Source organism: Cupressus sempervirens, chromosome 11 (assembly GCF_028749045.1).
Source record: "Cupressus sempervirens isolate cs-2001-9-10 chromosome 11, ASM2874904v1, whole genome shotgun sequence".
In the NCBI taxonomy this organism is placed as follows: domain Eukaryota; kingdom Viridiplantae; phylum Streptophyta; class Pinopsida; order Cupressales; family Cupressaceae; genus Cupressus; species Cupressus sempervirens.
In genome coordinates, this window is record NC_143128.1 from 180,446,918 (window position 1) to 180,582,762 (window position 135,845).

General features: G+C 35.3%; 1 protein-coding gene across 1 annotated transcript; it reads left to right on the forward strand.

Annotated features, from left to right (window-relative positions):
- The first annotated feature begins 26,008 nt into the window (after positions 1-26,008).
- On the forward strand, positions 26,009-113,832 carry LOC149528788 (uncharacterized). The gene is made up of 3 exons (XM_089809506.1): positions 26,009-26,587; positions 56,811-57,164; positions 113,444-113,832. The coding sequence occupies exons 2-3, from the start codon at positions 56,906-56,908 to the stop codon at positions 113,470-113,472; spliced, it is 288 nt and encodes a 95-aa protein (XP_089665632.1). The 5' UTR covers positions 26,009-26,587; positions 56,811-56,905; the 3' UTR covers positions 113,473-113,832.
- The last annotated feature ends 22,013 nt before the right edge of the window (positions 113,833-135,845 follow it).

Sequence of the window (135,845 nt, forward strand, 5' to 3'; positions counted from 1 at the left end):
ATAGATCAACATGGATCAATAGTTTGGTAGAGTATCCATGGCAGGAACAAAGAAGGAGGAAAAGGGATCATGAAGGAGAAGACAACAGTGCTGTCACCTTGCAGAAGCTCCTTTTTCAACTTTATGGACAATATTTGTTTGCTGAAGCATTGTGGAAAGAAGAAAAGAAGAAGATGAATAAGATTATAGTATCAAAAAATGAGGAAATTGCAAAATTGAAAGAATAGCTAGAAAGCCAAAAACAGTCCATGGACCATGCCCTTAAGCTAGCTGACCAAGCCCTTGCTTGTAGGCCACCACCTAGAGTCTATGCTTTCTGCTTGAAAGAGCAATTTCTTTTGTTTCAATTAATGTTAACTCTCAAGAATGTGAATGTAGATTTTAAGGTGTCACATGAATTTTATGGGCTATATAAAACTTTACCACCATGGTAGCAGAACTTATTGTGTGAATTATATGTTCATAAGTTTGTTATTCCTACAGAGATTGAGTGGAATCCTTTGCTTTACATAGGAGATGTACATTTAAAAGCTCTCGTGTCATGGATGTCCAATGAAGCGAATTATGATAGGCAGTTGAATGACTATAGAGATGAGGAGAGAGCATAACCTTTACCTTTGAGAGCAAAAAGTAGCAAGCCAGAGGAGATGCTCCGGGATTGGTTTACATTGACCTATCGAAACAAGAATCCAATAGTAAGGGAGAAGATATTTGCTGCTAGAACTAAGGTTTATGCTGAGTATGAAAATTTTCCCTACTTTGCATTTTAGAGAGCCATGACCAGTGTAAGGAGCATGTGGGCGAGACTATCTGAATCTCTTAAGAAATCAGAACCACACAGCCCTATTAACTTGGAAGTCGCGCTACACAAAGTTCCAAAATATTTAGAACTAGGAAAGTAACCAAGACCAGAGTTGTGGTGTCCTTTAACAATGCAACCTCCAATGTTCCTATGGCCCTTGTATGATATCAATGTTGATAGACTTGATAAGTTGCAGGAAGATCACCAGAGAGAAGTGTGGGAGAGAACCAAAGGATTTTACTACACTTTTAAGAGCAACAGAAAGGGGAGGACATAAATTGGAGAGTTCAGGTCTTTAACAAGGAAGTGCAATGCTTGAGGACAAGCATTAGTTTGGCAGGGGGCAAATGATGAGACTAAAAATTGCCTTTATTTTGTGGTGTTTAAGATACATTGTTGATACTCTGTTTGTCTTTGTTATAACACTTATGGACCTATGTTTACCGAACCTTTGATGAACCTATGGGGTAGAAACTATGTCATCTTTTGCTCATATTATATCTAGTATGCAGTATTTCATATAGTTATCAAAATGTGTGTTCTTATGTTTGAATTTAATTTGATAAATGTTTATTTGCAAACATGATTTGTGTCATAACTAACTTGTTAATGAAGACTGAAAGATTATTGGAGGGATTCAAAAGTTAGGTGTCAATAGCATTCAAGGAGAAGCAAGCACTAAGGAGCAACCACGATGGAGAAAGTTGTAACGATTCCAGAAAACACGACAACAAGTAAGGAGGAGCTATGAAGATTCATTGCCTTCTCTGCATTTACTCTATGGTGAGCGAATGTTAAGACTTTATTATTCTTGCCTTAAGCTGTTATTTCTTCTTCTCACCTTCAATTGTTCTTCCTATTCTCTCCTGCATATTTAAAGCTAAGACATTTACTTTTCTATTATGGAATAAAGTGTTGATCTCCTATATATGTAGGAATCGACCCTAGTGTGTTAAGTTTTTTTAGCGAGTAAGAAGAAAAGTTATGAGAGCAGACTGTTAACTTTTACAGTTGTGTTTTATAGTTTTGTGTTATGTAATGAATATCTAAATGGAATGAAATAGTTTTCTTTGGCTTCTATCTTGTGTTAATAGTTTAGAAAAGGCAACCAAGGGGGCCCACTTAGGTGGATTAGATTAGGATAGAATAGATTTATTTTCAAGCATTAGTAGTATCTTAAGTAGAAGTAGTAAGTTCCTTCCTGTAGCATCGCACTCTGTGAATGTTCCTGCAGCATATGTGAGAACAATTTTAGTGGATGAGCCAAGTTGGAATATCTGTTATCTTTTCCATTGTATTTCTAGTATTCATAGAGTTAAGTGTTTTACCTTCCTGCAACAGTACTATAAGCTCTTTTCCTTGCATTTTTACTTTCTTGCAGCATAAGCTTAGTGACTCATTAAGAGACCTAGTGCACATACTGTGCCAACCATTTTAAGTATACATCGTTGGGTTGATAAGATTAAATGCACCTCATGGTGGAAAAAAAAGTCATTAGTTTGAATATATTATTCCTAAACAAGGCCTAGTACATGACTATGATACACCTATTGTGAGGTGGTTCACATGCTGCTAGTCTTATCCTTCCATCCACTATGTTTTATTTTTCTTTGATATAACATTACTAATGTTATATCAAAGAGGGGCAAAATGTAGACACTTAAAATTTTCCTAAACATTATATTAATTCATTTAATATTTCCCCTGACATTATAATTAATTATATTTTTCATATTCTTCTACTTAATTAATTAAATTTATTTAATTAAATAGGTTCACTTTCCTTATGTATTTAAATTTAATTTAAATACTTCCATCCCTAATGTGTTAAATTTATTTAATACATGATTCTTCATAAATTCCTTTTTAAATAAATATTATTTATTTAATTCTCTCTATTCCATTAAATTCTCTAAACCAATGATTAGGTTAAATCTTATTTAATTTAGTCTTAAACCTACCCTAAAACCTAGTCTACAACCATCACTCTCATCCTTCTAAGTCTACCCACTACTTAATCCTGCTTAATTTTCCTAATCACCTTGCTAAATCCCTTTTTAATCTTAAGTGTGTGCTCACACATGTGTGAGGAAACTCGCACTTCCCACAACCCTCACACTTCTCACACCTCTTACACATTTGTCCCCCTTCACATGAGAATCAAGGTGTCTCACACATGTGTGAGAAACCTCGATCCTCCACACCTCTTACACTTGTCATTGACCCATCACATCAAAGGTTGCTCACACATGTGTGAGCATCTTTCCCCTTTTGAATCGTCAAAAGCCCTAATCCACACAGAGTCCACTTGCCCTCCACCTCATGGACACCTCATTGATCCTGAGAGATCCTAGCCCTTCATCTTACACTAAATCTCAACCGTCTATTTCATCTCATTTCCTATAAAAGAAGAACCCTCTCCTCATCTCCATTAGCACTATCTAGTCCATTGTTATGCTGGAGGATTTATAAGAAACCACATGCCCTCAACAACAACATCATCAACACTTCTTCATTTTGGGGAGGATTGCACGTGTTGTATTGAGTATATTAAGTTAGCTTCTTATTTTTATTTCAATACATTTGCATGATTTCTCCATGTCTTTCATATTTGAGGTTTGCATGAATATGTAGGAATAGGCTTAGTTGCTTATTGTTTATTCCTTAGTTACATTTTATGCAATACACAACTCTCTCAATCCTTGAAAAGAAGAAAAGATCTTGCAATTCAAATGAATGATCATCTCTACATTGAAGAAAGAATTGAAGACCTTCATCCAACAAGCAACTCAGATGAAGAAAATGAAGCAATTAAATAACTCTTGGAAAAGAATGGTTTACTACAAGAAGAAGTGAGAAAACTAAGAAGAGAGCAAGGAATTTAGTCAGTTAGGTTGTGTGAAGTCATGGAAGAGAAAAACAAGATAAAAATAGAAATAGAAGGAAAAGATAATGAGATTCAACGTTTAACTTCAACAGACTAACTTCATCAATTAGCTCACCATTGCAAATGAAGAAATCATGAACCTAAGATCTGAGAATGAAAGATTGCAAAATGAGTTAAACTCTGAAAGGCAAATCAATGAAAGAATGGTGATATCTCAAGAAGACATGAATAAGTTGAATGAGAAAAATCTCTATAGACATAAAGGGAAAGTAGGAATTGGATATACAGAAGAAGGTAAATCTTCCAAGCAAGGAGCTCAAAAGAATCAAAAACCTACTTGCAATCACTATGGTAAGACGGGTCATACATTAAACAAATGTTGGAGCAATGGGAAAGCAAAGTTTAATAGAAAGTGTTACAATTGTAGTCAGAATGGTCATAAGGCTAATGAATGCAAAGAGAAACCAAGATTTGAAGGCCAATGTTACAAATGTAAGAAATATGGACACAAGTCATTAGAATGCAAAACCAAGACATTGAATCCAACAAAACAAATTGTGAAAGTTATATTTGGTTAGGACTACAACACCTGGTGCATATGTCATTATTGTGGAGAGTTTGGACACATTGGTATGAATTGTGTAAAACATCATGTGAGGACAAGAGATACTACAAAAAGATGTTTCACTTGTACAAAACTTGGTCATCTTGCTAAGAACTACATGAATACTAGAAGGGTTGAAGATGAAGAGAAGGCAAAGGCTGATAACCTTTGAAAACATATGAAACAACAATGGGTTCCAAAGTCAATCGAGAATGCAAGTCCAAACAATGATGAGCAAGTCACTCAAGAATTGAGTGACTCCACTATTTCCACTTGATTTCTCAATAAAGAAATGGAATTGTTTCACTAAGGAAAATATCCAAATCAGTTCCAATTGAAAGAACAAAATGATCCAAATATGTATTCAAGATACAAAGGAATTACCGAGTAAAAAGGTACTAGTGTCTATCGAGTGAGGTCAGGTCACAGACTTTATCGAGCGAGGTCAGGAGTAACTAAACTCTATATGGTTATCGAATGATAGAAAATTCTATCGATAAATCAATGCAAGCAAGTGGATGATAGTCTATAAAATTGATCTACCATTCATACTGGGCATTTATGGCAAAATTGGATAAAAGGAAGGAAATTGAAGTCATTTTTATCATGAATCTTTGAGAGATATTATGCAATGTGATCTTCAAAGCATCTAAAGTGATTCGAGTGAATTATTAGCGAACAATTTTGAGTTCTCTCAAACCCTACTAAGTGAAGATGGCATCCAGTAGCAGCAAGGCAAAGCTAGGATTAGATATGTTGGTTCATGGAGTGGAATGGAAAGCTCCAAACTTCAAGCTCACCCCTGCAATTGCGAAAAACCTAGATCCAAGCGCAGCGTAGTCACAAATCCCTCCAAAGGTACTATTGATCAATGGTATCTGCACTCACTTTAAATGTGTTATAGAAGAGATTGGCACTTTGGAAATGGATGATTCCCTAGATAAGCTATGTGTAAATTTAGTTTTGAAACCTGAGCACGAACACTTGGAAACTAAAGGGTTAACCCACATTCCTCACATGCCCCATGATTTTCAAGTAAAGTGGATTAGGTTTATTCTTAGTTGAGTCCACAAGGGACAATTATGGTTGGAACAACCAGTTTTGATCACAAAGAAGATGATTCATAGAATCACTAGTCTCCCAATATTATTCAAAGCTGAGACGACCAAAACCCTAGGTCAGGATGAACTTGAAAAGAAAACCCTAGTAGAATGGGACGATAGAGGAATGAAGATTAGTAGTGTCACTAACATGGAGCTAAAATTTGGAACTCATATTATAGCTCACAAAATTTATAGCTCGAGCAAGTTAAACAACATGTCATGCGAAGTAGTTGACCTTCCATACAAGGTAGTAAAGAACAGTCTATCTTATGACCTTGTCGAGTTACTGTTGAAGCAGTTTAACAAAAATATGGAGAGCATCAGGACATTAAAGAAGAATTCGTATAAGTTTGGCTCCCTATTAACATGTTTATTCTTTTATGTTCAAAAATTCTTTCCATCAAAAGGCGCTGTTGTATGGAGAAAAGATGTGCCACTGCTATATCAGATCAATGAGTTCATTGCTGAGATGGGTGAGAACTATAATAGTATTATGGACAACTATTTTGATACTTTTAAGGAAAAGATGAATAATAGATATCAAATTCCCAAGAAACTGGTTGAAGATTATAAGGATGATATATTCTTCACGGTGGATAGTGACAAAGTATACATTTAGGCAGTTAGGCCTAGAATAGCATGGGTGAAACCTCTTAGATATTAGGTTAATATAGATGAAACTAAAGATATCATTGAAGAACTTGTTAATGAACTAGTGGATCCTAAGGCTACATATTTTGGTACCTATGATGAAGCAAAAGCTAGAATAGAACTAGAGATAAAACTCCCTTAGGTGGTAAACAAAGGAAAGAGAAGAATTGAAAAGTTAAAAGCCAGCTCTACTCTTTTGTTGATTGAGGGAAAAGGTGAGGATGAGGAAGAAGCAGAGGATGAAGATGAATTAGAGGAAGAGGAACCACTGAAGAAAAAGGGCAGGGTAATCATCACGAAGCTAGCAAAGTCATCCACTGGTGTATTTACCAGGAGGTCAAGAAAGAAGATCGACAAGGAAGGAGGAGACATTATCTTCAAAAAACTGCCACCCACCTTCCAAGACAGGATGAAAGAACTAGAAGCAGGAGCTGGTATAACAAATTTTAAGACATTAAAATATGAGATTAGGATTGATGAAGAGAAGAAGCAAATAGAAGATATAGTAATAGAAAAAATGGGTAAGTGGAAGTACTCCCCTGACCAGCTTACTTCTCAGATCCCTAATGTTTTGATGGAGAAAATTAAGCCAAGATGGGAAGTTACCATGCAAACTGCAAAAGACATATATGAGAAAACCTTGAGGCAAATTTTACCAAGCTTGACTGATAAGGAAGTGAATGAATATCTGAAGAAAAAATAACTTTGAGATTCAATACTTGTCTAATTTTGATGGAAGATATTGAGCATGTTGTAAGGAATGCAACAAACACATGGAAAAATGTCTATCTTCTACATAAACTGAGTGATTTTCCTGTTGATATAAAGGATGATGATAATGTTGATGACTAGGAAAAGGATGAAGAAGGGGATGATGAAAAAACAATACATTTTGATATTGTCAACTATGAAGAGTATATAGAGAAAGAGGCTATGGAGGAAGGAACTCAAGATGATGAGGAAATTGATCTAGTCAAGATTGCTGCAACAGTTATTGCCTCACTTCCTCACTCTCCAAGTAAATTAGTGTCAACATCAAGCATAGAGAGAACCTCAACAGGACTGATTGTGACCACCAATGTCAACCCAAACATCCAATCACTCCTTGCACCAACACAACTCAGCACATCATTGACAGAAGTGACCTCACTTCATCTACCTAGCTGCAAACTCTTCCCTCTTCTACCGAGTTGGGCTCAACAACTTTGGACACATATGTGGTTGCCACATAAGTTTTTAATACTTCAATTTTGGATTCTTCAGGTATTTCTACTAGTATTCCTAAAGTATGTGCAGTATCAATTTTTATAGCTAGTCCTAGTATGTCTACTATTGTTTCTATTCTAGGCACACAAGCAATAAGTGCAAAAATAGTTGAGACCAAGGCTCAACCGATCACAACATTTTTTAGCAAAGGAAAGGAGATGGAGGAAGAAATAAACCTAGATGAGGAAATTGTAATCCCTAATTGGGACATCTCCAAGCTTAATCCATACCAAATGTAGACATTTGGTGAACTTCTCCAGAAGAAAGCTAAGTAGCAGAGGCTTAGAGAAGGGAGAGATAAGGAATTTAAAATCATTGAGGATGCTAAGAATATTTTGGTAGAGGCTGTAGGTGTAGACATTGATTCTTCACAACCAATTTTGTATCAACTAGCAGAGACAGTCCATAAGTTTAATGAAGACTTAGATGGACAGGACAAATTAATACAAAAGGCAAAAAAAAGTGTTGGAGCACACTGCTCAACAAATTGCTATTTATCAAGTAGAAATCTCTACAATTTTGAGTTCTTTGGAAACTTCTTGTACTAATGTATCATCACTTTTTGGAAAATTATGTGATGTTTCTAATTTTACCAAGGGAATAAAGGACAACTTGTCCAAAATAGATGGAGATCTCAAGGTTAGTGCTCAATAGCTACAGCTTGACCCTAGTTCAAGCTCTGCTCATTATAAGAAGATAAGATTTTGGTCAGATATGCAAGTAGAATTGCTTAGAGAAGAAGCAAGGATAAGGTCCACATTAGTAGATATACAAAACATGATTCTTCCCAACATGGATGCACTACAGAAGCATATTACACATTCCAAAATCCTAATCCATGACAAAAACTTCTCAATTGCAGACCATATGATTGAGCTATCAGTGGAAGTGCAAATTGCACTATATAAATATAAGGTCTTGCAAGAGGACTGGGACAAGACCTTGGCATTAATTCTCAAGGTACATTCATATTTCCTATCTCTTTTTGGCATCAACATGTAAATATATAAAATAAATCTTTGGCATTAATATCAAAAAGGGGAAGTATATACTGATGTATAGGAAGAGATAGATGGACAAATAGGTAAAAAGTTATGGGGGAGAAAATGCAATGTAAAATTGATACATAAGTTGTAAAGACAATGGGGGAGATAGATGAAAGATGTGAAAGAAGAGTGTACAACAAAGTCTATATTGTATATAGAAAAGAGATGTATAGTATATTGTATATTACAGTATGGAGGAATCTTACCATGTACATGTATATATCTTACAAAACCGATTTTGAAAAATCAAAAATATATATCTAGTATACTCTACCGATCTAAGAATCACAAGGTGATGGATAATAGTATTTAGGAAACCTTTTGAACTCAATTTTTGGCTGATAAGTGTTTTTGTCACTAATGCCAAAGGGGGAGATTGTTGACATATCAGTCAAGTTTGTTATTAGTGACATACACTTATTTAGATCTTTTAGAATATCTTTTTATTTATTTGTTTTCTTGTTATAGTAACTTCTTAGAATTTTAAACTCACATATTATTATCAAATTGATTGAATATAAATAGATACAGATTAGCTAATAAATATATTACAACAAACTAATAAAATTGTTTCATCTAAATTAAATGATTTATGTATAATTTCACTTTTAAATGCTTCTTTTACCTAAAATAAATTAATTATCTAACATATTTAAAATATTTGTATATTTGACATATTTCTCAATGGAACAAACTTTTTAAATTTAAAATATCCATTGTCCTATAAAATGCTATATTTTCAATTTAATTTAAAATGTAAAGTTTATTATACATAGAATTAATTAAAAATTAAATATTAGGTCTTATATAAAAAGTTGTATGTAAGATTAATTGACAAACAATGGCTGTTAATATTTATTCAATGTTGTAAATAATTATAGATTATTTAAGGCAAAATGACATCAAATTATCAATAAATTTTTGTTTGGGTATCTAAAATGAACCCCAACAAAAGTAGATTGGTAGTTGTACACTAAGTGCATCACATAATTTGTCATATCTTGGATCTAAGGAATATATTTCATTCAATCATCTAACAATGTTAAAGTTACAACTATTAAGCATTGTAATATAAAAATAATAATATTTGTAACTTTACAAATATTACAAATAACACCTCAGATAAAGATACTTTAAATTAATTATTAATCTTGTAAACTATGCAAAAAAAAAAAAAAAACTTTTCTTCAAAATTATCTATTTCTGAAAAATCTTTCCAAAAATATTGTATCTTTTATATAACTTTAATACTTCAAATAATAATATATTTTAAAAAAATCTAATAATTTTGAAAACTCTCCATAAACAATGATATGTTTAATTTTTGATATTAGGTGGAGGAGGAGGAGATGGAGAGGAGAGGAGGAAGACAAAGAAGAGGTGGGGGGAGGGGGGGCAAGGGAGAGGAAGAGGAAGAAGAGGAAGATGAGAAATAAGATGAAGAGGAGAGGGAGAGGAGGATATGGAGAACAAGGGAAAAAATAAGAATAAGGAGGAGGAAAAGAAGGTGAAAAAGAAGGAAAAGTTGGACATGGAGAGGAGGAAGAGGATATGAAGAAGAGGAAGAGGAAAATGATAATAGAAAGAAGATAAAGTCAAAGAGGATGAAGAAATAGTACCATTGACTGTTGATTCTAGTCTAGTGAATTAGTTGAGATTGTATCAAAATAATCTTGGAAGCCTCTCCAACAACATCATCACAAATAATTAAGAGATAATACCGAGTGTAAGATGGACAAACCATTGTATTCAAAGTGTGAAAAATTATGAAATTGAAATAATAGGAGAAGTTGTGTAAAATGGTCGTTGCAAAAAGCTGAGTCCTACTTTTGGGCCAAAAAGTGGAAGTGTTTTTCCTATTTTTTAAATTTCCTGTTACTTAATGTCCAAATTTGAGGTACATCAAATTGAATCTCGAAAAAATTCACTAATAGAAAATATAGTGCTTAGAGTCTAGTTTTCAAATATGTAATTTGTTGGAATACACACATGGTATACATTACATTTTGGTAGTTATGTTCAAAAACCACTTTTTCAAAATACATGTTGAAGGATCGTACCACACGTGTATGACCACCCTTTTTGGAGAAAAAAATAAATTTTGGTAATTTCTTTTGGGAAAAGGTACCTAACACACCAATTATTGATGAGAATATTTTTCCTTATATTTTTTATTAAATATATTTTTTTCGTAATTTTTTATTTGACCGTAAAGTGGATTTTATAAACCTGTAGTGTACAACCACCATAATTTGATGAAAACTTCACTTTTTTACAATTTTAAAAAAATATTGGAGTACATTTTATGTAGATTGATAACATATAATTCATTTTTCAAAAAATGTAAAATAAAAAATTACCATACTATTTGAGGTTTAGGTACCAATTTGTATTGATAAATATTTTAAAAATACTAAAATAAGTCATATTACTATAAAATTTACATTTTTGGAAACTAGACAAAGAGTACTATAATGGGTTTTTGTTTCATCAAAAAATTCATTTGGAAAGTACTCCCAAAAATTTATGGTAAGTCAAAAATTTCATGTTCATGTGCCTTAGCCAAATTTTCTAGAACAAGCACAAGATTGGTCCTACCAAGCCTATCCCAAGCCAAAACAAAATGCAACCCATGGCATGTGAAATTTGAATTTTAAGAAATGGGTACACGTTTCAAAATAGATACTCGTTTCTAAAAGTAGGTAAAAATGAGCTTTCAAGAAGCCGAAAATAATTTTTAGAATTTTTTAGAAATGAGTACTCATTTTGAAAATAGAGGGTAAATGTTTTGAAACGAGTACCCATTCTTTAAAAAATGGGTACCCATTTTTTGAATTTAGGATTAGAGACCTGAGCCTAAAGTGAGTACTCATTTTTTAATAAATGGGTACCCATTTCTAGCAATAATGTTTTTTTCCTCAAGGACTTCCACGGTTTTGATAGTCAACTTCTTGCATTTACCCAAAAAATGCCACACAACATGCGAGTTGTTGGAAATATATCATAATTTAGTATGGATAATAAGCATTGGGGATGACCTCCCAGTACGATGATAAGTCACAAGCCCTATTAATAAAGTGGTTTTTGGTTCCAATCCCACTTCGCCTAGGCATTATCAAATAAATGCAAAAATGATGGAATATCATGCAAGTTGTGTGGTCCTCCATCATCATTGTTGAGAGTGAAACTTTTGCCAGTTGTTCAACCAACTAGTAGATGTTCATGGATGCTACCTTATCTATTCTACAGTCCCTATACACCAATTAGATGCAACCCTTAATAGTCGAGCAATCAACGAGAGTTATAAGGAGTATGGAGGGATAAGAGAGAGGGAGATATAAGGTGAATGGAGGGATAAGGGAGAGGGAGTTAGAAGGAGTGGGAGATATAAGGTGCATGGAGGGATGAGGGAGAGGGGGATATAACATGAATGGAGGGCTAAGGGAGAGGGAGTTAGAAGGAGCGGGAGATATGAGGGAGTTGTAAGGGGTTGTGATTGATGTTCTTGGGCTAGTGTTTGGGTGGTGTGAATCTTGCGCTTAATAGTATCCAAGTGGCATTGATGCCTTAGTTGAAAATGTAATACTCTACCAATGGGATGGGTCCCTAGATGTGACCCCAATGGTTCAATCAATAAAATATATAAACATGAAAAGCATTAGAGAATGAAAACATTCTCAACATTGAAACATGTAGTCCACCTTTTTCAAATGATGGAATATATCTTGCTATCGATGTAATCCTTCAATTAGACAGAGGGGAGATAGAGAGAAAAATGCACATCTCTATTTATTTTTATCTCACTTTTTTTTTGCTAAATAATGTAATAATATATATGTCACTATCCACTAAAATAATGCACCTTCCTAAACAGTGGCTTAATACTTGCCTTTAGTTATTAGTATTAGTCTAGTTTTAACTTAATAAATTTATTATTGTATAGAAAATATTTTAATTAATAAAAATATTAAAATATAGTTTTAATTTTATAAATTTATTATCGTATATAAAGTATTTTAGTTAACAAAACTATTAAATATAGTTATAGTTTTCTATAATGATAATTGTAGTAATAAATGCATTTTCATTATAATAATATAAATAATTATTAATTGTTAATTATAAAGTATAATAAATATAAATCTTAATCTTAATTCTATTTTGTGGATATGATTATTGATATATATTTTCTAGGTATTATTATATTACAAATAAATTATAATATCAAAATGATAATAATATTTTTATAGAAATAAATATAATAATATTTCTTAAAAGATTATATAATATAAGTATATATTATTATTTCTTACCATTTTTAATTGAATAATTTTTTTAATATGTTTAATATTTTTAATTAAATGACAAAAAGTACATTCTAAAAAATATAATATTAAAATTATAAAAATCTAAACTAACTTGTGACATTAAAAATTATATTTTCTAGAAATAATAAAGTTAAAAATCTTGCATCTATAGGCAAGAGCCTACAATGCATCGGTAAATTGCGAGCCTCTCATTGGGGAGGTCTTGGGTTCGAATCTACTCGCAATTAACACATAATAATAATTAATCTTAATAATAATAAATAACCTAGGCTTCGACCGTTTACCTATCAAATTTTTTTTTAAAAAAAAATCTTGCATCTATACTATGCACAATGTATTAAATTTATAATAAAATTTAAAAATGATTAATTTAAACAAGTAGAAAGAGAATGTTTTAATCACTAGTTAATGGATAAAATCTGAAAATTATCATAGTAGTACTTAGCCATTGACAAGTACTAATAATAGACAAAATTAATGTATTGATAAATTAAAAAACTATAATAATATAAATGAAAATAGTCAATACATTTACTAATCATGATAACTATGATGCATTCTATATCCATAGAAATTTATTAATCGAGATACAATTAGACACTATTATTGATTTCGTATATCATATGCAAATGAGATAGTAAAGAGAAACTTCTTAATAAATCCTTTTTTTATTACAGTCTCAACATTAATTCTCACTTCTTGGTTGAACTGTAGCACATACAAATTTTTTGCAGGCATGCCTAGAATGTTTGTGGCTGGTTCATCAAAAGCAAAAACCCATAGTGATCCTGTATGATCTATTATTTTTTGTTGAAGTATATATCTATGAAAATGATGTTGATCAACTTCCCTTAGAACTCCTACTATGTAGAGGCCAACGAATAATGTTGACAAGAAACCTTTGGATTCAAAATGGTCTTATTAATGGATCTCTTCGGGAGGTGCTAGATATTGTGTACACAATTGGCTCTAAACCTCCATATTTACCTTTGTATGTGGTTGTTTGTTTTGATACTTATAATGGCCCACCTTGGAACCAAGATAACCCAAAAAGTTTACCTATAACACATACATCCCTTGATAGTTGTAGGAAAATACCACTATATGTGGCATGGGCAATCACCATCCATAAATATAAAGGAATGACAGTCCACAAAGCAACAATTGATATAGGCAAAATGACAAGACAAGAGTTGACTTTTACAACTATATCAAAAGTCAAATCATTTAAATGATCTTCTTATAGAGTTGCCATTTTCCTTTAATTGATATGCAAGAATGTAAAACATCCATACACGATTATCCAAAAAAAGGGAAGAGACTCGACTACAACAACTTTCATTATAGTGTAAAAAGGTACAACTTCTCGTAATTTTCCAGTTTATACACCTAAGTTAATTTTTCAAGCAATATATTTCCCTCATTCAAATATTTTGATCGATATGCAAGAATGCAAAATAATCCATACATAAGTGTGAGGATAAGGGAAGAGACTAGACTACAATGTACAACTTCTCACAATTTTCCAATTTATACACCTAAGTTTTTTTTTCAAGCACTGCATATTCCTCATTCAAAATGGTTCAAATATGTACATTTTGTATATATATCAAGAGTCAAATTATTCAATGCCCTTCGTATAATTGACAGTTGCCTCATTTCAATGTGTAGGTATGCGATCATGGAATGATTTGGGAAGCATTTTCAAAACTCATACTTTACAAGCACGATGAAAACACAATGTGATAGTAAAACATATTGTGTCTACAATATCATACAATGTTACAATTACATGTAAATGTTTCTAAATATATATTTTTGGTCATTAATGATTTTTTTAATAAATTTATTCATTAAAAACTTACATAGATACATATACAGGCAAGGGAAAATAGCCTTGCCACATCTTTTTACACCTTATGCCACCTTCCACTACCTACCTATGTTGTAATAATATTCAAATATTGCTCCTTTAATAAGGCTTAACATATTACACATTACAATATTGATATTGATAGGATTATATATGAATCCTTGAAAATTTCTTGCTATCTACCCTTTTTCGGCTTTGTCCAAAAACTACACCAGTCCTTACTTTCTCCACTCACTTGACCACTTTTTTGTTTGCTAATTCTTCCTTTGAAAGTCCTTTGTTGCTTCATGTTTTTCAATTTGACATAAAAACCAATCCCCATAGCTTTTTAACTATAATTTGCAGGCTACTCGCCTTTTACTATATCCTTTGAATTCCTTCATCATTCATTACCAGAGGCTAGTCCCTCAAAAATCCACTTTGAAAACCCAAAATTTAAACCCCATAGCTTTGGTTTTCATCGATGAAGAAATAGGCAAAAAGGAAAAGGCAAAGTTTGGTCAGCCTTTTCAATTCATTCTTCCTCCTTTATCGGGAACATAACCCTCACCATCCTTCTTTTCTTCATGTTTCCTATAGTTCTTCGACGTCTTGGATGGGAGACCAAAAACCCAATAACCTTCTACCCATCCCTTTCTTTGAAAATGTGGATCTCCTCCACCAACCTAAGCCATTCCACTCTTATTCTTTCCTTGTAAGCTACCTTGTCCACCCTAGTTGGCCATCAAATGAAGTTGAATTTTCCTTGTGCTTCCCCCTCCTCTTCATCTTCAAAGCACTCACTATAATTGAAGCCCTTCTCTGGCCATGCCCATTTTGACAAAGAGTCAATCCCAACAATCAAATCTTTGGGGAATATCGACTTCATCACCCATTCCACTTCTTCTAAAAATGCTAATTCCAGTCCCCATGCCATCACCATTGCTGCAATATCCACATTAATTTTGCAGTGGTGGGTTGAATTTTGTAACAATTCCCCTGCAGTTCCCTTAACTGCCTCCAAGACACCTTGTGATGGGCATTGAAGCAACAATCATAGTCTTTGATTTTGAACTAGGCCATAAAGCGTCGTCTCCTCCCTCTAAATTTCCTTTCTTGTCACTTTCACCAAATTTGTACTTTACTATTCAAGTTTGTTAAAATTTACCTTTTTGGCTACTTTATTTATAGAATATCGATTAGCTCACTTTTTTGCACTTGCTTCCATTCACCAAGTAAATTAATCATTTTGTCCTTTGCTTTTTAGCCCATCTTTTCATAATGCAAGTAGTTATTGCAAATCACCCAAATCTTTCTTCCTTAATTTATTCTGACAGTCCTTTTAATCATCATCCTCCACTTGATCATTTAACACAACATTTTAAACTTACAATTTTTTTCCCCTTCAATCATCACCCAAAACCCCCTCCCAATGGCTACACCATTCAAAACACTTTGATCTCGCCACCAAATAATATAACGCCCACTTTGAAAGATGATTTGCTTCCTTATTAGCCTCTCGAAAAACATGACACACTTTGAAATCCTCCAACGATTTTAGCTCCTCATTAACATCTATTAAAAAAACTTCTAAGTGCCAAGATGAGATCTTATTACTTCTTATCAATTGCACCACTGCCATGGAATCTACTTCCATAATAAGTTTTACCCTGCCAGCTTCTTAGCACATTGAATTGCCAAGAGAGCTAATTGGAATTCAGCTTCATTATTAGTGTCATTTGGTAATCTATTTGCCCCTATTTCCAAAGTCTCTCCTTTATGATATCTCATTATGCAACCAACCCTTAATTTTCTTAAATTACTCCTTGTAGCCCCATCAAAGTTTACTTTATCCATCCTTCCTTCAGAGCTTTCCACCTTGCCTTTTCTCTCTATTCTAACTTTGAAATTATCCCCCTTGTTGCTCCAACCTATCTAATTTTGATCCCTAGCCATTCCTTTTGAATATCTCTATCTTTCCTCATAAAAACACTCTTTAACAAATCCTTCTTAAAACCACCACACTTACCACTTCTTCAATAGAGTGATCAATCCTTCTCAAGAGTTGTTCCACCCATACAATCACCTCCTAAAAGATTCTCCCATTTTTCTCCTTCCACACCTCCCATATTAAAATTGAAGGGCTTATCCTCCACACACTTTTCAACATATTTCTATTACTCATTCTTGGTCATGAAATGAAGAACTCCATTAGAGAAGGACTCCATGGTCCTATCCATCCCAAATTTCCTAGGATATAACTCCAACATTTTGTTGCTACCTCATAGTTTAACAATAGATGATCCACAATTTCTTCTCCTTACTACATATCACACATTTAGTTGAGCCTTGAAATCATAATTTCTTGCTCCTTTCCCTAGTCAGAATTTTGTCTTGAATGGCTAACCATGAAAATGTTCCTGCCTTAGGCAAAATCTCTTTATGCTAGCATAAATCACCTGCTTCAAAACTAACATCCTCTTTATTTGCAATTAACTCATAGCCTAGTTTTATAGAAAACTTTCACAAAGCTGCAACACACCAACTAATCTTATCCCTTCTAGCAATTATATAGACTTTCCTTCAAGTGAAAATATCTTTAGGGGATTGTTGTTTCCCCTGAGAAAGGCCCTCTACCCTCCAATCCTCCTATTCCCAAAACTTACCTAGGACACCTTCCTTCTCAATTAAGTAATCTCTAACTTCCCCTTCCCCACAAACCACATAATTTGTGTTTCATAGTGCCATCATGTCATTCTTCATCTAGAGCCTTATAACCATTCCAAGAATACTATAAAAAATTTGCTTGGTTACCATCACTAATCACCCATGAAATGTGGTCTATTATGACATGTCGACATGAAATAATAAAGTTCCAAATGGCTGAACCTTTTAAGGGATTTTGGACTGTTAAAACCCTTGTTCCTTCATTTGAATCTAAATATTTTCCCCTTAGAATCTTTGTCCATATTTGATCAGAATTAGTGACCATTTGCCACACTAATTTAGCTCGTCAAGCTATATTCATGAGATTCCAATCTCTTATTCCAACTCCCCCATTCTTTTTTGGTTTGCACATTTTCTCCCATTTTAACAAATGTATTTTCTTACATTCCCCTGCACCACTTCAAACAAACCTATGCATCTATTTTTCCACACTATTAATTACCTTTTTTGGGATTTTAAGATACAACATTGAGAAAATTGGGATTGCAGACACTACTAATTTTAACATTAAAATTCTCCCTACCGATGAAAACCACTTACCCTTCCATCCTTCCATTTTTTCAAAACATTTTTTCTACTAAACACTTCCACGCATCACTTTTATTTCTTCCTTGGAACAATGGGATCCCTAAATATCTACTTGGAAGTAACCCTTGCTTTATATTAAGAAATCTACAGATTGCCACCTTTTTACTTACAGGGATATTAAAGAAAAAAATCTCTAATTTTTTCCAGTTAAATCTTTTGTCCCGAAACTTTCCCATATGTCTCCAAAGTCCTCTTCATCATTTTGGCTTCCTACTCTGAGGCTTCCCCTGTTAAAAAGGTGTCATCCACAAACTGGACGTGAGAAATAACTTCCACACCCTTAGCCATTTTCACACCTTTCCAAAGGCCTCTATTTCTCTTTACACTAATTAATCTCCCCGATACTTCAGCTAAAATGATAAAGAGAAAGGGGGACAAAGGATCCCCTTGTCTTATTCTTTTTTCAAACTCAAAGAAACATTGAGGGTTACCATTGATCAATACCGAGAACCTTACAAAAATCAAACAACCTTTGACCCAACTTATCCAAACTTCATTAAAACTAAACTTATTCAGAACTTTGAACATAAAACCCCTATTCACTTCATCATAGGCTCACCTTGTATCTAATTTCACCATCATTTTACACAGTTTCTTTATTCTAATAGAATGAATAATTTCATGGGCTATTATAACACCTTCAAAGATAGATATCCCTAGTGCAAACCAACTTTGTTCCTTCGAGATCACCTCACTTAAAACCATCTTTAATCTATTTGCAATCACTTTGGAGATGATTTTATACAAAGTATTACATAATGAAATAGGCCTAAAATATTCAAAAGTACTACATGCTTCCTTCTTTGGCACTAAATCTATGAAGGTATTATTTATGTCTTTAAAACAAACCTCCCTTGTCTAGATTCCTCAACCACCATCCACACTTCATCCCCCAAGAAGTCCCAAAAGAAATTCAAAAAAACATCATGTAAACCCATCTGGTCCTAGGATTTTATCCTTGCCTAAACCCCACAAAGCATTTTTTACCTCTTCTTTACTTACTTCTGCACATAACATATTGTTCTGCATCTCTAAAACACAATGAGGAATACAATCCAAGACTTCACCTTCTTCCTCTAACCTTCCCCTATCTTTAAAAAAGGCTATGGCTTCCCTCTTTATCACCTCCAAGTCATTTACCAACATCCATTCAGAATTTACTATTGAGAAAATCCTATTATGTGCTCTTCTCACTTTGACTGAATTATGGAAAAACTTGGTGTTTCTATCTCCTTCCTTTAGCCATGTCTCCCTTGATTTTTGCCTCCAATACACCTCTCTTGATAATACTTCCTCATATTCCTTATTTAACTTATTTTCTGCTAGGAAGTCCTCCTCCTCCAATCCCTACATGAGTATTCTTTTATTTAAATCTTTTAAAGATAGTTCTAGCTCTTCTTTCCTTTAAAAAATATTTTGGAAGGATTCTCTGTTCCAGACCTTCAAATTCCCATTGATATATTGTAACTTTTTAAACATTATGAAAACTTTACTCCCTTCATAATTTGGGGCATTTTTCCACCACTATTCTACCAACTCCTTAAAGCCATCCGCTCTTAGCCACATTGCTTCAAGTTTGAAAGCACATCTATCTAGGGAACAGTCTTCCTAAATTCTTAGGCTAATTGGAAAATGATCTGATCCATGGATAGGTAAAATTTCAATTTCCACCATCCATTCAACTTGTGTCCAGTTCCCCCCTAAGAAAAATCTATCCAACTTTTCTGCAATATTCACAAACCCTAAATTCACCTTGCTTAAAAGGGATATTCACTAACCCATTATTGGTCATAAATGTTAGTGTAAATTATTATTATTTACACTTTACTTAAGTTTTCTTAGATTAATGCATTATTTATTAGTTTGTTACCTAGGAGTTTGCGTACTCTCACGTGTTGTATTATTGACAATATAGGAGTTAGTACTTTATTTTAGCACATGGTGTCTACATCAACCCTACATGAGATACACCTTGTCATACTTATCCTCTCATCCACGTGGAGGATAATCCACTTTTCCTAGACGTGTGCCTAGTTGTCATGCTTATCTTCTAGCTCTTTCTAGCTCATTCTATAAGCATCCTAGAGGCCTTTATAAACAAGCTCTCTTGGTGTATTTTTGTACAACAATCTCATTTTTCATTGTGAAATATATTTTCTCTCACACCATTGAGATTCTCCAAGTCCTACCTTTCCTTTTCTAGTTTCTCTTCAGTAGGTTATTTGCATGCAGGTGGTCTTGGCGAACTGTGAAGTTCATTTTCACAACTTCTACATGGTATCGGAGCGTCCCTATTGCTTCCTAGTTTGAAATTTTTTGAAGTTGTGATTTGGAGACACAAACCCTAGCTTGTTCAAGGCTTTTTTCTTCAATCGAGAGGAAGTGCATTTTTTCGGGTCACTTTTGGCTAAAATAAATGGTACCATTGCACTCATAAGGCCTGGTATAGTCAAAATTTGTATTTTTATTTTTATTTTTGGCCACTGTAGCTTCTAGAAAAAAATTTGGCCTCCTAGAGGGCAGTACAGATTTTTCCATACGGGCCACACTGCTGAGTGGCCACCTTGGCACCACCCTACTATCGCTGTCGGTGGGCCACCCTCTGGCCACCTTCGCCCAATTTGACTGTCTCTGCCACCACCAATGGAGCTACCTAGTCCCACCATTATCATCGTAGAGCTCCACTCAACCATTGCCGATTGTTTCCTGGCTGCTAACATCACCAAATTGGTGGTTGATGTCACAAATGCAACTGTTGATAGCACTATTAGGCATGCTGGCACCATCTTCCCTGGCACCTTGCTGACATCATTTTCCAGTAGGGTGATGTCACTTTCTGGCTACTAATGTCATTTTCTAGTGGCCAATTTTTTTTCCAGCTATGGGTAGTTGATGGCCGTACGACCATCAAATTTTTTCTAGTGACTGTAATTTTCTAGAGAGCTTGATTTTGGAGTAGTAGTTGGTTTTTTGACTATAACTTGAGCATATAGAGGTCTTTTTTTGATTTGAAAGAAGCACTGGAAAGATGGTTCCAAGACGAAGACAATAATGCTAGTTTCATTTCATTCCAAGTCTATTTGAGCTCCAATTTTTTGCATTAAAGTAGAGGCTTTTGTTTCCTCACTCTGCATCCAAAATCCAAGTTCTTTTCTCAGTTTTTATGCTTTCAATAGTTGTTGCTTTGGTATTTGAGGGATATATTTATACATTATGAGGGGGAGCATTTTCTTTTATGTAATTCACTTCAGAATAGACCCTTCTGCTTTCGTCTACTTCTCTCAATGTCGAACCTTTCTGTGACCTGGCCCATGCCACACAACTATCACACCTGGAAAGCACAAGTGACTAGGCTTATGGTCATGTCTAGATGAAAACTAACTTGTCTTGCAACACCCTTTTTAGGTTCTTCAACACAAAAATAAAATGGATGAAGCCATGGGATTGATTGCACTAAAAATCTTAGATAGTCTCCTATTTCACCTGGATGGTTTGACCATTCCTCAGGCTATTTGGACCAAGTTTTGCAACTTGTTTGGCACAATGAATGAATTTCGAGCACTACAGCTTGATGTAGAGTTGACTTCTTTGACACTTGCCAACTTCCCCACCATTGAGGACTTCTTGATGAAGTTCAAATCTTTGCATACAATCTTGTAGGGATGTGGGAAAAACAAAATAGATGATGAGTGTATTTTCTTGATACTCTCAAAGTTGTGAGGATAGTATCAGTTCTTCTCTTCCATTTTCTACTCCACTATGGATGCCTTGCATAACAGACATTAGATGCCTTCTTTTGAGGCATTTTGTGATCAATTGACATGGGAATAGGCAAAGATCCAACAAGTGGATGCCTCTAGCTCTTCCAGCCAAGCATTAGTTGCTTAGTCTTCTAAAGGGAAATCAAAATTGAAAGTCAAACTAAAGAAAGATACATCAAAAGTTGATCCTAAACCTCTAGCTAATCCTCCCAAGGGTAAAGATTCTTTGAACTCTACTGAGTCTACCTCCAAGGCTACGAAGAAATCAGTTGAGACCTACAACTTTTGTGGTAAAGATGGACATCCCCTTTCTAGGTGTTGGAAACGTTTGGAGGCTTTAGAGGAATCCATGCAAGAGCATCACATTTCAGCTCCCAAGTCATCATCCCCCCTGCAGGGAAAGGTCACACTCTTACTGCTCGAGCTATGACTTCTAGGCCTACCTGGATTCTTGATTCTATCACCTCCCACTATATGAAAAACACTCCAAAGTTGGTCAACTCACTCGCTCCTTGCACTACTTTATGGATTGCTGGTGGGAACTCATCACATCTTTCCATACTAGGTTCTGATTCTGTTGCATTAGTTGGGGGTTCTCTTCAGGATGTTCTTTTTGTCCCTAACATTTTGATGAACATGTTGTCCATTTATCAGATTTACCACTCTGGCTTCGGTGAGACAGTTGAGTTCTCACCACATGATGTGGTTATCCAAGACTTACATGATTCTAAGATGATTGTGGCTACTAGGAGTGTTGACTCTACATCTTGCCTCTATAGATTTGATGGATTTGAATCTTCTGATGACACAAGTTCCTATCTTGTTGCACATGCAAATTCAGTAAGCAGACTTTGGCATGAGTGTTTGGGCCATGTCAATTACATATATCTACAACTGATGAGCATAGAGGCAATTGTTCTTGGGCTTTCCCAGATTTCCTGTAGATTTCCAAACTACCCACTTTTCCCTCCAAATCTTTATTTTGAACTACAACTTTGACTCCCTTCTCTTCCTGACTTTCATGCAACACCTTCCTAAACATTTTCTCTCCAAAACTCACAACCTTCTCATTCACCATTTTTTCTCCCCCTTCCTTCTCACAATCTCTAACATTGTTTTCTCTGGTTTTCCAGATCATAATACTTTTCGTTTCAGCAACAACCCCTCTTGAGCTTTCCTCTCTCCTTTCCTATACCCCTACTTTTGCTTCAGCTATCACTACCACACTATTTAGTAACCTTTCATCCTCCTTTCCCTTTTGTCATCCCTCTTGCTTACACTTTTCTAATTCATGGTCCTCACATAGGCAATTCTCACACACCATTAGACCTTCCTCTATTGATAGAGGTTGCCTCCAAACTTCCCCTTTAGAAAAAACCTCAATCATTTATGGTATAGGATGACAATCCTTCCACATTATACATATTCTTGGGAACATTTCTAAAGTTTCCTTGTCAACCATTTCCAAAACCTTCACAAATGTCCCCAATTTATTGCCTATTTTCCTATAACAATGTTCATTCTAGTATTCCCGAGGAAGGTTCCTCAAGCCCACCCATATAGGGAATTGCTTTATTATTTCCTTTGTGGGATCAAATTTTGGTAACCATTCTTTCATATAAAAGCCAAACCCTTATAGGAAATACGTTCCCCCATTCAAAATCCAGTCCCTATATTGTGTCAGCTCCACTGTTACCATACATAATCCATTCTCCAAAGTTTTGAAGTCTTTCACTCTTCCCCACTTTTCATCACACTAGTTTTTTAGCTTCCCTATTGTAGGCCATGGTCCTCCCCATTTTAAAAAGAAAGCATTACTTTCCAATAAATTCCTCTTCTCCTTCATAGGGCCTTGTTCTAAAACTACCCTCTCCACTGTGCATCTTACCATTTTCTGGACCTTAATCAACTATTTCTTTTGGTTTTCCACTGCATGTACCTTCCTCATTCGTTTTGCAATCTCTCCAAAATTCACTTTTCCCCTAGATTAAAGGATGCAAATCTCTGCATTGGATGGCTTTTGTGTCCATAGAAACGATTCCTTTCTCCTCCATTTTTCCAACTCCCCTCCTTTTGTTGTTCAATTTTTTTTCCATTGAGCCCTCTTCTGAAAATTTCTTCCTTCCCCCTGCCATCTCCCATTTATGATATCCCAGTTGTTTAGACCTTCATGCCTTCTGAATGGTTCAAACCTTACAGGATGCTAAAAACTTCTACCTTGCTTCTTGTAACCACCCTCATTCCTGCTCAAAAACCCTGCATTCCACTATTCAACCATTTCTCAAAGTTTACTTTTCTCACTTAAGATTTATGTTTCTAAATTTTTTAATATTAAAATATATTGTGTCTATATTATACAATCCTACAAGGTAATACATAAAATTGTATCATGCATTACTCAAGATAATATTCTAATGCCAAAAGAATGAATTGGAAAGCATTTCCCAATCTCATACTTTATAACCCCAAGGAAACACTATGCAATATTGAAACATATTGTGTCTACAATGTCATGCAATATTATAGTTATTAGTCCCTGCCTTATATATAAGGCAAGGTACTAATGTTCTCATTTGACCCCCAAAGGATGATATTAATTTTTTGATGGCAGTAATTCAATGCTCCAAGCTAAGGTTTGTAAGGTTTGAAATTTAATATTTTTTAGTTCATTTACAATGTTTAATTTATGAAGTTTGATTGGCCCTCCACCAATTTCGTGGGCAAAAATTTGAACTTTTGAGAATAGAAAAAGCTATAAAAAAGGAATGGTGATAACGATGTAGTAGATGTCTACCAACTAATATATCCACTCCTAGCAGGCAACGTGTTTGTCCTTAAAATTTAACATTCATCTCAAGGTCTAACAGAAAAAAGGATGAACTTCATTATTATTGTAATGTGAAGGGCATATGAAATGTCATTTTAAAAACACGCTAACAAATTCTTCAAAAAAATTATTTTACTAGTCAATAGTATTAGAGGAATTATTTAATTGAGCTATATAATAATAAATAGTATTTTTAAAAAAATTATTGGAAGGAAAAAATAATGCAAAGTAAAAGAGAAAAAGCTTAAATGTAAGAAAAAAAAAAAAAACTCTATTTTACAAATCAAATTTTTTTTTTCCCTCCATTTGTTACATACATTATTTTTTTCACTAGATCACAATAACAAAATATTTTGATAAAGCATTTTAATATATTTGAATAAATTTTTTAATTTTCTTTAATTATAAATATTATATTGTATTATAGATTACAAATACATGATTTATATCTTTATTAAGTTAGAAATTCAAATTACTTTGAAAATATTTTTAAAATATTTTATAGTTAAAATTTTAATAATAATCTTCTTTCTAACAATCACAAGGCAGGGAGCTCAACTAGAGCTCTTGTATGTAAAAGTTTCCAAAGTTTTTAATATTGAAGAATATTATATCTACAATATTGAACACCTATATGATAAAAAGTTACCATATAATGAATATTTATTTTAATTCTAAATAAGATTCATATGGACTAAAAGAACAAGTGCCACGTAGTGGCTTGTATTTACAATAGATTATAATAGTTTTAATTAATTAGAATAATGAAGTAAACAATTGATAATATTAAATATAATTTTATTATTAATTGATTAATATTTGATATATATTTTAGATTAATGATACTATTATAACTACTTAATTGTATTTTATTTTAGTATATTGATATATTAATACATTAATTTTTTTTTTTACATAACTAAACATTTATAAAATAAATAGTATTGAGATGTAGAGATTTTGGTCCTAGATAATATTTTGTTAGCATTTAAAGTATTAATATTCAATTTATAAATTAATCATTCTATTTTTATAAATTGCTAGCATTTAAAGTATTAATATTTTGAAAATGTATTAAAATATGTTTGATTTATTTCATATTTTCATATATTCTTACAAAATATTTTCATATATTCTTACCAAAAATATCGCCTCATAATATGGGTATGCTTCCTGGAAATCCACCTAAAACACTCCAAAAACATGAGTCAATAAAAAAATAATTTTACAAATTTTAAAAATTAAAAATTTCTTACATATACATTAAAAAAAAAACTTCAAAATAAAAATACTGAAATGTAATTGGTTGAAATAAATAAAATTAATCACAACTTAAGTACTTATATTGCCTATGGCAAATACAATAACAAATCAACTTTTTTTCACATACAAATTCTAATAGTTAATCAATTATTTACAAATTAAAAAAATAATGAACTACGGATAGAAATTTTATTTTACTTTCTTTGAAAATCAAACCGGCTCAACAAAGTGTGTGGATCAAGTAGATGTAATGAATGAAAGATTTTTAATGACCTCCACTAGGCCACAAGCCTAGGGGACCCACATAGGCCTAGAACTCCTAGTCAGTCTTTGCAATTTCTCCAAGCCCGTCTGATGGAAGGTTCTACAGAACGGTAGATAAAAAAGATGTACATTTTGTAACAAAGGAGAATTCGGAAGAATTCAGAGCCAATAAGGAGATATTACAGAACATAAAAAACTATTTAGTAAGGATTGAATGCACAAGCTTCCACCGTTTCATCTGGTGCACGTCATTAAAACTTCTCATTCATTCAGTACTGAAAGTTAAAAACGGCCAATACAGCCATCAAATCCAGGCGTATAAGATTTTCTTCAATTGAAGCCCATCCTTGCCGATTTCGCGTTTAATAGCTGATCCTTGCACTGCCTCTTCCAAAATCGGCTTGTTTGTTTTCCATTCAGCTGAATATTATGTACAGCGTTTCATTTAATTGGTGCCAATTGCAAGCTACATTTCATCTGGGTTATCATTCTCGCATATATAGGCATTTTACTGTGGACGCATTTTGGATGAAAGGTTCTAATCTAACGACCTGCAGTTGATTCCCTCCAAACGGGACTTTTCTCGTCGTGGACAGAGCTTGAATTCAGGAAACTAAGGTATTTGTTAGGGTATCTCTTGGTTGATGCGGGGTTGTTATATTAATTGTGTTGGCATATCACAATCGTCTTGTCATAGTTTACAATCTGGAAGAAGTTCTGTTGATTCGAGTTGATGCAACCCCCAAGATTTGCATGTCTTCGTTGAGGTTATGTGGCACCTGTAATACTGTTGTAGGTTAACCTTGGACTTTATAATTAGGGTTTCAAACGCGATGAGATGTCTGTCAAATAAATTATCTTCATTTTTGCACTCTGGAATTAGTTGCAAAATTTTTGAAACATGGATAATTGGCAATGGAACCATTGTTGGCTTTTCCTTGAAGGAGCACCGACTTGAAACCTTGACCAAATTAAATACCTTGCAGTTGATTCCAGAAGACATACGGGGAGCAACTCAGTAAAGTCATTGAAAAACTAGATTGTTTCTGTTTAATTATTTAGATTTTTTTTTTAACGAGTGTCTAATTCCAACATGATCACACCTGTAATTTTTGCACCACAGCCTGAGCATATTTCAAGTAGAGTTACGGGCTTTCTTAGTGGCAGGTTTGGAATTTACTACGGAGGTGGGTCATAAGGTCAAAACCTAACAGTATAGAAAGTTAAAGATATAAAACATAAGCGGAAAACAATCCCATTTGTGGTCTTCTAAACGGAAGTTTCATCCACCCAAACGTGTGTCATAGTTGGTGGTAACCTTAAATTTATAAGCTTTCATTGCAATGAGGAGCCTCGAATGTCTGTCATACTATTTAGACTTTAGATTGTCGATCATTCTTAGGCATGGGATCTCTTTGACTTCTAGGTACGTGGATGGCAAACTTATGCAAATTTACAATGGCATAGTGCCCACTAAACTAGCTATAATCTTACTTTACGGCAGATCAATCTCAATACTGAAGCGGGGAAGGCAATTTTTATGCAAAAAGTAATCTTATTTATAATTCGATGCCTTTTCTTTTTAACATAGAGCTTTTTGAATATTGATTTTCTTTTCTAAGAAACTGAATTTACAAAAGCACTGGCTAGAATAATAGCAATTTATAATTGTAAGCTATGTCACAAGGTTCGCGTAAGTCAATCCATGAACATTGAAGATTAAAATTCTATGAACATTAAAGAAATCTAACAAGTAGTTTTGATTTGCCCTAAAATTTATAAAATAAAGGGCATTGTTTTGATTTTATACAATATAGGTTCAAATAGGGACCCGGGACAACTCTAGGTTATTTGAAATTCCAGACTGGGATTCACTGATTGTATTTCACATTTGAACATGAATCAACATGTGCATGTTATTTTTCTGCTGTACTGCAAGCAATAGTGACGACAATAAATTCCATTTGAGTTTGCAGCAGGCAGCGAAGGAAAACCATGTATATTTCAAAACAATTTGAGATCCAAGGTCTGACTGCAAGGTTGTGCAGATTTGTTTTTTGCTGTACAAGAAAGGGATACTACCATGATCTTCACGGTCTCCTATGTACAACTTAAGGCACAAGTATTTTAAGTGAAATCTCATTTTTTCGTTGTTTTGCCATTGTTCGTTTTGTTTCTGTTCCCTTCGTAGTCAATGGTTATGTGTGGTAAAAGTTTCTTTTATATTTATATATATTAATTTTCCTTTTCGCATTCAATTTGAATTTTGAATTCCATGTTAACATTTTTTTTGATAGATAAACGATCTAAGCCTTGACACATTATAAAGTACATAGATACATCCGGATAATCAGTTTTTAGTCCCAAGTTACATTTTTCTGCATTCCTTCTAGGTCGTTCCTCATCCTTTCTTTGTTTTTCTGCCTCTGATCAAGATCTTTATATAAGCTAAGCACTACATCTTGCACTTATGTTAAGGATAAAGCTTTGAAAAGTCATGAAACATGAATACAAAAAGGGCATTGAAATGAAATGTAAAGTGATAAAAACATTTTCTTAAACAAAAATAAAATATACATCTAAATCATCAGAAAATACATTTAATAGAGCGAAGTAGTCATTCCTTTGCTAAGAAAACATATCTAAAGCAGCATGATTATCAGTTTGTTACACCAAAGGGTGTTATTTTGTCTTAGTCATATAAAAAAGACAACAGTAATAAACCTATGTTACCCTATTGGCATAAAATGGGGGGAAAGAGGGTCCTCGTGAATCTGAATGTCCATCGAGTCTAAACTGGATGATTATAGAACCTCCAAATTCACTTCAATTTTTTTTTCTCATGTAGCTGGGTGAGTGAGATTTGAATTAAATGATTAATCTCAAATAATTAAATTGTTTGGCCAAATGAACAGATTGGCCTTGGAGGAATAATTTAAGCTTTTAAAATAAACAAATCTTATCGGCCATTTGTATAGGCAGGTTGGCCCAAATAGGTGACACAACCCTTCACCTCATGGCCGCCTATGTATAGGATGAAATGGAGCCTCATTTGCACCATCAAACAATCAAATCCATCTCCATTAAACAGTGATTTTTTTATAGCAGAAGCAGTGAATTACTCAGGCCTCTTTAGGCAGCGATTTCTCATGAACAATACAGCAAATTTTGTGGTTGAGGAGGCGAACTTGAAATAATTTGTAAAATAAATCTCTGATTTCTTTAGATCAGAATTTGGACTTACAAAAGCAGTGATCTGAGCTTATAAGACAAGAAAGAAATCAGACTTACCACTTGATAGTAAATCTGGGTTGAATCTATCAGAAAAATTAGACTATACAGAGTTAGAATTTGAAGGAAATTCACTTAAATCCTATACTCCACTGAGTTTCTGGGACAGGGAGGTTGTAAGGGATGGGAACGTGTTTCTGGTACGGATATGGGTTGAAGCCAAGATTTAGGGGACGGGACCTCAGGGGATGGCTATAGAATATAGGGGATTTTAAATTTTTTATGTATGGAGTATTAGATTTTAGAGATATATTTCAAATATGCATATCATAACATTGATAAACCATTCACCATAGAATACATAGAAATTGAAAACTATCAAGATTAAAATCAAAATGAGAATATGATATGATATATCCAAATGTCGCATACAATTAGCAAAAATGCCCAAAGGCTCCAAGTATCAATGTATCATATCATGCATGAAATCAAAATGACATAATGAAAGTAAATACTAAATAGTAAATGAGATGTTCAACATAATAATCAAAAGCAGTAATGTATCTGAGTATCTGCAAAGCGGAAAGCTAAATATATGGCTGTCCTCTAGGAATCTAAATCTATATCTAAATCAAGATTAGCGCTAGTCTCTTCCTCTGAATCACTGGCAAGGGTAGGTAGAGGGTCCTCATCCAATGGAACACCAAGCAGCCCTGGAGGTGTGTTATCCTCATCAATCTGCAATGCATCCTCAAGATTAAAATCCCAATGTAGTGCTGGAGTTTGTCGATACTCAAGACTCTGTCGCTCCTGTAGTCGCAATACATTGTGAATAGCCACAAGCTTCTCCAATTGTCTAGAGGTAAGGTTGTTCCTCTTGACTGATTGAATGAAGCCATATGTAGATCAATTCCTCTTTGTAGCAAAGGAATTCGCAACCTGTGAGAGAAGGTGGATGGAAAGACCTTTCAGCTCAGGTGCATCTCTACTATGTGATGTTCACCATCCAATCGGGTTCTTTTCAGCTAATGTAGCCCTATCAGTCTTCGCCTTTGGTCTACCAAATATTGGACCAAGAAGACTGGCAAAGTCAAGCCATTGTCTTTGAATTTTTGCAGCATCCTCTGCATTATACATTTTTGCAAGGGCCTTGAAGAAGCCCTCCTTCACCTATATTGAAAAAGCAATTTTTTTAGAAGTTAGAGTTTATAAACTTTACAAATAAAATCAAAATTTTAAAAACTTATTATAAAATCAGAAATCTTAAACATAAATTAAACTCACCTCATCACTAGATAGAGGCACTCCCCCAAGCCTTGGTACATACCATTTCGGATTGACTGCATAGGCTGCCATATGAAGAGGTTTGTTCATAACATTCCACCTTTTCATCACAATGGGGCTTAAGATGCTCCTCATAGAACTCCAAGGTAGGTTCCTTCTCTTTAATACCTTGCTTGATCTGCCCAAGCATGCTATCAAAGGTCTCATAAATCTCTCCAAGGCTAGGAAAGTCAGTATTAGCATATCTAATGACCTGCACAATAGGGTCAATAAATGAACAAATGTATCTACAAATGAAAGAAAATTGCAAGTGAGAAACATCATATGTTAAAAAAACAACAAGTGCTTAAATCAGAAATATTTTTATTAAATCAACAATAACAATTATGATGTCAATTATTCAAGTTTCTTACCTCATTGTGGTCCACCAGTTCTCATCCAGGATTCTTCATTTGACAAGTCTTCCATTCGGGGTGCTTGATTCATGCCATTTATTCCACTCTGCATTGACCACCATGGATTGTAAGGCCTCTCAGACCTCAAGCATCCTCTCCAACAAAATAAAGTAGTTAGCATATCTAGTGTCCATAGGCTTGAGGAATTCTTTTTTGGAAAATGTCCTAAACAATGCAAGAGAGGTGTGATGATTGCAAATAAACATTTGTACGTCTCTAGCCTTGGACACCATAGCCTTTATCCAATCAATTTTTTCAAAGTCCTTCAAGGTGTTATTGAATGCGTGTACACAACATGGGGTCCAAAAAATGTGTCTTTAGGTGCTTTCTACTATCAATCCAGCTGATTTACACACTCAAGCTGAATTAGTGACTACTTGCACAACATTTGAAGCCCCTTCCTCTTCTATAGCATCCTTCAAAATCTGAAATTGGAAGGATGCATCCGTCTTTTTTCCCAAACAATCAATGGCTCTAAAAAAATAGGCCCCTGTTGTACTAGTGACAATAAGATTGATTAGTGGCCAATGTTTGATAACAGTCCAACCATCCATGATGATATAACATCCATTGCTCATCCATGTTTGTCTCATATCCTCCATCAAAATGTTTACTTTTGAGTACTCTTTGTCAAGGATAGTGGTGCGTAATTTAGTCTCTCTTGGTGGTACAAATGAGGGACCAGCAGCATAAATATCTTTGCACATTTGTTTATAGAATGAGGAACGAGAAACATGGAATGTTATGCAATGAGCAACAAGAAATATGCGAATGGACTTTTTAGCTCTCTCTTTTGCTTGTACGTTAAATAAATCGGCCAGATTTGTATCTCACTTGGCCTTTCACCTACCTTTACTAGTAGTGCTAGTGGGAGTGAGTGTGGGAGTGAATAAGGGTGTGGGTGTGCTACTTGTAGGACCCCTAGATTTCAATAACTCCCCCTTCACATACAACCTATTGGTCTCAAGTTTTTCATCATCCTTAATTTTTTTGCAACCTTTCACCCCTTGCCCACCTATCCATAAAAGATGACAATACACTCTTGTGTAGCTTCCAAAATAATGTTTTTTACATATATGACACTCCCATTCCCTACTACCTCCCGAATTTTTTTCTTATTGTTGTCTACTTTTGTGGCAAATTGTAGGAGAGGTTTCTTAGGGTTGAATGGACCTTTGACATATTTTTTTTAGGGCTTTGGAAGGGCACTCAAATGGATTAGACATTGCATCTTCGATAGGGACATTTTGATTTATATTATGCTCAAATGAAGAATCATTCATGGCTGCCCTAGGTCTTTTTCTTGGTCTTTGTAAATGTGACACTTGAGTTTCTTGCATGACAACATCCATGCTATCACTACTTCCTTCACTTTCACTGCTGCTCATGTTTTTTCCTTTGGATTATACAATGTATTATACTGCTGCAAGTTATGGGGAAAAGAATATTTCAGTGTTCCATTCAACATGCTTTCTCTATGTCATTAGAAAAAATGAAAAATGGCAACAAACAATAATAAAGTTTGAATCAAACAAAATAAAAATAAAAAACATACTTGGAATGAAGAAGAAATGAAGGCAAAAAACCTCCTCTTGCATCCAAAATGCACTCCTCTTTTGCTGCTACTGTTTTCCTCTTCCTCTTTCCAACTTGTCAAATAACTCAAAAGAAGAAAAGACTTGACAAAAGAAGAAAATACTTGACTCTTTTGTGTTTTAAAGCCAAAGTAGGGTTTACAATATTTAATAAATACCTAACATCCATGTGGGGCCCACGTGGATGGAAGACAAAGCCAAAAAAAATATTTTTAAAAATTATAAAACGTTGACCGTGTGCTGGGAAAAAGGAGACGTGATGAGGTTTCAGGGATGCTCGAGAGACGGGAATGGCATCCCTAGTATGAATTTCCGTACCCAAGTTTCCTTTGAATCAGGAAACGACATTTCGGGGACGGTACCCGAAATTGCCCATTTGGTATGGCATGGGGACTGCCAAAAGGGGTACCCACGTCCCCGTTTCGTACCTACATTGAAAATTAAACCATCCCTAATTCAAGTGAAGTCCCTATATTGAAATTTTGACTTTTTATGTCTGACCTTCTTGTATACCTATATTAGCTAATTCATCTGCTCTTTGATTGCCCTCTTGGTATATGTGATTGATTGTGATCTTGTTAGGGGTTTGACATAGTGAGAGAGCTCTAGATAAAATTGAGTCCAGTCTCCAATTAATGAAAGATGCTTTCCTTATAGCATTTATTATGATTGCAGAATTTCCTTTAATCTCTACATTCTTGCAACCAAGAGTTTTATGCAATTCCAGTCCTTCAATTAAAGCTGTTAATTCCGCCCAATGGTTAGTTTCTATTCCTATATATCTTGCTAACTTTGCTATCTCCATGCCTTCTGAGTTATGGATACTACAACCAATGCCTGCTCTACTTGGATTTCCTCATGAAGCTCCATCAAAATTGAGTTTAAACCATCCCTCCTTGGGTGGTTGCCATTGACACATCTCTCGTTTGCTTTTTGAAGTTTTCCCCCCTGTTGCTATAAAGGGGGGTAGGTTTAGACCTATCCACTTGCCTCTTATTTTCTCATCCCAATGAGACATTGTAGCCTCCCTTTGTTTATTCAAAACCCAATTGTTGGTATATTCAATGACAAGAGTCTCAATTTTAATTAGAAGTTGTTCTACAGTCATCTTCTTATTTTAAAAATTTCTTCAATTGCGTTCCTTCCATAATTTCGATAGTACTATGGATGGTGTAGATATCCATAAAGAGCTATAAATACTATCCTTTCTAAGGAGGGGCCAAGCATGATATCCGTTATAGTTGTTGGGAATGCTGATACCCACCCCAATTGTGAACATAGCCATTTCCAACATTGACTCGAGTAAGGGCAAAGCGAAAAAAGGTGGTCATTGGATTCTTCCTCATTTTCACATAAAGAACATCTACTTTGGCCTTGGTATCCCATTTTGTTAAATCTTTTTGAGGTGAGGACTTTCCTATTTAAAACTAACTAGGTGAAAAAATCTGCCTTAGGCAAACAAGCTTTATTTCAACATCAAGTTATAGGGAGGGAGTCCTTTGTGCTCTTCTCGAGAGACTTGAGGAATTTATATCCCTCCTTCGAGTTGTACTCCCTGCTCTTGCTTCCATCAGACATCAGTTTGTGCTTGCCAAAATTGAAAGTTACTTTTCTATTTGATAAGGTTCTTTTTAGATCTTCCGCTTCTGTAGATGGGAGGTTCATGGCCTTAGAATCCTTCCATTTCCAACTTTTCCCTCCATCCTCAAAGGTCACATAATCTATAACTCTTTTCTCCCATCTAGCTTCAAGTGTCAACCTTTATTGGGCTAGTTTTTTATCCTTTTTCAAAGCACCATATCCTCCACAAGAGTCTTGCCAAAAGAGAGCTTCTTCCCCCATCCCCATGTTCCATGTTAGTCTATCCCAGATGGAGGATCTATAATCCATCATGAAGATTCAAATCCTTGATCTTGTAGGTGGAGATTTCTCCTTGGATATGCTGATTGGATCAATATTGCTTGGATATTTCTTAATTAGGATCTTTGTCCACTTGATGTGTGGATACCTGTACATTTGCCATACTAGTTTAGCTCCTAAAGTTTACCTTGGATTTTCATGTCCTTGATCCCCACATCTCCCTTGTCTTTTGGTCTACATACCTTGTCCCAAGCTAATAGGGATTTTTTTCTTTTCCCCTATTCCCTTCCAAAAGAAAGTCCTAAGGAGTTTATTGATTTTGTTCCTATTTTTTCTAGGGAGATCAATACAAGATAATTTATAAATAGGTTGTGCTAAAAGGACAAATTGTATCATCATTGCTCTACCCACAAAAGGAGCCATTTTCCTTTCTAGGAATCCATTTTTCTTTTGATCTTTTCTATTAATTGATTCCATAATTTTGTCAAATGAGCCCTTTTGTCCAAAGGGAGACCCAAGTATTTACAAGGTAAATCTCCTTTGTTAAAATTCAAAATTTGGTAAATTTGTTGTTGCAGATTAGGATGGGTATTAAAGAAGAAGATTTCCGACTTCTTAGAGTTAATCTCTTGAACTGATGCAAAATCCTATATGTTAATATTAGTTACTTTAGTCCATAATCTTTCTTTTGATAAATAAGGCCTTCTCTATTAATTAATAATATTGAAGTATATATTCACAAAAAAAAGACGGGGGATACATGATCATCTAGTTAGAAGGCAAAAACAACTATTTATAGAAAAAAAAATATAACCACCTCAGGCGGCCAAAGCCATCCCAATTGAGTGAGTTGGGTCATTGTGATCATCCTTTCCCCATCCAATATTGGGGTCTGCGGGTGGGTTAGGAATAGACCGCGCATCATCATCTTTGTCTTTTTCCTCCATAATTTTCATCGTTCGTATATATAACAAATATATTGATATAATAATAATTGCAATGGGCAGGAGTTTGAGAGGGCATCCTAGGGTTTCTGCAGACCCTTGCTTTGAATCTTGTGATGAGGAAGCTTCTAAGGATGATGATGGAGGTTTGGTGGTCACTGATATTTTGTTAGTGAGTTGGGATGATGGTTCGACCATTGCTCTGGCATCCTATAGTAGCGAGGGTTGGATCTCAACCCCTCTTTTTGGCTGTGCTTGTGCTTGGTGGCTCTCAGCTGGTCTGCATTGGGGCCTCCTTTGTGGGTTGGTGGCCTAGGGTGACTCCTGCACCAAATGTAGACTAAAGGGTCGCTCTTATTGGTCGTTTGAAGGTGTTCTTAGCCCTCCTGGCTTTGTGGCTTGTAATGTGGGGGGTGCTTTCTCCATGGACGCTGTGTTGGACGTGCTTCCCTCCATTTACTTGATGTGTGAGGATAGTCATTGGGGTGGAGGTGGTTGTTGCTTGGTTGTGGTATGCACTGCCGACAACCTTTTCCAAGAATAGCTCCTGGCCTTACGCCTTTGGTGGGTGGGGTCTCTATTAGTGGGTCTTGCTTGCTGGATTTTTTGGTGGAGCTTTGCTACATTCTTGACGAGTTTTTAAGTTATGCGAGAAAACCCAACCTTCTATGAGTTTTGGTGTTGTCCTGTTTGATGGTTATTTACATGGCTCTGTTTCTATTGTTCAATTATGGTTTCCCCCTTTACTGGCGAGATTGTTCCTTTTATGGCTTGTTTAGTTGTTGATCGACTCCTCAGTTTTTAACTTTTTTGGGGTGTGGATGGTTTAAAGTGGAGGCTACTTGCTGTGGACCTCTTATCCAAGGCAAAGATGAATCTTTCTATTCCTCTTTGCTAGGTGGACTCCAAGTTTGGGAGATTGTTGAGGGATGGTATTCTTTTGTATATTCCTTCTCTATTTGGGGATTACAGTAATATGGGCACTTGGTTTTAACTTAGATGGTTTTTTTGGTGGACATGGAACAACTTCTTAACTTTCTAGCTAGGGGGCTTTCTAATACCCTTTGGGTATAACATAGGAATTTTCTAGCCTTGAAAAGAAGAACCGCATTCTGAAATAAAGCAGATAGGAATGCAATACTTGTAACCATATTATCAAAGTGAACATCTTAAGTCCATTTCATGTGAAAATAACTGAAATAATGATCAACTAAATAACTGATTTCTATAGCATTACAAAGGAAACTAAATCATTACCATCAATTCCATGATATTTATTAATTACGAGAAAATGAAATGCATGATAAAGATTTGAAGAGGAACATACATAATTTGACTGAGGTGTTTTATAATATTGTGCAAGCCTCGGCTTTCAAGTAAGAGGAGAAGCAATAGCTTAGGCTTGACCTCCCAACCATAGACTTTATCAATTACCCACACAATCTTTTAACAAGAAAGGCCTTCCCTACCCCCAAGTTAGGTTTGGGGCACTATTAGTCCAGCCATCCGAGCAATATTAGTGTTTAAAATGTCTGCTTAGTAATAGGTGGGCATGCTTGATTAATTGGTGCCACTGACATCATGTAATCTATAAAAGGTAAGCATGCCTTTAATGACCTTGGTCAAGGATTTAGATGGGTTTATGATACCCAATCATCACCACTCGAATTGACAACAGGGTAAAGGAATTGGACAATATGAGCCTACTTGGAAGTTCTTAGAGTTTAATTATATATTTTATCATGTATGATAGTTTTGATTTCTCTTCTTCCTTTTGCAGGGATCTCCTCTATTAAAGTTTGTAGCTGTGATAGAGATCTTTATCTCTTGAAATTTGGACGTTATTACCGTTATTGTCATCTTCAGCTGAAAAGGACACTTAAGTTTAATTTGTAATATTAAATGTAAATGACATGCCATTCACATGCATTGAGGCATGAATATTCGAAGAGTCATAATTAATTATAGGAGTTATGAGAATCTCAAGAGACCTTTGGTTGTAATGTAAAGAGTCTCTCATATTGTTATATATTCACATCAAGCAAAGGATAGTGTACACTTGAGCATTTCATCATCAATAAAGATATATTTGTGTTGTGTTGCTGGGTTTTTCCCTTCACTCTTGAAGGGTTTTCCTAGGATAATTCTGGTGTTTATGGTTTCAGTTATGACTCTTTCTCATTGTTGTTTTTCTTCTTTGTTTTCTGGGCTCAAAACTTAACATGGTATTAGAGCCTAGTTAATATCAACAATGAGGTTATCTTTCTATAATGATTGTGTTTTTAGCTATGGATATTTTTGTATCTATTCAAAGCTTTATTCTTCTTTTGAAAGTTTGTTACGTGTATAAAGATTTATGTAAACATATATCTCTCTGGTATGCTTGGTTGCGGCTGTACGACTCTGAACACTAGTCCAGTTTCTGCATCCGCTCTTCCCATGTCAAGATTATTACTTGTGCCATTTTGCATGTCTTGACATGCTTTTCATTGGCATCATTACTATGTTTTGAAATTTTATTAGGAAATCTTATCTGCTTTAGATTCTCTAATGTTTTGCCTCTTGAGTCTCATTTTATTATTGTGGCTTGGGCTTACTATGACTTCTCATTGAAAATTCTCTCCATACTCTCTGCAACATGGACATACATCATGAGAATTAATTCCAAGAACTATTGATCATCCATTTTTATGTTTTTCCATATGCGACTTTTATGCTGTGTTTCTTAGGTTATCAGGTTTATAATCATTCCAGATTTATCATATTGAATGAACACATATGTTTGAGTCTTTATTGTGAATATTGGATTGATACAAATTTATGTTTAAATTATATCCTCACTCCATATACTTCGGGGGTTATGTGAGAACTCTTGATGGCATATGTTATTTGCACTTGATCTTATAAGATACCATTTCAGGGTCTTCATTCACCAAAGCATCAAATTTTTTATGTTAAATTCTTGAGCATATGCTTTAGACAGAGATACAACCTGGTATATGTTACCATAGGAACACCAATCATGGTTTATTTGTTTTTGCATTAGTTGGTATGGAATCCATGTTGTCTGGATATATGATCGGCTGTTATCAAGAAGCATGTATCGCTTCATATTGTGGATTGTCTTGTGTTGCATCTCACTTATTATAATGGTAGTCGTATGTGTCTATGTTTCTACACTTTATTTTGATTGATCCCATGCTTGTAACTATCGTCTCTTTTGAGCACTGGAGCTTTGTCAGGGATGGCCACACGTGGTGCTAGATCTCTTGTAGATTATGATTGCTGAACATGGACAACAATTTTTTGTGCTTCCAAAGATAAGTTATGTATTTATTTTTGCAGGATGCTTCATCAGTGTTTTTATTTATATTATATGTTTTTGATTCATTGTATTTTGTATTTATGTATTTTGTTTTCTTTCGGGAGTTGGACGTTTTTGCATCGTGCCTCTTGCCTTGCATACTGTGGCCTCGTTTTAAAAATCCACGTGGCTCATGCATTGATGTGCATTGTCTTTGCATCATAACTCTTGATGGTTCTTGGGAAGATATCAATTTGCGTTGGAGCTGAAAATATATTTGATAGTCTGCTTAAAGTTGGCTATCGTGGGTGGTTACATTTATATGAGTGCCTTTTGCAAGCTTACTTGAAGGCACACGTTCCTGTTTATGGATTCAAGGAAAGAATGTTGGTAGCTAAGCTTCAACCTAATAAAAGATTAATTCTATTTTGTGACAAGTGGAGAAGGAACATCTGCAATCAAATGGTTTTGCTCCGCTTGATTGAGCCTCTGTTGAGTGGTCATCATTGCAAGAGACCTTCATCTATATCTGATCGTCATTCACAAGGAAGTTTCCTGCATATTCTTTTGCGATTTTCGCTTGTAGTCTTCAGATTTGGATAAAATGATCAATATTGAGCAATATTTTATGAGTATTTTGTGTAAAGCTCTTTCATTTGAGTTTTGTGATCTCTGATTTTGATCTTTTGAGCGACCTCTGCAAATATTAGGTCGAGCTATTCTAGGATGGATACTTAAGGAATCCTTTTTTTTTTTTTTTTGGCAACAAGACGACTACCCTAGCTGAAAGAAGAATCACTTAGATTATTCATTTGAGATTATAATGGAATTTTTTGAAGAAATTTATTCAAGAAGATAAAAATCTCTTGATAACATGCATGGTGTCTTCTTGCAATTTATTTGTTGAGCTGTCCTTTCATTAGGAATAGTGAATATTCTAATATTGATTTCTATTAGAATTATTATTAATATATACTTTCGTTGCAGGAGAAAAGCAATGATTAAGAGGGAGATGTTTTAGCTTCAGAGGGAGGCTTCATAATTAAGGAGGAGTACTTACGGAATCCCCATCCTCTCATAGATGCTTTTGGTATTTATAAAATTTGAGACTTAAATGGAATCAAGTCTTAGTTTGTTATTGCCTATATTATTCGTGTGTGAATAAATGAGATTGTAAGATCAGCTATGATAACTCTTTTACTATGCGATAGTGAACATTATGTTGAGAGAGTCCATGATGTCATCACGTAGAGAGATTCCATGATAGGAGTTGGATGTCATGTTGAGAGATTTCATGATAGTTCACTTTGAGAGAGTCCGTGAATAAAGGTTTAGCTGCGAGTCTTACAAATCTTTTCATGTTGAGTGATTCCATGAATATGACTCGTTACAGGTTTTCATGTTAAGTAACTTCATGAATTATGTTTTGAATTCACATGATCAGAATTTATTATTGACATTTTTTGGTTGCAGTTTTGTGTGACTGTTTAGCTAAAGATCCCTCTCTCTTGCTAAGGAGGAGTGTTAAAAGTTTGTAGCTGCGATAGAGATCTTTATCTCTTGAAATCTAGACGTTATTGCCATTATTGTCATCTTCAGCTGAAAATGACACTTAAGTTTAATTTGTAATATTAAATGTAAATGACATGTGTCATTCACATGCATTGAGGCATGAATATTCAAAGAGTCATAATTAATTATAGGAGTCATGAGAATCTCAAGAGAACTTCGGTTATAATGTGAAGAGTCTCTCCTATTGTTATATATACGCATCAAGCAAAGGATATTGTACACTTGAACATTTCATTATCAATAAAGATATATTTGTGTTGTGTTGCTGGGTTTTTCTCTTCACTCTTGAAGGGTTTTCCCAGGATAATTCTGGTGTTTGTGGTTTCAGTTTTGGCTCTTTCTCGTTGTTGTTTTTCTTCTTTGTTTTCTGTGCTCAAAACTTAACATCCTCTACCTCTTCACCCTCTTCCATTGGTCTTTTTGACCAGGGTGAGTCCTTGGTGATCGATCATTCTGCTAAGCATGGAATTCTTCCATCAGCAGTACATCGTTGGCCCCCAACTGATGCAAAAAGATAAAAACAATTATGACATTAAGCCGTTCTTATGATTTAAAATTCGCAAACAATTATGACATTAAGCCGTTCTTGTGATTTAAAATTCACAAAAAGATGTTTCACAAATGTGTATAGAACTGTTCATTATGTGAGTCACATTTAGTGCATTCCGACTCAAATCTGATGTTAATCAGCTGTCATTTGATCATGAAGAAAAACAAAGAAGGTTGGCAGACATGAGCCGAGTACTTATATTTCACTTGTAACATTGAAACATATTTGATAGAGGAACAATGACAGGTTTAAATCTATCATGATAAATTCTAGCATTGATTTCTGATTAGAAGAAAGAAGGTAAGTAATATCAACATAACTGATCGATGATCAGCGAGACTCAGGAAGTCTTGACCGAGCAGTTCAAGCTGTTTGAACTGTAGAGACAAATGCTAGAAATTTGGTATGTAGAATCTTGTGAGGTAAAAGAAGCTTGATCTTTTAATGTAACAAAGAGAGCCAAGAGGAAAAGAAAAAGCTGAATGCCGTCCTCAACAATGTGAGAAGTTTTATATAATGAGCCATGGCCGAAGGTGGTAGTTTTAAAACAAGATCCTCAGTTTCTTGAGTTCACTAAAAAGAAAGGGGCGCGAAGTGTTGTACTCGACATCTCTCATAGAGATTTATAAGTTTTATTATATCAAAGAGCTCCTTTGAAGAGTTATTTAAACAAATATATATATATATATATATATATATATATATATATAATTTTCAAAATGATTTCATCACACTATTATTATGCCCAAGGTCATACTTATTAGAATATGTATATCTATATACGTGCGTAATTCGGAGAATTATGATTTATCTTAACCTCATATCTTCTCGATATGTATGTATATATATATATATATACATGTGTATATATATATATATATACATGTATATATAATGAGAAGTTTTATATAATGAGCCATGGCCGAAGGTGGTAGTTTTAAAACAAGATCCTCAGTTTCTTGAGTTCACTAAAAAGAAAGGGGCGCGAAGTGTTGTACTCGACATCTCTCATAGAGATTTATAAGTTTTATTATATCAAAGAGCTCCTTTGAAGAGTTATTTAAACAAATATATATATATATATATATATATATATATATATATATATATATATATATATATATATATATATATATATATATATATATATATATATATATATATATATATATATATAATTTTCAAAATGATTTCATCACACTATTATTATGCCCAAGGTCATACTTATTAGAATATGTATATCTATATACGTGCGTAATTCGGAGAATTATGATTTATCTTAACCTCATATCTTCTCGATATGTATGTATATATATATATACATGTGTATATATATATATATATACATGTATATATTTATACATATATTAATAGAGACGAGCTTGGAGATTTAATATCATGGTGGCATCATACCTTTATACATATGTGCATATATATATATATAATGATCAAGAAAATGAAGATGTCAACACAGAACAACAAAGGTAATGGTTTTGATTGCAAATTTTGATTAAGATTAAATATATAAATGTTTTATATGTTGCCCAAGTAGCTCATGCGTGTCTAATGTATGTACCTTGTTATGAAGTCGTTAGATTCTTGCCAAGGTAGTTAGAGGCCATACCTGACGATCGGACCAATGGACTAAAGTAGTGCCCCATTCCTTAAATCTTGTTTAGTAGTACTTTCTCCCCTTCGTCTACTCCTGCAACCACCCGTGCAACATTTCCACAATAATAACAAGTTCTTCCCATTTTAAATCAATATCAGAATGTAAAACTAATAATAGTAACAACGACTAACTACCATGATCCAATAAATATAACAAGCAATTACTAACTACCATCATCAAATATATGACAAGCAATGGCTAACTACTCTCATCAAATATATGACAAGCAACGGTGAACTACCATCTTCATTTAGCAATTATACATAATAATTGTAAACAATCAAGTTCACATGAAATAAACAGTTAACTATAACTTCCCTTTTCATATAATCAAAGGAAATGATGGGTTTTGACTAATCATCTCAACGACTATAAATTAAATTTAATCAGGTCAAAATTTTGGGATGTAACATACCCTCCCCCTTATGTTTCATCATCCCTGATGAATTCCTCAATTTAAAATTTAAAAGTAGTATCTGAAGAACAAATGTTTTAAACATTGCAAAAAAAAGAAGAAAGACGAAAGGAAAAGATCAGGCTTTGGTCCTGGAGAAAAGATGAGGGTATTTTTGAAAAATCTCATTTTAGTCTTCCCATGTAGCATTATCTTCGGCATGGTCCCACTAAACCTTGTACCGAGTTACATCTCGATTTCGTAAGCGAAGCTTACATACCTCGAGTATTCTAAGTGGTTCTATTTCCACCACCCTTGGGTCTTGTACTTGTAATATGTTCCATTGAATTATATGATCATGATGAGTGATATATTTCTTAAGATACGACACATGAAAGAGGACATGCATCTTGGCAAGAGTTGGAGGTAGTGCAATTTTGTAGGCTACTAGGTTCACGACTTCCAAAACCTCAAAGGGTCCCACATACCTTGGGGCTAACTTGGCATTCTTACCGAACTTGATGGTACTCTTTTGGGGCTTTACTTTTAATAGCACCTTTTCTTCTACTAAGAATTCTCTAGGTATCCTTTTTGTATTTGCATAACGTTTCTGTCTATCATTTGCTTCTTTCAATCTTTGACGGATTTGAATCACCTGTTCCTCTGTCTCCTTGAGCATTTCGGGTTCAATAATAATTCTATCCTCAACATGGTTCGAACTTACAGGTGTTCTGCATTTGTGACCATATAGGGAATCAAAGGGGGCCATCTTAATGGTGGATTGATAGGAATTATTATAAACAAATTCCACCAAGGGTAGATACATTTCCCATTGATATTGCCGATCCATACAATTAACTCTTAGAAGATCTTCCAAAACCTGGTTTACTCTTTCTGTCTGATCATTAGTCTCGAGATGATAAGTTGAGCTAATATTTATCTTAGTCCCTAAGGTTGAGAATAGTGTTTGCCAAAATCTGAAGGTTATTTCAGCATCTTTGTCTAGAACTCCATGAAGTTTGAAGATCTCTCTCATGAACTTGTGAGCGATTTTTGGTGCTCCATCGGTTAGGTTACCAGGTATGAAGTGAGCAACCTTAGTCAATCTGCTCACCACTATTAGGATGGTGTTGTGTTTGCTTCGTGTCATGGGTAATTCTTGTACGAAATCCATGGAAATTTTCTGCCACTTCCATTCTGGTACATCGTTTAGGTATAGGAGGCCAACTGGATAATGATGTTTTGCTTTGACTCTTTGGCATTCCAAACATCTTGCCACATAATCCGTTATTTCTTTTTTCATCCCCTTCCAAAATAATAGTGGTTTATAATCTGCCATCATTTTGGTCACCCAGGATGTCCTGGATGAGGAGCTGAGTGGAATTCTTCTAAAATCACTCTTCGGAATTCTGGTGCCTTGGATAAGTACATCCTATTACCATACATTAATAATCCATCTTCTTCCATTCTAAAATCTTTGTACTCGGGGTCCTGTGGGTCCTTGAGAAGAGCATGACTGACCTCTGTATAGAATTCATCTTTCTTTAGATGTTTTAGTACTTGATCCCTTAATCTAAAATTTATGACGACCATTGCAAAAATATGTCTTCGTCGGCTTAAGGCATTTGCTGCGTTGTTCTCTTTACCCTTAATGTAGTTAATTTCAAAGTCGTAATCGGCTAGAAATTCCAGCCATCTTCTCTACCTGGCGTTAAGGTTGGGTTGAGTAAAGATTTACTTTAGGCCATGATGGTTGGATTGAAGTTCAAAAGGCTTCCCTATCAGATAGTGCCTCCACATTTGGAGGGCATGCACAATGGCTACTAGTTCTAGATCATGAGGAGTGTAGTTTTGCTCGTAACTCTTTAGCTTCCTCGACTCATACGCAATTACTTGTTCTTCTTGCATTAGTACACCTCCCAATCCTTCCTCAGATGCATTAGTTATAACTAAAAATTTCCTTTGAGGGTTAGGTACTTTTAAGTATGGGTGTAGTAGTTAACTTCTCCTTTAGGTATTTAAAGGATGACTAACATTTTTCAGTCCATATAAATTTCTTCCCCTTCTTCTGAAGTGAAGTGATCGGATAAACTATTTTGGAGAAATCTCTAACAAACTTCCTATAGAGTCTTGCCAACCCCATGAAGCTTCTAACTTTTGTCACATTCTTAGGTATAGGCCATTTCTTAATTGCTTTGATTTTTGAAGGATCTACAACAATTCCTTTAGGTGATATAATATGTCCTAGATATTGGATCTTTTTCTGATAAAAAGCGCACTTAGACTTCCCATATAGCTTATGTTCTCCTAATCTTTGTAGAACTTTTTCTAGATGCTCTTGATGTTCTTTTTCATTTCTTGAGTAGATCAGAATATCATCTATGAAGACCAATACAAGGTTATCCAAACAGTCATGAAAATACTATTCATCAGATTCATGAAAGCTGCCAGGGCACTAGTTAACCTGAAGGGTAATACCGTGAACACATAATGCCCGTATCATCCTAAATGCAATCTTGTGGATGTCCTCATCCTTGATGCAGAGCTGATGGTATCCTGATCTTAAGTCAATTTTTGAAAATACTGTAGTGCCTTTCATTTGATCAAACAAATTGTCAATTCTAGGAAGTGGGTATCAGTTCTTGATGGTGATCTTATTGAGCATCCTATAGTCTATACACAATCTCACAGTTTCGTCTTTTTTGATAAATAATACCAGGGCTCCCCAAGGCGAAACATTGGGTCAAACAAGTTTCTTATCTAACATATCTTGCAACTACAATTGTAGTTCCATCAATTCAGTGGTGGTCATTCGATCCTCGAGATATAGGTTCTGCACCAGGTACTAAATTTATTGTAAAATCAAAAGCTCTGGATGGAGGTAGTCTGGGAAGTTATTCTGGAAACACATCTTGAAATTTCTTGAGGTATGGATACTTCTCCTCAAAGGATTCCCATAAATTTTCTCTAATTTCTCCATCTTCAAAGATGTAGTCATCACCATAAGTGGTATCTATAGGTTCTCTCAAGTCTTCAATCCTAATTGCAAAAATCTTGCAGCCTTTTCTTCCAAATTTCATGAGTTGAATGACAGATATCTGGCGTAGTTTGATTTTGTGCTAAACTCCCATGATGCTTACAGGATTGCCTTGGTTATCTAGACATTCTATAGTTTTGGCAAGACAATCAACCTTGGCCTTGTGCTCACTAAGCCAATTAATGCCTATAATAATGTCGTAGGACCCAAGAGGTGCTACATACAGGTTTAGCTCTGTGGAAAATTTTGGAAAGTCAACCCGACCCGTGCCTCAAATAGAGACTGCTCTACCTTAGCCCTTGACTAGTTTGTATACTTGACCATCCATGGTTTTGCCATAAAACTAGATCTCTTTGGAAATCTACTTAATAACTTAGGTGATATAAAACATTTTGAGGCCCCAATATTAATTAATATAAAAAACAAGATTTCCGTAGATGTTACCCGGAGTTTTGATCGGACCTATTCGTTGTTCTGCTTGCCGATTATCTAGTTCTGTGTGAATCCTTTGTTGGTAAATATGTTGTTGTCGTGGTTGAGGTAGCTAGTTGGTGTTTCTCTTACTAGGGCATTTGTTAGCATAGTGATCCCACCACACTTGTAGCATCCTGATGGTGGCCACTTCTTCTCATTTCCCTTGCCATTTGTATTTGTATTGGGGTTACCTTTGAAATCCTTAATGCCATTCTCTCTTGGTTCCGATTTGTTGGGTTTGTAGTCCTTAAATTGCTTCTTGTGGGATCCAGTATCTGCAACTTCTGAATTCCAACTTGTTTTCCTTTTGTTATTTCGGATAGAATCATCTCGCTTGATTTTATGATCCTGACGGACAACTTTTTCTAGGGCTTCTTCCATGGTTCGAGGAGTGAGAACATCAACTGCCCCATCGATCCTATTGTTTAATCCCATGGTAAATATTCTCACTTTCAAATTCCTATCTTGTTGGTACGGAGGTACATATTTCAAAAGACAGGTGAATTTCTCCCAATACTTATTTGTGTCATATCTCCTTGTTTGAGGTTTTGGAAATCCAACAACTTTTGGTCATAGAAGGTTTGGGGTAACCAACGATTTTTAAAGATAGTCACGAACTTCTCCTAGGTAATTTCAGATGTTTTTATATTCATTGCAACCTTGGTGTTTCCCCACCAAGTAGCAGCTTCTCCTGAAAAATGGTATATTCCCCAAACTGCCGTTGAGGTTTTTGAAGAATTCCTTTTCTCAAAATATTGTTTCATTTCTGTTAACCAGGCCTCTACGTCCTCTTCAGATTCAAAACTAGAGAACTTGGGTGGTTTGATCTTTTTAATGTTTGCGGATAAGTCGTTAACTATTTCAAGTTTCTTCTGTTTCTCAGTTTGGGTAAGTGAGGCTGGAGTGTTTCTCTCACTGTGCTTATAAATTTTAGGTTCTGTTTTGGAAGGGGGTGAGGATTGCATTTCTTCTTGACTCTGCCCAATTTGAGCCGCCATTTTGTTCATCCTTTTTTCCATATTGTCTAACTTTGTTTGTGTGTCTTGCAGAACCTAAAGTATCAAATCTGTGGGAGGGAGTGGATTGTTGTCATGGACCATCTCGTGGTCTATGGCATTCCCGTTATTGTTCATGTTTTTTAATTACTTTGCCCTGAAGTAAGTGCAAGTTCCTTACGTCAATTTTTTGGTTTATACACATTTATGTAGAGAGAAAATATATTTGACAAGGAAAGGAGGAACAACACAAGCATAGACAAAATTGCCCATTTTATTTAATTCTAAATTTTTGTAGCTACATTACAACTTTTTATTTACAAAATTCCTTGTACTGAGGGTGCTACATTCAGATTATGGATTTAATCACCTTGAGATATTATTTTGGATCTTTGTTCAGTTTCAATTTTGGTTTTATACATATATTGCACCATCCAAGCTCTATGGAAGTGCATAAGAGGGTTAGCCTGGCGGGTGTTCAAAGTTTGAATTAGTTTGTTTCTATAAGTTGCCTTCCTAGTTGGAGTCCACTTGACCCTTTTCTTCCTCATTCGTTGCAAAGCTTGTTTTAAGGTTTTGTTGTCCCGAGGCATGGAACAACAAGAATAATCATAGTTTGGCATGCTTTGAATCAAGTATGGAAAGATGAGATGTCGTGCTTTCTTGTGAGGTGTCTTTCGTGTGTACATCCTGTTACATTTAATCTAAGAAAATCTTAGGTTTACTAATCTTGTTAGGTGATGTGCCCAAGCTGTAGTGTTGAACCTAGCGCTCTAATACCATATGTAACATATGAATTTTCTAGCCTTGAAAAGAAGAACTACATTCTGAAATAAAGCAGTTAGGAATGCAATACTCAACCATATTACCGAAGTGAACATCTTAATTCCATTTCATGTGAAAATAATGATCAACTAAATAACTGATTTCTATAACATTACAAAAGAAACTAAATCATTACCATCAATTCCATGATATTTAATAATTACGATAAAATGAAATGCATGATAAATATTTGAAGAGGAACATACATAATCTGATTGAGGTGTCTTATAATGTTGTGCAAGCCTTGGCTTTTGGGTAAGAGGAGAAGCATTAGCTTAGGCTTAACCTCCCAACCATGGAGCTTATCAATTCCCCACACAATCATTTAACAAGCTAGGCCTTGCCTCCCTGGGTTAGGCTTGGGGCACTATTAGTCCAGCCATCCGAGCAATACCGGTGTTTAAAATGTCCGCTCTGTAATAGGCGGGCATACTAGATAAATTGGTGCCACCGACATCATGTGATCTATAGAAGGCAAGCATGCCTTTAACGACCTTGGCCAAGGATTTAGATAGGTTTATGATACTCGATCACCACCGCTCAACTTGACAACAGGGTATATGAATTGGACAACATGAGCTTACTTGGAAGTTCTTAGAGTTTAATTATATTTTTTTTCATGTATGATAGTTCTGATTTCTGTTCTTCCTTTTGCAGGGATCTCCTCTACCTCTTCACCCTCTTCCATTGGTCTTTCCAATTAGGGTGAGTTCTGGTGATTGATCATTCTGCTAAGCATGGAATTCTTCCATTAGCAGTACATTGCTGGCCCCCGGCTGATACAAAAAGATAAAAACAATTCTAGCGTTAAGCCCTTCTTGTGATTCAAAATTCGCAAAAAGGTGTTTCACAAACGTGTATAGAACTGTTCATTATGTGAGTCACATTTAGTGCATTTCGACTCATATTTGATGCTAATCAGTTGGCATTTGATCATGAAGAAAAACAAGGAGGTCGACAGACATGCGCTGAGTACCTATACTTCACTTGTAACATTGAAACATATTTGATAGAGGAACTATGACAGGTTTAAATCTATCTTGACAAATATTGGCATCGATCTCTGATAAGAAGAAAGAAGGTCAGTGATATCAACATAACCTGATCGATGATTAGTGAGACTTAGGAAGTCTTGACCGAGCGGCTCAAGCCGTTTGAACTATAGAGAAGAAATCTGATACGTAGAATCCCATGAGGTAAAAGAAGCTCAATCTTTTAATGTAACAAAGAGAGCCGAGAGGAAAAGAAAAAGCTGAATGCTGTCCTCGGCAATGTGAGAAGTTTTATATAGTAAGTCGTGGCCCAAGGTGGTAGTTTTATAAGAAGATCCTCGGTTTCTTAAGTTCACTGATTTAAAGAGAAAGGGGTGCCAAATGTACTTGACGTTTCTGAAAGAGATTTATAAGTTTAAAAAATATCAAAGAGCTCCTTTGAAGCTGTTACCTAAATTTTCACTTTTGGTTAAAATTTCAGGCAGAGCCATAGTTATGCCAATCAAAGGTGCATTTTTGTGTTTTTGCCAAATACAAGAGTTTTGATAACATTTAAACCAGAGCGCTTAAACATTGCATTTAAAAGAGGAAGAGCATCATATAAAAATTGATTCTTACAAGTTTTTTTTGAAAGAGTGTTTCTTTATTGATCAAAATGTTCAAATGTTTCACACAAGCTATGAAACTTGCTAAAGAGAAAATTGAAACTTGAATTTCGAAAAACATGAATACATGCGAAAAGAGGAACAAGGTATAAGAGTCGTAGGGGTCAGTCATTGCCTGAATGACTGGCCATGTTGTTGTTTGCTTTGACTATGCATGCTCTGGATGCCCTGCTGCTTCTGTTCTTCTGTGTTCCCACGCCAAATCCTGCAATCACATGAAAAGATGGAATTAGATCCAATGGATCTAATCAATGCCCAGCCTACCTCATCATTATACCCCACACATGCATCCACATTTTCAAATACAAATCCTGATTTGCTCTCTAACTAGTTTGTTCTATGTGCAGTAACAATTATCTCTGATTAACAGGTAGATGAAAATGCGGCTCCGAGAAGGGTTTGAGCTCAGCTTGTTAATAAGAGATAAAGTGATCAACAATCAAAGTGAAATGCGTTCAAGTATCATTGATAATCAGCAGATAAACAAAGTATATATAAGTGAGCAGCAATCATTGAACTGTTTGATATAAGTGGTACACATTGTCATAAGAGTTGTTGATTTATGATTCCATAAATCAACAAAGTAAGCATGATGTTGTCATATGAAAAGGTTTAAGCATATGAACATATGGTGTACCATCAATAGAATCTACCAGGACAACAGATGTGATAATTCTTCAACATTAGTCCAGAGAATGCATAGAAATCTTCAATAAAAGATGCATAAGATACTGTAAGAACAAGAATGAAGATGCATGATAGTCAAGTATGTGAAGATCTTTCAGGAACATTAGCACAATGCAAGCAATTAGATGAGTATCTCACATAAGAATTCAAGATCTGACAAAACAATAAAGGAAAGCAGTTTTAAGGTGCAATAATGGTTGTATGTTGAAGCTGAGTAATTTAATTAAGGTGGCTGCAATGGCAAACAATTGACAATGACTGAGGCTACTAGTGAAACTTGTCGTTTGATACATTCTTGAAAGCATGATGAGCACACTTGGAGTTGAGAGGTGGTCAAGACTATATACAGTAATAACTTACACCCGATTTGAAGCAAAAGGTCAAGTGAATTATGAATCTAAAAGAAAGTAATGTTACAAAAATGCAGCTACAAGATCATGTGGGATACATGAAAGATATCACAGATCAAGCAACATTTTGAAGCATAATACATTTGCCGCTGTCAATCACCATTGAATCTAGAATGTAGCAGGGCTTTCAGATATTTTTAAGCATTCTCATGAAAGCAACATGCCAAGTACAGATATAAAGGTGAGATTCATGGTGGGAATTAATCGTTAAGCATACACATGATTATTGCAGTTTCAATGTTAAATGAAAATGTAACAATCAGATTGCTCATAGTAACAACAGTGGTCACATGAGATGCATTCAGTATCATCACAACATGGGAGCATCATTTTCAGAACTTTCCATCAGGATAAGGCCAGAGATATTAAGTGCTAAAAGGAGCTTCTTTCGGGATGATATGCAGCAGTACAATGTTTTATAAATGCTATTTTTGCTCATTAGAGACCATGGTCTTCTTGGTTTTTTAAAGAGAAAAAGAGAAATTAACATATCGAAGTAAGCTACAGCCATTTATGGAGCAGCAAGAGTCTGTACATGAGCTTCTACATGTCAAATTATAGGTGCAACAAATGCATACGTTAGAATCTATTTTGACAACTATTTTCAAAGATATCAAGAGCAGAAGATGCAGAGAGCTTTTTCAGCGGAGCCATTCTTTCAGAATGCTAGATTTGTAGAAGGAAAGAACTAAAGACAGGTTTTGTACCTTCATACAAATTATAGACTTGTAGCAACAACAAAAAGTTAATCTTGTTCAAGTTTATACAAATGCATACACAACAGCTGTTGACATTTCTTTTTAAGAGGTGAAGTATGTGCCCGTTTTTCAAAAAGGAGGAAGCAAGATCTGGGTAAGAACAAAAAAAAGAAGCACTGAAAATGTTCAAAGACTGTTTTAAATTCAAAAAGACTTAAAGAAAAAATCGTAGTCAAAGCCATGAATTGGAACAGATTTCTAGTCTTTTGTGAAAGGAAAGCATAGAAGAGTCTTACCATTGAAGGGTTTAAGACAATAGCTTTTCAGTAAAACATCTCATGGCGACCACAAATCCATCAGTAGAGGAAGGAAAGGTACTCACCATTAAATAAATTGAAGAGAAACGTGCCCAACAAACCCTTTTAATGACGCCTAGCAATGTGATCTGATATCAACGCCCAGAAAAAGAGAAAGACACAACTGTTACAGCCACAAAAAAAAACTCCAGCAAGCCTTTTTCTTTCCTTATTCATGGCAGCTACTCCAGAATGGTAATGAGTGCTTGAAATAAAAAAGAGAAGGGCAAAAAGCAAATCCAACCAAGGCGTGAACAAAGTTCCAGCAAAGAAAAATGATTGGTAATGCACGAGTCTTCACAAAAAAGAACCTCAAAAATTTGCTATTCGAGCCCCAAAAATGCACAGCAGGTCTGCATTAAAAAAAAAAAAAAAAAAAAAAAAAATTATAATAATTTTTATATCGGTTATTAATATTTATCATATTATTTATAATTTATTACTTTAATATATATCAATTAGATTAATAATACTATTAAGTGGACTAACTATCACTTAATAAACATTATTAATACACTTGATATGTTATTAAAAAATAATAAATCATGAACTATATAATAAATTTTGTTAATTTGATATAAGTATCCATTGTGATAAAGTAACTAGATATTTATTTTACCTCTAGAACATCAAATAAGGATATTTTGCATGGTTATGACTAAATACAAAGGGCATGTGGACATGAAAAGTCAGAAGTTATTGCATTTTGGAGACTTTTGTGAGTCTTTTGGAGATATGACTGCATTTATGATGATATTTCGAAGCCATGACTTAAAGGCCATATCTGACCCTTTTTGAAGACTTTTGAGTGGCTCAATTTTGGCCTTTGAGACTAAATTCAACCAAGGAGTTGGTGGCTTGCAATTATGATGCAACTAGATGTAAAATGCATAAGTATGAGCTTGAGGCTCATTTGTAGGGTGTTCTAGTTTTTATGCAGAGGCATTTTGAAGTAATCTGTTTGGGTCCTTCATGATATTTTTGTAGATTACTTTGTAACCAGTTTGATGAGTGTTATTATGTTAGCTTTGGAGCTTGAATAAGGAACAGTTTGGGAGCCTGTTTTGTGTTCACTTCTCTGTGTAAGTTATTGATCTGCTGTAATGTTTGTGGTTTGTTCTTTGAATCCTTGAGTTTATGTCTTAGTTCTAGCATTTTCAAGTGAATTTTGGAATACTCATGTAGGTTATAAGTTGTGAAATTGTACTTCTTCTCAGGTTGCTAATTGTGAATATCATTATTCCTATGAACAGTTTGTCTAAAGTCTGTCTTTATAAATTGATATTATACGAGTTTTCTGAGATCGATATTGTGCCCATATTGAACTTTTTAGTAAACCTTCATTGTGTGAAGTCAATAATCTTTTATTGTTAAGAGTTTTGGTGCATCACCTTAAGTTTTAGTTCAGTTTACCAATTCACTATCTACATTTCATGCAAGTAATCCTTCTATCTCTTTTCCTCCAAGTTTTAAGTTATTTTTGAAGAGCCAATAGGTGAAGCATCATAAGGAGTCGGCCTAGAACCCGTAGATTCACTCCTATTTTTAGTACACCCACTACCCAAGAGTGTTTCCATATTTCTTAGAGTGACTGAGTTTTAGGATTCAATCAGGGTGCAACTTTTAGAGATAACAAAAGCATTAATAAAACAAATATCTATAAATATATAATTTTCAAAATGATGTCATCACACTATTATTATGTTCAAGGTCGTACTTATTAGAATACGCATAACTATATATGTGCATAATTCGAAGAATTATGATTTATCTTAACCTCATATCCTCTCGATATATATATGCATGTATATATTTATACATATGTTAATAGAGATGAGCTTGGAGATTTAATATCATGGTGGCATCATACCTTTATACATATGTGCACACACACACACACACACACATATATATAAAATTATGAAGAAAATGAAGATGCCAACACAGAATAACAAAGGTAATGGTTTTGATCATGAATTTTGATTAGGATTAAATATATAAATGTCTAATATGTTGCCCAAGTAGCTTATGTGTATTCAATATATGTACCTTGTTATGAAGTTGCTAGATTCTTGCCAAGGTAGTTAGAGGCCATACCTTGACGATTGGACCAATGGACTAAAGTAGTGCCCCATTCCTTAAATCCCGTTTAGCAATGCTTTCTCCTCTTTGTCTGCTCCTGCAACTACCTGTGCAACATTTCCACAATAATAACAAGTTCTTCCCATTTTAAATTAATTCCAGAATGTAACAAAGATAATTGTAACAACGACCAACTACCATGATCCAGTAAATATAACAAGCTACTGCTAACTACCATCATCAAATATATGACAAGCAACGGCTAACTACCATCATCAAATATATGACAAGCAACAGTTAACTACCATCTTTATTAAGCAATTATATATAATAATTGTAAACAATCAAGTTGACATGAAATAAATGGTTAACTATAACTTCCCTTTTCACATGATCAGAGGAAATGATGGTTTTTGACTAATCATCTCAACGGCTATGAATTAAATTAAATTAGGTCAAAATTTTGGGATTTAACATATGAGAAGAGTGTTGTTTCACAGCTTCTATGGAGGTGGGGCAGTCTCCTATTGACGTGGAGATTATGTTCGTGAATTTGGAGGTGGATAAGACTCCTATTGAGGCGGAGAATAGTTGGGCTACCTCTTGTCATTGGTTTGATGGATGGAGGTATAACTACTCCAGCCTTGTGTTTGTGATCTTTCTTCTCCTTGCTTCTATTGAGGTGGACCCTCTCACTATTGAGGTGGGAAGGGAGACCGTTGGGGGTTGAAAGATCTTTGAGAGTGTTGGCTCAAGCTGGTGGTCTAGTCGTTTTAGGATCTTTATTTTTGATAGAGAAAGTTGGACAGGCTATTTGCTGCCTGAGTTTGTTTATTTAGTTTTATGGTGATGAAAGTGTCTCCCCCTTTTTGTTTCTTTTTTTTCTTGTGACAAGGTGCTTGTTGGTAGTTTTAAAGGGTTCACTCTAGTCCTTGGCTTTTGTTTTTGGTTAAAGTTTGTAGCTTTTGTGGGGGCTTGTCGCAAGATGATCAACGATAATGTTGAGCATGGTTGGAGGTTTAGTCGCATCCGGACCTTTGTTTTTCACAGAGGTAGATCCAAGATGCTGTTTTTTCTTGACAATCATCAGTAGTTGCTGTTAATGTGTTTTTAATGATGTCTATTGTCTACCCTTTGGGCTTGTTCTCAGTTTGTACCATGGGCCAACACCCTCTTGCTGCTTTTTTTATTAAAAAACAAATATATTGATATGCTTAAGTATATATTCATTTTTAATATATTTATACTAAGACACTGGGTCCCCCTGTTTTGGTCAAAACCCTGTCCCAGTTCTCCTTGGGTTCTGCAGGAGGGACCCAGGCAAAACCCAATGAGGATGCATAGAATTTGGAAGAACTGGTGTACTTGGTGTTAATCACCTTTTATATTGCATTGTTTTTGTGATCCACTCTGAACTGTTTTCTTGACATTCATTGCAAGTTGAAATTGAGTTTATGTAGGTCAATGGGACAGAGCATTTATGCCCGGTTCACAACAAAATGACCTATGAATGGAAAGGAATCAGAATGAAGAAAAATAAAAATTGATGTAGAAGCAGGTTTAGTTGAGACATGTAAATTTGACGTTGAAGAAACAATAAAAATTAATGCAAGAGCTATATGCCTGTAAGGAAACAATAGACATGGTATGCCTGTTAAGTTATCTATTCTCATGGGTTGTAGGGGACAATGCCACTCTTTACAGCTAAAGCTGAACACCTGGTCAGTTGTAGGGGACATTGGCACTCCTTATAGCTATAGCTGGGGACCTGGTTATGGAAGCGGTAACATGAGTCTGGAAATGAGATTTGCCTGGTCTCAAACATGTTACATGTAAAAATCTACGATGTATATATAAGTTTATAAATTCATAATATATATGTATGTTTGTATATTCCTATATACAAATGTACATATATATACATACATTCATATACATTGATTCTAAATTTTTTTATGTAGGTATTGCAAATTTTCTATATATATATTAACAGTATTTGGATTAGATCTATGTTAGTTGGATGTAATCAGGAACTTCTTTTGGTGGTTTGTTTTTTTATTGAAATTTCTCCAAATTATCTTTGCTGACCATGAACTTTGTGAAATAGTTTATAAGAATCAGAGTGCACAATTCTTATGACAAAATAATTCATGTTCTGTTTTTGTTGGCATGTAAAATCAAAGCCTGAACAATCGATACATGGTGATTTGTAAAAATAAAATGAACCAGAAAAAGGTCCAGGACTTTAAGTTGAGCAAAGAATATAATTAATAAAAGTTAAAATACTCTTTACTTCTATGTTTAGCTTAATAACAGGTATATGGAATCTTAAGTGAATATTAAAGATAATTGAAGTAAAATTAACTTACAGCCTATGAGCCCAAAAAGAAACTCAAAGAACTTGTTATGTAAAGAATTTGAAGCCTGTAGAATGAGTTTCAATAATCAAAGGATTTGCAAGAAGTTACATTTATGCTAGATGCTTTTTTAGGGACAGAAGTGGTTTCAGAGATGTTAGATGCCAGATGCCTTTTTTACGTTAGAAGTGGTTTCACATTACCAGCCTGGTGTGCCTCTTCATAAAGAGCCTTTGGTGGTCTTATATAGTTATGACTTTTACTGTATAAGAGATATTATGTTTGAGCATGCTTATTGCAATGTGTTGAATCTATATGCTGCTTGGAATTGCACTTATATTAATTAGTCATGTATGTTGCCCATATTGCATATGCTAATATTGTTTTTATGTTGGAGGTCAGATTCTACCATGAAGAAAGGGTGATTCTACAAAATTCTGAAGAAAATTGGAGTAAAATTGACCTATTAGCCCTGTATTTGTTATAATTGGATCAACATGCATCTATGGCCTACATTGAAGCTGCGCAACTCTTTCAAATTGGCTTATTTTAAGAGGATTGATATAGCTACAGAAGGAATGAAAAAAGAGGCTGCAGAGAGACAAAGTTTACTGCAGGATCAAGCTGAAACTGAGCAAACTGAAACTACCGAGGCACAGAAGAATGGTGGATCAACGCCCAAAAATTCACAGATAGAAACATGCTGTGATGTACTGATGCTAATCATGTGCTGTTGCACTTGCTTTTGCTGTGGAGGTAATGGTTTATCCATCTTTTTTCCAATCGAATCTTAGTAGGTTTAAATTGGATTCTATATTTGTTCATGATTTTCAAGTTTTCTAGGTTTTCTCTGGCAGCCTTGTAATTTCCATATAAAATTGAAATCTATAAACATCATTTTTGATCATTTTGAAAAGAGGGACACTGATCCTGGAAAGAACAATTGTCTCTTTATGAAGTTATGAACTATAGTACCTAGAAAGAATGCATGACCACCATTTGTAAGTACTGGTGTGTTGACCAGCTTGTTCTTGGTAAATTTGCTTGTCTTACGATTGCTGGTAAAGACCAAGACAAGTTTGATGGCATAACTGTAAAGCGGTTATGTTGCTCAAGTCATTTGTCAATGATGGGATGCTTCTAGAAGTGATGTCGAGCAAGACCACTAGAGAGATCTAGTCACTTGAAGGATCTGCACCAGACATTGGATACAAGCAAACCTTTCTTCCTTAAAAATATGTTGTTCTTGATTATTATGAATGAGAAGATGTCTGTATAGGATCTTTTAACGAAGATCAAAGACATTCATGATCAATTGGAGGTCATTGATTGCAAAATGGAGGAAGAGGATATGGTGGTTAATGCTAGTGATCCAGGCCTTTGTGAGTTTTGGCTAGACTCACTGAGTCCAAAGGTGGTTTGGTTCTCTCGGACTTGGGGACCTTGGAACCTGGATGAGCCGAGTTTGATCAAATTTGGGTAGACATGTTGAGTTTTCCAAACTGGACAAACTCACAAAGTTTGACCTTAGGACTTTGGTACGACAAACATGTTATAAAAGGCCAAAGAAAAGTTTAATTGTTTTCACTTATCTAAAAGATACTTTTATAATTTTAATTGCCTTCCAACCCTAAAGGCTCATTTTTGTTGTTTGCAAATACAAGAATAGAAAAATTGGCATTTGAGCAAAAATTTCAAGGCATTGAAGTGCAAACCAACAGATTGATTGAAGAGAAGATAGCAATTGCTGATTGTTTGTGCAAGCTAATAGCTTGCATTCACACATTCAGAGGAATTAAATAAGGATATGGAGGAACCCTCCACAAATTTGAAGGTGCATTTCTTCATTTTTGGAGCAAATTTGAAGAGTAAAGTAACATTTTTTTCGTTGTTTTTAGATTTCTTACTTTCATATTTTGATATTTTTTTAATTATTAGACATTTGTTTTAGTTTTGTATAATATTATGTTGATGGGAAAAATAAAAAAACCCTAGGCATCTAATAATCAAACCCTAGCTATTTTTCCCTCAATTCTTTAACTGCAAATCTTAATTATTCTTTATTATTATTTTAATTCAATTAGAAAAAAAAAATGTGTTGATGCTGATTTTTTCCAGTTATAATAGATTGCAGCATAATGTCTTAGTCTGTCGGTACCCTTGGCCTAGTTAGAAAGGATAGGGCTTGGAACCATGCCATTCTTGTATCCAAAGAAGAAGTAATATGTTTTCATTGCTAAATGAAATATACTTGGGGAGGTATTAATCTGTTGAAGCATCACCTTGCACATATACAATGTATTGATGCCAAGCCATGCAAAAAAGCACCCATTGAAGTTATAGATGAAGTGCAAGCTCAAATAGTGGATTTTGAAGATTAAAAAGAATTAAAAAGAAGCAAATGGGAGAAATGACAAACATTGTTGGAGGGATTCTACAATTCCTCAACTTCCATTTTCTGCATCTACATGTAGTGGTAGTGCGAGGGGTATTGTGAGGGTGTGAGCAACTCTGGGTGCCAAACCATCGCTTGAGAGCATGGGTTGCAATAAGCCTAATGTTGCGAAAAGTGCAATTGGAGATTTTTGGTTCTACAACACCACTCCATTTCATGCAGTGAGGTCTTAATCAGTATTCTCATTTCCATGTCTTGTCTTTTTAAACTTTTAAGAGTATGCAACATTTATGATTTCTATTCTTAAAGTCACAAGTAAAATTTAGTACTTATTTTGCTTATTTAATTTGTTTTAGGTCTCCTTATTGGAAAATTATGATATATGTCATTATTATTTGTGATGTGGGGTTCAAAGCCCTTAATGACGAAGAGTTAAAAGGTCCTATTCTAAGTCAGAAGGTTGCTGATGCCAATGCCACAATTTCTAATTAGCGCAAGGTATGGACAAGGAAGGGTTGCAACATCATGACTAGTGGTTGGAGTGAAAAAACTATTGGTTTCCTCATTAGGGAATTTTACTTACTACATTGTAAAGTATATTGATTTGGTGACTAAGTTTTAAAATTATTATTTTACTAAATTGCTTTTTTTTCCTTAGGTACCATAGTATTTTTGAAGTCAATTGACGATTCAAGAAAAATGGAAAATGTTGAGTATCTTTGTGAGGTCTTGGAGAAGTGTTGTAGGAGGTGGATGAGGAGAACCTTACAATTAGTCATGGATAATGCAATGAACTATGTTGTTTCAGGTACACTTCTTATGGAGAGGCAACCTACCTTGTTTTGGACCCCTTGTGTTGCTCATTGGATTGACCTCATAGGAATATTTGTAAATACATGTATAGTCATACTTGGGTTCTCAACCGTATGAAGACATCAACACAAGGTAGAGTTGGCTCATCCAAAAATTACTTGATCTGTAACCATTTTAATTATGTTGCAATCCTTGCTTCAATCCAAAGCTTATTTGAAATTCATGGTTGTGTGGAGTGGACCACAACACATATGCAAAGAACACTGCAGGGATTGAGACAATTGATTGGGTTTTTGATGAGCATATCTTTTGGCAATCAACCATTTGCCATTATATTTTGGTTCTTGTTTGTTTCATTTCCTTAGTTTTGTTGACACTTGTTAATGTTCATCGTTAAAAGTAAAACTTAAAGCTTAAATCTTAGAGTTTAGTGTTTTAACTTTCACAATGGTTACAATTCATAGAGCCCCTTGTTCTGCTACGAGTTGTTGATGGAGAGAAACTCACAATGGGCTGCATGTATAAGGGCCTAGACAGGGAGAAGAGGCCATTAGAACTATTCATTTAAAGAATGAGGCTAATTACGGTCCCCCGTTGATGTGAGTTTTTTCACTGGAACATGCAAAATCATATACTCAATATTTCAAGATGAAACACCATCACCAAGTCTCTCTTGATTAAAGACACTTCTTATGCTAAGACTACAATGAAAGGTCAATAGGTTATTTCAAGGTTCCTTCCTAATGTGGATACTAGCTCATTGAAATATCGTGATTTGCTGGTATTACGAGGGGACTTATGCTGTTTTCTAAGACTTGTTAACTTGTTTTGATTGATTTGGCTTCACAATGGGCAATGAATATATATTTTTGACTTCCAACTTATGAGATGCAACATATTCTTGAACTTATGAATTCTAATCTATTTCTACTTCTACCTAAAGATGCAAGAAAGAGTGAACACACTTGGACTTTACTAGATCCAGTCTTGTCATTGAGTCCATTTACCTATTGCAATCTTCTTAGGTATGTTCAAATAATTTTCAGATCAATATCACTTCTTTAATCTCATCTATGGATGGAAATAAAAAAATCAAGTATACGTTGAAATTAAACATATATAAACGCCATTTGACCATGCAAAACAAACTTACAATCGATAACTAACTAGTGATTTGGTCTAGGATTGAGTCAAGCAAGGACCCATTCGCGATTACTCTTATCCAAGTATACTACTGAAAACAAATTCTAACAACTTGAGATCAAATCTATTTTAAGTGAGGATTGTAGATCACCATGCAATACATGCAAATAGATCACAATAATTGTTGAAGTTTATAGCTGCAAGAAAGATCATTATAACTGAATTCACTTGAATGAGCTTATTAGAAATCTCTGTGTGGATTCTATTGTCCTCTGTCTTGCTATGGAGTTGTAGAGACATTCAGAGCTTTTTGTTGATCCTCTTCGAGTAGAGGCTCCTCTTCTCTTCTAGTTTTCTTGTTCTCAAATTGTAGTGTTTCATATTGCTGAGTTACACCATTTCCTTTCCTTTGTGTTCTTCCTATGTTTACTTGTGTAGAGTTTATTCTTTTTGTTGATTTCATGTGTTCGTGCGTGTTTATTCTTTTTGTTTTTTTTGGTGTCATGTAACTACTGACTTGGACTTAGGCTTTCATCACCGTCCTTGCTAGCAATTTGTATAAGATGTTCATTATCGTGACATCATGTAGATGCTTGATTAATGTTGTTATTGTGACATCACGTAGATGCTTGATTAATGTTGTTATCGTGCGTATGCTATATGAAGTCAACAAGATCTTCTCATACAAGTTGATTCATATATCACTATCTTCCATTCTCTTATGTGTTGGTTCATTTATTAAATATGTCGTTTGATTATGTAATCATTTTTTTTTGTATTGCCTCGGTAATGTGTCTACAATTACTCATCTTGTTGTATCGTGTGGAGAGACATTATTTCATGTATTTCTTATTATTCAGCTCATATTATCGTGGTGAAGAATATTTTGAGTGCAATGATATTGTTTTGTGGTACTTATGTGATACCAGTGATCTAGTTCTTGATCATCTAGCATTTTGTGAAAGATTGAAGTGTTTTTCAGGTTTATTGGTTGATGCAACGTGAAGGATTAAATAATAAACACTAGGTTTGTAATTGTTTTTGAGATTCTGAAAAAAGGAATGACGCGAGGGTAAGCATGAATGGTAGGGCCAATAACACACCTAACAATCAACCCTCCTTGTTGACATCACACGATGGAAGCAACACACAACTAGAGCACCAAGAGAGGGGAACAAAATCTTTCATTGATTCATCCAATTTTCTTTACACATGCTTGATTGTGAGGCCTTCCGGGCTACGACCAAATTCAGAGATTCAAATTTACATCAAAATGCATCCAACATGCAAGATCTGTGATCTCCTTTTCATACAACTCCTATTTGCTTGCCTGCCTCCACCTTCCCCCCTAACTTAGACCAAGACTCTTTATTTATACTTGCCAAAACAACTTACAGAAGATTTTAGATCATCATTTGGAGAAGGCCAACCAAATAACGGTCTACACTCATCCCAATGATCGATCCAATACATTAAACGACTAACAGAAATAAAATATGAGTGGGCTCCCAAATAAGAACCTAACAGAGAACTCGGTGAAAGACATCACCGAACAACATGGGTCACCAAGTCAATCGGTGAACACAGGAAAAAAACACTCGGGGAACAGAGAACCCGAGCCACTCAGTAAATAAAAACAAAACCACATCCATTGAGCCAATCACAACAAAGTCATTGAGCAAGTCCTCAAGCATGACCGAGGTTGCCTTAACCGAGCAGGTTAGAGAAACAACCTAGGATGCTCCTCCATCAGATAAATCGGGGTTGAAAAGAAATGATTCCCCTGAATCATGAGTGTGTCACAACTCGAGCTGAATCCAACTCAGATTGAGAAATCCATGCAGCATCTTCAAATGGTCTATCCATCCACTTTACCAAACACTCAAAATAGTCCTTTCCTCTAGTAGTCTTAACAATTCTTTGATCCAAAATCTGCTTTATCTCTTCCATCTGCTTCTTAGGATAATCACTAGGTATTGTCAACTCATCATCGGATTCGTGATACTTGTACAAATCAACAATATTGAATATAGGAGATATATCCATGTTATCAAGTAACTCAACTTTATAAGCATTACCACTGTCAAACTCCTTCAAGATTTTACAAGGACCAAACTTCTTCATTTTTAACCTACTGTATATGCCAACAGGAAATCTATCCTTCTTCAAATGAACCATCACATCACCAATCTCAAAAGTCATGTGTCATCTTGACTTATCAACATTCTCCTTGTATTTCTGATTACTTTGTTCCAACTTATGTTTCACTTCCTCATGCAAAGGCTTCATAGACTCAACAAATTCATCACCTTCAACATTTCTCTTCATCTCACTAGCAATATCCCTCAAATCTGATACACCTCTTGACTGCATTCCATTGACAATCTCAAAAGGCATCTTTCCAATACTCTTATTCACAAAATTATTGTATGCAAATGCAGCTTGTGTCAATACTAAATCCCAGCTACTTTGTGTATCTCCAACTAAACATCTCAGCTAATTATCCAAGCTTTTGTTCACAACCATTGTTTGTCCATCAGTTTGTGGATGAAATATAAAAGTGAACTTCAACTTGGTATCCAACTTCTTCCACAAAGTCTTGCAGAAATAACCAACAAACTTATTTTCTTTGTCAGATAAATACTCCTCGATAATCCATGCAATCTAACAACCTCTTTAAAGAAAAGCTCAACAACATGCACTGCGTTGGATGTCTTCTTACATGGTATGAAATGTGCCATCTAGAAAATATATCAACAACAACAAATACAGAATCATGCCCTTTTACTGTCCTTGATAAGACAAGAGCCCTCTTATAGTCCCGGGTAAGCCAAGAACAAAATCCATACTGATATCACTCCAAGGTTTCTTAGGTACTGAAATAGGTGTATACAATCCCGTATTCTGACTTACTGCTTTTGCAACATGACGAACTCCACAACTCCTTACAAACTTTTGAACTTATACAACTGCGGCCAATGATATGTCTCCTCAAGCAAACTCAAAGTTTTATCAATACCAAAGTGTTAAGCCAATCCACCACTACATTTCTCCTTAATCAAATTAACTCTCATAGATCCTCTTGGTATACATAAATGAACTCCTTTGAACAACATACCTTCTTGAATGAAATAATCCTCATACTTACTCGGTTGATAAGTATTGGTGCTCAACATTCTCTCCACGCCTCAGAAAAATCAGGGTCAATTTCGTACAAATCCTTCATCTCATCAAAGCCAAGAACATCAACCTTCATCTTAGTTAACAAAGATCTTTTGCTCAATGCATATGCAACTCAGTTAGAGACTCCACTCTTATGTTATATTACGAATGTAAAATTCTACAAATACTCATCCCACTTCACATGTCTCTGATTCAACTTATGCTGAGTTCCCAAATACTATAAAGCCTTATGATCAGTATACAACACAAATTCCTTGGGAATTAGATAATGCCTCCACTTCTTCAAAGCTTGAACAATAGCATAAAACTTTTGATCATACACAATACTTCCTTTTAGCATCATTCAATTTCTCACTAAAGAAAGCAAAAAGTTTTCCCTTTTGACTTAACACAACTCCAATTGCACTACCACTTGCATCACATTCAACTTGAAACACTTTATTGAAATCAGGTAAAGCCAACACACGTAATTCAACAACCTTTTGTTTCAAAGTCTCAAAACTCTTATCAGGTGCATGTGTTCACTTGAAATCCTTTTTGTCTCCCCTCATTGTCTCAGTCATAGCATTACAAACAAAACTAAAAATCTTTATAAACTTCTTGTAGAAACTTGCTAAACTATGAAATGATCTTACCTCACTCACATTCTTAGGTGTAGGCCACTCAAGAATTGCTTTAACCCTCTCAGGATCCATCTTCAAACCATTAGCCACTTTCCAAGTTAATCAATAACTTCTCTTTCAATCTCTACAACACTTGCATAATATGCGCAAGATGCACTTCCTTAGTTTTACTGAATATCAAAATATCATCCAAGTAGACAATCACAAGGTTACCTAAGAATTTCTTCAGAACTTCATTCGTCAAATTTCATCAAAGTACTCGATGCATTAGGCAAACTAAAAAGCATAACCAACCATTCATACAAACATTCTTTTGTCTAAAAGCTATCTTCCACTCATCACCTTCTCTAATTTTGATCTGATGATAGCCACTCTTTAAATCAATCTTTGTACAATATCTTGCTTCTCTCAAACAATCCATTATGTCATCCATCCTAGGCATAGGAAATCTATACTTTACCGTTATCTTATTAATAGCTTTGGAAGCAGTACGCATTCTCCACTCATCATTCTTCTTAGTTGCCAATACAACAGGTACAACATAGAGACTCAAACTCTCTCTGATCAAACCTTTCTGCAATAACTCATGCACTTGCCTATTAATTTCTTCATTCTCGGTAAGTGTCAATCTATAGGGTGCTTTATTCGGCAAACTAGCTCGAGGAATCAGGTCTATACAATGTCTTATACTCCTAACTAGTGATGAACCATCAAGTACATTCTCATAAACAATTTTCTCATACTCGGTAAGCAACTGCTCAACTTCTGTTGGAACTCGGTCAACACTAGCAACACTCAGTTTACTAAGAATTACAACAAAACAAATTTTCTTCTTTATATCTTTTACAAATTGATTTCCATTCACCATGCAAACCCTTACAGTAGTACAGTTAACCTCATTTGGACTCTCAATCAAAGGTAACGACACTTTCTTCCTTCCATTCACCCAAAGAGTATATTGCTTAAATCTTCCATCATGCATAACATGTCTATCATACTGCCAAGGTCTATCCAACTGAATATGACAACAATCCATAGGCATAATATCACACAAGACTTCATCAATATAGTTCCCAATCTTTTACAATACATTTCTCACTTACTAGTAACTTATGCTCATCTTTGATCCATGAAACATGATAGGGTTTAGGGTGTCCCAGCCTCTTCAACTGCAACTTTGTAACCAACTCTTTTGATGCCAAATTCACTGAACTGCCACTATCAATGATCACCTTGGAACATTTTTAACTGCCATCTTGCATCTGGTCTTGAAAAGACTTCTTCTTAGGATAGGCTCCTCATCACCTTTCTCATTGCACAAAGTTCTTATCATCAAATTTTCTCTAGCCTCAGGTCCACTTGGTGGACTTACAAATTCACTACAACATTTCTGCTACTACTACCTTCATTCTATTTCCCAGAGTTGTTACACTCAAAGGGTCTATGTCCTCCACACTTGAAACAAGTGCCATGAAAACTTCCTCTTCCATAGCCACCTTGGTAAGAACTATCTCTTCCTTGGTAAGAACTACCACCTTTCCACTCGATTTTACCTTTCTCATTATTCTTCCATTCAGGTTCGCCCTTACCTTGCTTAGTATTGTCAGATCTCGTGTTTTCTTTATAAGATCTACCTCTGCCTCTTTGAAATCTACTACCTCTACCTCTTTGTCTCTGCTCATGCCTCTTTGCCAAGATCTCCTCTGTTGTCAGTAAATTCTATATTGTTGCTGACGGTTAGAATAGTATCCGAACGGGTGCGTGACGGTTGAGTCTCTCCTTCGGGAAAGTATATGTACACCGTCTGGAAGGGACTTTGGAACATCATCATTAGAATCATTGTAATCAGATTGTAAGCATTGAGTGCATATTGTATATATGAATAAAGTATCTGTTCTGTGTTATATCTTACTATACTACATGCGTTAAGTATCCTTTTACCCTGTACGGTAAACATTTGGTGCCGTTGCTAGTCGAACTTGGAACGAAGGAAGTGTTATGAAGATTAATGCCGAATTTGCTTAACAAGGATGGGAATAAGATAAAAGATAAGGATGAAATACGCACAACACACATGAAGTTTTAATTTTAGCACAACAGGTGGAGCGTAGACAAAAGCTTTAGCAGATTGCCAATGGACACCGAGGGGATGAAGGAGCACAGATAGAGGGTGTACATTCACCTAGTAGATCGAGGAGTGTTGAGTAATTGCTAGAAGAGACTCTATAGCGATTGAATTTGGTGGAAGAGACAAGGGAGGAGTTTCTTAACTTGTATACGCTGAGGGTAGAGAATCCGAATGGAAGGGAAGTAACTCGCATGACTTGAAGTGCCGAAGGAGCACGAGCGTGGAGTGAAGTTTCCGTTCTCGATACACCTGACGAATGGATAGAGGCAGCGACTCGAACAAATTTTCTCGAGGAAGATCATTTCTCACGAGGTAATGCAGTTGTTGGAAGTAGGATGGTTGTCTAAAGTAGCGTGGTTATGCAGAACAACACGGGTGCTCAAAACAGTGCGGGTGCTCAGAACAACATGGGTACACGGCAAGTACCTTAGAATCAAAAGAAAGTAACAATGGCAGGACCAAAGGAGAATTGCCGAAGTTTAATGGTGACAGGATGACAGATCCAATTAGACATTGCAAGATGTTGAAACAATATGGGTAGCAAATGGTGTAACAAATGAAGATGATTGGGCTCGAAAATTTTCAGTGACCCTATGGGGTGTAGCAATTGATTGGTTTGCAGATGCGGATCATCAGAAATTGACTACATGGGTAGATGTTAAGGAGTTCGTAGTAGAGTTCCGACTGCTAAGGGACAACAATGAAATTGTAGCAGAAATATATAGCACAAAGCAGGGAAAGAATGAAACGATCCCTATCTATTCAAGAAGGCTAAAAGAGTTGGTGGGGAAGATGGAGAGCCCACGGTTGACGGATTAAAGAAACGATGGTTTGTTGAGGGGCTACGACTGACTCTGAAGAAGAAAATGAAGATTGTACCTCTAGCGTCGTATGTAGATGCATATAATCGAGTGATGGATTTGGAGAGTGAACAAAAAACAAGCAAGAAGAAGAAGCACAAATCATCGGACTTAGACGATTCATCATCCAAAAGTAGCAGTAGTGACAAGGAATCACGCAAGAAAGTTCGAGGGTTGCAGAAGGATATGCTACGAATGATGAAAGAATTTAAAAATCTGAAAAAGAATCCTAACTCGGTGAAGGGGGAATTTTGGTTTACGAACTGTAAAGAGGAAGGCCACACAAAGGGCTCTTGCCCGAAAAAATAATTCTGTGAAATCTTCTAGGTTGCGGGACATTCCATAAAGGAATGCTCGTTTAATATGAAGTCAAAAGGACACCAACAAGTGTTACTGATGCAGGAAGTGTCCGCTGGAACAAACACAAACAATGATGCAACCTCAAGAGATTATCGCAACAATAACCGACGCGGAAGGGGTGGTAATAATAATAACAATAATGACAATGGAGGCCAGAGTCAGATACAATACGATGCAAGTGGACGACCAACGATACAAGGCTGTGCGTGCAACCTTTGGGGGCACTTCGCCAGAGATTGTACCATGAAGGAGACATCGCAACTGTTGTGCAAATGGTGTGGTCCGGGAGACCACAAAGATTCAAAATGCTCGAAGCAGGGGGTAAATTTGCTAAGTATCGAAACATGTGATGAGAAGGTACTAGCCATTAAACATGACCAAGCTAAGAAGGCAAAATACCTTGATGTAGAGGAAGAAAGGAGAGGTTGCAACAAGCACGCACAAAGTTAGAAAGACAGATGAAAATAGGAAAGTTGCAAGTAAAAGACATTGCCGATACCTCAAAGAGGAACATGGCTAAACAAAATATGATAAGGCAGCTAATGCAAACATAATTTCCGATAAAATTAAACGATCTTCTTATAATGCCCCAGTTACAAATGGCGATTTTGAATATAACACCACTTTCAAAAGTAATGGAGGAAACAAGAAAAGAGGGTAGTGGAGCGACTGCAACAAACCCAATGCTACTGGCGCTCACGATGGGAAAGCATCCGATATAGTCGAGATGGGTATTCTAGGAACTGTACTTACAGACACAATTGTGGATGGAGTGTCAGGCATGAATGTGTTACCAGAAGATATATGGAAAAAGTTAGGACAACCTACGATGTGGCCACCTACATTTCAGTTACTCATGGCGGATCAGCATGGGATCAAACTGTTGGGAACCTTGATGACACAGCCGGTAACCATCAGAACGCAACCATTTCTATTGGATTTTGTGGTCATTCCACTGAAAAGATGTAATGTCCCCTTGTCTAACTCTTAAGATTTAGAGGACTATTTACTTCAACTTTAAGAAACTTCTTCCTTTAGAGTTCTAACATTAGTATTTTGATCATTTATATAGATACTCAATTATCCCTGAATTTCCTTTATTGATTTTGACAATGTATTCTAGCCAGGTGTTCCTTGTTGATTCTCAATGTAAATAGAAAAAATGAAATGTGGATTAATTTAAGCAATTTATGAATAAGTTGTTGTGTCTAATATAATAGCTTAGTGTCTACAACATTGAAGTTGCCTCTGATCTTTCTTTGTATTGATATAACTGGTTAATACCAGATTATAAATATCGAGCAACAGATCAATGGAGATATTAAAAGAATAGATATGTTCTCTTCATGTTCTATTGATGTCTCGATGAATGAGCCCCAGATTGGATTGATTTTCTCTCTCACACTTCTTTACAAATTCTGTTTAAATATATATCAGATCTATAATATCTGAATATATATATATTTTATTTCTGGTCTTCTCTGATCCAAGCTGCTCCTGCTCCTCTCCTCTCTTTTTCTCTTAGATGAGTCTCTATTAATATTATATTATTCCAAGTAAGAGTTATGCCTCTTGAAAAGAGACGTCTCTTGTAAACAACATATCTTTTCATTACAGTTTCATAGATCTTAATCTCACCATTTCATAAAATGATTTGTATTATCATTTTATTCTTTCTATAAATAATCTTAGCTCTTAGTTCCTTGAGAGATATTATAATAAGAAACTTTCGATGATAATGATAATTTTATATCTGCTCAATACTTTTGTTTGGGACGATACTATTAACTTGACAACCATTTCATATATTCTGAAGAGGCCGCTTGACTCCATGCTGATAGGATTCACTGTATACAACTGGATACCTTTGTATTTGATTTGCATATGACCTAACAGTGGTGTCTCTTCCATTTTTCTCAGACATGGAATCCTTTGTGTATATGCTTAGAACAATACCAAAACTCATTGCTTGTCACGTGATGGAGTTTGTATCTATTGAATCTGGCATTAAATGTTCTTGTTAATTGAACACTGCATCTTGCTCATATCCCCAATGGTTTATTTATCTTTTGGACATTTCTGGTACTATCGCTGACATGCTAGTTAATACTTTCTGTAACTTCTTTACAGAATTGCTCCCAAACTGATTCATTGGGCTTTTTATGCTATAACGCTGCTGCTAGTCTTCAATGTCCTTATAATTATTATCATCGCACTCATTTCATATATCACACTATGGTGTTTTTGTCTTCCATCTATGCATATGTGTCTTGTTGTCGCTGCAAGAACTTTGACTTCCTAGAATTAATGACATCTTTGTATCTCCAACACTACTCATATGCAGTTCCAGAATTCCTTCAAACAACAGTTTGATCCAGATATCTCTTGATTTCATCGTATATGCCTGTTCAAACACAATCTTACTGGAACGGCCAATCATAATTATGCCTCAATAACTCTGTGTCTTTGTTTATGATCTAACTCGGCTTTTCATGCCATTGAATATATGCATTTTGTATTTATTCCTACATATATATGATCCTAGTCTTTGACTCTTAAACAAACTATATACATATCGTTTAACATCTGTATTCAATTATATATTTTATTTATTGATAATACTATTTAATTATAATATATTATTCTATTATAATAATAATTCAAAGATAATTATATAATAGACATGATATAGGATAACTTAGTTTAATATTATCAATCTATTTATTAAATAAGAATTTGGATACTCTATTCTTATAAGATATTATTAATATTTATCAATATAATAATTATTTTAATTATAATTATAATTTATTTGTTCATCTATTTATTCCTTATGTTCCTTCTATTATTAAAATTGATCTTGAAAATGGGGACATTACAAAAGAAAAGGTATGACGCTATTCTTGGACCGGGTTGGTTGGTACAAGCAAAAGTAAAACATGACTGGAAACGAAATACCCTATCCATGGAACGCGGAGGCAAAAGATTTATAATCGACTTGCACACATAGATGGTAGGTGAGGAGGTAGCGTCGTCAGACTCTGAAGGTGAAGGTGAAGGTGACGATGAAGGAAAGAAGAGAATGGAACCAGACGAAGGAGTATTGAGATTAGGAGGGTCGAATGATGACGACCTAGACTTGATGAATGGCCTACTCCACTGGCAGATTGAGGATTATGAGCTTTTCCCGAGTTGTAACATGTTGGGTGTCGAGGAGGAAAGAGAATGGAACGAGTTTTCGATGGAGTATATCGAAATAAAAGAGGGGGAAGCGCAGGTGGATGAGACGCCGGCCCATACATTTAGCAAGGACAAACCTATAAAGTATGAAGAGCCTATTGTGAAAACAATGAACTTGAGAGATGAGGCTAATTTGAAGAATATTCTTGTAGGAGATGATTGGAATCCAGTTCTGGAGGCAGTAGCGTTCAAAATGTTTATGGAGTACAAGGACGTCTTCACTTGGACGTATAAAGATTTAAAAGGAGTGTCACCAGAGTTATGTGTCCACCGGATACCATTAATAGAAGGTGCAATACCCATATAGAAGTGGCAGTACTGGATGAACAAAAATTATGTTGCACGAGTCACGGAGGAGATCGATCGGATGTTGGAAGCAGGAATTATTTTTAGAGTACAGATGATTGAGTGGGTATCACCGATTGTGATATCTCTTAAAAAGGACACCATGCAGATAAGACTATGCGTAGATTTCTGATGCCTAAATGCGGTAACAATCAAAGATCCATTTCCGATACCATTCATGGATAGCATTCTAGAGGAAGTTGCGGGGCATGAGATTAATTCATTCATGGATGGGTTCTCGGGTCACAACAAGATATTTATCACCGAAGAGGACAGATAAAAAACAACATTCATTGTGGAGGATGGAGTATACGCCTACAACAGGATGATGTTCAGACTATGCAATGCTTCGACAATGTTCTAGAGAATCATCCTACACATTTGATTAAATGTCTGTCAAAACTTTTAAGGCATTTTTGGATGATTGGTCAATTTTTAGCACAGAGGATAAGCATATAACAACGCTTGGAGAATGCATGGAGAGGTGCAAGTGGGCGCGATTGGCATTGAACCCGAAGAAGTGTAGGTTCATGGTACCACAAGGGAAGCTACGAGCACACAGCCTGTAAAGTAGGGCTGTAGACGGATCTGGACAAGGTTTGAGTAATTTTGGATATGCCACGCTTGACGGACGCATTGGAAGTTAAATCATTTCTCAGACACATTGGATATTACCGGAGGTTTATCAAATTTTTTTTGAAGATGTCCTACTCGCTAGACAAACTCACCTGCAAGGGAAAACTTTACAAATGGAAAGTGGAGCAGAGTAAAGCTTTTGACATTGAAAATGAGGTTGGCCACGACAGCAATTCTAGCCTATTCGAATTGGGATAAGGAATTTCATGTTCATGTGGATGCATTGAATTATGCAATTGGAGCAACATTGGTGCATACAGGTGACCACGGATTGGACCATCCGGTGTATTTTGCAAGTAGATTATTATCTAAGGTAGAGAAAAACTATAGTACGATGGAGCGAGAGGCACTAGGGATGGTGTACGCAGTACAAAAATTCAGACATTATTTGTTGGCAATGCCATTTGTATTCTATGTAGATCATCAGACACTGCTATATTTGGTAAATAAGCCGATTATTCAGGGAAGAATAAGTTGATGGTTATTATTATTGCAAGAGTTCACATTCAAGATTGTGGTGCAGCCAGGGAAAAGTCATGTAAGTGCAAACCACTTGTTGAGGATAAAATCTGGAGAGCCACCGAAGGGAGTCAATGATGATTTTCCTGATGCACAGTTATTTCACGTTGCAGTATTACCATCCTGGTAGGCACGTAACAAGGAGTATTTATCGATGGGACAGTTTCCTAGCAGGATGCTACCGAATGAGAAAAGGAAGCTGGTGTCAAGGAGCTGGACATTTCAGTTGATCAACAGGCTACTATACAAAATGGGACTTGATCAGATTCTAAGGCGATGCGTTTTGGAAGAGGAAATTTTGAAGGTGTTAAAGGAAGCACATGAGGGACCAACAAGAGGACACATGGGACCACACACAATTGCGTAGAAGATACTTCTGGCAGGGTTATGGTGGCCAACCGACACAACAGCGCCAGAGAGTGGATTGTTGCATGCGACACATGTTAGCGAGCTGGAAAACCATTGAAGAGAGACTTCATGCCTTTGAATCCTTCGAATGTGCAAGACCTCTTTGAAAGATGGGGATTGGACTTTGTCGGACCCCTGAAGGTAAGCAAAACTAGAAGGCATAGGTACATCGTGGTGGCGACGGAGTATTTGACCAAGTGGGTAGAGGCACGTGCACTATCAAATAATTTTGCGGTGAGCATAGCGAGATTTATCTATGAACAAATCATCACCAGGTACGAAATTCCACTGCAGTTGAGGAGCAATCAGGGAGGACACTGTTAATCATGTCATTTGACTGCTCACTACCGAATTTAAAATCTATCATTCACTGTCGAGCCTGTACTACCCGAGAGCCAACGGACAAGCCAAAGCTACGAATAAGATCTTGGTCGGAGTGATTTATAAATCTTGTGCAATTGAGGGAGAAGATTGGGAAGAAAAGCTACCATCAGCATTATGGGCGTATTGTACTTCATATAAAGTAATTACGAGACACACTCTGTTCCAGCTAATGTATGGACAGGAGGCAGTGGTACCAATAGAGTTCATGGTACCGAGTTTGAGGATAGCAATCGAGAACAAACTGGGCGACATGGAAAGTTTAAGGGAGAGATTGTACAACTTGAATAAACTGGATGAGCGATGATTGTAGGCACAATGGGCCACAAAAGTTATACAAAACAGGTGGAAGGCATGGCATGATAAGCATTTAAAATTAAATAAGTTTCAACTAGGCCAGTTAGTTTTGAAGTATAATGGGTGAAATGAGATTAGGCCAGGAAAGTTCAAAGTTAAATGGGTCGGACCATACAAGATACGAGAAGTTGGCAATAATGGGGCAATCAAGTTATGGGCATTAGACGGGAAGGAAGTGCTCGAAACAGTGAACGGGTCAAAATTTAAAATCTACCATGAAAGAAATAACGCGCCTCCGCATCCGAACAATTTGGGAAAAATATAAAAATAATAGACAAATAATGTATATATGTAAGCTAAGTAAATGTAGATAAAATATAAAGTTGAACATATTGTCTATACGGATTCAGAAGTAATCAAGTAATAACGAACAAGAGGAATATTATAGTGTCGTATGACCTTCAAAGACCCATACAGTAACATAGAGAAGAACTGTACAACACTTGGAAGAGCAAAACGGAGCTGTCTAAACATAAAGTAACCACCGTACGGTCCCAAGAGAACAACTTTGACCTTAAGGTGATGTGTAGGGAAGAAGCTTAGCCGTACGGCCGTACGATAAAAGGAAGTACGGTTGTCATCTATAAATTGCTAAACGTGTACAGAAGCAATCATTGCCAGCAAAGGGAAAAGGATTGTACGGCCTTGGAGATCCTGAAAAGCAATTGCCGTACGACCATGTGTGGAGGAGAATAGAATGGAGTAAGGTCACTACAAGACAAAGCCGTACGACCTAGCAGGCGGTAAATTACTGAAATAATCATTGTACAAAACATAAGAAGAGTATCTAAAGGAAAGTCAATCTTGTATGGTGAGCAAGAAGGTAGTGAATTGGGCCGTACAGCCGTACGAACAAAAAGAACGTAGGTCTATGGGCTGTACAGATGTACGGGCTTAAGGAGCACAAAAGGAGTGGATTGTACGACACAAGGACAATGACATAGTCTGTGTAGTGCCTGCCCCTAGTTCACATTTTTGTTTTTCTTGCCAAACTCTTTTAGGCCAATTTATGTTGGATGATTAATATTATTATTTTAGAGATTATTAGATGTTGGTTTACACTCAATTTATTATATGATGAGATTACTTGGTACTCTATATTTCATGCATGTATGATGATTATTCAAATGTTTTCAGTTATCGATGATGATTAGTTAGATGGTTTATTATTCTATGTGCTTCTTATGGATACTTACCCCATACTGCATGTGTATGGTGTGCGTGTTGTTTTATTTATGTATGGTGTTTCTGATGTGGTTAAGGAAGGGAGTCGTAGTCACTTGCTAGTCGGGATCTACACGATGCACCACTTCCTGCCATTGTTTGTTTAGCTTAGAATACTGTGTTTGTACATGCGTGGATTTTATGCAGGTTGCAGGTACCGGGTATCGACTTCCTTGAATTGCCAGGATGAGCTTACCCTATCGCATTGTCTCAATGGTAAGAGAGGGGAGATAAACTCTTAAGTCCAATTCCTAAACCCTTTAGCCAATTGTCCTAATTAATAATTAGGACAAGTATCTGAGTTAAGTACCCTCCGAATGCATCAAATGATGCAATTTCGGGATTATAACCCTTTTTGTTTTGATTTAGTATGTGTTTTTCTATGTAGGGTTTTTGTATGTTGTTATATGAGTCCTTGATGTGTTTTCTATTAATTAAGTCTAATTTAAAAAGATTAATTAATGATTTAATTAAATAGAGAATTAATATGATATCGTTAATATTTAATTAATTGAGAAATTAATTAAATAAAAGAATTAAATTTGGAGATTAAAGTTCAAAGATAAATTTAGAACAGGATAATATTTATTTAATTTAATAATAATATATTGGAGTTCATTTTTAAATAAATGCTAAATATTATTGTTAGTTAAATTAATTAAATATGTTATCAATTAAGTTTCTAGAATTAATTTAAAAAATTGAAAGACATTAAATTTATTAAAAGATTTTAGATCGCATGATCTAAGCATGAGTTTAAATTTGAGTAAAAGATTAAATTATAAAAATTAATAATGTTATTTTAATTTCATAAAGTGCACATGAGATTAAAGTAATAAATTAATTTAAAATTGAAGTCAAGTAGAATATTAAATAAAGTTATTTAATAAATCAACTTAATGTGCATAAGAGATGAATGCAAAATAAAAGAAAAGATAAGAAAGGTTAATTTGGAGTTAACTCAGTGGTGCAAAGAGTCTTCTCGGGTGAACGCACAATTAGTGCCCCGATTTGAAGAGAAAATTGCTTATCACAACTTTGGGGGGGGTTCATTCTTGGGGACACGAATTGGGACACGAATTTGGACAAGGATTTTGGGAGACAACTTTTGGAAGAAAATTTCAGAAGGAGAATTCTAAAGAAGATTTTCAGAAGAAGGTTATTGAAGAGGAGCGAATTCTCTTACAGTTTTTGGAGATTGCATAATAGCATCAGATTGAGGTAGGGTCTTGTGTTTGATCATGGGTTGAATTATGCAATTTAATAATCTTGTCTTCTTCGTGCTTGTGGATTATCAATCCGAATTGTCTGGATTTCACTGTTTGAATTCTTTCGCTCTCTTATGAACCTTATGATACTATATTGTATTTCATTTATATAATAGAATTGGAAGAATAAATCAATTTGAAACCCTTGTTCTAGATGATAGATTTTTACAAATTAAACTAGGGGGAGCTTTTGAAAGAAAAGAAAATCTTGATTGGAAAAATTTATTAAAATAAAAGAGAAGAAATTTGCTATATTAATTTTCTACTGAGAAGAGACGATATACTTTTAAAGAATATTTTAATTTAGAAATCTGAATGGTTAGTTCTATCAAATTTAATTTTCAATCATTTATTTATATATATATATATATATATACTTATATATTGGAAAAGAAAAATTGTTTAAAACAATGTTTAAAAAAAAAAAATTAAATTAAATTTTTTAAACAATTAAAAAAAAATTGTTAATATGAAATAGGGAGGGGGCGGGAATACCCACACCCCCCCCGTACCTTCTATAAAGGACTGCCGCCGGCAGTCTGCTGGCGCAGGTACTGCATCAGCCAGGCTGCCGCAGGCCCTGCGTCAGCAGGCCTGCCGCGCCGGCTTTTTAAAAGGCCGATGGCCTATAATAAGGTTATAAAGTTGTTTTTTTTTTTTTGATTTTTATTATTATTTTTAATAATATTAATTGTTATTAGTTATTATTTTAATTAATAATACTTATAAAAAAATGTTTTAATGATATTATTAATTATTATTAAATAAATAAAATTATTAATAAGATTATTAATAATTCTTAATTATTATTTAAATGAAAGTATTAACAAAGTTTTAATTATTGTTTATTTAAATAATAATGTATTTAAAATAAGTTTATTTTAATTAATGAAATTATTAGTAATTATATTAATTATTAATAATTGATAATTCTAGAGTTGATAATATAAGAATAGGTTAAGGGATATATTGTAAATCATAAGTACCTAATTATACACTGGAAACGAGAATAGAAACCCGTACATTTGAATTAACATTATATAATTAAGATTAAATCAAATTGTGAGACTATTCTATATTTCTATGTGTTATCTGTATTATGGAGTGTTTTGGGTTTTGTTCTAGAATTGACCAGTCCTAGGTTGTTACCAGAGGCTCGGGGATTATGTGAATGTGATGTTATGTTGTTTTGATCTTGATCTTTTAAACCCAACCCTGGTGATGTGTTGATATGCTCTATGACATGTTTGTGATTACTGTTTGTTATTACTTTCCAGTTTCCTGGTGTGAAGCTAAAGTGTATGTATTTGAGATACCTGATTTAACCATTTTTGAGTCTCGATCAGTTATATTTGATAACCATTTTGGAGTCTTCGATCAGTGTTGTAATTTACTATTGGGATACTTTCTGATTGCTCATTGGAGAACCATTGGATTTTGTGATTTATCATTGATGCCTTCAGTTGCTGATAGAGAACTGTCGTGATCATATGATTATTATTTGATATTATCTATTGCTCATAAAGAACTGATGTAATTTTGTGGCTTATCTTTTTATGATATTTTTCAGTTGCTTGTATAGGACTGAGGTGATTTTATTATGATTCTTTGATTCGTGATTTCATGAGCCTAGTGTAAGTTATCTATGTGTAGTATCGGGAAGTGGCTTGCAATGGGGATCGGGGCCCTAAAGGCTGCCTGGAGTAACCCATTGTAAATTGTTTAATAAGTGAAAACATTTACACTAAATGAGAGAAAATGAACCTAACAAGATAATTGTATGTTCTCTCCCATGCCATGAGTGCTAGTACAGACTAGGATGGGGTAGAGAGAACGCTTGGTTACAACCTTACACTCCATAGTATGCCTCGTCAGTACGAGAGGATACTAGTGGCCGCAGGATCAGTAGGGACCCGGGATTCCTGAGGGATTGCTCGGGTAACTTCTACGAGACTTTTGCGATGACACTTTCCCGCTTGCATATTAGGTTTCCTACGTGTCTTGTGGTACCTCTGGGTTTTAGATGTCGATCTTTATAGGAACCCTTGAGTTAGCATACTTATAGGATTTCCTGGACTTAGAGAGTATTTATGATTATGGGTATTGTTATCCGATTTGGGACTTGAGACTATCTCCTCAGCGCGGTGGGAGTGGACCATTTAGGTTCCACGCGGTCGGGTGGCAGTGCTTTTACTCTTACCATTTGAGATCCGTTCCGTGGTCACCGTGGCTGGAGTTTTCGTGATTGGCATTTACTTTCACTAGGTTCTTGGATTATTATGATGGATGGTTAGATTTTATGATAGATGTTTTATCATTATGGATGTATGGATGTATCATGTACGGTGAATAGTTTCATATATTTTTACTGTACTTTGTATCATGGATTTGAGGATGTTGTATCTTTATCTTTACATATGTATATTCTTTTAAGCCTTTCATACCTTGTGACTTGTACAGTGGATGATTGAACATTCCGAATTAATTTGCCAAGAGGCATTCAGAACAAATGTATAATATGGACATGGGACTTCTGATTATTCTTTCATATGTATGTGATAGTTGTTAGACTTAGAATTAATTAAATCTAAACGTGACTCAACGTCTTGGGATCTTTAAGAAATGTAACTTACAATGTATGTTTGTTGATGATTACATGTTCTTGCTTCCGCTACTATGTGTTTGATGTGTATGTTATACATTCTTACTTTAAAAAAAAAAAAAATGTTTAGCAAACTTAGTGAAACTTTAGGTTAATTCTTTTGGATCCCTTGGCGGGGCGTTACAGTCTGCCATTGCATACGGAATACACTAAAAAAGTACTGCATCAGGTGGTCGTACGCCATACGGAGTTAAGTGGTGATATAATAAAAGAGAACATAGAAGCCGCACTGATAGAGGTATAGTAATAAAGTCAACCTTTGGGGGTTGTACCAGAGCATTTAGGAGGAAGGAGCTGTATTCTTTAGGAAGCAGGATTCGTACAACCTCAGGAGGAGGGAAAATCATAGTTGTACAATAGACAAAATTGGGAAAGAAGAAGCCGTACAGTAGTGGAGCAAAGACAAGTTCAGAGTAAAGTAACTGTATGGATTCATACGGACGCAACTAACAAGAAAGGGAACAATATTGTACGAAGAGGTAATTGACTTAATGAAATTTGGTTATAATTCGAGCAAAACAAAAGGCGACAGTATGCATTCAGCTAGCAAGAGAGCTTGAAAAAAGAAATTAGAAGAAGATTCACCCATGAACAAGAATGTGAAGATGTTGCCATCTAGAGTCCGTGTAGCACGAGGAACAAGCGCAAGACCAAGCAAAAAGAAAGTGAAGCAACCAATGCAGTCGAATGCGACGGATATTCCCATAGCATAGAATGTTGCATTTGAAGGATTCAATGGAGCAAAATGCCAAAAGTGGTGGCAGGAGGCACCTGATAACCATTCGGTAAAGGCCAACATTCGGAAGGCATAGGTTTAGTGGGTAATACAAATGCTTGTATTCGGTATTAGAGATTATGAAGGGATTCTATGCATCATGATAGAAACGTATGATAGGTTCTTTCAAACCAATACGTTTGAGTACCTTGGTTGCAACTTGGTAGTATCATTCAAACCCACTGACTTCACACGAGTATTTGGGATACCTAGCCATGCATAGGGGGGAAGGAAACTAGAAAACAAACCTAAAAAGATGAGTTGGGAAGTAAAAATACAGTTGATACAACTTGTGTGTAGGGATTTGATGCAAGCGGAATAGGAAGCCTTCACGAACACATTAAGGGTAGAGGGTTGAAGAAATCCAATGTGTAGGAAGGTCACCGGCGCTGTCTGATGATGTTGTGAAGAGTCGCCTCACAGGCTCTAGCTGTGCCTCAGATATTTCATTTCCACATGTGGCGATGATGAATGGGATTTTGCACAGTAGGGTGTATGACTGGGTTGCATTGTTGGCCGCACGGATGTATGAATTCATGACATTATAGCACAAGACATTCTACATGCCGCATTATGCCATTAGCCTATCCTTGGAGGCGACAACGCGAATGATCCCCAACAATGCACTGGAGGCCAAACCGAGACCACTTGCGCCAGGTGAACCCCCGATTATGCAGTGGAGACATCTTGATACACTTGGCACCAAGACCATCGGGTAGAAACGACCGAGACCAGACGGAGGAAATATTGATAGTGGTCAGGAGACTTCTTCGGAGGGAAGTGGGACCGTTGGGAGGAGGAAGAGGACGAGGAGGTGGAGGTAATTACAGCGACACCGTTGAGATTCCCATGGCCTGCACTTTTAGCTACGACACATTTGGCTCCTGTAGGTATCATAGTATTTCGGGGTTTGGTCAGTTTAGGTAGCGAGTAGTGATGATGCCAGCGTTAGTTGCGATTCAGCCTGCTGTGGAAGCACAAGCGAAGACACAAGCTATTCCTGATGCAGAGGCATATCTACCACCAATGGAGATAGTCGTTCCGGAGGTAACAATGGAGCCTGCTTGTGAGGCTTTACCAGAGGATGGGGCCGAGGTACTTGTACCTGATACAAAGATGGACATTGAGGCAGGAGTAATGGAGATACCTACAAGCGAGGGTTTGAGGACGTCAGGTGTCCAATTGGACGTAGTGGGGTCAGATGCAGTGGTTACGGTGGATACGACATTGTTAGCATCACCTGAGCGAGATAGAGAGAGCATAACCTAGAAGTTGAGCACGTACCTGAGTACGCGGTTCCATTGTACCCCAGTGCCTTGAGTGACATACATGTAGATACTTACACGAGAAGTAGTTTCGGAGGAAAAGCTTTGCAGACATAGGTGGATAAGCCGACACAGGGTAAGGGGCTACCGCATAGTGTTGTTGAGCGGATGGCGGAAGCAGTAGAAAGGGCTATGGGTGTGCAGCAACACCCAATAGCACTCGAATCAGGGATGAGAGAGGCATTCTTCATTGATGTAGCAGCTCTAGTGACTCGAGCTCGCCAGGTAGTGGCCTCTGCAGAGATACAGGCTTTAGACTCAGTGGAGGGAGTAGTATCCTTTATGAAATTAGGATGCCCGGCTGCCTTTACAGTTTGTTTTGAGGAACGGGGATGGCCGAATGTGGAGATTGCAGAGATGCGATAGGATTGGGCCATGATGAGAGATCCTGGTATAGGGAGCCAAGTAGAGGCTTTGACTCATGAGATAGTGGGGATACATAGGGAGACATATTACACCCTTCGGAGGAGCTAGGTAGATCAAGTAGCAGCTGAGAGGGCTTAGGAGGAGTCAGTTGCCAGGCTAGCCGTGGAGAGGGCAGCCTAGGAATCTAAGAGGGCAGCCTTGTTAGACAGATAGAGTTAGCTACATAAATTGGTAGCAGAGAAGGAACAGTTAGTAGCAGAGGAGCGAGTGCGAATGAGAAGGAGAAAGAGTTGGGAGAGATTGTTGGGATGATGCAGTCAGCTTTAGAGCTTTAGATGGAGGTGGCAGTAGAATTGAAAGTTTGAAAGGAGCAAGTCTACAAGCTATGGGCAGAGCTGAACAAATCGAGGGCGCGGACAACCACTATGCCAGGGACGCATCCCTCCACTTAGTATCTATACATTGATGTAATTAGTTGTTTATTTTTGAGTTTTGTAATTGTCGTCTGGAGATGACTTTACTTTTTGAGGGGATGATGTTGATAGTAAATTCTATATTGTAACCAATGGTTAGAATAATATCCAAACAGGCGCGTGACGGTTGAGTCACCCCTTCGGGAAAGTATATGTACACCGTCTGGAAGGGACTTTGGAACATCATCATTAGAATCATTGTAATCAGATTGTAGGCATTGAGTGCATATTGCATATATGAGTAAAGTATCTGTTTTGTGTTATATCTTACTATACTACATGCATTAAGTATCCTTTTACCTTGTATGGTAAACATCCTCAGCTTTTCAAGGCATATTGATATGCTTCCTCTACACAATCCAATTTCACAAAACTAATCTCATCTTGAATTGCAGTTCTCAAATCATTCAAAGAAACTTTCTCAACCTTATCATCAACATGTCCAGATCTAATGTTTAATATAGAACTCCTTAGTATACTCCTTCACATTCATATCCTTTTGTCTCAAATTTTGCATCTGCCTCAACAAACTAACTTGATAATCAGTAGGGAGGAACTTCTTTAGTTTGTTCTCTCTAACTTGGTTCTAATCTTTTCCTTTCCTTTTCTCTGTCTATCAGTTTGCAAATGCTTCCACCAAAGTGAGGCATGTCCTTTCAACTTAGCAACTGTTATCTTCATCTTCCTATTATCAGGAGTGCTTTCAAAGTCAAAGAATTTCTTCATCTTAGAGATCTAATCCAGCAAAGCGTTGGTGTCCAATCTTTCATCATAACTTGTAACTTCAACAACAGGCTTTGAATGTGCCCTAGACAAAACTCTCAATAATCTTTCCTCATCAGATTCCACCTCAGGTTTAGGATTAGGGTTTGGTGCTCTAGATGCTCCATCATCACTAACATCATCAAGATGTGCTCTCCTTTGGACTGTCTCCACAATAACCTAATTTGGCTGCAATCTGTCTCAACATATCCATAATAGCATTATCAACATTTCTTCTACCATGAACCATTTTGACAATAGGTTCTTGCAAGATCGTAACCTTTTGCAAGTTATAGGTCATACTCAGGTCTGCGACCCTATAACCTAAATTATCTTAGGGTTCCACATGATCCAACTCCCATGAATAAACGTTCGCTCTGATACCACTTGGCACAAGGGTAAGGATGAATGGTAGAGCCAAGGGCATGCTTAGCAATCAACCCAATGGAAGCAACACACAATGAGGCAAACGCCAGAAAAGAGAGGGGAACAAGAACTTTCATTGATTCATCCAATTTTCATTACACATGCCTGGCTGTGAGGCCTTCCGGGTTATGGCTAAATACAGATATTCAAATTTACATCAAAATTCATCCAACATGCGGGATCTGCGATCTCCTTTTCATACTTTAACTCCTATCTGCATGCCTCCATCCCGTCCTCTAACCTAGACCAAGACTCTTTATTTATACTTGTCAAAACGGCTTACAGAAGATTCTAGATCATCATATGGAGAAAGCCAACCAAATAACAGTATACACGCATTCCAATGATCAACCCAATACATTAAATGACTAACAAAAATTACATACATGAGTCTTCTCCCAAATAAGAACCAATAGACAACTTGTTGAAAGACATCACCGAACAACAACAACAAAGGTCACCGAGTCAATCAATGAACACAGAAAAGAAGCACTTGGTGAATGAAGAACTCGAGTCACTTGGTGAATGAAAACATAAACACATCCACTGAGCCAATTGCAATGAAGTCACCAAGCAAGTCCTCAAGCATGATCAAGCATGAGCACACCTTAACCGAGCATGTTAGAGAAGCAGCCCAGGATGCTCCTGCATCAAGGAACTATCTTTCTGTGGGCTCGATTGTTTCCCTCAACAATGAGGGTTTCTCCTAGGATAAAATCCTTATTGCTATTTGTTTTAGAATTTTTGTATTTCATTTCTTCCAATTTTAAATTCCTGGTTCAAAATTTTAATACTGTATCAAAGCAGGTCTAAGGAAATGATCTAGATCTAGAAGTATTATTATACTCTTATTATTTGCTCTACTCTCTTGTTGTTTGGTTTTGCTAATTATTGTGGTGAACGACCTGAAAGTTGAAGACAAATTGGATGGTTCTTCAAACTTCTCTTCTTGGAAGTTTAGAATTCTGATTGCTCTTGAAGAGAATGACCTTCTTGACTATGTGAATTCTGATGTAGATGAATCTTCTAAAGAAGCTGAGAAAGCTCAATGGAAGAGAACAAGATCATGGCAAAGAAGATTATGATTGACTCGGTTAAGGATCATCTGGTTTCCATTATTTCAAAACTGAATTCAGCCAAAGAGATCCTTCAGATTTTGAAGGACTTGTACGAATTCAACAACACCAGTAGAGCTCTAGCCTTGAGACGTCAACTTCTGCATGTTAATATGGCTATAGGAGAATCAGAAGTTTTATACATGAAAATTGCAGTGTTAAAAGATCAACTCGCTACAATTGTTGAATCCATTGCAGATAAAGATTTGGTCATGCTTGCCATGAATGGACTTTCCCATTCTTGGGAATCTTTCATTCAAGGTGTCAGTGGGAGAGATGATCTTCCTAAATTTGATAGGTTGAGAGCTGATTGCATCCATGAAGAATGCAAACTAGAAGCTAGAGGAAATGGATGTAAAAATCATCATGAAGATGATCTTGTACTTGCTGAACACACTTCAAAAGGGAAAAGAAATAAAGGTAACCTCAAAAGTTTCAGAGATAAGAATTTTGACTCAGCCCTTGATTCCAAGAAAAAGAAGAATCTTTCTAGGATTTAGTGCTTTAGATGTGACAAATTTAGATACTTTGCTAGAGACTGTACCTCAAGACCAAAGCCTCAAGTGTCTATTGCAAATATTGAGAACTCTTCTCCTCGAAAAGAGTCAAGTGAAACTTTTGAAGGATTCTTGTTTATTTTTGCACTTTCTAGCGATGTTCCTACTAATAGTAATACATGGCTGATTGGTAGTAGAGCCTCTCGTCACATTATTGGTTATCGTGAGCACCTCTCCAACTTGAAGGAAAAAGATTCTCATCTCCAAGTTATCATTGGTGATGATGCATGCTATTTGTTGAAGGGTGCTGGCTCTACTTCCTTCTAGTTGGATTCCAGAATCCCTCTTCATCTGATTGATGCTCTTTTTGTTCATTGTATTAAGAGGATCTGATGTTTTTAAGCTTTAGGAGACAAGGGTTATAATGTTGCTTTTGCTGATGGAAAAGTTCTTGCATGGAATAACACCAACATTAAGCTAGCTCATGAGATTGGTGTTCATCATGACAGCCTTTACAAGCTTTCAACCCGTCCTATTTAAGCTTTAGCTCATGATTCTTCAAGTTCTAGTGAGCTGTGGCATAAGAGATTTGGTCACCTAAACTTTAGAACTATGGAGAATGTAGTAGTTAGTCTCCCAAAGCTGAACTAAAACTATGAAGGTATTTGCACGTAAGAACATTAAAAGTACTTTTCAGAGTAGTGAAAGTAGAGCAAAGGAAATCCCAGATTTAATTCATTCTGATTTTTGTGATCCTATGTTAGGTGCTTCCCTTAGTGGTTTTAGGTATCATGTTAGCTTCATTGATGACTTTTTTCAAGTGTTGGATTAATTTTCTCTTGTCTAAATCATTTGATGAAGTGCTGTCCAGATTTAACGAGTTTAAAGCCCTTATTGAAAATATCTCAAGAAGATAAAGGTTCTAAGGTTTGATAATTGGGGAGTCTATGTTTCTAGTATGTTTCATAACTTTTCTGTTGAAGTTGGGATTAAGAGGGAGTCTTGAGTCCCTTATAATCCTCAACAAAATGGTGTAGCTGAAAGAAAGATAAAGATAATTGTTGAGGTAATCAAGGCTATGATCCATGATCGAAAGTCTTAAAGCATTTTTTATGGGTAAAGGGTTCTAAGACAACAATATACATTCATAATTTCAGTCCTCATCAAATCTAGACAACATGACTCCAGAAGAAGCATTTTCAGGTATCAAACCAGATATCAGTCATCTCAAAATTTTTGGATGTTCTATCTATATTTATGTTTCAAAAGAGAAAAAAACAAAGTTAGAACCTTCAAGAAAGAAAGACATCTTTGTTGGTTATAGTGAATCTTAAAGAACATACAAAATTTACATTTTAGGTAAAAAACAAATTGAAATCAGTAGGGATGTCTCTTTTAATGAAGATGTAGCTTTCAAGAAATCCAAAGAGTCTAATATGGAAATTAGTAGCGAAGACTATGAGCCTCCTCGAGATATAGATATGGCTGATCCAGATTCACCTTAAGAGATACAAAGGGAGAATAGAGATTTAGAAGACTATGCTGATCCTGTTGTTTCAGTTGATCTTATAGATTCTTCTGCAGGTCCAAGTAGTATTTCAGCTAACAATAAAAGACTATTGCAGGCCAGGCATAATATGGAAGAGGCTGAAAAATATGCAACCCCTCATGGCACTTTTAGAGTTAGTAGAAGGCCTCACAAGTTTGCAGGATATGTATCTTTGATTTGTTACATTATAGCTTCCGACCTTGCTAGTGTTGAAGAGGATTCAAATCAACAAGTGTGGAAGGATGCTGTGATGGAGGAGTTTCACAAAATATAGGGAACAGTACGAAACTTTTTCAACTTAGTTCCACATTTCTCTGAGATTAGTTTGTTATTTAGTTGGTTGACATTGATCAATCAATCGATTCCAATTGTTATAATGAACTCTTTTACTGAAGGCTTTCTTTAAGTCTTTCCCATTTTTATTTTTCTTAAGCCTATGCCTTAAGTGACATTTCTTTTCTCATTTTTGAGTGTGTATTTGTTAGTTTTTGGTCTTTTCATTTTGTTCGAACCCTTGCTTTCAGTTTTCTCTTCAATTCGGTATATCTTAGGGCTTAATTGGACTTGACAGTCAAAAGATATGACCGTTTTAGTGACCAAAAGGTGCTCTCTCCAAATGCAATTGCATAATTTAAAATATCATGTTATATTATAATGTTGACATTCACTTTTTGAAAAATATAACATAAATTCACTTTATGTTATGTTTTTAAGCTACTCTATCACTTAAATCTATCACTTAAGTGACTATAGAGCACTTTATGTTATATTTTCATGTTGTGTTACTTTTTTAAAATTTTCATTTGAATAACTTTATTCATTATATAGTTTGATTTATTTTTTTGAGTTATTTTATGTTTTAATTCAAAACATCTAAGTTAATATTACTTTTTGTATGATGTTTGCAAATAATATATTAAACTATATAGTGTAAATATTATTTTTGACCCAATTAAGTGATATTTCCTCAAAAATAATTAGACATGTGCTTAATTTTTTTACTTAAGTTGTGCAAATACATGTATTCCAACCCATTTACATGTAAATGCGTTGATAGAATGTGATTTAGCAATAGAGAGGCATTTTGAAATTCTTAAAACATACATTTGGCTTCCAAGAGTGCGATTTACATCAAAAGGCCTCAAGACATGAAAATTCATTGTTCTTAAAACATGCAAAGGGCCTTGGAGAGTGCGATTTTGCACTAAACATTGTTTTGACAAATTTTAGAACATGTAATGAGTCTTAGAGAGTGCGATTTGCCTCGACTCAAAAAGCATACATTTTAATACATGCGAAAGCACTCCAAGGGTGCAATTTGTATAGAAGACCAAATCCCTTGCATTTTAAAACATTTATAGGTCTTCTTAGAATGCATTTGGACTTTCCATCACATGTTATTGCTTCTTGAGACCACGATATTGCAAAAGAGGGCAAAACATCCATGTTCTTGGCCTTGGAGAGCACGTTTTTGCTAAGATTGTTCAGATTTGACCTATCCATGGCATGAAATCCATGCATTAAGGGGCATTTTTTCATCCTAGTGCCTTCTCATGTCTTGGGCGTTGCATTCCAATGCCAAAACGATTCATTTCATAGCATTTTGAGTCCACGTTTTAGCAAAAAATGCCCAGATTTGATGGTTTGGAGATCATGTTTTGCACTAGAGAGGATTCATTTTGACCTTTGAATCCATGCCATTGCATTTGGTGATCACATTTTTACATTTCAATGCCAAAAATGATTCATGTTATGGCATGTTGAGGTCACGTTTTTCACAAAAAACGTCCAAATACTTGGTATTATCAAAAAACATCTTGCATCTTGGGAGTTACTGAGCATGTTTTTGGCTTATCCTTCAAAAATGCCTCATTAATTGTTCATTAATAGCTATCATTTGCGAGTGTTGTGGAAGTCAACGTCGTTGGTTGAAGATTCAAATTTGGAGGAGAAACATTCTTCAAACCTATTAATCTTCCACTTTTGGCTCCTTGATCTCCAAATAAGTTGAAGTTTTCAATCCTTTGCTATTTCATTGTATATTTTTGTTTATCCTTGTACATTTGTCCAAAGATATGTGATGTAAAGTACAATTTTTTTTTAAAAATAAGATGAGAACTTCCATTTTTGAGTGTTCAAAATTTCCCCAAAGTCTAAATTTGAATTTGCATTAGAGAAGTAACTTGGTATTTGCCATGTTTGAGTCAAAAACCAAAGTTATGTTTTTGTTTGTTGTTTGATTGCTGTTTTGTTTTTCAAAACGCTAAATCCACAATCATTCTTCACCATTCCACTTTCCACCATGCAAGTGCGTCACAACATTTCGTATTCCACCAACACATGCTAGAACACATTGCATCCTTTTTCAATAAACACAAATTCATTGATTTCATTTACATTTAATCTCATTCTCCATCCACATTTACATGTAATTACCTTCATACCCACTTACATGTAATTTCGTCCTCTGAACCTAATTACATGTTTACATCAAGTCATGATTACATGTAAATCACTTTACATGTAATTGCATCCGGAGAATCCAATTTTGGTAGGTCATTCTTTAAATACCAAAGTCATCCTTTGCACATTACTTCATTCATCTAGCTTACATCCTTGAAGCATTCATGTAAAGCTCATCCTTACTCATGGGCTTTCCATCTTCTTAAGTTCCATTTTCGCTCACTACATGTACTTTCCATATCTCATTCCAGTTATTGCATAAGTTCCATGAGTATTTAGTCAATACTCCGAACCCATCATTTTTTCAGAAATTCATCTTTGACAATATCCTCATGGAGTCCATATCTTCCGATGATGTATTCAACCTTTGGAATTTTCATGTTGCAGCACAAGATATGCCCTCATCTAAGAAATCCAAAGGAAAGATGAGGTGCTAGTACGTCAAAGAGTTAGCCCATGTGATTGCATCTTAGATTTCACCACGTTTGGATCAAGTTTCTGACACATAGATTTGACACATTGACATGGCTGATTTCTTGCCAAGGGTTGAAACTCCTTCCAATAAAGAAAGGAGATGCATCAAAAAAAGTAACATCCATTTGGTTTCCACTTTCCCTATGGCTGCCATAGAACCAAAATTCGTCTTAGGATGTGCTTAGCATTTCAGTTCTAAGTCCAAAACAATCAAGGATGCAGATGGGAACATCATCATTAGCCTGGATCCTAGGGTTATTGAACAGATCTTCCGAGTTCCTCAGAATGCAGAATGTGTAGATTTGTCAAAAGAAACTTCTTTGGAGTTATGGAATGAGAAGAAGGCAGATTATTAGAAGTATATAAATGCATATTGGCTGGAAGTTAGAAGAAATAATTTTTTAAGATGGCCCAAGACCATTCAAAGATCTAACTTCAAGCCAGAGTGCAAAGATAAAATAACTCTTCTTAGTACGGTATGTGGTCTCAAAGAGTCTACTGGCTTTAAAATGTGGATGTACAAGTTCATGTTTCAAATCTTTGATAATGACAGACCCATTTTATGGGGAAAGCTTATCAGTACAACACTATGCAAGCAGTTTCTCAATGTGGGAACATCAACACCATTTTACATGAACTCTTACCTAGTTTACATTACTACGTCTATAGGATGCTTCTCGGGACTTCCCACTAAAGGAGAGTGGCATCAAGTTCCAATTTGGAGCTATTACGATCAAATCACATTGACACAGTTTGGCTAGACAACTCATGGAGGTGCAGACGTAGTAGAATACTCAACACAGGTTAGGATTTGGTATTACTACAGCCAAACCCTTGGTAATTGGTCAATATATGATCAATTCAATCTACAAGGCAAAAGCTATGGAAGTAGAACTTCAATGTATCACATTGAAGAAGTTCAAAGCTAGGTATGATTTTGACTACCGAGGAATGCATTCAAGCATCAAAAGAACGTTCACCCATATCCATCGCATAGAGGACATATGGATTGACTTATGCATGAAGTTGGATATCATGGAGATGGACTATTGCAGGCTCACATTGCGGCAGATCATTGACCTTAACATGGCTGAGATTCCACCCAATCTTCAAATTGAAGATGATGACGACATTCTTGATCCAGAATATCATTAGGCTGGTTTTGACAAACGATGCCCTTTTCCCATATATTGCAATAGAAAGGTGTTTTTATCTTTGATAGATTCCAGACTATCTTGGCAAATAACAATAAATGGTTAAAGATCAAAGGTCTCAAGAGGGTGCATCCCAAGCTCGGGGTAGATTGTGGTAGTTTTGGACCAATTGGGAGGGCATTTGGGGTGGAAATTTCAAGTAAAGATGGTGCATCTTTCTTTGTTCCAGCTAAATTTCTCGTTTAAGTTGAAAGGTGGAAAGGGATCTAAATCATCTCAATAATCCTCTCAAGCATCCATGCAAGCTCAAGAATTTGAGGAGCAATTTGGAGAAGAACTTGATGAGGAGGATGAAGAGGAAGGACAGGTTATGATCATTTCTCCTCCATGTCCGACAAACACTCAAGGTCCATCCATTCAGGAAACACCTTGTTTTGATGATATGGACAATGATGCAGATTCATTATCCACAGTTGTTACATCTACCATCCCCATTTCAGAGGTGAGCATGTCGGCATTATCTATCTCTTTGGTAGCCCCTCCTATTCTCATAGCTAAGTAGTATGAAAATTTGGGAAATGTGTTTGAAGATTTCCCAACTCTCATGGTGGGTCAAGTTTCCCAACTTGATACTTCAATGGTAGGATTTGATTTGTTTATGACAAAATCTTCTCATCAAGCACTTATGAATTTAATTGTGTAGATTGAAGCATGCATGGTTAATGGAAATACAATCAGGATCAATGTTTGTAGTGGCCACTATTCCTGTTTCTACAGATGAGGGATCAGCTTGCCTGCATGGCCAAGTAAGATCACTATGAAAACAAGTTTGTCATACTTCCAGACAATCTTCCTATCAAGAAAAATAAGTCAAGTCTTTGAAGGACAAGATTGTTTCAAGGATTGTGGTAGCTTTTGAAAAGAGTAAGTGTGTAGAGATTGCTGAATCTTTTTTAGATAAACCAACTGAAGAACTTAACTGTTCAGATTACAAGTTCACCAAAGTTGAACATGATAAGCAATCACAACTGGGTTGTCTACAGGATGCTCCAGATGCACTTGCTAATGTATCAAAAAGAAATCATGAGTTGTGGGAGAAAAATAATCAACTCAAGTAGGAGGTTGCTTGCCTAAATGAGCTTATTTGACAATAGTCTTCACAACATGTAGTCACTACATCTCAGACACCTTGGGAAAAACAAATAATTGAAGTGGTTAAGACTTGGTTTGGAGAAGTTGTCTTTGAAGGAGTTTAGACCATCAAGGATACGGTCAAAGTTCTTGAACGTATTTGAGGCATTGAAGAGATGTTACATGATTTGATTGAATCGTTGAATCAAGAAGCTGACACCTTGAAAGAAATTCTATGTGATTGGGATGTAATCGCTAGTTTCAATTTGGATGGCATGTTTGCGTGTGAAGTTGTTCCATTCTTGCGAAATGTTCTACAGATGCCAAGGACTCATGGGTTGCAAGGAAGAGACATTGAGGAAACTCATAACAAAGTTGTAGGCAGCTTTAGAAGACTGTCAATCAATTGAAATAGAGTCTGTGTAATCTGGAACAAATCGGATGTCAAGTTCTCACTGAACATGACAACTTGGTCCCGATGGAGGAGATGACTTCTGAATATATAGTTAGAGTTAATGCTGATCTAGATTCTGAAGAGTTTGGATCACACAATGAATACGTTTGCTTCGTACAAATCATTAGCAAAGCACCACATGATTCTCTCACGACAAATTACAAAGTTGTAAAATCAATATATGTCAATATAGTTAGAATAGAATCTATATCAAAGACAATGAAAATCTCAGATCTTCCTACAGTGTGTAATGTCATCATTAGGTTCAAGACACTTAAGAACAATCCTTAGGGTTGTTTCAACTCTTTTTGTTTTTTTGCTTTCTTTCCTTTTCCATGTTTGTAGATTGAAGTGAATGAATTGCACGAAATTATGTAATTGCTTGTAATTTGATTTACATGTCCTTATGACATGTAATCCAATAATTTCTTTCGTTTAGTTAGAAAAGGTCAAAGTTGGTTGAGTTGCTTCCACTTTTTCCTCCACTTTTCTCTCAACTCCTTTCCCTACATAAAGGAGTGTTCTCTAATTGTAAAAATCATCTTTATTTTGTATGCAAGAAAGCTCTGAAACAAGTGTGCAAGCATAATTTTGATTGTGTAGTACTAATTTGGATGAAAAGTGAATACAAAGAAACAATTGGAGCTGAACTTTGATTGAGTGCAGTTGTGATTAGTGCAAGTTGAAAGCTTTGACAGTGATTTGCATTTGTCTTCTTTGATTCATGCAATTGTTGTTTGATCTAAATAATTGAGCATAAAAGAGTTAAGAAACAGTCAGATTCAAAGTTTTGACTGGAAGCGACTGTTGTAATACATAGATTAGAAGCTTTGACTGTAGCTTGTATTACTTTCTTAATTCATAAAAATAGTTTGACTTCTTTACTTCTAGATGTCTTTGAGCTCCAATAGTAAAGGTTATTCTTATAGAATAGATTAAGATTGAACTTAGAGCCAAACTGGTATGCTTTCAACTAGCCTTTGAGTTAGTGTTGATTTATCGGTATCATTGTTTCCAGCTTTAGATAGAAGTGTAGTTAGAGATTTCATCTTGCCCATTACTCGCTCTGTAAGTAAGTGGTTTCTTTCTTGAAAATTAAGAGGAAAGAATATTGGTAACACCCCTTTCAAAGTCTCTTAGCTTCTTGCTTACCTTGAGTTGATTCGAGGAACAATGAGAAGGGGAAACCTTCCTTTTAAGGTAGGAGAGACTCTGTCTTATACGTTGTGGTTGGTCATCCTATTTTGCGATTGGATTTTCACAAAGCTGTTGGTTGCAAATTATCCACTCAACATTTCTCACTGGTGATGATGATCTCACTATTAAGTGTAAGGAGTTAGTTTCGAACTTCAAATGAAAGATCTTGGTCTCTTGCACTACTTCCATGGGCTTGAGATACGACAAAAACCAAATGAAATTATATTGAGTTAGAGAAAATTGTAGTGTCCCCACTATTAGGGTTAGTTTGAAACAAGTAATTCCTGCAAAATAATGGTTAGAATCACAACAATAATAAAACTAACTATATTACTCTACCCACTAATTTAACCCCAATCTTAAGGACGTCTTCATGTCAGGCTTCTTAGCTCATAGCTACCTCGTTGTCATCCGGGGAGCACACCTGTTAAGGTTCTTGGACGAGCATCCTCAATCCAAGGCCAATGACATATGCATATGTTTGACAACATCAGAATATTCTGGTACATCTATTATCGGCCTTGGCGGGTAATGGAGATCTTAAATATCTCACATGCTCCATGCTTCGATATCGACTCTCAGCCATGGCGGACAATGTAGATTTTAAATATCTCACATGCTCCATGCTTTGAGTTTCATTAGTATCCATGGTATTAACATCATAGGTTAACACAGTATTATCCACAAGTATGATTCATTAATATAAATAAATTCATAAATATAATTAAACAAACATAATCCATAAACATACCTTTCTTACCTTCTTTTCTTGGTCCATGTGGCTCTATCTTTAGTCGGCCTTTCAATGAATTATTCCTTCTAGATTATCTCAACTCTATATTTACTTTCCAAAATTCTTCATTTTCTAATTATAAGGAATGGACAAAATTATATTTTTTTTGTTTCTTCTTTTCCAAGAGACAACCTTTCATAATACAAATGCTTTGAAAAGTCACAACACTTAATAATTATAATCCTTTCGAAAAGTCATGACACTCTATAACTAAAATCCTTTGGAAAAGTCTCACTACTTTATAATCACAATATTTTTGAAGAGTCACAACTATTCATAATTATGACACTTTTGAAGGTTCACATCCTTTCAATATCATTGACACCTTTTCAAAAAGTCACTTCCTTATTTTATTCATATTACTTTCCTCTTCCATTTTTTCTTTTTTGAACTCCTCTCTTCTCCTCCTCTTTTTTCCCCTCTAAAATAAACTCTCCTCCCTTTTATATCTTAATTTTAAGGAGTCGTGTCTATTTGTTAAACATCTCTTGACTTTTCATTAAATTTAGTTAATTTATATTATTCTATGTTATATTATTTATTTACTTATTTGTGTTTATTTTATTTATTATTAAATTCTATTTAGAAAGTTAACATACTTTCTACAATATTGTCTCTTGTATTTAATTTTATTTATTTCTTTACTCATTAAAATTTTATTATTTTTTTAATTATTTAAAATATCATACTAAATATTGTTTTATTAATAATATAGATTAAATAATTATTGTTTCCTTGTTTTATATTTTAGTATTAGTTTTAATATAACTTTATTATTTATTTAATAACATTGTATTATTTAATTATTATTAAAATTCTATCTTAAAATTGGGATACGACAAAAATATGCTATCGATATTTTGAAGAGATTTGGTATGTTAGAGTGCAAGTCTTATGGTGACTCCTATGGAAGTGAATTTGAAAAAGTTACATTAGGTTGCAATTACTTCAGATTTAGTTGATCCTACTATGTATAGGAAGTTAATTGGTTCTTTAATGTATTTGGTTAATACACGGCTACATATTTGTTATGCTGTTATTACTTTGAGCCATTTCATGCGTGAACCAAGACAAATTCACCTTGTGGCGGCCAAACACATATTGAGATATGTTCATGGTACAAGGGGATATGGTTTAAAATCTTCTTCATGTGAGCTAAACTTACAGGGGTTATTTGATTCATTTTGGGCAGGTTATGGGCCTTACAAGAAGAGCACTTGAGGATGTTGTTTCAGCTTAGGTTCAGCTATGATTTTCTAGTGCAATAGGAAACAATCTTGTGTTGCTTAGAGTACGATTGAAGCAAAATATGTTCGAGCTTGTGTAGTTGCAAGAGAAGCTTTATGGCTTAAAAATTGCTTGCAAGTTTGTTTGGGCAGCCTATGGAACCTACGGTGATTCTTTGTGATAACCAAGCCGTGTAAAGCTTTTGGTTAATCCACTTTTTCATGATAGAACTAAACATGCGGAAATTAGATATCATTACTTGAGTGATATAGTTCAAAGGAAAGGAATTGAACTCAAGTACATTTGTACAGAGGGGAAGACTTTAAACATTCTCATAAGCCACTTTCGAGAGTGAAGTTTTGTTACTTCTGGGATAAGCTTGGCATTATAGAGAATGATGCTCTTGTTGAGAGAGAGTCTCAACTTCAGTAATGCTATGCCTATTGTTAATGAATTCTTCTTTGTGTGAGGGAGAAGTTTGAGGTGCAATCCCCTGTTAACGAGTTCTTCTATGTGAGAAAAATTTGAGGTGAAATCCTTTGTTAATGCATTCTTCTCTGTGAGAGAAGTTCGAGGTGAAAGCCCTTGTTCCATCCTCTGGGAGTAGCTTATGGTGGATCCATCTTCTGGGAATAGCCATCGTGGACGTCATGTGTGAGAATCCATGGCTTAGTTTTCTGATTTATGTTTCACCCTCTGGGAGTAGCGATGTTGAGTGTTGTTATGTTGAGAAAAATTTGTGATGAGACTTTGTGGACATTCTTCTTGTTTGGAACTATGTGTACTTGTCATGTGATGACATATTGAAGATCTCTCTGTTGCTAGCTAAGAGGGAGTGTTGAAGTTTATAGTTGTGAGAAAGATCTTTATAAATGAATGTGCTTGAATGAGCTTCTCAAAAATCTACGTGTGGATTTTATTGTTGTATGTCTTGTTATGGAGTTGCAAAGATGTTCCGAGCTTGTTTCAAGTAGAGGCTCTTCTTCTTTTCTGGTTCATTTGTTCTCAGATTGCAGTCTTTCTTATTGTCGAGCTACAACGGTTCCTTTCCTTCATATTCTTCCAGCATTTACTTGTGCAAAGTTCATTCTCTTTTTTGACTCCATATGTTTGTACGCCTATATTCTTTCATTCTTGGCATCATGTAACTATGACTTGGACGCAAACTTTCATTGCCGTTCTTGCTGGTAGTTTGTATCAAATGCTCATTGTCGTGACATTGTGTAAATGCTTTCTTCTCACACGTGTCGATTCATAAATCACCGTCCTCCATTCTCCTATGTGTGTGTCGGTTTATTTATTAAATATGTCTTTTGATTATGTTATTTTCTTGTATTTCCTTAGTGATGTATCAACAATTGCTCATCTTGTTGTATTGTGTGGAGAGACATTGTATCACGTGCTGCTTATTATTTAGATTATCGTGGTGAATTATTTTTTTTAGTGCAGTGATATTGTTTTTGGTCTATATGTAATACTAGTGATCTAGTTGTTGATCATCTAGCATTTTTTGAAAGACGTAAGTATTTTTCAGGTTTATTGGTTGTCGAGTGTGAAGGATTCAATCATAAGCACCATTTTTGTAATTGTTTTGAGGTTCTAAATAGAGGAACTATCTTTCTGTGGTTTGGGTTGTTTCCCTCGGCGAGTAGGGTTTTTCTCAGGATAAAATCCTTATTGCTATTTGTTTCTAAGTTTTTGTATTTCATTTCTTGCAATCTTATATTTCTATTTTGAGAATTTAATAATAATTCACCATGTGAAACACAACAATGAGTAGTAGAGTGAATTTGGTAGTCAACAATTCTCCCTTATAGATGAAGAGAGAAAGCCTTATTAGGGGCTCAATTACAATGAAAACCAAGATTAAATAGAATCAATGACATTGATTAATTCACTACAAACTCTAATTAGGGTTACCACCCCTATGATCCAATGAAATCAAAACACCACCACACGTGATCCAATAGAAAAATACGATGTTTCATGGACTAATCAAAAGGCACCAAACTGTAGGCCAATCAAAACTAAGCACGTAGCACTTATCCAATGAGAAATTAAATGGCCACATAGGCTAACATAAATCTTTGTTTGGTCTTTTCTCTATTTTCAAATTCAATGAACCTGTACAAAATATTATTAAGTTCATCCATTGCAGGACGAGGTGCCCTTTGTATCTTCCAATTAGCCATATCTAACTCAGTTGTATTTTTGGCAAGGGTTCTTCCCCAATGTGGCATGCTTTCTTGTTCGAAGGCCGTGAAGGCCTTGAATGCTGCAATTCTTCTCCACTGCTCCCTTCTAGTGGTGTTACAATCTTGAAAAGTGGAGATCTCTATCTCTTAAATTTTTTAAATTCATGTTTTTTTCCTTTCATAGAACTGGAATGTTACCTTTACCACCACCTGGATCTTATCTTGAAATGCTTGAAGTGTGGCATTGGGACTATGCCAATCACCATTCACCCTCTCAAGTGTATCCTATCGGGAAACGAATGCAAAGTATCACTCACTGATATTTTTCATTCTATTTGTTTTTATTACCTTCCTCTTTTCCAACAACTGCTCACGAATTCCTACCATTGCCTACATTCTTAGAATAGTTTATCCTCTGATGGGTATCCTGCTTACGAATTCCTACCATTGCCTACATTCTTAGAATAGTTTATCCTCTGATGGGTTGAGATTCTTCTGAAATTGCATCTATTGCTTGGAGCCTTGCTTTGACCCATGTGGTTGCATGATAGTGCTTTAGAAATTTTAGAAGGAAAATAATTATTTTCTGCACAACTCCCTCCATCCACGCTTTTGACTCCTGAAATGACACCCTCAAATTTTCCAGATTATCGCTTTATTCTCTTTCTAGGGTGAGAGGTGGTGCAAATGCTTGATCTCTCCGCTGAAGAGGGTTGAATATTTGCTTGAGGTACTCCCTTAATCTTCAATTTTCTCCTTATATTTCTTCTGTCTGACCTCTTTTCTCACTCTTTGCTCCAAAATTTGAATAGCTCCGTGAACATTCCCAAATTTCTGTTTCTTTGTTGTAGCTCCCATATCATGCTTAATGATATCATAGTCCTGAGGAAGGATGTCATCGCTTGTTTTATCTCCTTTTGGAATGGCAATTTGGACCTTGCGGGATCCTGAATCATCTCTAATATCTTTTGTTAGTCTCCTTGTTGATGGAATTTCTTTCTCTTTGCCCAAGTCTTCTATGATATTTTCAGTAACCTCAACTGGTTCTGGATTGACAATTTTCCCTTTTTGCAACATCTCCCTCAACCAAGTAGGTATTGTGCATTCTCGGAACTCTATATCAGGCTTTCCCCTATCTTGTCCTTTAACTGGTATGATAGCTATATCTTTGCTTGGGCTTTTCTTTGGAGGTGGAATTTCATCTTCAATCAGGAGAATCTTCAATATCAATTATTTCAGTTTCACTTATTTGTTGTGGAGGAGAACTTGTGATCTTGTTGGGACTTAGAGGAGAGTATTTAGAAGAACTTTGACTAACACTAGCCTCTTATTCAGAAGTGGCTTCCTGATTCACCTCTTTGTCTTTTGTTTAATCGTCTTTCCTTGTTTGGAAGTAGCACTCTCTTTTGATGGAGGAGCAGGTGATTTTTGTCTCTTCGCTTGTGGCTCCTTAATCCTTATCCCTTTATCTTTCGAAACTTTACTTGGGAGGGCCTTTCCAACATTCTCTCTCTTTTTGCTGCCTTCATTGTGTTGCCTTTCACTTGATGCTTGGGGTCATAGATGGACTAGTGGCAGAGTACTCTCTGAGTTGCAAAAACATAGCTATATCTTCACTTGGGCTTTTGTTTGGAGGTGGAATTTGGTCTTCAATCAGGAGAATTCTCAATATCAATCATTTCAGTTTCACTTATTCGTTGTGCAGGAGAACTTATGATCTTGTTGGGACTTAGAGGAGAGTATCCAGAAGAACTTTGACAAACACTAGCCTCTGATTCAGAAGTGGCTTCCTGATTCACCTCTTTGTCTTTTGTGGAATCGTCTTTCCTTGTTTGGAAGTAGCACTCTCTTTTGATGGAGGAGCATGTGATTTTTGTCTCTTCACTTGTGGCTTCTTAATCTTTATCCCTTTATCTTTTGAATCTTACTTGGTAGGGCCTTTCCAATATGCTTTCTCTTTTTGCTGCCTTCATTGTGTTGCCTTTCACTTGATGCTTGGAGTTGGGGTTGTTCGGATGATTCTTCCTCAACCTCTTCTACCTCCTTCATCTTCTCATATATTAGTTTGATCCCTTTCCTTAATAAACTGCCATCTTTCTATTGAGCCACTCTTGAGTGAAAAGTTTAACAGGAATCATCAAAGTTTCCAAATTAATCTCCTTTTCTTCCAACTGGTCAAAAGATTCCAACTCATGATTTGTAGTCGTTTTAAAATCTCCTTTAGTGATTGTCATCTTCCTCCAATTGATTAGGGATCTGAATTTGCTTCCATTCTTATTTTTTGATCATCTACACCGTTAGCCTTAAGAACATCCTCTTCCTGATCTCCAAATCATCAATTGCATCTGCTCAATAATCGTCTAAGTGTAGAATGTGATGAATTTTTTTCCATAGGCCCTCTTGGTTTTCCTTTCTGTAGCAAAGTTTCTCTTGTCTCATAATATCCTAAGGCATAAAAGTCATTCTTTTTCAGTGGCCTCAGCGGCTGCAAGAGATGGACAAGTTTCACCTCCCATAGTAAAAATCCAACCCTTGGCTTATGTTTGTGTCTTTGGTTCTTGTCATAGACAACACACACACACACACACACACACACACACATATTTCTTGCTAAGATGACTAAGCATGTGCACCACCTTCTTGATTAAAGATGTGCGTTCTTTCATAGAGTGCCGACCCTTGGTAAAAAGACACCTCTCTCATATATAACATACATGCGATCTCATTCATTGCAAGGATCATCGGATACAAGTACAGATCAATATAATATATAGATTGACATTGTAAGGAGACAAAGTCACATGCAGATGAGTAAGGCAGATTGATAAATATAAACAAAGGTATATGCAGGGAAAGGTGTGTGTGTGTGTGTGTGTGTATGTATATACACACACACACACAGAGGAAGTATAAACGGGCAGATCAATATATATACAGTCAAAGGCAGATCAATAAATTCAGATTGTTCATCTTCAACAGTTTGATACTTGTCTCAAGCAAGTCAATATATGTAGTTATTCAGTACCATTATTATATTTGCAGATCGGACCTGTGAATGGGCTCATAATTTGGTCATATTGTAACCAACTACTTCAATACATATAAGAGATATTGTTGCTGGGTTATTCACCTTCAAGCTGGAAGGTTTTCCCAGGGTATATGCTGTGTAGATCTTTGTGAATTGTCTCATTTCTGCGTTACTATTAATCTGATCATGAAAAACAACACCCAATGCTGCAATGTATGCAAACTTAGGAAATTGAGTGTACCACGAACCATCCTTCTTGATTAGATTCTTGGCTTCTTCAAACAACTTTTTCTGTGGGGCCTCTTGAAGTGTTCTCAGAATTCATATGGCAAAGACATCATTGAAAATCTTGAAGTATTTGTCGTTGTGAAGATGAAGCTGTGGATAACATTCATGTACAAGAAATTTTCTTGCTCCTATTCCAGCTTGTCCTAAGCTATTCAATCCTGGATACTTGAATACCATGGCCAATATGTAGACCAAGTCGGAAGTCATATGAAATGCCTTTGTTCTTTATCATCCTTAACTGGAGATCGAGGTTGTCACTGATCATTTTTGCCCATTCAAACATGACCTCTCCTATGGATATCTTGTCCATGAATAAAACATCCAAGCTTCAAAAATAGCTCCTTGTGGCTCTATCATGACACCACTTAATATGATAATGAGGTTGCCATAGTCTTCCTTGAAATCCAATCTAGTCAATTTGGTTCATCTCAATAGCTTGGAATGATGGTTCTTTGGTTCATCTAGCCATTCCTCATTCATTTTGATGGCACAAGCATTGACTTGATCATTATGGTGTTTAGAGCTTGCTCCTTCATTATGTAAACACCCAACTTGTGATAAGGTATGTTGAAATTTTCTTTCATTGTGTTGGTAAACAGATTTGTCATAGAAGAATTGCCCAACGGAGTGTATGGCAAACCGTTCACAACAGTTGGATAGGCCCTTGGTATGCGGCCTTCCTTTGCATTTAGAGGGGCAGCTCCCTCGTATGATGTACTTTTTAAAAGATTTTCAAATAAAGATTTAAAACTTCAAAGTTCAAGAGAAAGTCATCCAAGACGAATGCACCACACGCCCTCACGACCTTCTTTGGTAAACAGGATTGATAACAAGGGTGATCAAGGACTACACTTGAAAGCAACCAGTATTATCAAGAACATTTATTAATGTTCATAAACACTTGCATAATACCATGAGAATGTCTACTACAACGCATAACAATTTTGATTTTAAAATAAGAAACCCAAAGTACATCTCATTTCGTTTCCTTGCACCAAGAAAGCAATAGAGATTTTTCAATTTCAGAGATAAAAAGTGTACATACTTTCCAAAATTTATCCCTCCATCAAAATTTCAGCATAGTGTTCCCTTATTTTTAAAACCAAAAAGTCCCCTTACAAAGCCAAAAGGTGTCCTTATATAGACATAAAGGTTAATAACTACCTCTTCGTGGTTAATAACCACCTCCAAAATACGCAATTTTGGAAAGTTAATTAACCTCAAGAAAATTAACCTATACAAGGAAACTTGTAAAAACAAAACTTTAGCTAGAGTTCCTAAAGATGTTTGCATATACAATCACTGATTCTTCTAGCTACTAACTCTATCTACTCGGACACAATTGATCTATTTCGAAAAGCCCTGTAAGCATCTAGGATGATCATCATGGATTCATAGTTTGGAATGAACATGTTTTCCATCTTGAGTTTGGTTGTGAAGTATCTATCTTGAATTTCTTCTGACTCCTGTTGATAGGCTGAAATGTTACAATCTCCTAGCGTGACTGCAACCAGGCTAAGCTTCATCATAGTTTCAGCATCCGATACATGGTTTTCTATTTCCGAATGAATTTGAACACTGAAGGAATCAAGGAGGAACTGACAATCAACATTCTGAAGATCACTTACTGGCACTCCACCTGTGATAGTAGAGATTAATTCATCTGTACTTTTTGTTTTCAGTTGCTCCAAAGAAGCTATTAGCTTTTCGAACTCGGTGATCCCTTTGCTGATGTTTACCACCTTCCAACCAACACTTTTACTCCAGATGCGTGTTTGATTGTCGCTTGGATCAGCAATAATTTTCTCAAGAAGTAGGGTGCTCGTATCTAACTTGGCCATTCCTTTTAATTCATCAGCTACTTTTTGCCAGTTGGATTTATGTTCCTTGCTATTTTCCAACTCCTTAGAAATTTCTTGTATCTGTGTGATGGCTTTCCCATATATCTCTTTCACTCCAGTTGTAAGTTTTGAAGCATCTTCTATCATCGTGTTTATCCAAGCCTCGAGCATCATACTATGTGACTTTTGTTGGTCGATTCTTTGAACAACAGTATGATCTAAAATACCATCAAGACCTGTTAGAACTGGCTTAGTGACCACGACTTGGGTATTAGAATGATTGCTGATTGAATTAATATAAGCCACCATCATCTGAACTTGTTCCTTGAGTTGCTCCTTAGCTCTTTTCTCTTCCTTTGCCCTTTGCAACATCTGGGTAGCAATCACTTCAAAATTCTGGAACTCTCTTTTTGCATTAGAAGGACCAAGATCAACCTTTTCTAGGATGAAATCTGATTCGGATGCTTCATCAACAGTCTTTTCAACTATAGGCATGGCTAATTCCACACACAAATTGCCTGAAGTTTTATCAATAGCTAACCTGGACATCACCTTGGTCTTTTTCACTTTAGGAGGCTTCTGAAGAATACTAGAGATCATATCAAATGGAGGTGGAACCATTTGAACAACTTTCTTCCTCTTCTGAAGACTATCCTGGAACCATGAATGTGTAACTTTTGAAGCTTGTACGACACCTGTTACATTTTCAGCAACCATCATTAAGTCTTCTGAATTAGATAACGGGTCATCTAACTGTGTGATGTCTATTATGGGCATATCAGGAGGAGAAAGACTCAAGTGAGGAATCGCTACATCACGAGGGGATGTAACCGGAACATGTGATTCAGCAATTTGAGGACTTCTTTGGTCTTTTTCATTCCTTCTACCTTTCATTCTTGTCCTTTTTCTTTGGACTGTAAACTTATCTGGCTGATTCAAATCTTCATCTTGATCTTGAGCATCTGTATCCAGTTGTTGTATGTTCTCACTAGAAGTTGCCTCTGTCGCCATTCGAGACGATTCCCCTATATTATTTCTCTTCTCTTTATTTTGAGATTCACCAGTTGCTTTTTTGGCTCTGACTTTACTGATCCAGTCTCTTGTTCTTTTAAGAACATAGGAAGACCTCTCCTTCAAGCTTTTCAATTCAGGAATTGACCAATCAATAGGAGGGAGCTCTAGCAATTCAATTTTCTCATAATAGTAAGGATCGACCAAAGAAACCTCATCGTCATCTATGTCTGTCACATCAATGTCCAACTTGAAGTCTATTACTTGTCGTACTGTAAGCCGCATCCAATCTCTCTTCCTGACTTCGAAGTCATTTTCACAATCCTCCCAAAAGTCTTCTAGAGCCGGGAAGTGACCAAGACTGGAATTTAACTTTAATTCATTCACTGCATAGCCCTTACTGTCATAAGGGAAACGCATCGTGTAAGGATGCAAATTTACTGTGGCAATAGATCTTTCAATGTTCCTGGCATCTGATGCAGTGTCACAACTATAATATCCGATGCCGATAGGAAAAGCTATTTCATCTATCCTCCTGTTCCTGTAAAGTTTATTGATTTGACTGATTTGCCTGCACATTTCAACTAAGACTAGTTTATCATCAACAAATCTAGGTAACATCAGTGGACATCCATCATAGGCAGCTAGCCGGATATAAGTGAACTTCGGGAATTGTATAAAAACACTTCCATATTTTTGTACTTTCATCGCTGCTTCTGGCGAAATCCTGAGTCCAATGTTCTCCTGAATTTCCCTTACAGTTAGCATGGTGAACGCATTAGTCACTCTTCTGAAATGGTGTAGGCTATTATCATACTGAATTTGAGGAAGATGATTATAAATGATGGTTGTGTCATCATAAACGCCCTGCCGGTTAAGTCCTGGCCAACTTTTAGTGCTTGCAATAGCATAGAAAATGTATGAAGTCATATAAAAGTAGTCATTTTCTTGAAGTCCCATGAGCTGTCTATGCAATGAGTCGCTGATAATTTCAGCCCAATCAATGTATTGTTTTCCTTCACAGACCATATTAATGAATAGAAACATCCAATCTTCGAACTCGTGTGAATCTCGAAGACCAACGATCTTGCTCAACAAAGTTACCATGTTCGCCACATCTTCTTTCAGTGATGATCTGTGAATGGATTTGCCTAATTGAGATTTTCCTCTTCTTGTTTGGAAGAACCACGATCTTGCCACAGTATTTAAACATTGGGTTTGAGTGGCAGAAAAATATTCCTTGGCAGTTCTCATGTTAATGCTGGCATATTGCATCCTAGTGGGCAATCGAAAAATGATAGCAATAGAGGCAGGGTCCAGACAGACAATTGCTTCATTGTTCGGTGAAAGAACTTCTCTAGTGTTGGGATGATAAGCTTTCATGCACTCCAACACTAATTCTGGGCATTGTACAGAAATGGGATGTCCGCTTGCTTGAGCCAAGCCACTTTCCAATATCTTTCTAGCTAATGGAGTCTTTTCTTCATTTACAAGAGATGACCAGAAGTCTTGAAGGAAGACACTTCCTAAAATGGTATCACCGATATCTGGAAGCGTACTTCTTAAAACAGGAGCATAATCTGGCCTTTGATACTTGTACTTCATGGTTTGGTTTCCAATCTTCCTTTCAAATATGGCGGATGTCTTCAACCCCGCACTGCACTCTTTATTTCCAGCTGAATTTGAGTGACGTAATCAGTGAGGCTTCCATGGCTATAGGTTAGGAACGAGCATTTCATTTTGTCAAACATTTTGCGTGCTTCCCTAGCGCTCTATATGTCATGTTCATGCTCACCACCCTTTTTTTAATTTGGGCATTTTGTCAAATAAGTTAAGAGCAATCTCAAGTCTTGCACATATTCCGCCATGAAAGTTCTTAAGAAGCCTTCCCTGTCGGCACCTTCAAGGTTGAGATCTGGCGATAGAATGAATAGGTGACACAAATACTTTTAAGCAATTGCAGGCTCAGTTTGCTTTGCTTTAGACTATCTCCGCCCCGCTAGCTCAAAAACGATAATGCACTCTATATGTTCTGTTTGTGGCCCACCACCTTTTTTATCTTGGCATTATGTCAAACAAATCAGGGGCGATCTCAGGAGCTGCTTGCATTCTATGCAACTTGTTCATGGATCTTTTATCTATAATGAAATTATGTCAACGACGGACGCAAACATCTTCCATCTCTCATGTACGGAGACAATAGGAAATCTTTGCTAAGGAACGATTAAATATCGTGTTGATCAAAGACATCATTTAAAGCCAAAGACTGTCAAACCGGATTATCAATCTCCTTTCGATTCGCAATCTGGAATGTGGGAACAACACTGCGAATTCTAGAATGGTATGATTACGGTGACGCCTTTCATAAGGTTGGCAAGTTGATTATGTATCGCTGTATTAATGGTTCTATCTTTTGCGCGGGAGGTTTGTTCTTTGAGTTCTGCAGCAATAAATGCGTATGGCATTTCACACGACCCACCTAATCTCATCACTCTGCGCAGATTCTACTCGGAAAAGCCTCGCTGTCACCAGATATGCTACCTCTCTGAAACGCCCTGACCAAGCTTCATGTCATGATTCGGTTTCATACCATCTGACTTGCCAAATCGTGAAGTATCTTGCTGCTGTAATAGGAAAAATAACCGCCGGTTGAGTATCAAGTAATTGGCAAGCATGGTATGAGGTTTAATTGCTTCCTTAAAAAAAAACGTCTTTATCCTGCACTTGAGATCTTCAACACACAGTTAGCTTACACATGATTGGTCTCTATATAGCCGCTGGCCGACCAGTTTAATTTCCTTATCATTACGACACCCTCTACACCAGCATTTGCTACAGCTGCATATGCACAAGTCTGAATTGTTTGCATCCCAATCTTCTATCCGGCTGTTGCATTATTAACCAATGTCGCATATCATATGTCACCTTAACAGGTTAATAACTACCTTATAGAGGTTAATGAAAACGTGTTTTTGAGCGTTATCATTAACCTTTAGAGAGGTTAACGAAAACGTGTTTTTGGTAGCTCTCATTAACCTTTTGAGAGGTTAGGTTAGGAAAAACGTGTTTTTGGGTGTTAACATTAACCTTTTTTTTTTTTGAGGTTAAGAAAAACGTATTTTTGAACGTTATCATTAACCTATTGGGAGGTTAGGAAAAACACGTTTTGGGTGGCGATCATTAACCTTTAATTACTTGAGGCTCAGGAGTCGGATTTCAGCGATTTCAAGTGCTGTGCAGAGCTGCTAACGAGTAGGAGACATGGAGGCTTAAAGACTCGCAAATTTCACAGATAGAACGACCAATTTAAGGCTTAAAACCAGGCAAGTTTTAAATATTAACCATGGCTCATGAAATTGAAACAAATTTCATAGCCGGGCAACACATTGCTTGCTCAATGAGGAGTTTCATCACTTTCTTGTCTTTCCTGTAGTGGATTTCATTTGTGGATTGTAGTGCATGGCTTACACAAATACCAATTTCATGCCTTGCATTGTTGAAGGGAAAGTAGCAGCTTGGACAATTCTATTCTTTACCATTTGCCTTGCTATCCTTGAAGGATTCCCTCTAGATATTTGATCGCTAGAGACATGTTACTTGTCCGAGGTTGGTATCTCCAATCTTCTTATTCCTTGAAGTGTAACTGGTTTCAGGAGTCGTCTCCTTCGTGTCATTCTTCATTTGAGTTTGTCTATCTTTCCTTGAGTTCCTAGCTTTAGCCCCTGATATTTTCGATCCTATAATCAACATTCGTAGTTAGATTTTGGATTTCACATTTCAATTAGAAGATAAAACTTGACAACCAAAGACAAAAACTTACTAAAGGAAATTGATGAAATCTTTACCAAGTTCAGATTCTGTTTAAGTAATTGGTTTCATCATTCCTTCAAACTTTTCAACAATTTTCAATAATAAATTTTGTTGAAATAAGTACCTAGTTGGCCAAAAGTTTGAAATCTGGTTATTAACTTTTGATTTAAGCGAATTTCCTTCAAATTCTAACTCTGTATAGTCTGATTTTCTGATAGATTCAACCTAGATTTACTATCAAGTGGTAAGTCTGATTTCTTTCTTGTCTTATAAGCTCAGATCGCTGCTTTTGTAAGTCCAAATTCTGATCTAAAGAATAAGAGATTTGTTTTACAAATTATTCCAAGTTCGCCCTCTCTACCACAAAATTTGCTGTATTGTTCATAAGAAATCGCTGCCTAAAGAGGCCTGAGTAATTCACTGCTTCTGCTATAAAAAAATCACTATTTAATGGAGATGGATTTGATTGTTTGATGGTGCAAATGAGGCAACCTTTCATCCTATACATAGGCGGCCATGAGGTGAAGGGTTGTATCACCTATTTTGGCCAACCTGCCTATACAAATGGCCGATAGACTTTGTTTATTTTGAAAGCTTAAATTACTCCTCCAAGGCCAATCTGCTTGTCTGGCCAAACAATTTAATTATTTGAGATTAATCATTTAATTCAAATCTCACTCGCCCAGCTACATGAGAATTTAAAAAAAAAAAATCATTTTTCTCTTTGATTTTCAACATCAGCTCCAATCAATTTTTGCCTTTTGTTGACTGCCATTCTACACCAAGGGTGGAGAAATAATAATCTTGGGAATAAAATTCCCAAGTTATGGAGAATTCTGCCCCTCCTCTTAGAGTTTATTGATTGTTTTTCTTAAATATTTGGCCAACTTTGTATTGCAAGGTCTTCTTGTAGGGCTGCAATCCTTTTCTCTAACCTTTTTCATGTTGAAATTTGACTTGTGGAGATGGCAGAGATTTTGGGATCTTGGGAACAAAATTCCCAAGATATGTAAAATTTGCTCCCCTTTTCCTCTCATATTTTGATCAAACTCATGTTTTTCCATCTCTTTGGGTCCATCTAAGGGATTTCAATCTGATTTCATCATAAAATATCTTGCATTTTCGTGGTGGAAATCCAAGATCTTGAGAATTCTACCCATCCTTTGGAACATCATTTTTCCTTCGTTCACTTACCAATTTGGTTCTCCTCTTGCACTTTCATATAACTTGCAGCTTAGAATATCACCATTCGTCTTTTTGATCAACTAGGAGCTGATAAACTCATCCAATTCTGACTGATGGCAGGGCAGAGATTTCAGATTTTGGGAATTTTCATTGGCGGAATTCCCAAGAACTTGGGAATACTGACCCAATTGGAGTTGGATTTCTTCTTCACTCGTCCAGCTACTTGGTTGTTTCTCCTTTGTTTCATCAACTTGCATCTTTGATCTGCACTCTCTATTGAAAGCTTCACCTAAACCTCATTCAAGGCAGGCTGAATTTTGTAGAGTTGGGGAATGTAGGATACCACCCCTATTTTGTGTTCTGACTGACTTTGACAGGCAATTTTTGTATATATATATTTTTTTAAATTTTGTGTTTTTGCTTCTATTTTATTTTTTGTTGTTCTCAAAATTTTTCGTTTGTTTTTTAATGAAGATGGAAAAGCTAAAGAATTTTAACACAACAATGCATTCAAATCTGAAATTAAATGTAACTACTGAGAAAATGGACATCAAGTGCTACTGAATCTGATTGTCATCAAATTCTGGAGATTTCTGAAAATGAGAAGTCTAATACAGGTCATACCAGGTAATGGTAAATGAGAAGTCTAATACAGGTCATACCAGGTAATGGTAATAATCTAAAATTGATCTCCAGATGATCTCTACATGCTAATTCCCTCCAATTAGCTGCTGGCGTCAGCTGCAGCAGACCTCTAATTAGTATTTTGACTAATATCTTAGCTCACATCCTCTGCTTTGGAATTCAGTCTGCAGTAATTTTGACTGGCGGCTTGTAATTTGTATCGTTTCTTCTTCAGCTTATCAAATCAGACCCCAATCACTTCCAGAACCCCCGGTCTGCTGCAACTGGTACTGACTACTTCTCTGAAACTTGCCTGGGAATTGCCAATCTCCGCATCTCACACACCATTCTGAATAATTTTGGCTCCATCTGGTACTGTGCGGGCCTAAGAAAGCTACAGGTGGCCAGCACAAATATCTGGAATTTGTCACAGCCTGCAATAGAATGTTTGACCCTTAGAATTGGCTGCAGCAATTACAATGCTCCTTCAAGTTGCTCTGAAATTAATTTCCTTCTGCTAATATTACCCTGGGATGATCTTTCACAACCGCAGACAATCATTCAATGAGAGTTTTTGTTCCCAATTGAACTGATCTGAACTGAAACCTCTGCAATCAGGCTCCCTTGACAGCTGCATTGATGATAGAAATAACCTGGAATTACTGCACAATGGTTTCCCTCTTTCTTTTTATCAAACTTTTCCCTCCAATGCCTAGTCGAGCCATGTAGGGTTTCCTCAATAGAATATAATATTAGAAAATGTTAATAATTTTCAATAACATTGACATCATGAGAGTTCTTAGAGATAACCTCCATTATGCACAAACCAACAAAAGGTTTATGTTGACCAAAATCTAATTGAACAAGCATTTGAGATTGGAGATTGGGTTTTCTTGAGGTTACAACCCTATAAACAATTGTCCATAATATTTAATGGAGCAGAAAAGTTGAAGCCAGGATTCTATGGACCCTATAAAATCTTAGGGAAAATTGTTGTGGTGGCCTATGAACTAGAGTTAATTGAAAGCAATAGAATTCATAATATTTTTCATGTATCACGGCTGAAGAAAATCCTTGGACAACAAATTGCTTGATCTGAATAATTGCCTCCACTGGATGATGAGAGAAAGCTTATCCTAGAGCCAGAAAGATTTCTCTACATGAGGGAAAAGAAACTGAGGAATAAGACCATTCCAGAATACCTGATCAAATGGAAAGGTTTGCCCAAAGAAGCAACTTGGGAAGGAGAAGAAATTTTCGAGCACCCAAACCTTCAATTGCTTGAGGACAAGCAAATTTTAAGAAGGGTGGACTGTAATATCCCTACATAAATATTATTATCTTATTTTAATGTCTAATTTTTAAATAAATTAACAAATAAATAATCTTAAATACAATTACGAGAACACTTGTGTTGAGCAAACAAATAATATTAATATGTAGTAATTATGAATAACCATTGTCTGTAAGCGGTGATGGCGATGGGAATTAGTTGACGCTTAGCATACATGTCATCGGGTCAAACAATGCTGACCAAAGGAAAAACGACAAGACAATGAATTATACGGACAGGCATTCATAATTCCACCTAGTCAGCAGATTTTTTCCAACGTTAGGGTGTAATACTCAAGGTTGACAGTTGTGCTTCCAACCATTTATGGCTGAGTCAGCAACCATCATTAAGGATTGGTCAACAGTGAGTGATATAATCAGTAAGACTCATAATAGTAATAACCATCAATTATTATCAGTGTTCCATAGGGACGTGTCCCTACCCAATTTCCCTGGCTCCCATCCCGATGACATTACGACAATGGGAATTTCCTGTCCCCAATTCCATTTCAAAAATGTGAAAAACGAAATGCCCTGGAAACGGGGTTTCACACGAAATAGGGGATGTTGGGACACCATTAGGTACCAGGGACAGCTGACCATCCCTGGTACCTAATGATATCCCCTTTTTTCCAGCCAAAAGAACATCTTTTGTTTTGCAAAAAGTTACTTTTTAATTGCTGGGTGGGCCCCACATGAGTAGAAGTAGCAATTAAAAATTATGAAAACCTATTTGGAGGTTAAATAGGTGAAATCTTGTTCATTTCTTTATTTCAACCATTCTTGGCAAGAAGAAAAGAAAAGAACATCATCAAGAAAGTTTTCATTTTTGAGTTGCAAGAGTAGGGTTTTCAATTTTTTTAATTTGTTATGTATTCAGCTTCTAAAATATCTATGGTGAACGGTTTATCAATGTTATGATATGCATACTTGAATTCTCTCTCTCTCTCTCTCTCTCTCTCTCTATATATATATATATATATATCTATATATATATATATATATATAAATATAAATTCCCCTATTTTTTTAATAGCTGTCCAATAAAAAATGGCTTTGAACTGTACCCGTACTGCAAACACGTCCCCGGTCTCCTAGAAGTCCCTTTCTTGGAAATTCTTTGGAGTATAGATTATTATTAATCACACAGCGATTCATCTCACCAGTGAAGCGGTGCAATTTGAGAAGAAACAAGCATGGGACACATGTCTATTAGCCTAAGTGGCCGAACATTCCAAATATTGGATATAAGTAGACATTCTGGTAAACCTTTCAGGCATCATCGATCTGGAAAATAGATAAATAAGAATGATATCTGGAGCAGACTAAGATGTTAAAAGACTGTGTACGTACTATGTACAAAAGCCCTGGTATTTACTATTAAGTAAAATGGATATATATATATATATATAGAGAGAGAGAGAGAGAGAGAGAGAGAGAGAGAGAGAGAGAGAGAGGAATATTAACGTAGATATATATCTGAATTCAGATTCTATTACTACATCAGCAATAAGGAGAGGGCTGAAGCAACCAATATCTGAATTCAGATTCTATTACTACATCAGCAATAAGGAGGGGGCTGAAGCAACCAAAGAAGAGGTGCAATTTGAGAAGAAATGAGCATGGGACATGTCTATTAGCCTAAGTGGCTGAACATTTCAAATATTGAATATAAGTAGACATTCTGGTAAACCTTTTAGGCATCACTGATCTGGAAAATAGAGAAATAAGAATGATATCTGGAGCAGACTTAGAAGTTAGAAGACTGCGTACATACTACATATAGCAGCCCTTGTATTTACTATTAAGTAAAATGGATATATATATAGATAGAGAGAGAGAGAGAGAGAGAGAGAGAGAGAGAGAGAGAGAGTGTTTAAAGGAATATTAATGTAGATATATATGCGAATTTAGATTATTAATACATCAGCAATAAGGAGAGGGCTGAAGCAACCAAAGATGGGCAGTCTAAATCCAATAGGATAGTTCCCAGGATGAGGTAGAGATCAGCATCCCTTTTAAAGCGTTGATGGCATGGTCCCAAGACAGGATTAGGGCTTGGATGTGTAAACTTTGAGGGAACTTGTCAAATGGTCTCTAAACACTTTGGGTTGCCTCCAATGTCTTCTTTCTTCTTGAACTGCAGTAATAATAAGATCAGTCGTAATATTAAAGAGATTATTATTATAATAGTAAAGGAATCCAATTATTTAATTTGTTAATTAGTGAACAATCTTCTATTGAATAATATAGATGTTGGGTCATTATATCTTTGTCAATTCAGCTCAGGACAAAAACATTGGTAATGAGTTTAAAACTAGTAATAATCGAGTATAAACCTAACAGGGGATATTATATAGCCATCCAAATTCCTTTCCTAATGCACATAATTGGTAGTCTATTGTACAAGCCATTGGCAAACCATATGCCTTACAACTTATTCATCTGCTCCTGTGTTGCATTGTTCATTGACAACACGGGTAGTGTCTTCCAGTTACTTGATGGTGCGGGCATTCAAACAACTTGCCATTTGACCTTCTTAGCAATCCCTTTGTGCAGCGGTTCTTTTTGAAGCTATGTTACACGGAAACGCTCCACGTTCCTAACACGTCCCCTTTCCCGTCCCCAAAATGTGAACCGTCCCCAAAAATGCGTTTTCTTTCCCAAAACGTCCCTGAAATGCATCCCCTGCTGTCCCCCTCCCCAAAACGCTGTGGAACATAGCTTTGAAGTCGTTTTAGTTTCTATGATAGTTTTGAATGGTAGTAGCTTTAAATATTAGTGCGCATTGTAATGAATTCTCCAATGCTAATCCAGAAATAGTTTTTTTAAGCCTTTGATTGTTAAAATGTTTTTTTTTACTTTTTATTACCTCCCACGCTTCAATAGAATTGATTTCATAAAAGAAATTCTTGGTTCTTACTTTTCCTGGCTAAATTTCTATATAGGTTTCTATGCAAGTCTTCACACTATGACATTCAAATGTTTTGTGTAGCTTGTAATGAAGAGGAGGATAGCAGGTGACCGGGGCAGAAAAATCACTGCTTTTGACTGAGTGTGAGTGTTAAGGCCTTACCATTTGGCTGTAGTAGCCTGATCTATATTTTTACTTGAGAATTATATGTAAAATTGTTTGCTCTTATTTTGGAACTATGCTGTTTGGTATGTAATGAAGAAATTAATGCACATTGTAAGTTCAACATAGAAGCTGCGGTCTACACAGGGATTTAAGTCCTTATACGTCTCTAGTAGGCAGAAGTAAACAACTCACAAACAAATTTTTTAGGAGGTCAGATTGTTAGTATAGTTGGCCTTTCCTTTGTTGAAAGTTGAAACAACTCTTAAGCAATTTGATGTTTAAATAAGGAATTTTCTGTTTCTCTTTGTTTTGGCATAATATTATATCGTTTTGGTAGTTTTGGATGATGCAGGAAATATTTTAGTAATCAATTTAATGATTTTAGATTACAAAAGCTCGACACCCATACAGATTTGACTACTTGTTTATCATTTGTTGTAAAGCATCAGGTTTATTGATACGCCATTTGTGTTCGGGAATTTGAGATACCACATGCTTTTACCTTTTTTTCGACATTGTTCCTTGTTTGCATGCTTGAAAATTATATTCTAGTTTTGTGTTTTGTGTTTACTTCAACTAGCACCTTAATGAATATTAATACATTGATACTTGAAATATGGGCATTTTAGATACGTTCTATGTTATAAAATGGAATTTAAACTTGGTTGATTTGGCATAAGTTAACCCTACATTTCTTTTTCTGTAAATATATAATCACATCACAATAGCAACCATACATTCTTGGGGCCTGGGCTATTACTTATGTTCATTATTCAAGAACTTACCCTCTTCTTATTTTCTGCATTACTGATTTGCAGAAGATTTTGTAGTGCAATCAGGGTAGCATCCAAGAAAGCATGAGAAATAATTAAGTACAATAGATTACTAATATAGGGCAGTGATCTAGGCTGCTTGTATATTCTTGCTCCGTCACCTATCAACCGACTTTCAGACAAATCAATTATTGCCATTGGGGAAATTATTCAGTATCAAATATCAGATGGGGGCCATTTTAAGAGAAAATTTACACAATGTCTCTTGGAGTTTTAGATTAGGCTGCTATGATAAGGCCATTTTCATTGACCCGCATGCAGTCAAATCATAGGCACTATTTTATTTCAAGATACAATATAAGTGCTTCCTAAAAATCCATGAAAAAAGGAAAAAAATCAAGGAGACATTTGCACTATTTCTTTCTCAGATTTAGATCAGGATGCTATGCTAATGCCATTTTCATTGTCCCACATGCAATCAAATCATAAACTACTATTTTATTTTAAGATACAATACAAGTTCTTTCCAAAATCCTTTGAGAAACAGTACAATTGGGTTGTTGGAGCAGCTGGTTAGGTGTCTATGTTGGCTTCTAGCCTTCTAGAAAGCCCAGTTTTACGGCATGTGAAGGATGTTTGGGTACTCTGCTATTCCTATTTGGTCTTCAGCTTTTGCCTGAGTTTGCTCTGTGTTCTGTAAGCGGGTTAGCTACCTTCTAAACAAAGGCAGTAGCCCATAATTGGTGCAACTTACCTTTTCTGAAGGTTCCAACACCCTTTCCATTGTTTTCCTTTACTGCCCTTGGCAAAAATATTTGTATTATGCATGGACTGAAGTTTCTAGAAACCAACTTCAAAATTTGAACACAATAACGATAAAAATCTCCCAAATGATACTTCATACATTATTTGATAATGAGACTATACATTATTTGATTACTGATTGACCCCTATTTAACATAGGCAGCAGTTGGTACATCTTATAAGCAATAGTTTCGGGCATAGTTCACAGACTCAGATTTGAGAGTACTTGGCAAGTCCAAAATTTTCAACACAGTTGACAACTTTGATAGTACCAAAAATTTAGAAATCTTAGAGAAACATATTTTGTTTGTAAAATTCAATTACAAGTGTATTAATTGTGACATCTTGAAAGCGAAAATGCATGGTTTTATAGCAAAGTTGTGAAACATACATTTTAACTAGCATTTTACCTGCATCAAAATTTTTATCCACATTTTCTGCACCTGAAAAAACATGAGAGTTAAACCTGTGAAAACTTGCTCAACAAAATAAACAGAGTACTCAACAACTCAGAGAGTACTTGTAAAGTTTGCAAACTATGGTGTTAAGAGCCTAAGACTACAACTCATTACTGTAATTCTGCAGAATAGCCCATATAATTACCTAAAACCTCCATTCCCTTTGTGACAGTTTTACTCCAATTGGTTGGCATGCAATAGCAAATTTTAATACTTCAAATTTAGGGCTGGCCACTTGGTACAGATGAAGGGATTCTTTTAAATGGCTGCTAGGTGGGTCAGAGGAGGCTTGAAATGAGTTGCTACAGATTCTTGGTTCTTGCAAGTTCAATTCCTTGGTGGGGCAGGATATTCTGTTCTGGGGTAAATATTTTGTTGGTGCAGGGTACTTGGAGCTTGATAAACAATTGTTTGGAGGTATAGAGGTGCCTTGATGCAAATAGGTGTGGAACAAATTTTCTTGGCCCAAATGTAATTTTTTTAAGGGGCTGATGGTTCAAATCAATGTCTTGGGATAATTTGGGCAAAATAGTGCTTCCTTGGTCACTCAACATGCATTTGTGTTTTAATAGTGAGGAGGGTTTTTCTGATCTTTTCTTCTAGTGCTCTTTCTTAAGGAGTTTTGACACTTTTAATTTGGAGTTTGGAATCAGGGCTACTGGCACTTTTGGCCTGCTGGTGTAAGCCTCCTACTAAGGCTTCTTTTCTTCTAGTTGCCTAGGTTCTAGGCCCCACTTTCATCATCTAGCATATTTGGTTGGACAGGAAACACAAGATTTTTCATGATGCTAGGATAGTTGTTTTTAACACTAGTGAAAAATTAGTCATTCTCTTTGTGAGACTATCTTGGCAAAGTGTGGCTTTGCTGGTGGTGTGGATTCCAGAGATGTTGATATTTGCAATTAGTTTAGTTTTCCTCTTTGGAGATGAATCCTTTTCTTGGGGTGAGTAGTAGGCAAGTCATGAGGAATAGATGTAGACATTCTTTGGAGAAGATAAGTAGTCATTGGACCCCTCATCAAGTTTTTTTGAAAATGAACACGAATGGTTCTTCTTGGGGAAATCTCTATCGTGCTGGTATCAATAAAGTTGGGTGTGGTAGCTTTGGAGTTGTTCAATTTGTCGTTCCAATTTATAAAGGTTTTCATTTGAATAATTACATAGAGGCTCTTGCCATTTTGTGTGCTTTTGGGTGAAGTTTGTTCTTGTTTGGAAAAGGGTTATATGTGAATTTGAATCTTAGTGTGTGGTGTCTCTACCGAATGATTAATGAATAGATGATGTTAGTTGACACTTAGCTTTGATAATTAGATAGATTCTTAGTTTGCATGGCTATTGGGAATTTGTCACTTTTATCCACATCACCAGGTAGTGGAATGAAGTAGTTGATTGACTGGCTAACTGGGCTTCTGATCAAATGCAAGGTTGGAATATTGTGGATTCGGGACAATTATCTTTAAAATTATCTCACCCATTGGATTAATTAGTGGATAAATATGAGCTGTTTAATGCTTTTTCTCTGTTGGGTGGTTGACCATTCTTGATTTTTAACTCTTTGTTTTGAATAAATTTTTACCCCTTGTTTAGTATTAGTAAGATGTGTTTGATACTATTATTTGGGAAGTTATTTCTTTAACGTAAAAGATCCTATCGTAGGAATTATGCTAGATTGTTATATATAGCAAATATGCCTTTCCCTTGTCTTTCAAACCTTCTCACCCTTCCAAAATGTCTAAGGAATGTTGTCTTATGCTTAAGAAGTTGTCTTGACCCCAAAAATGTGTCTAATGCCAAAATAGTGAATAGAATGTTGGCTTTGTAAAATCTCTTGTACACCCTTGTATTATATTGATCTCTTGAAAACTCTTTTGTTTCTTTTTCACGGTAAAAATCAATAATTATGTGTTTTTTTGGTTGCTCGTAAAATATCCTTTTACAAAAAGGTTTAGCTATTATTATATAAAGTACTCAAAGTTTCAAACGTTACAATTTAATTAAGAGTTTAGTAGGCCATGTTTTAGGTTTGAATGTGAATGCATTTAAAATGTTTATGGTTTGCTTTTTAAAGATAAATAGAAATAAGTTCAAAGTTCGAAATACAATTTCTCCCAAATGTTTTTCCAAAATATTATGGACTGTCAAATGTGGATGCATATTTGTTGGCTTCTTAAGCTACATTAGATTCTTGTTTCAAGTGAGATACATGCGATGTAGAGGTCGATATTGTGTTACATGCTAGACAAATGGATGCCCTAGAAATTAGATGCAAGTAATAGTTCACCATAGTTGTAAAGCAATTTTACCAAAAAAAAAAAAAAAACAAGATGGATTGTGGAAATTTGATATCGTTGATGTTGGAAGTGTTTGAAGTTTGATTTCAATGTTTTGTGTGTTTATGGTTTAAGGCTTAATGTGAACACGGTTAGAGTTAAGATTTTCATATAATATGAGTATTCAATACATTTAAAGTGTTTTAAGATTTTAATGCAGACATTCAAAATGTTTGGAATCTAGAATTTCAATTTTAATATGCATTATTATGTTTTTGATTAAGTCAAAAATAGGTTTTCAAGGGGTCTTGAAACCCTATGCAAAATAGGATTGAGAGGGACCCGAAGCTCTACAACTAAAACTATTCAAGACTTCTTACAAAATGAGACATGGCAGCCAAGAACAGAGGACCAACCAACAAGCTCCCCCCACCAAAACAAGGTGCTGCATGAGAAGGAATAATGCACAAAAGATACCAGCAGGCAAGCCATAAAGCACCAAACACACTATAAGATCATCCTTTCATCTTACCCTGATGGGAACAAAGGGTCATACCAAAAGAAGTTTGAGGAGATTCAGATTTCTTTTTTTTGATTGTAATCCAACTCTCTTCCACCTAAACAACATCTTGTCATGGAATCAAATCCAACACCAAAGTACCCCAACCTTGGAAGTTTGAACAAAATCCCACGGGAAGGGACACCAAAAATAAGAGTTGGTGAGACAAGACTCGTGTAATGAATTGGTCCAACAAAATGAGTAGGTCTAGTAGAAATTTGAGGTGGAGTAAGATCAATAGAATTGTGAGGTTTGGAACTTGTGAGGACCAAATAGGGGTCACTCACAACTTGATTAGGGACAAGATGATCGACAAAAGTGACATCAACGAAACTACCACCAACTCGATGCCCAAGAAATTGTGGAAGTGACAATAGTACACTGAACCATATCAACATCCTTAGGATGATTAGAATATGCATAATTATGTTAAAAATATTTATGTTTTTGATTTTAATGTAAAAACAAGTGTTTAGGTTATAAGCTTTAATGCCAAAAACAATAGTTTTAAGGGTTTAAGGTGAATTCAAATTTAACCATGTGAAGATCTAATTTTTAGCAAGAACATTGGGAGCTAACAAACCAATTCACCAAATCCTACCAAATTTTAAGCAAAGGAATTGCTAATAATAGATTGCAATTTGTTTAAGAAGAAAAAAAAAATAGATTGCAATTTGTTTATTAAAATAAGATCTCACCAAAATTTGTTTACATTGGAGCTTAAATTATCTTGGCAAATTCCCAACAAAGACCCCACTAATAGTATCTTGCAATCTGTTCACATTGGGGTGTAAATTAGATTCATGTTCAAATTAATTTAATGAAACCATGCATCTGTACCAATCAATGTCAATTTATTATGCAAATATCAAAATCAAATAGACATGCAAAATTATTTGAGGCACTACAAATTGGCCAACGATGATATACACAAGCATGACATTTAATTTTGGCCGCTCCATTTATTGAGCATAGCCCTAAAAGGTTAGGCCTAAATGATGTGAGCCTACCTAAACAAATACCACCTCTCCATTATAACCAAACCATCAAAATGTTCACACCTATTACCAATCTCAAGCTAGGATCTTGGTTCATGTATAAATTACAAGAGTATCATGCCGTGTAAAAAGATTGCTCTTTTTGTGTTTTATAATGGTCACATGCATTTTGCTTAGGCATGTGCATCTTAGCTTTGAGATGTTAGTGTCTTTGTCTTTATATTGTGTATTACAACAATTTGAATACACATACATCTAAACCACAAGTTGCCTTTGGCTAAGCAAGAACATGTAAGAGAACTTAGTCACATTGCATCATCATTATCAACTTTTGTCAATCAATTGAGATACAACCCGCTCTTATAAATCTTTATAATATATCCTTTTAGTTTATTTAATGAGATTTCATAGTTTAAAAAATAAAAAAATAACAAAAATCCAAAATGTCTACTATCATAAAAGTGGTTTAATGATGGAAAAATAAATTGGTAAAAAATGAGAATGTTGTGTTCCATCTCTATGCATATCTATTGAGTAGATAATATGTCTGTTTAGGTGGCTTGAGGGTTTGTATAATGCTGTGAAGTCTACTAGTAGCATTACCCAGATGTGCTATTGAAAGTCTGCTAGACAAAAAAACAATTATTGTATATTTATATTATAAAGAAGTCAATAATTTCTAACCAACAAGACAATATATCTAAGTCCCATTGACCATTTAATTGTATGTTTAATAATTATTTTTAGTTACAAGGGCTTATTAAATTTAAGATATTTGTAGTGATTTCATAAGAAGCATCAATTTTAAGTTATATTTTGCTTTATAACATTGATGATGATTTTCGAAGATGTTTTATTAACACATTAACTATGAGGATTAATTTATAAATTCATCTAAAGCGTATTTAAAAAAATAAAATTATAGTTTTTAAGTATATATTATATGATAAGGATACATTAAAATTGCATAATGGATATAATTTTTATTTTTTAAAGAAGTGTACTTGTATATTTTAAGAATTTATTGAATGCATTATATCTTTAATATTTCCATTCTCGCCTTGTACAATTGAAATATTTGTGTTCAATACAAAGATTGGATACATCAAGGTTCAAGACATTAAAATATATAACAAAACATGTATTATAACACTAAAGAATACATAGGCAAGAGCCTACAACACAACGGTAACTTGTGAGCCTCTCATGTGAGAGGTCTTGGGTTTGAATTCCCTTAACACATAACAAATAATTAATTACAACAAATAAAAATAATTAATCTAGGCTTCGACCGTTTACCGATCCAAAAAAAAAAAAAAACACTAAAGAATACATAAACATTAAAGACTATATTTTACACATCATATTAAGAAGTTTATTTTAGTTGTGTAAGTAACATTAATAATATTTTTTGATACAATTCTAGAAAAAATTAATGTGACAATATATGATTTTATACAAGACCATAAGAAGACATTGAAGTTTGTAGTTTGAGGTCAAGACATCATAAATAGTGTGGTCACATACATGAAATTGTCCCAAAATTATTATGTAACATTATGGATGAACTTAATCATGTTTCAAATAACTAAATGTGATACTAATAATGCAAATCTTATTTTATATCAACATACGCAAAGGCTTAACAATGCACTTTTTATTGAAAGGAATGAATAAAACGAGTCAAATCATAGCTTTTAATTGTAGTTGATGTTAGATAAGTTGTGATTACATTTAAATATATGTTATTTTCTCTTTTGTTGTTGTTAGTGTACATCTCATGAAGACTCTTGTGCTATTTAAATATGTTTATCTTTTAAATTTCATAAAAAATGAATAAGTTCACTTTGGAAAAAAAATGTCTTGTAAAAAGTTTCTTATGGTTGTCCATGCAAAAGGATATGGATATGGTGTTCATCTAGTCAAAGCCATAAAGTGTTTTATTTTAGCATTGTAGAAGGAACATCTAAAAGTGAATAAAATATCACAAAATAAAATATATGGATGGAAAATATAATCCTAATATGCAATTCTGTAAAATTAGCCAATTGAGACAAATTTTTATTTGAGTACAAATAAAATAATTAAAGTTATAAAGAAAGAAATATGTTATGTTCAACCATTGCACTATTATTTATTCTCATCCCAAAAATTTAATTGCTTTATGCAACATGGTATATAAAATAATTGTAAATGACTCCTATGAACTCCAACTTTTTAATGACTATTACAAATCTAAAACTCATTTGATAAAAGAAACCAAATAAACCAACTAGTGCACATGTTTTAGAAATGGTTTTATGAAATTATCTATTTTTTTTTTAATATTCCTCTTATTATCTTTCTTTTGTAAATAGGAATCCCATATATAGTTTTGTATAGTCAAAGTGAGCACTCACTTTGTCTTCTTTTTGAGACTTTTAGCCCTCCTTAGTGTGTTTCTTGTAATGTTTGCTCGGAGATCCTTGGAAACAAAGATAAAGAAAGACAAACATTTTTTTTTTGAGATAAAGCATAGAAACATGCAACAACAAACATACAAGAGATTGCAATGGAAGACATAACTAACTAGTCACTTACTAACACACTCATTTCCATCTACATGAGTTAAACATATAAGTTTCATTCCATTAACATACTAACAAGATTACGATGTTCAATTTACATCCCAAACACAATTCCTAAATGATTAAACCACACAAGTTCATTCACCATATACATCTTGAAATTAGGCTAAGTCTGAATCCCGAATCTGTGATTTAAGACTAAGTCTGAAATCCTAAAGCCTTGAAATTTTCTAGAATCTTTATCTTAACGTGTATAGGTCTGGAACCTATCTTAAATGAATTGTCACACATATATATATCTTAAGTATAAGAAAGAAGAAGGAAGAACAAAGAAGGAAGAAGGAAAAATGAAGAAGGAAGGAGAGTATGCCACTTATACTTCACACAACTGTTGTGTGATACTTCACAAATTTTCTCTCTTTTCTTATTCGGTGTTTAACTTGGTCATGTCGATATCCTTTCATAAATTTTGTTATATTGAGCCAGTAGGATGCAACTCCTCCCTTTGCCTTATTGAAATAACTGCAAAAATTTGATTCACCTTAGCAAAGATTGTTGTTAGCAAGAAATTTACCATATTTGAAATTCAATGACAAAGTTAAATAAGGGAGTTAAAATTAACCCCATTGCGGTGTACGGTCTATTCATAATCTTTAGTATTAAAATAATAATTTTTGTATTTGGAAATTGGAAGTATTTTTCCTTAATTTACTTAGTATCTTATATAAATTCTCTATGAAGTATCTTAGAATAGTAGTAAAATAGTTTATATGTAATTTAATCTTTGAAAGTTTTTTAGATATAACTTAATCTTCGTTTATAGATTGTATCTAGAAATATTAGATCAAATAGTGAAAGGAAAGTTCTTTTCATTTGTTAGTTCTAATACAAATTATAAGAGGTTGTAGTTAGAGAATCCTTTATTTATATTTACAAATTGTACTCCTATATGTTTCCTCAAATTTTCTCTCCTTTCCTATTCAGTGTTCATGCTTGGTCATGTCCATATCCTTTCATAAATTATGTTATATCGAGCTACTAGGATGCAACTACTCTCTCTGCCTTATTGGAATAACTACAAAAATATGAGTCATCTTGGCAAGATTGTTGTTATCAAGAAATCTACCATATTTGAAATTCAATGACAAAGTTAAACAAGGGAGTTAAAATTAACCTCATTGTGGTGTAAGGTCTATTCTCAATCTTTAGTATTGAAATAGTAATTTATGTATTTGAAATTTGGATGTATATATTTTCCTTAATTTACTTTAGTATTTATGTAAATTCTTCATGAGGTATCTTAGAATAGTAGTAAAATAGTTTATTTGTAATTTAATCTTTGAATGTTTTTAGATATAACTTAATCTTCATTTATAAATTGTATCCAATATTAGATCAAATAGATATTTCACACAATTGCAGTGCGATACTTCTCATTACTATGGTTCAATACTTCACCAATATCGTACGATATTTCATATAATTCTAGTGCAATACTTCACCAATATCGTACAAGATGTTGTCTTAGTGTCTCCTAGGAACAACAACAACGCTAAAAGGCTAAATTAGGATGCAAATAAGGTTAGAACCTCCACACCAGCTAGCACTAGAACCACCAAACTTGAGGAATGAACACTTGAGAGCATAAAAAGCATAGAGAAGATCTACATAGCTCACATAAACAACATGCTACTCTAAACCATGATAAATAACATTTCAATGAAGTAAACCAACGCCCTCCAAGATGCATGTACATAAGAAACATCTCAAGAAGGAAAGTGCAAACATAAGATACAAACAAATCCAATCAATTGTGCTTGCTTCGTCCCTACCATAATGGCATCATGAGGCCTCAAGGGTCCTAGCCATATCCTCGAGAATGAATCTCAAATTGCCAACAAGATCATTGGAGTTGTCTCATGAGATCATTCTTACCAATAAACCATCTATTAACATCATATAAAATAATAAACATTTAACATGCTAACCTGCCAATAACATCACTAATCTAAAGCAGTGGTAAGAAGTCTCAACTTAGCAATATGATACAACATCATGATAAAGGATGCATCAAGTAACATACTAAACATCATCTAAACATGATATCAAATACATCCAAAGTAAAACATAAATCACAAGAGAACCTACTCCGGATGCACTGAAGTACCAAGTGAATATCTAGCACCAACCTCAAACAGGAAGTATACTATCTTTGCACACCAATCTCCAACAATAGTATAGGTAGCTATGCTTCCCAACCATGTGGCAACCTATAGGTTCACTTCCGCCATGCCGATGGAGATAATGAACCAACCACAATTACATAAGACAATCACTCAAGGCTAACACACATGCCAATCAAGTATGATACCAACATCTATATGATCATGAAGAGAATGCAGTACATTAGGTCGCTGGTCATACCCACTATATGATAACTATGTAGGGACTCTAGTGGAGTGTAAGTGCTTGGTATTGGAAAGCCCAAGCTATATGTGGCATGGTAAAACGGTCCCCTTGGGAGGCCCAATACATGGTGTGGTAGCACACTCTTGCAAGAGGCTTAACACCTAGTGTGGTAACACACTCCAGTAGGAGGCCTAACACTACACCCTCACACCAAATCCCTCAGGATGCTTAGAGGATGTACAAGTGTTCACTTATGTTATCATTAAGTTTATTTCCCATTTATTAATTTTGATTATCACTTGTTAGAACCTCTTCGCGTTACCTTGTCGACCGCTTTCAGGCTGGGGTACATAATAGAAGCCACTCCACACGTTTACCCTACATACCCATGCTCATCACATGATGAGTGTCCAAATGAAATGAAAGTTCTCATCCCAACCCTCAAATTAACGATTCCTCAACCAACCTATATTCGGGAGTCCAGGTATCACAAGATCCTGTCATACACATACGCACATCCTTGTGTGTGGGGACAACCAACTCCATGAATGTAATCACATAAAAGAAATGCAAGGGTTGGAAATGAGAAGTGCAACAAATGATATAAGCATAACAAGCTCAAAATCAATCGACCTATATTCAGGAGTATGGACTCTACTCGAATCCCAATAATGCAATAAATTGTCAAGCATAATGAACTCACTCAACTGGCCTAAATCAGAGAGTACGAGTTCTATACGAATCCTAATGTCCATGAAGTACAAGCATAAAAAGAAAGGAAAGATGGAATGCAATCCATTTTCATAATCCAAGAAAGTATTGCCAAAACCCCAACCAAATATGGGTGGCACACAAAAAGAGGCAAGACTAATAGCACAAAATTCAAACTTCTCAGATATCAAAAAAACTAAAACCTCAACTCAAGAATATGGTCACAAGACCAAGGGTCCAACAAAATTCCCTAAATAGGCTCAACTTCACAAACCATCAAATCCACCAAAAGACATAAGTCCATAAAATCCAATATGGAAACACAAGTTTGGATTGAGAAATAAAATACTGTAGAATGTCCTATAACCATTTTGATTCCACATTCCTGATCATTAAGGAATGAGCTATAAGTTCCAAACTCTAAATAAGCTAAACATAGAATCGGGTGAAAACTAGATGGCATGCAAAACGAGAAATGCCAAAAACACCTAAAATTCAAACATCAAATAAAATAACAAAATTAAAACCCATTGGTCTAAATCTACCCAACATTACACTTTTTAAATAAAATCATGGATATAGGGACTTTACAGAAATCCAATAGCATAACAATAGGAAAACCCCCAAACCCACATGATGAAAACATAAAATAATCACATCCATTTAGTCGGGTGATGGAATTGCATAAAAACAGAGGGGAACACTAGTTCTCCATGCCCTAACATTTAGCAACAAGAAACATAAGCTAAAATAGAGAAAAACTATAAAAATGAGAAGGCCCCCTCGTAGCCAAAAGGGCTAAAACGAGAAATGATGCCATAAAATAATGGACCTACCAGATGTGCTGAAACACTTAGCATAAAAATATCTCCTCACTACAAATCCAATGAGACCAACCTAGCGACGATCCACTGAGCCAATCTCACCCAACGAGAAAAACAAGAAAATGCCATGAAGAGGGTTTTCACAATTTTCTCTCCAAGCATGAAATAATAAAGTGAAAAAGTCCACAATAAAGTTCATTTTGCCAATACAAGCACTTTTCCAAAGTGACTTATAAATTAGGTTATTAAAATAAGTTAAGAACCAATTGACCCCTTAACCCAAATAAATTAGGCAATTCCAATTGCTTGGAATTCATCTACGACAAGTTAGCTGACAATAAAATAAAGATTAAATTAAATAATTAAAATCCCTCTAAGCCATTAAAATATCATTTAATTTAATCTTCTCTACGTCAATTGTAGAATCCTAAATGCATAGACATGCTCATAGGTCTAATCATATAATGCATTATGAATCCATATTTACCAATTCCTAGAGGATTAAAATAACAATAAAAGATACATCGCCAATAGAGAGACAATATTGGCTCAATTGTTAGAATGATTTAGAATAACTAAGAGGGTGGGGGTAAATCAGTTACCCTTAGGTCCAGATGTACCAATTGAACTTGTAAACACTTCAAATACTTTAGATCTAATCATTCAATAGCTTGGTCTCTATAGCAAACAATTAGTAACATAAACTTGCAGTCCACTATCCTAATAGTAACAAATGTGCAGAATGTACAACATAAACAATAAAACATCTCAAATAGCATCCACACAAGTATGACACTAGGATTTAATGTGGAAACTCAATTTGAGATAAAACCACTAGTAACATGTCACCAATTTTTCACTCTTCTAAAGTGAGCTCTTCTAGGAGCCAACCCTATTAAAGATCAAAATACACTGTTAAATGTGACCTTGTTAAAGGATTTAATCACCCTATTAGGAGTGGCCTTGTTAGAGTGCTTAAGAATATTCCATTAGAATGCCACCTCGATTAAATGATTTACATATGATTGTTAGGTCAACCTTGATTAAAGGATTTTAATACTTATACAATGGTTTGAAAGTAACAGTAGATTGATCTAACAAATACAACTCACTTTGAAAATACAAATCATAATTCGGTTCATATGCTGATCCATTGATTGGCCTCCATTGTCATCTTTGCCTCTGATCTTCTTGGAAACTATTCAATCAATCACTCTTCACCTCTTCACAACTCGTTTTAGCCTCCTACTCAAGTTTGTCAATCAATAGCATCAACAACTGCTCCAACCTTATTAAATTAGCCCTTGTACCTCCTTAAATATGCAATTCTAATCTTTTTCCATTTAAACATAACCTTAGATCTTAGGATTTTTATCATATTCAACACATACAATGAATCCATCCACCTTCTCATTCATCTTCTTCTTTTCTAGAAACTTCTCTTTAAATCAAGCCATTGATAGCTCACCTAACCCTTTCGTTGCATTAAATAATCTAACTTATCCATCCTTATCTTCAACAAGCTTTACATATTCCAAGAAATCAAATGTGTTGGCTGGAAATCACAATTTCCTCATAATTTGTCAAATGTTGTCCCTTGGCCAACACTATGTTCTGACACTCCGTCATCACTAGATTACTCAACCGCTACTAACTTTTCTTTTAGGCACATATAGTATCACTCAGTCAATATTGATGCTTAGTCGACACTATATTTTGCTTGGCTTATACCAGTGCTCAGTCAACACTAGCATCACTCGACATAAACTTCAAGTTCCTTAATTTTTTGTTCTTTTGCTCAGTCAAGCCTATACATTTGGTCATTCTTTGATCACATCTTCTAGGCTTTAGCACAACCATCTTCTCCACTTAGGTTATGATTAAACACTCATATTATCTTGTAAAAGTCTAACTAATCAAGTACCCAGTGTAGTTCCTCATAACTCATCCTTTCCTCTAGGTCCTTTTCTCAAATCCTCTTTATCAATTATCTTGATATGACACTCTACTGAGATAGAAATTGTCTTACCAATAAGATTTAACATCAATGACAACATCACAATTGTTCCAATTATAGTTTCCAACATCAACATGAAAGGTTTGATTTATAACTCTATGTGCCACTATCGAGGATATAAGTCTTGCACACGAATCAAACATAATCAAATGTAGATGCATAATAGATCATAGCTGAAGTAACAAGTACATAATTAGATAATTAAAGCATCAATTATTTTAATTTAAATAATAATTCAAATAACCCTTTCACGTAACTTTATTGAAGGGACAAGGTAATTTTTTGTAGCATGATAAATCAATGAATCCAACATGGATAAATGAATTTATAATTAATTTAAGAATTTAATAATGAAATTAATAATAATTACTCAACAACATAAATGCCACTATAACATATAAGTCAACATAGTCCAACACATGAGTAAACACTGTTGCAGGAACCTAGTCAAGTGTAGCAAGACAATAATACACAGTGGAACCACTATTCACATCTCAGGGTGATCACAAAACAACATTGTGATGCCACATCAATCTAGGTAACTACTAGCACAAGCCTCATTAAAATCACCAATTACATCATAATCTGATGAATCATGCACAAACATAAATTAAATCAACTGATACAATAACATAAACAAATCACCCTAAGGGTGTAGACCACTCACAAGTCCCAATCACGATCACTCACAAATCAAGATCATCACAACTACATCCATTAGGATGAATTACATAAATCAAATGGGAAATGAACTACATTTCTTATGTTAAGATCTCATACTGCACTTAATTGCATACATTAGTTTAAATCAAGGTCCTCTTTCTTCCTTCAATTTTACTCAAAACTTGAAGTTCACCTTAATTTTTATGTATATTGTTTTCTCATTTATCCATCCATTTTTTAATCCACTTTCTCTTTTCACCCCATTTTAGCCTTTACACTTGATTTTCCCACTTATCCATTCATTTTACCATAAAAATTTAAATGCTTCTCGGATCCCACACATTTACCTCATAATTAACCCTTTCGAGTATAGGTTATACATGGGGCGAACTATATCGATATAAGTTTCTCTTAAGGTGACCTATATATTTTAATTTTGGGAAATTTTTGGGTTCTAATGCAATGTGAAATATCATTGCTTTGTCAATTGCATCATTTAGTTCAAATTCCAAAATCGACCAGGGCGTGTACAAGGCTATCTTCTATAAGGACCATTTGACAAGACTCAATGATTGGGGGGTTTTTGTACTAAGAATAGTGACTGACTTGATGTATTGTATCTATTTGGAGCAATCCAAAGCTCTCCTATTCTAGTCTAACCACTAGTACATTATAGGTCATTTTTTGACCTTTTATTTTGACCAATCCCTTAATGGGCTTGCTAATTTTTTTTTCTTTTATGCCCAAGATGGTTGAGATTTTTACCAAATTAGGTTTTCCCAATTTGGTCAAAATTTCAACCAAATCAGGTTCATAATAAAAAAGAAAAGAAAAAAAAGAGGCATCAACTTTTTTTTGGTTGAAGGAGTTGGATAGATACGGTTTGCGTGTGTGGGAGCCATTTGAGCTAAGAGAATTTCAAATTGATCGATCCCCTTATATGGTTGTTTATGTTTGCATTTTGAGTTGTCATTGGAGATTTGGTGTCCACATTTGGAAGGAACCTATGAGTAGATGTTTGACAGGTTATTTATATAAAAATTCTTATGGAGGAATTGATCGCCTAAACATCATGGGGGATGTCAACCTCTAGCAGGTTAATGCCATGAATTTTGTAGCTTTCACTAGTTCGGTGGGGAAGGGAGAAGATGTCAAAATATTGAATGAAGCTTGATTGGGCTTCCTTCATTTTTGCTTTGATTAGAATGATTTCTTGGGGTCAGGGTTAATGGTTTATCTCCCTCCTCCTTCAGCAAAACACCTCACCCCAAGGCAAGTCTTTTCCCATGATCATAAGGTCCATGTTAGGGAGATAGGGCCATACTGAGAGCCATATAATTGTAAGGCACTCTGATCCTATCATTGGGTTTATACTGATACTCATTATATGGAATAGCATCAGCTACCAAACCCTTCCCCAAGGCCTTGTAGGGAGCTGGTGGGGCAAATCAAAGAGTTTTTTTTTGATATTGATCTCCCCTAGTTCTATTGCTGGCAAGAGTTGGATGACATTATAACTATGAGTCTCTCCACTCTATAGATGGACCATAGTAGTACTGCAGGGATGATTATTGAGTCTTAATGACTTCTAATGAAGAAATATGAAATCTATGAGGAGATATAGAACCTAACAAAAATTGAAAAATATTGATGTGTTTTCAATATCTAATCCATTGATGATCCCATTGTAAGGTATACTACTTATGACATCGCTTATAAAGTATAATTTAGAAATTGTAAAGGTTGAACCTCAGTTGTAGCTATGCTCATGACATGTAAGATGATAAATGAGGATGTCATAATGGATTTTCCTAGAAAGTTGGTAAATAAAATGTTATTAAATATCAAAATGTCAAAAGAAGGTTACAATTTCCATTTCAATTCATTGTTTATATACTTGGTTTTCTACTTCATGAATTATTTGTCTTGCAAAGAAAAATATACTTTGGCAGACCAAAATTTCTATTAGAAGGTAAGATATATAGATATTTGGAAGAACTAGATTATAACGATGATGCTTGTAAGGCATATTTTCTATCAATTTAGGATATGCTCAGCCCTAGGTTTGTGTTTATCAATTCACCAATAGCATAAACTATTGTCAGTTGCAACTTGAAAAACGGTCTTGTGTGTAGATGCTAGAGGGAAGGCTCTTGCAACTTTCCAACTTTCTAGGGTAATCTCTCTCCTATTCTCCTATCATTTTGTGATATGGCTTAACTTAATACACATTTTTTATTATCTATTATAATCTATAAGTTCATCATAATACGAAATTTATGGACCTCAAATTTTGTGTATCCTACATTATTGTGTTTTTTTTTTCTTTTTCTTTTCTATAGACAAGTTTACTTTCTATCCATAATGGAACTTTAGCATGCCTCACTGTCATCTACACACAACACAAATGTCTTGGATAGAGAGTTAACTAGGCTGACCAAAAGATCATTGTCATTTATACTTTGTTTTCCCAAAGCTTGAACAATTTAATTTGGCCCTATACTCATTGGGGCTTCAACATATGTAATCTGTTGACATCTAAAATTATGAGTGTCAAATTTTTGAAAGGGAAGTATTTTTAAACATTATTTCATTAAAATATTATTGCTATTTTAAAATGATTAAATACTTTGGACACAATAATATTTTATTCACCTTCCCTAGTATTAATAGTTTTATTATTATTTGATACATTTGAATTAATGATCAGATTAAATGATATGATTATTCCCAAAAGTGAAAAAAGCTAAGGGATAAAGGTAAGAAATGATAAAATGTTTAATTATTTAAATGCATATTAGATTAATTAATTTTTCCCTTTTTGAAATAAAATTGGTTTTTGCAAAAAGGATGGGGAGAGGGAATTGAACACTCAACCTCTTGACCCTATCGTCTTTCCTATCCTAATTACCCTATCTACCTTAACCAATTGCTATATTTTATTCTTTGAGAATGGTAGTTAGATAGGAAAGTTATAAGCATAATATTTTATTTTTCAAGTAAATTAAAGGGATAATTAATCATTTTATGGATTATTTACATTGACTCTTCTTTTAAAAAGGAAAATAAATTATGGTTTAATGTAAATAATTACTATGATGCATTTTGCTTACTTTTTATTTAATATATTGATAAAGTACAATTATTAAAAATTTAAAATCATATATATATATATCCCTAGATCCTTAATATGAAATGTTTTTATTTTATGCTTCATTTAAGGGAAAGTTTTAAAAGTAAATATATTTCTTGATGCCTAAAATATGTTTTAACATTAAAGGCGTTTTAATATTTTATTTTATTTTTTTACTAATTGTTGATGTTTTGAAACATCACTATTTCAAATTACCTTGATGAGAACATAATACATCTAGGGGCAGCTACTTCCCATCTACAACACATCCTTTTAGACATCGGGCCAACTTTAGGCTCTACAAAACCTAGGTGGGTGGACCTATTAGATTCTTCATATGGTGCCAGTATTCAAAGCATAGACTGAATCTAAACAAAGAAAATTAAAACCCTTATTTCTCCTATACTCATACAATTGCAAAGATGTGTAGTAGCAAATTGCGAATTCTATGAAATCCACAAGCTGAGTGAGGGAAATTCTTTGCAGCTCTTCAAAATGAAAGGGAAAAGATTTTGATTAATGATGTTGAAAATCAACACAACTCAAGTATGCAACAATAAACACATGCAATCTCCTAGTTGATCAGTCCCTTATCCATTGGGCACAAGCTAAGTCAAAAACATACACATGGATACCTGAGATATACTCATATATTCAGCTATCTGATCTATCTGTTCACCATGTAAATATACATCTATCTTCATAAAAACTCTCATACTTATTGTAATATCCTCCTGGTGAAACTTGCAACCCTATCAAGGTAAATAAGCATTTACTTGGCTCTTTATTCCAATAACAAACCTATCTAGACATACAATCGTAAGGGATTGCAAATGAGTTTAAGTTGTTTGTTCTTAAACACAAAACATTGTAGACAATAGAGGAAGGAGATAGGAATAAGAATGAAACTAAGAAACTGAAGCTTTGTATTAATCTCCTTGAAACCAATACATCACGGTATATGCAAAAACTCAAAATATACACAATAAATGACTGCATGATCTATTTGCTTAAAACAAATTACAATTGCTATTCATAACAGAGAGATATTGAAGAGAAATGATATCATAGCCATGAGAAACTTTCTCTAGAACTGGAACCTTGGTCTCACAATAGTGAGAAAAATTTCAAGATTGGAACCCCTATGGTATCACAACAATGAGAAATTTTCTCTAGAACTAGAACCCTTACAATGAATCAGAAAGAGAGAGATATAGGAAAAGAATGAAATCCTAGATTTGATTTGGAAGTGACATGTGTCCACTTGAATCTTCATTCTCTGTTGTTGCAAAATGTCTCTCCTCTTTCTACAACTGAAATTTGATATGATTCTCATCATTTTCTATAACAAACTTGAAAGATCTCTTCTTCAATGATGAAAAACCTTGTGTTGCCAAAATATCTAAAATGCTTATAAAATATTCATTTAATTGACTAGGAGGTGACAAAATTTGCCCCTAACTGCATTCATACTACCTTTTATGTTCATCCAGTTCACAATTTCACTAGAAATCAAATCTGAACTGTCCTAATTGAATGAAACTAAAAAATAGGTACTTGAGAGAAAACCTTGTATAACTTGAACTAGTGGCTTCCTATGAAAAAAAAAAAACTCCAAAAATGGAAAGTTCATTCTCTCCTAGTTCCAACGATATATAATATTGCTATTTCTGATGAAAGTGGTGCCTCTAAGGTGCATTTGAAAAACCAGGCCTTGGGCCATGAACTAAACAATAAAATTGAAAAATTTAAATAATCAATATAGTCAGAATTATTTATTATGACAAATTTTATATAAATCTTCAACTTTGAATGTGAGCAAAAGAAAAATTTGATTCAAATATCTCATTTTATCCTTGCCTTATCTCTTGAATCACCAAGTGCCATGTGTCAAATTCTTATTTGATAACCTCACCCAGGTGGGCCCCACATCTTCCTCAAGTGTAAGATTGGAACCATGAGAATTTTGACTCCCAACTGTATGAGAATTACAATATTACGAACTCAAATTCATTCTAACATCTTACCATGGTAATTACCTTGTTACGATCTTACGATTCATGAAACACCCGTGACCACCATAGCATCATAGACCTCTTATTTTTTCCTTTTGATATCACGCTAACTTCTTAACATCGTAATACTTCACAATACCATAAAATCTTAGCACATCAACTTCCCCTTTGCAATCTTACAAAGTACCCTGGATAAGCCACATGTCAATTTTCTATTGCATGAGGTTGGTCAAAATTTGGTTGACCCCATTGCCATCTAGCCAAGGCGAACGCCATCCATGAATGAGAAACTTATAAAATTCATGTTATCTTGAGGACACTTGGATATTATGTGTTTAGACTTAAAAATACAAAGAAATTTCCTCACACGTCCACTGCGGGATTAGAATCATGAACTCCATTTTTACAACTCTTGCCTTTCTAATAGATAATTTTTTGGTTCATGGGATTGCAACGAAGTTTCTTTGTCCTCTGTTTTCCTCATGTTTCTCTTTTAGCCATGGATCTCTGCAATCTACATTACCTCCCTCCAGCTAATTGTTCTCTATCTTTTTCTTGCACATGGAGCTTTGCCCACCGTGATTTGCAGCTTCCTTAATGCCAGTTTCCTTCCTTATCATGTCGTGGACACCAATCATCTTCCCCCTACATGGATCTATGCATCATGCCATGGATGCTTTTCCTCATCCTCCTTGATGTCATGATTGCTCCTCCCACTCCCTTTTCAATCATTGTGGACGCTTTGCATTCCTTCAACATCGGTTCTCTTAATAGTGTAAAGAGTTATAACTATTTGCTTCCTGGGATGACTCTTAGATAACAATTTCAAAGAACTGGCCATATTTTGAAATAATCCTCATTGTGTGAAACTTGAAAACATTTAGCATGTTCAACTCTTCTATTTATCATTAGGTATACACTTTTATACACCATTTGTTTGTTATGGTCATGCACCCTAAATGATTTAGAATCATTATAATATCGCTTGGATATTCTCAATCCCCAACATCTTATCAATTTGCTGAAACTGGTTGGGCCTCAAAGTGGGTCTGGTTAATTTTTTTTTCAAACTAAAACACCTGATTCCTTAAACTGGTCTAATGAACTTGTAATATTGATGAAAATCAAAATCAACCGCTGAAGAATCATTTTTACTTCAATTTTTGACCTTTAGCAAATTGCCAATTTCATGCCAAGGGGTCCTCTGACCAGCCTTAAAAACTGACCAAAACATCAGACTGAGCTCTAAAATTAGACGCATTGATTCTCTATTCCACATTATTGCACCATGTCAAATCTCATCTCATGACGAATTCTCAATCAAAAGATATTGATTGTTAAAGTTGCCTTCTTAGAGCTGTCTGCAAGAAAATATGTTAGAAAATCATAAAATGCATTCGGATTTGGCTTTGAAAATAGGACAAACTGACACTTGGGGGCACGAATGATGGGACATTAGAATCAATGCCACGAGGACAATATAAATCTAGGATTTGGGCTCATGACGAATAACTAGGCGAATTTGGTGAATGGTCAAAGTGGGCTGCTCAAATTTGTAGGAATGGAAAAACTGGTAGAAAAGTAATTTTTGCAAATAGAATAGACCTAGGAAAGTATGTAGACAGATTTGTCAAGACTTGCAAACTGGCACACTTAGAGAATTTTCAGACCAGAAAGTAATGGTGCAATCTATTCGATTCACCTATCATGGATTTAGAGTTCTGACATCACATATAAGGGTATCGATCAATCTACATTTTATGGCACCAGTAAAAATTTACAAATTGCACATGGAATCACGTTCAAAAACTGATCAAATGGATTCTTCATAAGCTTAAAATTGAAACATAACAAGTCTTTGACCTCTAGAATGTAATGCAAAAGGAATTTTCTCATTTTGGTCAACTAGGTCAAAATTATAACAAGTCAAACATGCCTCCCAGAATTCTAAATAATTTACATTAGCATGACAACAATAAACAATCAAATTTGAGGGATTCAAAAACTAATCAAAACACATTGAAATGACTTGAAATTTGAAACATAGGTTCTATGATATAGAAAATAAACACTCCCAAAGTGGTGAGTCATGAAACATTACTGGGTACAAGATATTT

Excerpts from the sequence above, each read along its gene's own strand:
- LOC149528788 (XM_089809506.1), top strand. The coding sequence starts at position 56,906 with ATGCATCTATGGCCTACATTGAAGCTGCGCAACTCTTTCAAATTGGCT. Across the intron at positions 57,165-113,443 it reads CACTTGCTTTTGCTGTGGAG|CTTGTAATGAAGAGGAGGAT; the intron begins GTAATGGTTTAT and ends TGTTTTGTGTAG.